Here is a 120,150-nt window from a genome sequence, read left to right as displayed (position 1 = left end):
GTGCCAGTGACTGCAGCTCCACGGGAGCAGGTGAGCTTAGTGGCCATGGTGGGGGAGGGGGGCTGGGGGGCGTAGATGTCAAAGAGCTTTGTTCTGGTGAAATGGCATTACTATTCTAACAGCTTTATAATGCTCTGCTAATTGATCTAAAGAATCTTTAATTAGTCCCTGTGTTGTAAGGGAAGATGTAACAATTTTGTTTACTTTTGTTGCTGCCCTGAACGATGCCATCCCTCCCTGCTCCCATGTCTTTTCATTCTACTTTTTTTTTCCCTCCAAGATGTAAGTAAATGACTCTGAGTATCAAGTTATCTTCTTTTGTTCTTTGATTACCCATACGTGCTCCTCAACAGGAGGCACCGACCCTCAGTTTCCCCTGTCGCTTACCTCTGTCCGGGGTGACCATTTGTTGTAGTATCGATGTTTTACTTCGAGCAGTGCTTTTTGGGCCAGATGTAAGCAGCTGAAGACATTTATTACATTATACAGCAAAGTTATATAGTCTAATCAGAAGGCACACTTGGCACATCTCAATTGGGCATTTTCTACTGGCGTACGTGTAATTAAGGCATACAGTAGGTCGTAACAACAAAACTATTTTAACACGTCCAACCAAACTCTGCCCAGTTTCTCTCCTTCGGTTCCAAAGTGTTTACATTACTCTCAGAGTCAAAGGCAAAACATAGCTTTCTCTGACTCGAGCAAAGGCAAATCTTCCCCGTAGTCTTCCAAAGCTATCCCAAAACACCTTCCCACATTATACTATTCTTCTACATCCACTTAAACAGGAGAGCTTCTGGAATGTAAAAGCAAATTCTAGGGAGAGCAAAATAGGGTTTCAAAGCATAAATATAACATGTATCACGTAAAAACAGTAGACCTTCCTTTTTGTCTGTCACGGGAGGGGGGGTTGCCCTTCTTTGTTCCTTTGGGGTTTTTTTCTTTTTGTTTCTTAGTTTTCAATACAAATGGAAAAACCTTCAAAGAGGGCCGCACTCAGCTGCTCCCCACACACAGGGGCAAGAGAAGCCCCTAACTGGTCAGTGTTGCCACCCCTCTTAAGGGGATCGGTTGGCACCTAAGGTGCACCTGGGGGTATCAAAGGGGAATTTGGGGGCACATAGAGGGATCAGGAGGGCCCCTGGAGAGTCTCCCAAAGGATTAGTTGGATATTTAGGGTTATTTGGACCCCCGCCACAAAGGCCACTACTGCAAAGCTTTCCCCCCACCACCACAACTAACCCTAACCATCCGACTAAAATACCCACAGGAGACCTTCCATTGGTCCCCACATGCCTCTATATTCCCCTTGACTTCCCATTCAAATTAAGAAACTAAAAATAAAACCAGTGATGTTTCTTTTGTGTGTCTTGTGGGGTTTTTTAGTTTGCAAATAAGAGTCATTTCAAAGCCTTTTTGTCATCCACATTACTACTGTTCTGCAATCTCGCGATTAAGAGCACAGCTTTTTCTCTGCTGGAATACCTCAGACTAACATTTTTTTCATGGGTTTTCATCCCCTCTGAGAGCATTCAGGCAGCTTTTTTGGGCAGCATCCCCCGCCCCTCACTCACCTGCTCCTCTCCTGCATCATCACCCACCCCCATATGGTATCATGGAAGGAAAGAGACAGCTGAGGGGCTTTTTATCACCCTGACCCACGGACACCCTTCTGGGTAGGATTTGCACCTTCAGCACACAGCTGAGTTTTTGCTGCGCTTCCCTCCTCTGTGACAGCTGCTGCGCAGGTCTGCATCTCCAAGCGTGTCACACCTTCTGGGATTTGCTACCCCAAAATCACCTTGCAGTTGGTGCATTTCTTGCTGGCAATCAACCCATCTCTTCCATCTGTTGCTCTCATTGTTTTGTTTCAGCTTTCTGAGCCTGTGTCGGTACAAGTCCTTCTCAGGGCACCGCAAACAGAGACAGACAAAGCTTCCTTTTCTCCAATAGTTCCAGGAAGATTTCTGGCATTCCTAGGCAAACACCGACAGAGTGATGGCTGTGAGGTGACATCAGCCTGGCACTGGAGCTGGGCATTCTGAGCAGATGAGGAACCCTGGGCAACACCTGCAGAGAAATCTTGGTTCCTCTGCAGAGAAGCACTGGCCTTAGAGACAAAGCTGTCTTTGATCTGGGCACCAGCTGCAGCCCAGAGTTCCAGGTATCTCTGGGTACAGTTGAGGCAGCAGCCGCCACCCCCACAGAGCCCCGCCAGCCGAACCCGGACACCCCCCGCCGGCCGCCACCTCCCCAAAGCCCCGCGCTGCCCCGCTGGCAGCCACCCCCAAAGCCCCGCGCAGCTCCAGCGGCTGCTATAGAGAAACCCCACAAAGCAGCAGAGACTAGCACTGACCTGGGACACAGAGGAGGAGCTCCGACCTCTACCAGCCACAACCCTGCACTGAGCCGTTTTAAAGCATCCGGCGCCATGTTGTTGAGGGCGGCGCTGCCACGCTGGGGGGGGCGGTGCCTGCGTTGTCACCTCACGCTCAGCTTTCCATGGGTTTTATTCCCCGCCAAGGCAACATGTTGAGTTCTGAGCACCTGAGGAGCCCTGGGGAACACCTCTACAGAAATGTTCCTCCAAGAGCTGTCAGAAAAACGTTCGTTCCCCCAGCAGGCAGCTCTGGCTTCAGAGCAAAAGCCTTCTGTGATCATTCTGTTTAGCTCAGCACCAGCTGCAGCCGTCAGTATTACCAAACTACACAGTAATGGCCTCCTCCCGGTGCCCTCCCGGTCCCAACAGTTTCCTCCCACCAAAGGACTGGGAGAGAACTGGAAGCAACTGGGAAGAAACTGGGAGGGACTGGGAGGGCACGAGGTGGAATCTGGGAGGGAAGGAGGAGGAAACTGTCAGAGACTGAAAGAAAACTGGGAGGAAACTGGTAGAGACTGAGAGGTAGTGGAGGCTCAAGTGGGAGGCACTGGGGAGAACTGTGAGAGAGCTCCGAGGGAACTGGTAGGGACTGGGAACAACTGGGGAAAAAGTCCCAAAGAGGATCCTAAATGGGCCCAAATGGCCCCAAAGTAAACAGAGCCCAAACTGGGGCGATCTGGACCAATGGAGCCAGTGGAAGCACTTCCCACCTAAACTGTACTGACCAAAGGGAGCGCGGCTCTGCTTTCCCACTCCGGGAAATCTGCCACGCTGCAAGATGAGAAGGAGACTGGGAGGGATTGAGAGGAACTGGGAAAGGACTAGGAGAGACTGGGAGGGGACTGGGAGTGACTGGGATGGGACTGGGAGGAGACTGGGAGAGGATTGGGAGGGATGGGGATGGGGACAGGACTGAGAAGGGACTGGGAGAGACTTGGAAGGGACTGGAAGGAGATTGAGAAGGACCGGGAGGGACTGTGAGGAATTCCAAAGGGAATGGGAGGGAATGGGAAGGAAACGGGAGGAACTGGGATGGAAATTGGAAGGACTAGGGGTGACTGAGAAGGACAGGGAAAGAACTGGGAGGGACTGAGATACCACTGGGACCCTCACAAGTCTATGGCACCAGATGGGATCCATCCCAGGGCAGAGAGCTCTGGCAGATGAGCTCCTAGCCACTGTCCAACATTTGCCACCAGTCCTGCCCTAAAGGCTCGGGCCTCTGATCTAATCCTCAACAGCCACCAGTGACACCAGAATGGTGAGAAATGCCATTTCCCCAATAGATGGAGTCACCTGCTCAGACAGCAAAAAGCAGTCTCGGGGACAGGAGGCTCTTGGCAACAGCCAGCCTGCTCTTCTGACCCGAGTGCCACAGAAGGGTATAAGAGTAGATCACCTTGAAGGCCACCGCACGGACCGCAGAGGACATTCAGGTGCTCGTGCCTAACAGAAAAGATGTGTGAAAAGCAGGTGTTGCATCACTAACCTAATGTCCCTCTGTGACCAGGGGACCTTCATCCCAATCCCATCATGGGGTGGAAAAGATTTCCTGCTGGTCGCTGTAAGGCAGGACTTTAACGCTTTCCCTAGCAAGTTTCTCTGAAAAGAAAATGGGGAATGAGACTTGAAGGAGTAAGGAGGAGATGAAGAAGATGGACTGTAGCACAGGCCATCTCACCAGCTACAGACATTTTCCCCTGCCCATGTGCTCTGTGGACTAAGAAGAGTTCCCTTCTTTTGGCGTGAAAGCACTGGCTTCAATGAAAGAGCTGGCTCCTCCTGAAGGGCAAGTATGAATGGAACTCTCAAAGTACCACACTTCAGAGCCTCCTACTTGCTAGCACTAAGACAACTGTTCATGTAGAACGACTGGCCACTCACTTCAACAAACCCCACAGAACTGGCTCCTATCAACTCTCCAGAAGACACTGCTGCACTAGCTTGGCTGCCTGACCGGCTCAGTTCAGGTGGCTTAGGATCTCACAGAGGGTACCACAATGTAGTGGTTTGAGCCTTAACTGAGAGTTAAAAGCTCAAATGGGGAAAAGGCTGAGAATCTCTTCCCCACTTCCCCCCCACCTCCTCCCTCCAAACAGGGAGAGGAGGGAAAAAAAAGGTAAGGAGCAAACCCACTAAGCAACAATCTGGAGTCAGCTTGGAAGTAGAGAGGCAAGTAATTTTTTTTTTTCCTTCAAAATATATATATATATATAGCAATAACAGGGAAAAAAGGTTCACAAGGGCAAGGAACAAAAATGGATGGGAGGGGGATAGAAAAAGAATAATACAAAACCAGTCTGTCTCTGAGAAGGCGCAGAGGCAGCAGGGAGAAGGATCAGGTCCGGCCACGTGGCTGAGGATCAGGGGAGCAGCTGCAGTAGCTCTCATCCAGCAGAGGCAGGAGCCAAAAAGGAGATCCAACAGCTATGAGGTCCTGCTTTTTTATACCCTTGCTGGGCAGGGAGGGGGAAGTGGAACATACTCAGCTTTCCTAGGGGGAGACGCCCTTCAGGGAGTGTAAAGTACCCGCAAGCTCTCCACCCTGCTTTCTTCTTTTGTTTTCAGAAAAAGGTGTTAACCCACCACAATCCACCCCTCTGTTCCACTTCCTCTCTCCTGCCACAGCCCCTTTATGTGATTTTGACACATGGTATTTGAATCCTTGGTGCAAGTCTCTTGCTATCCCGGCTTGCTCTCTCCCAGGGCAGTCTCTCTCTCTGCTGATGGTCACTGTAGGTGGTGCTTGAACTGGGCAGGCATGTGGAGAAGAATCAGGAATCAGTCTGTCTTTGAAAGGGAAAGGAAAAAGTCAGGAACAGTCTGTTGCTGTATGGACATAGGGAACAGTCCGTTGCTGTAGGGACATCAGGAACGGGTACAGGTGAGATGATGCTCTTTGGGTTGGTGTGCAGTGGGTACGTTGGGTCCTGGATGCTGGGCTGGTGTTAAACTAGGATGGAGAAACTTAGAACAACTTATAACTATTCACATAATTACATTGATGAGTGTTGCCTCCTCTGAGTTCATCCTCTCTCAGCCAGAGTCACGTTCTGCTGTGGGATACACTGAATGTCCCCAGTTTCTAACATAACCCAGTACGTGTGACCAGGCCCCTCAGCCGAGACCACCCCTCGGGTTGGTTTGCCCCCACCAGCAGCAGGGAAAACCCACACTGACTTCCCCAGCAGGTTCTTCTCAGCAATCACAGGAACTCCATCTCCATCCACTGTTTGCAGCAGGTCGGACTGGGCAGGACCAGCTCGGTTCACAGATCCTCTGCTGTTCATTAACCAAGTGGCTTGAGCTAGGTGCTTTTCCCAGTTCCTGAAGGTTCCACCCCCCATGGCTTTTAGGGTGGTCTTTAGCAAGCCATTGTAGCGCTCGACCTTCCCTGCAGCTGGTGCATGGTATGGGATGTGGTAAATCCACTCAATCCCATGTTCCTTTGCCCAGTCCCTTATGAGATGGTTCCTGAAGTGGGTTCCATTGTCTGATTCAATCCTCCCGGGGGTGCCGTGTCTCCACAGGATATGTCTCTCTAGGCCCAGGATGGTGTTGCGAGCAGTGGCATGAGGAACTGGATAGGTCTCCAGCCACCCTGTACTTGCCTCCACCATGGTCAGTACGTACTGCTTGCCACTGTGAGACCGAGGAAGGGTGATGTAGTCGATCTGCCAGGCCTCTCCATATTTATATTTCGACCATCTCCCCCCATACCACAGAGGCTTCATGCGCTTGGCCTGCTTGATGGCAGCACAGATGTCACACTCATGGATGACCTGTGAGATGGCCTCCATAGAGATGTCCACAGCTCTGTCCCGAGCCCACCGGTATGTGGCATCTCTCCCTTGGTGGCCAGAAGTGTCATGGGCCCAGCGAGCTAAGAACAGCTCACCTTTGTGTTCCCAGTCCAAGTCTATTTGGGAGATCTTAGCAGCCAGGTCTGCTTGGTGGTTGTGCTTGTGCTCCTCTGTGGCTCTGCTCTTGGGGATGTGTGCATCGATGTGCCGTACCGTGGTTGGCAGCCTGTCCAGGCGGGCGGCGATGTCTTGCCACAGGTCAGCGGCCCAAACAGGCTTCCCTTTTCTCTGCCACCCGTTCCTCCTCCATTCCTTCAGCCACCCCCACAAGGCGTTGGCTACCATCCAGGAGTCAGTGTAGAGGTACAGCACTGGCCAGTTCTCTCATTCTGCTATATCCAGGGCCAGCTGGACAGCTTTTACCTCTGCATACTGACTGGATTCACCTTCTCCATCCCTTGCTTCTGCCACTTGCCTTGTTGGGCTCCAGACAGCTGCCTTCCATCTCCGCTTGCTTCCTACAAGCCGGCAGGACCCATCTGTAAATAAAGCATAGCCCTTCTCGTTGTCAGGGAGATCGTTATATGGGGGAGCCTCCTCAGCACGGGTCACTGTCTGCTCTGGTGGCATTCCAAAGTCAGCACCCTCTGGCCAGTTGGTGATCACTTCCACTATGCCAGGGTGTTCGAAGTTCCCCATCCGAGCTTGCTGAGTTATCAGGGCCATCCACTTACTCCAGGTAGCATCTGTGGCATGATGTGGGCTTGAGCCTCTCCCTTTGAACATCCAGGTCAGGACTGGAAGTCTCAGAGCTAGAAATAGAGGTGACTCAGTCCCAATTACCTCAGAGGCAGCCCGGACGCCCTCATAGGCAGCTAGGATTTCCTTCTCTGTCGCGGTGTAGTTGGCCTCAGAGCCTTTGTACCCCTTACTCCAGAAACCTAGGGGCCTGCCCCTGGTTTCACCAGGAGCCTTCTGCCACAAGCTCCATGTAGGACCATTCTCACCAGCCGCAGTGTACAGCACATTCTTGATCTCTGGCCCAGTTCGAACAGGTCCCAGAGCCATAGCATGGACCACCTCTCGTTTGATCTGGTCAAACGCCACCTGCTGCTCAGGTCCCCACACAAAATCATTTTTCTTCCTTGTTACATGGAAGAGAGGCTTCACAATTTGACTGTACCCGGGAATGTGCGTTTTCCAGAAGCCCACAAGCCCCAAAAACGACTGTGTCTCTTTCTTGTTCGTGGGCTGCACCATAGTGGCTACCCTGTTCACCACCTCCTGAGGGATGTGGCGACGGCCATCCTGCCATTGAACACCCAGGAACTGGATCTCCCTGGCAGGCCCTTTCACCTTGCTTCTCTTGATGGCAAAGCCAGCCTCCAGCAGGATGTCAATTATCCTCTTACCCTTCTGGTAAACTTCCTCTGCTGTCTCACCCCATACAATGATGTCATCAATGAACTGCAGATGCTCAGGAGCTCCACCTTTCTCCAAGGCAGTCTGGATCACCTCATGGCAGATGGTTGAGCTATGGACCCAGCCCTGAGGTAACCGATTCCATTGATACTGTGCTCCCCTCCAGGTGAAAGCAAACTGTGGCCGGCATTCTTCTGCAATGGGAATGGAGAAAAAGGCATTAGCAATGTCAATTGTGGCATACCACTTGGCCGCCTTCGATTCCAGCTCGTACTGGAGCTCCAGCATGTCTGGCACGGCAGCGCTGATCGGAGGAGTCACTTCATTCAGGCCACGGTAGTCCACAGTCAGTCTCCATTCCCCATTTGCCTTCCGCACTGGCCATATCGGGCTGTTGAAGGGGGAGTGAGCCTTGCTGATCACGCTATGGCTCTCCAGTCGTCGAATCAGTTGGTGTATGGGGTGCAGAGAGTCTCTGTTGGTCCTGTATTGCCTGCGATGTACTATGCGAGAGGCAATAGGTAACTTCAAATCCTGCACCTTATGGCTGCCCACTACGGAGGGGTCATCTGAAAGCTCGGGCATGGTGGACAGCTGTTCTTTGCCTGCAGTCTCCACAGCTGCCACCCCAAACGCCCACTTGTGCCCCCTAGGGTCCTTGAAGCATCCCTCCCGCAGAAAGTCAATGCCAAGAATGCAAGGTGCATCTGGACCAGTCACTATGTCGTGCTTTCCCCATTCATTCCCGGTCAGGCTTATCTCAGCTTGCAGTACAGTCAAGTCTTGTGAGCCTCCTGTGACTCCTTGAATGCTTATGGACTCAGCCCCTTTGTACCCCGATGGTATCAGGGTGCATTGGGCCCCTGTGTCCACCAGAGCTCGGTACTTCAGGGCTTCTGAAGTGCCAGGCCATTTCACGTACACATCCCAGTATACTCTGTTATCCCTGGCCTCCACCCGGCTGGAGGTAGGGCACCTCTAATGCTGGCGGCAATGTCCACACTTGTCACATGGTCCTGTGTTACTAGGGGAAGGGTCTCTTGAGCGAGAGCGACCACTCCAGGAAACTGGGGCAGCTCTTCTCCTAGATGAGTTATCCCCGTGGTGCCCACCTTGCAGTTCCCGCACCCTGTTCCAGAGGGCAGAGGTGGGTTGGCCATGCCAGGTGTCCATGTCCTCTCCATGGTCACAGAGGAACCTCCACAGAGACCCCCTTGACATTCCCCGATTGGCTTGGGGTGATCTCCTAGGGGAAGGTCGCCTGTTCCTGATTGCTGAAACCTGGACCCATTCTGAAGGAGAAGGGGAAAAGGAGGCATCGCTCCCCTTTTTCAGTTCAGACATGGAGGTCTTGATCTCTTTGACAATGTCTTTAGCCATAGTTTCTATGGCTGAGATCAGGAGTTTCTGATTTACGCTGTCCTCATATTCCCTTAAATCATTGGCAAACTCACAGACAGTTTTAGGACTTCCATCCTGTCCAGTCAAGAGTATCCCTCCTAATGTGTGAGCATATTTCTGAGGAGCAGTCTGGGTGAGTTTCTTTACGAAGGGCCGTCTCATGGGCACCTCATCTGGGTCCGAAGGGAGCTGGCCATCTCCATAAATTATTTCCATCACGGCCATCTGCCTCAGATACCGAATGCCCTGTTCCATAGTTGTCCATCTAACTGGGGCCCAGGGCAGGTCATCTCTTGAGCGGTACCGGCTCTTGATGGCGTTCAGAATCCGGGCCCAGAGAGTGTGTATTCCATCAAGTTTGGCTAACTCTTTGTCCAGACCAGCATCACGAGTCAGGGAGCCTAAAAGCTTTGCCTCCCTCTTATCCAGGTCCACTGTGTCCACCCCCTCGTCCCAGCATCTCAGGGCCCAGCTTAGTATTGGCTCACCCTCTTTCCTGGCGTAGTCCAGACGAGTTTGCCTTAGTTCCTTTCTGGGCAGCGATGTAACAGTTATTTCCTGGTCTGAATCATCTTCATCCACCGCTGGATTCTGTGAGGTGCTGGGGCCTGCTGAGATTCCTTCCTCACCATCCGTGCTTGGCGATGATTTTTGATTTCTTTTCCTGTGTGTGGTGACCGGTGCTGGAGAGACTGCATTGGCAGGAGCATCAGGGGTCAACTGTGGGACTGCTGGTGGTGGGGCAAACCCTTGTGCCTGGGGCTCAGGCTGAGAGCTGGCACAGTCATTACAACCCGACCCCTCCCTCTTTATGTCTACAGAGTGCTTACAATGCCCACAACAGACACGCCCCCAGTCATTAAAGAGCACAAAGGAGTGTGTTATCACCCTCCAAACAGCTCTTAATGGGTTAGCTAGTCCTCCACCCAACACGGTCCCAGCAAATGCCACTATAAGGATTACATTTAGGCATATGGAGCATATTGCAACGTAGAGCAATTTTCCATCACAGGCACTTTTATCTACACCATTGGTTTCATAACTTGCTTCAGGAAAGTTTCCTATGTTAGAAAAGTTACCACTGACAGTGAAATTCAATGGATTCAAGAGATACATGCCTAACTTAATTGGTAAGGTTTTTATCCACTTGATCAGCATCTCTATCATTACCCACACCACGTGGTAAGTTATTAATTTGTAGATGTGGGTCCAAAAGATCCAGCCAAAAGCCCATGAAAAGGCTTGGACCATCAGGTTCTTTAAAATTGCCATTTCTACTTCAAGCTCCTTTTTCAGAAAAAAGTATTGCTTTCCCAATACAAGATCAATTTCCAAGCCCCACGTTGGAGGCGCCAAAAATTGTAGTGGTTTGAGCCTTAACTGAGAGTTAAAAGCTCAAATGGGGAAAAGGCTGAGAATCTCTTCCCCACTTCCCCCCCACCTCCTCCCTCCAAACAGGGAGAGGAGGGAAAAAAAAAAGGTAAGGAGCAAACCCACTAAGCAACAATCTGGAGTCAGCTTGGAAGTAGAGAGGCAAGTAATTTTTTTTTCCTTATATATATATATATATATATATATAGCAATAACAGGGAAAAAAGGGTTCACAAGGGCAAGGAACAAAAATGGATGGGAGGGGGATAGAAAAAGAATAATACAAAACCAGTCTGTCTCTGAGGAGGCGCAGAGGCAGCAGGGAGAAGGATCAGGTCCGGCCACGTGGCTGAGGATCAGGGGAGCAGCTGCAGTAGCTCTCATCCAGCAGAGGCAGGAGCCAAAAAGGAGATCCAACAGCTATGAGGTCCTGCTTTTTTATACCCTTGCTGGGCAGGGAGGGGGAAGTGGAACAGACTCAGCTTTCCTAGGGGGGAGACGCCCTTCAGGGAGTGTAAAGTACCCGCAAGCCCTCCACCCTGCTTTCTTCTTTTGTTTTCAGAAAAAGGTGTTAACCCACCACAACCACAAACAGAGACAGACAAAGCTTCCTTTTCTCCAATAGTTCCAGGAAGATTTCTGGCACTCCTAGGCAAACACCGACAGAGTGACGGCTGTGAGGTGACATCAGCCTGGCACTGGAGCTGGGCATTCTGAGCAGATGAGGAACCCTGGGCAACACCTGCAGAGAAATCTTGGTTCCTCTGCAGAGAAGCACTGGCCTTAGAGACAAAGCTGTCTTTGATCTGGGCACCAGCTGCAGCCCAGAGTTCCAGGTATCTCTGGGTACAGTTGAGGCAGCAGCCGCCACCCCCACAGAGCCCCGCCAGCCGAACCCGGACACCCCCCGCCGGCCGCCACCTCCCCAAAGCCCCGCGCTGCCCCGCTGGCAGCCACCCCCAAAGCCCCGCGCAGCTCCAGCGGCTGCTATAGAGAAACCCCACAAAGCAGCAGAGACTAGCACTGACCTGGGACACAGAGGAGGAGCTCCGACCTCTACCAGCCACAACCCTGCACTGAGCCGTTTTAAAGCATCCGGCGCCATGTTGTTGAGGGCGGCGCTGCCACGCTGGGGGGGGCGGTGCCTGCGTTGTCACCTCACGCTCAGCTTTCCATGGGTTTTATTCCCCGCCAAGGCAACATGTTGAGTTCTGAGCACCTAAGGAGCCCTGGGGAACACCTCTACAGAAATGTTCCTCCAAGAGCTGTCAGAAAAACGTTCGTTCCCCCAGCAGGCAGCTCTGGCTTCAGAGCAAAAGCCTTCTGTGATCATTCTGTTTAGCTCAGCACCAGCTGCAGCCGTCAGTATTACCAAACTACACAGTAATGGCCTCCTCCCGGTGCCCTCCCGGTCCCAACAGTTTCCTCCCACCAAAGGACTGGGAGAGAACTGGAAGCAACTGGGAAGAAACTGGGAGGGACTGGGAGGGCACGAGGTGGAATCTGGGAGGGAAGGAGGAGGAAACTGTCAGAGACTGAAAGAAAACTGGGAGGAAACTGGTAGAGACTAAGAGGTAGTGGAGGCTCAAGTGGGAGGCACTGGGGAGAACTGTGAGAGAGCTCCGAGGGAACTGGAAGGGACTGGGAACAACTGGGGAAAAAGTCCCAAAGAGGATCCTAAATGGGCCCAAATGGCCCCAAAGTAAACAGAGCCCAAACTGGGGCGATCTGGACCAATGGAGCCAGTGGAAGCACTTCCCACCTAAACTGTACTGACCAAAGGGAGCGCGGCTCTGCTTTCCCACTCCGGGAAATCTGCCACGCTGCAAGATGAGAAGGAGACTGGGAGGGATTGAGAGGAACTGGGAAAGGACTAGGAGAGACTGGGAGGGGACTGGGAGTGACGGGGATGGGACTGGGAGGAGACTGGGAGAGGATTGGGAGGGATGGGGATGGGGACAGGACTGAGAAGGGACTGGGAGAGACTTGGAAGGGACTGGAAGGAGATTGGGAAGGACCGGGAGGGACTGTGAGGAATTCCAAAGGGAATGGGAGGGAATGGGAAGGAAACGGGAGGAACTGGGATGGAAATTGGAAGGACTAGGGGTGACTGAGAAGGACAGGGAAAGAACTGGGAGGGACTGAGATACCACTGGGACCCTCACAAGTCTATGGCACCAGATGGGATCCATCCCAGGGCAGAGAGCTCTGGCAGATGAGCTCCAAGCCACTGTCCAACATTTGCCACCAGTCCTGCCCTAAAGGCTCGGGCCTCTGATCTAATCCTCAACAGCCACCAGTGACACCAGAATGGTGAGAAATGCCATTTCCCCAATAGATGGAGTCACCTGCTCAGACAGCAAAAAGCAGTCTCGGGGACAGGAGGCTCTTGGCAACAGCCAGCCTGCTCTTCTGACCCGAGTGCCACAGAAGGGTATAAGAGTAGATCACCTTGAAGGCCACCGCACGGACCGCAGAGGACATTCAGGTGCTCGTGCCTAACAGAAAAGATGTGTGAAAAGCAGGTGTTGCATCACTAACCTAATGTCCCTCTGTGACCAGGGGACCTTCATCCCAATCCCATCATGGGGTGGAAAAGATTTCCTGCTGGTCGCTGTAAGGCAGGACTTTAACGCTTTCCCTAGCAAGTTTCTCTGAAAAGAAAATGGGGAATGAGACTTGAAGGAGTAAGGAGGAGATGAAGAAGATGGACTGTAGCACAGGCCATCTCACCAGCTACAGACATTTTCCCCTGCCCATGTGCTCTGTGGACTAAGAAGAGTTCCCTTCTTTTGGCGTGAAAGCACTGGCTTCAATGAAAGAGCTGGCTCCTCCTGAAGGGCAAGTATGAATGGAGCTCTCAAAGTACCACACTTCAGAGCCTCCTACTTGCTAGCACTAAGACAACTGTTCATGTAGAACGACTGGCCACTCACTTCAACAAACCCCACAGAACTGGCTCCTATCAACTCTCCAGAAGACACTGCTGCACTAGCTTGGCTGCCTGACCGGCTCAGTTCAGGTGGCTTAGGATCTCACAGAGGGTACCACAAGAACTGAGTGCCGCAAGAAGGGGCCGCTTATTCGACCAATTTGATCAGCGGAATCCAACTTTATTGAGCATCAGACACATCTTATATACAGTCTGCTATAATTATGCCCACTTGGCAACATACTATTGGTTGCTCTCTAAAAGGTTACATCATTGTTTTCACAACTCTGTGGAATTCTTCTATCCGGTCTAATTGCTCTCTTCCCCAGATCTCGCCTCCTCCTTATCTTGCTTGCCTCCCATCTCAGAGGCAGCTGGACTTCAGCATACCAAGCAATCAGCACTTTCTCACATCTCTTACTCCGCCACTATATTATCACAGAGAATTCTTCAAGGCCTGAATTGCACAGGCGTTCCTGGCACCCAAGGCCCCTCTTGCTCAAAACAATCCTCAACAACTGAGGGGACTGCAATCTTTGCAGCTTCAACTTTCCTTCTCTGCTACTTCTTTTTTCAGATGGATTTTTTTTCAAAGGGACTGCTGGACAGCAGAACAGGATGGATGGCTGGGCCCCAAGAGCAGTGGGGAACAGAGTTAAACCCAGCTGGTGGCTGGCCCGGCAGAAGTGGTGTTCCCCAGCACACAGAGGTGAGAGAGTGTCCCCAGAGAAGGGCCACAAAGCTGGTGAAGGGTCTGGATAACAAGTCTTATGAGGAGTGGCTGAAGGAACTGGGACTGTTTAATCTGCAGAAGAGGAAGCTGAGGGAATTAAGGTGTGGTCTGGCTTCAGCTCTCAACTAGTTCCACGTTGAACAAGAACAGCTTGTACTCACAGAAGGCACTGGCTGCTTGGGTTCAAGGTTCCTGTAGAGCTCAGGCTATCTCTCTTCTTTAGTGAGGTCATTCTCTCACCTAGGCAGAGAGAAGAAAATGCAGCTATAAAATTAGACCACTGGAATCGTGAGACTCGTTCTGTGTGCGACTCCAGGAGAATCCAAACCTAACCTTGGAGCTGCCCTTAAGAGCTCCTCTTTGGAAAACTCTCGCTGCCGGGCCCCACAAACCCCACACCCTCTGTCAGCAAACCGGATGTACGAGCTGAAGAGTGTCAACAGAAACCGTACGTGGACAGCTCAGGAAAATCCTGCCAGTCCCAGCACACCAGACCTGGAATGATCAAAGAAAGTCTGTTAACAACTGTCTGTGTGTCTGCTCATAGCTTGAGGAGTAACAGAGCAGGAACAATTCTCAAAAGGTTTTCACTGCATTCCTAGGGCACTTGAAGGATTGCCCTGGCTGTAGTTAATACCTAGAAATTCCTATCAAAATCTTTGCAGCACAGCAAGGAAACTAAAACAACCAACAAAGCACAGACTGCTTTATATTATCAAGCAGGAACTTGAAATCCTACAGGAATTGTGGGGTTTTTATGACAAATTGTGATGAATATACTGGTGATCTATGTTTAAAATTATAAGACTTAGAGTGCCCTGGGATTAAGGGTCAGGATCTTGTGAGGCCTGTTTTGAGAGCAAAGGGAAAGAAACATATCTTGCAGACTTGCAAGGATACTGTCTGGTTAGTTGGAGACATCACGGCTGAGGCGGAGCTTATCTTAAAGATAAACATTCAGACCTAGGAATTTGTTTTCTTCAGATAAGAAGCCTGCAAAATTGCGCACGTGAGAAAATGGATACATTGACCCTTACCACCCAAATGTGGGGAGAAGGGATTTGACCGCCTACTCTAAGACTCATTATCACATGCCTGCCTTCTGTTTAGCATAAGTTTGCTTATGTAGATGATGTAACTATAGAAGATGAAGAAAACTATTGTAAGGCTGCTATGGAGGTGGAGTTTTGTCCCCTCTCGAGCCCAGCGCGCTGCTTTGCTTGCCTTTTATTGCACTTTATTCCCTTTTTATGATCTTTTAGTGCCAATAAAACTGTTACCAAAAACTTTTACCTGGAGTCATCTATAACGCAAATTATTCCTGTTCTTTTTTCCTTCTTTTGGTGTCGTACCACCTAGTACATATTCACCACCTAACCGAACGTCACAGTTGTGATTCAAAGCCAAGCAAGACAAAGTGTATCGAGGGAAAGAAAAGAGAGAGAAAGCTAAAGAGTTCTCCTCCTCTTCACTTTTCCCCTTGAGAGATCCAACACTACAGGAAGGCAGGCCTGAATTTCATGAGCTCTGGGATTCAGATGAGCTCAGGAAATCATTTGGTTTGCACTTCACGGCTGTACACACACAGCTGTGTTCAGCTGTAGAACGACCTCCTTGCAACATGAAATACAGGCTTCCGAAACTGGAGCGTCTGTCCCACTGAGACTTCCACGACCCTGTGTCCAAACCCTACTGACATGTCAATTCAATTGTTCACAGCTTTTACCACAGGTCACTCTTAGCACCTGAGTTTCTGAGCCTAGATGAGACATCCTGCTGTCTGGCTCTGAGTTCAGGAGAACATGCCAAGCTGCTGGCTACCTGCAGACATCACATTGCTAGGACTGAATTGGCTCACCTTTATCTTTCCAACAGGCAGCGCCTCTCTGAATGCTGGATTCACATGAGTGTGCCTAAGGCAGATGACACAAGCAGGCTCTGTGTCCGGCACAGCCCTGAGGGCACTCGCCAGCTAGCAAACAAGCATCACACAGCAGGATGTGGGGGGAAGACAACTGGAAGGGGGAAAGTGAGAAAACTCAGGGGTAGGAATAATAGTAATACCAATAATAAGAGCAATAATAACAATAGCAGAAGTCCTAAGGAGGATAAGGAATGGAAATTAAGGCTATTGCTCACCATCAGCTGAGTGAGGTCAATCCAGTCCTGGAGAGTAGTCCACCGGCCAACCTGCCCTCCAGTCTTCTGGCTGAGCATGTGACATAGCCTTGCTAAATTAGAAAATCCTTGCTGAATATGCAATGCGCTCAGTGGGAATTAAAACGTCCCTGCATTATCAACGCTGTTTGCAGCACAAACCCAAACCCACCCCGAGACACCCCCAGCTCCCACGGGAGCCTGCAGAGACCTCCCAAAGGGTCCGTCGGAGGTGCCCAGCTGCCTCTCCACGACCCTTGATCCTTTCAGATGGCCCCACCAGAACTTTACATATCCCCAGACCCTTTTAGGTGCCCCCAGACCTCCTCCGTCACCCCCAAAAGCCCTGCCGATGGCCCCAGACCACCTTCAGACGCCGGAAGGAACACACCTGGGAGTCCCGGGCCAGCAGCGACACCGGAAACCGCACTGCAAGCTCCCCGAATGCGCCAGGACCCCTTGCCCCGCCAAAGGACGGCGGTTCGCAGGCACCCTGGGGCACAGAACGGCATCATGCGCCGAATCAGGGCTCTCCGCGACCGGTCCGGCTCCAAAGCTGCTCTGCGCGGCGCCCGCCCCCCCCAGCCAGAAAAGCGGGGCGCAGCCCGCGAGGAGGGCGCGTGCGTGGGACCAGACCCGCTGCGGCGCAGGCACCGTATCCATAGCGACCACCGGGATGCTGCCCCCCTGGCGCGAGCAGAGCCGGGCTAGGGCGCAGGCGCTGGATCCGTAGCGACGCTCGAGTCAAGCTCTCCGCTCACCGTTCTTCCCCTAAGAATTTTCGAGCATTCAGCGCAGTTAGGTGGCAGAAATTAGCTCCCCCGGGGCGGCACACGCCGCGGCACGGCAGCACTGGCCTTAGAGACAAAGCTGTCTTTGATCTGGGTACCAGCTGCAGCTCTCAGCAGTGCCTAGCTGCAGAGCAATGGCCTGCACCTTCATCCTGATCCAGGTGGAGAGAGAACTGCCAGGAACACAGCTTCTCTGCTCCGGTTGCAGCATCCCCAGGGGCCGAGCGCAGCCTTGCTGTTAGTGAGGAACACAGCCCCTGTGAGAAGCTTCTGGGGTCAGGGGACAAACAAGGGGTTTTCCACACTGGAAACAAGGGAAGTCTCTTTGCCACCCCCTTTGCCACCACCCCTAACCCTAACCCCCTAACCCCAACCCCCTAACCCTACGTCTGCCGGCCCCTGCACCCTCACCCTGGTGCTGTCCACGACGCAAACCCTAAACCCCCTGACCACCACACTATCGTTAAACCCGACCCCAAACGCAATCCTCACCCGGACCCTAAGTTGCCCATCCGCCCCTTTGCCCATCCGCCCCTTGCCCTAATCTCCACCTGAATAATCTCTCCTCCCTACCTCCATACTCACAAATGCGATTACTGGGCATTTAGAAAGCTTTAGCTAGCACCCCTGTCCTTCTCCTCACTTACCTGCAAAGGCTTCTAGCATGTAAAAACAAATTGCACATACTACAACACACAGTTTAGAAATATGCCATGTTCTTCCCTTAGGCAGGGGACCTTCCTTCATTTGTTTTCAGAAGGATGTTGCTACTTCCTTGCCCTGCTTTTGTTTCTTAGTTTATTAGTACTAGAAACCACATACGCATCCTACACCAAACCACAATGAAGTGCAACAAGCACTAATGCTGCAGATTCCGTGACTGGCCGTGCTCCCATTGACACCTTTCGCTTCGTCCGTCTCTGGCCACGCTCCTCAAGAAGACGTGGAACCGCAGATCGGGACTCCCGCTCGCTTCGTAGGTATTATCTACGTCTCAGTCTTGCACACGCTCCCACTGACATCTTTCGCTTCGTCCGTCTCTGGCCACGCTCCTTGCGAAGACGTGGAACCGCAGATCGGGACTCCCGCTCGCTTCGTAGCTATTTTCTACGTCTCAGTCGTGCCCGCTCTCACTCGCACGCTCAAAGCATCAACAGAGTGTCAAACATAGGAGGAACCTCCCCTGCCTCCACACAAGCCATCCCACAATTCATTACGTCCCTAAGGGACACAGGGTTTAGGACCAACACAGTCAGTTTACAAGGTTCAGCGGCAACACTGTCAGTTCACAGGGTTCAACAGCAACACCATGAGTTTACAGGTTTCAGCAGCAACACAGACCGTTTACAGAGTTCAGCGGCAACACTTTCACTTTACAGAGTACAACGGCAACACAGTCTGTTTACAGAGTTCAGCGGCGACACTGTCAGTTTACAGAGTTCACCGGCGACACAGTCCACTTACAGAGTTTGGCGGCAACACAGTCCGCTTACAGAGTTCAACAGCAACACTGTCCGCTTACAGAGTTCGGCAGCAACACTTTCAGCTTACAGAGTTCAGCGGCAACACAGTAGACTTACAGAGTTCGGCGGCAGCACAGTCCGCTTACAGAGTTCAGCGGCAACGCTTTCAGTTTACAGAGTTCAGCGGCAACACAGTAGACATACAGAGTTCGGCTGCAACGCTTTCAGTTTACAGAGTTCGGCGGCAACGCTTTCAGTTTACAGAGTTCGGCGGCAACACGGTTTGTTACCGCTGAGCGTGGGAAGGAGCTTAGCCAGCTTCTGTTCAGATGGCTTTCCATTCTAATAAAAGACAGAAAACCAGAGACGCCCAAGTCAGTGAATACTTAAAAACCCTACAACGCACGCAAAGGAAAAAGCGTTCCTTGCATATTAGACAGACACGCTGCAAGCTTACGTATTCCGCAACCCCGTGGAGCTCGTTTCGAAGCCCCTTTTCGGGCAGATGAATACCACACTTCCACACCTCTTAAACAAGAGGGCCATGGAGTTGGAGGAGAGGGGTCAGGGTTAGCTGGCCTACTAGAGGTCATAATCCCCTCCAAGAACATACAGGCATTTCAAACCTTCTAGGTTGATACAGAAGAACCCCAGAGAGCAGAAGAGGCTTAGACTTACCTGGAGGGGAACCCAAGGACATCCAAAAAGCCGAGCAGAGAGCCGACCTCAACGGAGCCGCCGAGGGTAACTGAGCCCGGCCGAGCCCAGTCTAAAGTAGCCGGGCTTGACGGAGCCGACATCCTTCTAGGGAAAGAAAATGCTCTCTCTTTACTGACCAGTCCTACACATACAATTACTAGCCACACACCCATTCACAACTTTTGCTTCGTCCGTCTCTGGCCACGCTCCTCACGAAGACGTGGAACTGCAGATCGGGACTCCCGCTCACTTCGTAGCTATTTTCTATGTCTCAGTCTTGCACACGCTCCCATTGACAACTTTCGCTTCGTCCATCTCTGGCCACGCTCCTCGCAAAGACGTGGAACCGCATATCGGGACTCCTGCTCGCTTCGTAGCTACTTTCTACGTCTCTGCCGTGCCTGCTCTCACCCACACGCTCAAACATCAACAGGGTGTCAAACATAGGAGGAACCTCCCCTGCCTCCACACAAGCCATCCTACAATTCATTACATCCCTAAGGGACACAGCGTTCGGCAGCCCCGCAGTTTGTTAGCTTACAGCGTTCAGCAGCCCCACAGTTTGTTAGCTTACAGCGTTTGGCAGCCCCACAGTGAGTTTACAGCGTTCGGCAGCAACACAGTTTGTTACCGCTGTGCATGGGAAGGAGCTCAGACAGCTTCTGTTCGGAAGGCTTTCCAGTCTAATAAAAGAAAGAAAAACAGACACGCCCAAATCAGTAAATATTTAATAACCCTACAACACACGCAAAGGAAAAAGCACTCCTTGTGTATGACACGGACGCGCTGTAAGCTTACGTGTTCCAGAACCCCGTGTAGCTCATTTCAAAGCCTCTTTTCAGACACATGAATACCACACTTCTACACCTCGTTAAACAAGAGAGCTAGGGAGTTGGAGGAGAGGGGTCAGGGTGAGCTGGCCTCCTAGGGGTCTTAATCCCCTCCAAGACCATGCAGGCATTTCAAACATTCCAGGTTGATACAGAAGAACCCCAGAGAGCAGCAGAGGCATGGACTTACCTGGAGGGGAACCCAAGGACATCAAAAAAGCTGAGCAAAGAGCCAACCTTGGCAGAGCTTGGCACCACCAAGCCCCACCGAGCCCGGTCTAAAGTAGCCAGGCTTGACGGAGCCACCATCCTTCTAGGGAAAGAAAATTGTCTCTCTTTCCTGACCGGTCCTACACATACAATTACTAGCCACACGCCCGTTGACAACTTTCGCTTCGTCCGTCTCTGGCCACGCTCCTCGCGAAGATGTGGAACCACAAATCGGGACTCCCGCTCGCTTCGTAGCTATTTTCTACATCTCAGTCGTGCCCGCTCTCACCCGCACGCTCAAAGCATCAACAGGGTGTCAAACATAGGAGGAACCTCCCCTGCTTCCACACAAGCCATCCCACAATTCATTACGTCCCTAAGGGACACAGGGTTTAGGACCAACACTGTCAGTTTACAAGGTTCATCGGCAACACTGTCAGATCACAGGGTTCAACAGCAACACCATGAGTTTACAGGTTTCAGCAGCAACACAGACCGTTTACAGAGTTCAACTGCCACACAGTCCACTTACAGAGTTCGGCGGCAACACAGTCCGCTTACAGAGTTCGGCGGCAACACTTTCAGCTTACAGAGTTCGGCGGCAACACAGTAGACTTACAGAGTTCGGCGGCAACACAGTAGACTTACAGAGTTCGGCGGCAGCACAGTCCGCTTACAGAGTTCGGCGGCAGCACAGTCCGCTTACAGAGTTCGGCGGCAGCACAGTCCGCTTACAGAGTTCGGCGGCAGCACAGTCCGCTTACAGAGTTCGGCGGCAGCACAGTCCGCTTACAGAGTTCGGCGGCAACGCTTTCAGTTTACAGAGGTCGGCGGCAACACGGTTTGTTACCGCTGAGCGTGGGAAGGAGCTTAGCCAGCTTCTGTTCAGAAGGCTTTCCATTCTAATAAAAGGCAGAAAACCAGACACGCCCAAGTCAGTGAATACTTAAAAACCCTACAACGCACGCAAAGGAAAAAGCGTTCCTTGCATATTAGACAGACACGCTGCAAGCTTACGTATTCCCCAACCCCGTGGAGCTCGTTTCGAAGCCCCTTTTCGGGCAGATGAATACCACACTTCCACACCTCTTAAACAAGAGGGCCGTGGAGTTGGAGGAGAGGGGTCAGGGTTAGCTGGCCTACTAGGGGTCATAATCCCCTCCAAGAACATACAGGCATTTCAAACCTTCTAGGTTGATACAGAAGAACCCCAGAGAGCAGAAGAGGCTTGGACTTACCTGGAGGGGAACCCAAGGACATCCAAAAAGCCGAGCAGAGAGCCGACCTCAACGGAGCCGCCGAGGGGAACTGAGCCCGGCCGAGCCCAGTCTAAAGTAGCCGGGCTTGACGGAGCCGACATCCGTCTAGGGAAAGAAAATGATCTCTCTTTACTGACCAGTCCTACACATACAATTACTAGCCACACACCCATTCACAACTTTTGCTTCGTCCGTCTCTGGCCACGCTCCTCGCGAAGACGTGGAACTGCAGATCGGGACTCCCACTCGCTTCGTAGCTACTTTCTACGTCTCTGCCGTGCCTGCTCTCACCCACACGCTCAAACATCAACAGGGTGTCAAACATAGGAGGAACCTCCCCTGCCTCCACACAAGCCATCCTACAATTCATTACATCCCTAAGGGACACAGCGTTCGGCAGCCCCGCAGTTTGTTAGCTTACAGCGTTCAGCAGCCCCACAGTTTGTTAGCTTACAGCGTTTGGCAGCCCCACAGTGAGTTTACAGCGTTCGGCAGCAACACAGTTTGTTACCGCTGTGCATGGGAAGGAGCTCAGACAGCTTCTGTTCGGAAGGCTTTCCAGTCTAATAAAAGAAAGAAAAACAGACACGCCCAAATCAGTAAATATTTAATAACCCTACAACACACGCAAAGGAAAAAGCACTCCTTGTGTATGACACGGACGCGCTGTAAGCTTACGTATTCCAGAACCCCGTGTAGCTCATTTCAAAGCCTCTTTTCAGACACATGAATACCACACTTCTACACCTCGTTAAACAAGAGAGCTAGGGAGTTGGAGGAGAGGGGTCAGGGTGAGCTGGCCTCCTAGGGGTCTTAATCCCCTCCAAGACCATGCAGGCATTTCAAACATTCCAGGTTGATACAGAAGAACCCCAGAGAGCAGCAGAGGCATGGACTTACCTGGAGGGGAACCCAAGGACATCAAAAAAGCTGAGCAAAGAGCCAACCTTGGCAGAGCCTGGCACCACCAAGCCCCACCGAGCCCGGTCTAAAGTAGCCAGGCTTGACGGAGCCACCATCCTTCTAGGGAAAGAAAATTGTCTCTCTTTCCTGACCGGTCCTACACATACAATTACTAGCCACACGCCCGTTGACAACTTTCGCTTCGTCCGTCTCTGGCCACGCTCCTCGCGAAGATGTGGAACCACAGATCGGGACTCCCGCTCGCTTCGTAGCTATTTTCTACGTCTCAGTCGTGCCCGCTCTCACCCGCACGCTCAAAGCATCAACAGGGTGTCAAACATAGGAGGAACCTCCCCTGCTTCCACACAAGCCATCCCACAATTCATTACGTCCCTAAGGGACACAGGGTTTAGGACCAACACTGTCAGTTTACAAGGTTCATCGGCAACACTGTCAGATCACAGGGTTCAACAGCAACACCATGAGTTTACAGGTTTCAGCAGCAACACAGACCGTTTACAGAGTTCAACTGCCACACAGTCCACTTACAGAGTTCGGCGGCAACACAGTCCGCTTACAGAGTTCGGCGGCAACACTTTCAGCTTACAGAGTTCGGCGGCAACACAGTAGACTTACAGAGTTCGGCGGCAACACAGTAGACTTACAGAGTTCGGCGGCAGCACAGTCCGCTTACAGAGTTCGGCGGCAGCACAGTCCGCTTACAGAGTTCGGCGGCAGCACAGTCCGCTTACAGAGTTCGGCGGCAGCACAGTCCGCTTACAGAGTTCGGCGGCAGCACAGTCCGCTTACAGAGTTCGGCGGCAGCACAGTCCGCTTACAGAGTTCGGCGGCAACGCTTTCAGTTTACAGAGGTCGGCGGCAACACGGTTTGTTACCGCTGAGCGTGGGAAGGAGCTTAGCCAGCTTCTGTTCAGAAGGCTTTCCATTCTAATAAAAGGCAGAAAACCAGACACGCCCAAGTCAGTGAATACTTAAAAACCCTACAACGCACGCAAAGGAAAAAGCGTTCCTTGCATATTAGACAGACACGCTGCAAGCTTACGTATTCCCCAACCCCGTGGAGCTCGTTTCGAAGCCCCTTTTCGGGCAGATGAATACCACACTTCCCCACCTCTTAAACAAGAGGGCCGTGGAGTTGGAGGAGAGGGGTCAGGGTTAGCTGGCCTACTAGGGGTCATAATCCCCTCCAAGAACATACAGGCATTTCAAACCTTCTAGGTTGATACAGAAGAACCCCAGAGAGCAGAAGAGGCTTGGACTTACCTGGAGGGGAACCCAAGGACATCCAAAAAGCCGAGCAGAGAGCCGACCTCAACGGAGCCGCCGAGGGGAACTGAGCCCGGCCGAGCCCAGTCTAAAGTAGCCGGGCTTGACGGAGCCGACATCCGTCTAGGGAAAGAAAATGATCTCTCTTTACTGACCAGTCCTACACATACAATTACTAGCCACACACCCATTCACAACTTTTGCTTCGTCCGTCTCTGGCCACGCTCCTCGCGAAGACGTGGAACTGCAGATCGGGACTCCCACTCGCTTCGTAGCTACTTTCTACGTCTCTGCCGTGCCTGCTCTCACCCACACGCTCAAACATCAACAGGGTGTCAAACATAGGAGGAACCTCCCCTGCCTCCACACAAGCCATCCTACAATTCATTACATCCCTAAGGGACACAGCGTTCGGCAGCCCCGCAGTTTGTTAGCTTACAGCGTTCAGCAGCCCCACAGTTTGTTAGCTTACAGCGTTTGGCAGCCCCACAGTGAGTTTACAGCGTTCGGCAGCAACACAGTTTGTTACCGCTGTGCATGGGAAGGAGCTCAGACAGCTTCTGTTCGGAAGGCTTTCCAGTCTAATAAAAGAAAGAAAAACAGACACGCCCAAATCAGTAAATATTTAATAACCCTACAACACACGCAAAGGAAAAAGCACTCCTTGTGTATGACACGGACGCGCTGTAAGCTTACGTATTCCAGAACCCCGTGTAGCTCATTTCAAAGCCTCTTTTCAGACACATGAATACCACACTTCTACACCTCGTTAAACAAGAGAGCTAGGGAGTTGGAGGAGAGGGGTCAGGGTGAGCTGGCCTCCTAGGGGTCTTAATCCCCTCCAAGACCATGCAGGCATTTCAAACATTCCAGGTTGATACAGAAGAACCCCAGAGAGCAGCAGAGGCATGGACTTACCTGGAGGGGAACCCAAGGACATCAAAAAAGCTGAGCAAAGAGCCAACCTTGGCAGAGCTTGGCACCACCAAGCCCCACCGAGCCCGGTCTAAAGTAGCCAGGCTTGACGGTGCCACCATCCTTCTAGGGAAAGAAAATTGTCTCTCTTTCCTGACCGGTCCTACACATACAATTACTAGCCACACGCCCGTTGACAACTTTCGCTTCGTCCGTCTCTGGCCACGCTCCTCGCGAAGATGTGGAACCACAGATCGGGACTCCCGCTCGCTTCGTAGCTATTTTCTACGTCTCAGTCGTGCCCGCTCTCACCCGCACGCTCAAAGCATCAACAGGGTGTCAAACATAGGAGGAACCTCCCCTGCTTCCACACAAGCCATCCCACAATTCATTACGTCCCTAAGGGACACAGGGTTTAGGACCAACACTGTCAGTTTACAAGGTTCATCGGCAACACTGTCAGATCACAGGGTTCAACAGCAACACCATGAGTTTACAGGTTTCAGCAGCAACACAGACCGTTTACAGAGTTCAGCGGCGACACTGTCAGTTTACAGAGTTCAACTGCCACACAGTCCACTTACAGATTTCGGCGGCAACACAGTCCGCTTACAGAGTTCAACGGCAACACTTTCAGCTTACAGAGTTCAGCGGCAACACAGTAGACTTACAGAGTTCGGCGGCAACACAGTAGACTTACAGAGTTCGGCGGCAACACAGTCCGCTTACAGAGTTCGGCGGCAACACAGTAGACTTACAGAGTTCGGCGGCAGCACAGTCCGCTTACAGAGTTCGGCGGCAGCACAGTCCGCTTACAGAGTTCGGCGGCAGCACAGTCCGCTTACAGAGTTCGGCGGCAACGCTTTCAGTTTACAGAGGTCGGCGGCAACACGGTTTGTTACCGCTGAGCGTGGGAAGGAGCTTAGCCAGCTTCTGTTCAGAAGGCTTTCCATTCTAATAAAAGGCAGAAAACCAGACACGCCCAAGTCAGTGAATACTTAAAAACCCTACAACGCACGCAAAGGAAAAAGCGTTCCTTGCATATTAGACAGACACGCTGCAAGCTTACGTATTCCGCAACCCCGTGGAGCTCGTTTCGAAGCCCCTTTTCGGGCAGATGAATACCACACTTCCACACCTCTTAAACAAGAGGGCCGTGGAGTTGGAGGAGAGGGGTCAGGGTTAGCTGGCCTACTAGGGGTCATAATCCCCTCCAAGAACATACAGGCATTTCAAACCTTCTAGGTTGATACAGAAGAACCCCAGAGAGCAGAAGAGGCTTGGACTTACCTGGAGGGGAACCCAAGGACATCCAAAAAGCCGAGCAGAGAGCCGACCTCAACGGAGCCGCCGAGGGGAACTGAGCCCGGCCAAGCCCAGTCTAAAGTAGCCGGGCTTGACGGAGCCGACATCCGTCTAGGGAAAGAAAATGATCTCTCTTTACTGACCAGTCCTACACATACAATTACTAGCCACACACCCATTCACAACTTTTGCTTCGTCCGTCTCTGGCCACGCTCCTCGCGAAGACGTGGAACTGCAGATCGGGACTCCCACTCGCTTCGTAGCTACTTTCTACGTCTCTGCCGTGCCTGCTCTCACCCACACGCTCAAACATCAACAGGGTGTCAAACATAGGAGGAACCTCCCCTGCCTCCACACAAGCCATCCTACAATTCATTACATCCCTAAGGGACACAGCGTTCGGCAGCCCCGCAGTTTGTTAGCTTACAGCGTTCAGCAGCCCCACAGTTTGTTAGCTTACAGCGTTTGGCAGCCCCACAGTGAGTTTACAGCGTTCGGCAGCAACACAGTTTGTTACCGCTGTGCATGGGAAGGAGCTCAGACAGCTTCTGTTCGGAAGGCTTTCCAGTCTAATAAAAGAAAGAAAAACAGACACGCCCAAATCAGTAAATATTTAATAACCCTACAACACACGCAAAGGAAAAAGCACTCCTTGTGTATGACACGGACGCGCTGTAAGCTTACGTATTCCAGAACCCCGTGTAGCTCATTTCAAAGCCTCTTTTCAGACACATGAATACCACACTTCTACACCTCGTTAAACAAGAGAGCTAGGGAGTTGGAGGAGAGGGGTCAGGGTGAGCTGGCCTCCTAGGGGTCTTAATCCCCTCCAAGACCATGCAGGCATTTCAAACATTCCAGGTTGATACAGAAGAACCCCAGAGAGCAGCAGAGGCATGGACTTACCTGGAGGGGAACCCAAGGACATCAAAAAAGCTGAGCAAAGAGCCAACCTTGGCAGAGCTTGGCACCACCAAGCCCCACCGAGCCCGGTCTAAAGTAGCCAGGCTTGACGGAGCCACCATCCTTCTAGGGAAAGAAAATTGTCTCTCTTTCCTGACCGGTCCTACACATACAATTACTAGCCACACGCCCGTTGACAACTTTCGCTTCGTCCGTCTCTGGCCACGCTCCTCGCGAAGATGTGGAACCACAGATCGGGACTCCCGCTCGCTTCGTAGCTATTTTCTACGTCTCAGTCGTGCCCGCTCTCACCCGCACGCTCAAAGCATCAACAGGGTGTCAAACATAGGAGGAACCTCCCCTGCTTCCACACAAGCCATCCCACAATTCATTACGTCCCTAAGGGACACAGGGTTTAGGACCAACACTGTCAGTTTACAAGGTTCATCGGCAACACTGTCAGATCACAGGGTTCAACAGCAACACCATGAGTTTACAGGTTTCAGCAGCAACACAGACCGTTTACAGAGTTCAACTGCCACACAGTCCACTTACAGAGTTCGGCGGCAACACAGTCCGCTTACAGAGTTCGGCGGCAACACTTTCAGCTTACAGAGTTCGGCGGCAACACAGTAGACTTACAGAGTTCGGCGGCAGCACAGTCCGCTTACAGAGTTCGGCGGCAGCACAGTCTGCTTACAGAGTTCGGCGGCAGCACAGTCCGCTTACAGAGTTCGGCAGCAGCACAGTCCGCTTACAGAGTTCGGCGGCAGCACAGTCCGCTTACAGAGTTCGGCGGCAACGCTTTCAGTTTACAGAGGTCGGCGGCAACACGGTTTGTTACCGCTGAGCGTGGGAAGGAGCTTAGCCAGCTTCTGTTCAGAAGGCTTTCCATTCTAATAAAAGGCAGAAAACCAGACACGCCCAAGTCAGTGAATACTTAAAAACCCTACAACGCACGCAAAGGAAAAAGCGTTCCTTGCATATTAGACAGACACGCTGCAAGCTTACGTATTCCCCAACCCCGTGGAGCTCGTTTCGAAGCCCCTTTTCGGGCAGATGAATACCACACTTCCACACCTCTTAAACAAGAGGGCCGTGGAGTTGGAGGAGAGGGGTCAGGGTTAGCTGGCCTACTAGGGGTCATAATCCCCTCCAAGAACATACAGGCATTTCAAACCTTCTAGGTTGATACAGAAGAACCCCAGAGAGCAGAAGAGGCTTGGACTTACCTGGAGGGGAACCCAAGGACATCCAAAAAGCCGAGCAGAGAGCCGACCTCAACGGAGCCGCCGAGGGGAACTGAGCCCGGCCGAGCCCAGTCTAAAGTAGCCGGGCTTGACGGAGCCGACATCCGTCTAGGGAAAGAAAATGATCTCTCTTTACTGACCAGTCCTACACATACAATTACTAGCCACACACCCATTCACAACTTTTGCTTCGTCCGTCTCTGGCCACGCTCCTCGCGAAGACGTGGAACTGCAGATCGGGACTCCCACTCGCTTCGTAGCTACTTTCTACGTCTCTGCCGTGCCTGCTCTCACCCACACGCTCAAACATCAACAGGGTGTCAAACATAGGAGGAACCTCCCCTGCCTCCACACAAGCCATCCTACAATTCATTACATCCCTAAGGGACACAGCGTTCGGCAGCCCCGCAGTTTGTTAGCTTACAGCGTTCAGCAGCCCCACAGTTTGTTAGCTTACAGCGTTTGGCAGCCCCACAGTGAGTTTACAGCGTTCGGCAGCAACACAGTTTGTTACCGCTGTGCATGGGAAGGAGCTCAGACAGCTTCTGTTCGGAAGGCTTTCCAGTCTAATAAAAGAAAGAAAAACAGACACGCCCAAATCAGTAAATATTTAATAACCCTACAACACACGCAAAGGAAAAAGCACTCCTTGTGTATGACACGGACGCGCTGTAAGCTTACGTATTCCAGAACCCCGTGTAGCTCATTTCAAAGCCTCTTTTCAGACACATGAATACCACACTTCTACACCTCGTTAAACAAGAGAGCTAGGGAGTTGGAGGAGAGGGGTCAGGGTGAGCTGGCCTCCTAGGGGTCTTAATCCCCTCCAAGACCATGCAGGCATTTCAAACATTCCAGGTTGATACAGAAGAACCCCAGAGAGCAGCAGAGGCATGGACTTACCTGGAGGGGAACCCAAGGACATCAAAAAAGCTGAGCAAAGAGCCAACCTTGGCAGAGCCTGGCACCACCAAGCCCCACCGAGCCCGGTCTAAAGTAGCCAGGCTTGACGGAGCCACCATCCTTCTAGGGAAAGAAAATTGTCTCTCTTTCCTGACCGGTCCTACACATACAATTACTAGCCACACGCCCGTTGACAACTTTCGCTTCGTCCGTCTCTGGCCACGCTCCTCGCGAAGATGTGGAACCACAGATCGGGACTCCCGCTCGCTTCGTAGCTATTTTCTACGTCTCAGTCGTGCCCGCTCTCACCCGCACGCTCAAAGCATCAACAGGGTGTCAAACATAGGAGGAACCTCCCCTGCTTCCACACAAGCCATCCCACAATTCATTACGTCCCTAAGGGACACAGGGTTTAGGACCAACACTGTCAGTTTACAAGGTTCATCGGCAACACTGTCAGATCACAGGGTTCAACAGCAACACCATGAGTTTACAGGTTTCAGCAGCAACACAGACCGTTTACAGAGTTCAGCGGCGACACTGTCAGTTTACAGAGTTCAACTGCCACACAGTCCACTTACAGAGTTTGGCGGCAACACAGTCCGCTTACAGAGTTCAACAGCAACACTTTCAGCTTACAGAGTTCAACGGCAACACTTTCAGCTTACAGAGTTCGGCGGCAACACAGTAGACTTACAGAGTTCGGCGGCAACACAGTAGACTTACAGAGTTCGGCGGCAACACAGTCCGCTTACAGAGTTCGGCGGCAACACAGTCCGCTTACAGAGTTCGGCGGCAACACAGTCCGCTTACAGAGTTCGGCGGCAACGCTTTCAGTTTACAGAGGTCGGCGGCAACACGGTTTGTTACCGCTGAGCGTGGGAAGGAGCTTAGCCAGCTTCTGTTCAGAAGGCTTTCCATTCTAATAAAAGGCAGAAAACCAGACACGCCCAAGTCAGTGAATACTTAAAAACCCTACAACGCACGCAAAGGAAAAAGCGTTCCTTGCATATTAGACAGACACGCTGCAAGCTTACGTATTCCGCAACCCCGTGGAGCTCGTTTCGAAGCCCCTTTTCGGGCAGATGAATACCACACTTCCACACCTCTTAAACAAGAGGGCCGTGGAGTTGGAGGAGAGGGGTCAGGGTTAGCTGGCCTACTAGGGGTCATAATCCCCTCCAAGAACATACAGGCATTTCAAACCTTCTAGGTTGATACAGAAGAACCCCAGAGAGCAGAAGAGGCTTGGACTTACCTGGAGGGGAACCCAAGGACATCCAAAAAGCCGAGCAGAGAGCCGACCTCAACGGAGCCGCCGAGGGGAACTGAGCCCGGCCGAGCCCAGTCTAAAGTAGCCGGGCTTGACGGAGCCGACATCCTTCTAGGGAAAGAAAATGATCTCTCTTTACTGACCGGTCCTACACATACAATTACTAGCCACACGCCCGTTGACAACTTTCGCTTCGTCCGTCTCTGGCCACGCTCCTCGCAAAGACGTGGAACCGCAGATCGGGACTCCTGCTCGCTTCGTAGGTATTTCCTACGTCTCTGCCGTGCCCGCTCTCACCCACACACTCAAACATCAACAGGGTGTCAAACATAGGAGGAACCTCCCCTGCCTCCACACAAGCCATCCTACAATTCATTACGTCCTTAAGGGACACAGAGTTCAGCAGCCGCACAGCTTGATAGCTTACAGAGTTCAGCAGCCGCACAGTTTGATAGCTTACAGAGTTCAGCAGCCACACAGTTAGTTTACAGAGTTCAGCAGCCACACAGTTTGTTAGTTTACAGAGTTCAGCAGCCGCACAGTTTGTTAGTTTACAGAGTTCGGCAGCCGCACAGTTTGTTAGTTTACAGAGTTCGGCAGCCGCACAGTTTGATAGTTTACAGAGTTCGGCAGCCGCACAGTTTGATAGTTTACAGAGTTCGGCAGCCGCACAGTTTGATAGTTTACAGAGTTCGGCAGCAGCACAGTTTGTTTGTTTTCAGAGTTCGGCAGCAGCACAGTGAGTTTACAGCGTTCGGCAGCAACACAGTTTGTTACCGCTGTGCATGGGAAGGAGCTCAGACAGCTTCTGTTCGGAAGGCTTTCCAGTCTAATAAAAGAAAGAAAAACAGACACGCCCAAATCAGTAAATATTTAATAACCCTACAACACACGCAAAGGAAAAAGCACTCCTTGTGTATGACACGGACGCGCTGTAAGCTTACGTATTCCAGAACCCCGTGTAGCTCATTTCAAAGCCTCTTTTCAGACACATGAATACCACACTTCTACACCTCGTTAAACAAGAGAGCTAGGGAGTTGGAGGAGAGGGGTCAGGGTGAGCTGGCCTCCTAGGGGTCTTAATCCCCTCCAAGACCATGCAGGCATTTCAAACATTCCAGGTTGATACAGAAGAACCCCAGAGAGCAGCAGAGGCTTGGACTTACCTGGAGGGGAACCCAAGGACATCAAAAAAGCTGAGCAAAGAGCCAACCTTGGCAGAGCCTGGCACCACCAAGAGGAGCTGAGCCCCACCGAGCCCGGTCTAAAGCAGCCAGGCTTGATGGAGCCACCATCCTTCTAGGGAAAGAAAAATGTCTCTCTTTACTGACCGGTCCTACACATACAATTATTAGCCACACACCCGTTGACAACTTTCGCTTCGTCCGTCTCTGGCCACGCTCCTCACGAAGACGTGGAACCGCAGATCGGTACTCCTGCTCGCTTCGTAGCTATTTTCTACGTCTCGGTGTTGCACACGCTCCCCGCACGCTCATAACATCAGTGTCAAACATTTAAAGTACTCTGAGGAACTTCCCCTGATTCCACACAAACCATCCTACAATTCATTAAGATCTCAAGGGATCCATTTCACAGAACGCACCACTGTTTCACAGAGCGCACCACTGTTTCACAGAGCGCACCACTGTTTCACAGAGCGCACCACTGTTTCACAGAGCGCACCACTGTTTCACAGAGCGCACCACTGTTTCACAGAGCGCACCACTGTTTCACAGAGCGCACCACTGTTTCACAGAGCGCACCACTGTTTCACAGAGCGCACCACTGTTTCACAGAGCGCACCACTGTTTCACAGAGCGCACCGTATGAGCCGCCACAGGGAACCGAGACACGCTGCCCTCTAAGACAAAAAATCAAAGTGAAAAAAAAAAGCCCTCTCTTTATAGATAGTCAAGAATGGTATTAATTGCTATGACAAAAGGCTTTGAAATCACCCCCACTGGATCTCTTCCATTAGATGCAAAAACTTCTAGAGTTGTAGAAGCACATTCTAAGTAGAACAAAACGGATATTGCAGACATACCTATAAAAGGTGTATGAATTAAAAACCAGGGACCTTCCCTTGTGTGTAATCAGGAAGGCATTTGTCATTTTTTTTTTTTAATTTGTCGTGGACTTACTTGCTCTTTTGTTTTTATTTTGAACGCAAAGCCCTCTGAACAGAGCCCAGCAAAGCTGCTTCCCCATGCACGAAGGCAGGAGAAGCCCCTAACTGGGCTGCCACAATACCTTTCAAGGGGTTCTGATGGCATCTGAGATAGCGCCGAGGAGCCGAGCCGCCGAGCCAAGCCGAGGAGCCGAGCAGCCGAGCCGAGGAGCCGAGCCGAGGAGCCGAGCCCAGCCGAGCCGAGGAGCCGAGCCGAGGAGCCGAGCCCAGCCGAGGAGCCGAGCCGAGCCGAGCCCAGCCGAGGAGCCGAGCCGAGCCCAGCCGAGGAGCCGAGCCGAGCCCAGCCGAGGAGCCGAGCCGAGCCCAGCCGAGGAGCCGAGCCGAGCCCCGCACCATTTCACTTCAGAGGGCCCCGCACCATTTCACTTCAGAGGGCCCCGCACCATTTCACTTCAGAGGGCCCCGCACCATTTCACTTCACATCAGCATTGCAGTGCTTCATCATTTCAGAGAGCCCCACACCCTTTCATTTCAGGTCAGCATTGCAGTATTTCAGCATTTCATTTCACAGAGCCCCACACCATTTCATTTCACTTCAGCATTGCAGCATTTCATTTCACAGAGCCCCACACCATTTCATTTCACGTCAGCATTGCAGCATTTCATTTCAGAGAGCCCACCGTTTCATTTCAGGACATCGTTTCATCATTTCATTTCACAGAGCCCCACACCATTTCATTTCACATCAGCATTGCAGCGCTTCATCATTGCAGAGAGCCCCACACCATTTCATTTCACTTCAGCATTGCACCATTTCATTTCAGAGAGCCCACCGTTTCATTTCAGGTCATCGTTTCATCATTTCATTTCACAGGGCCCCACACCATTTCACTTCAGGTCACCATTGCAGCATTTCACCTCTTTTCAGTTCAGAGAGCCCCACACCATTTCATTTCAGGACAGCATTGCAGCATTTCATTTCACAGAGCCCCACACCATTTCATTTCACGTCAGCATTGCAGCATTTCATTTCAGAGAGCCCACCGTTTCATTTCAGGACATCGTTTCATCATTTCATTTCACATCAGCACTGCAGCGCTTCATCATTTCAGAGAGCCCCACACCATTTCATTTCAGGTCACCATTGCAGCATTTCACCTCTTTTCATTTCAGAGAGCCCCACACCGTTTCCTTTCAGGTCAGCATTGCACCATTTCATTTCAGAGAGCCCACCGTTTCATTTCAGGTCATCGTTTCATCATTTCATTTCACAGGGCCCCACACCCTTTCATTTCAGGTCAGCACTGCAGTATTTCAGCATTTCATTTCACAGAGCCCCACACCATTTCATTTCAGGACAGCATTGCAGCATTTCATTTCAGAAAGCCCACCGTTTCATTTCAGGACATCGTTTCATCATTTCATTTCACAGAGCCCCACACCATTTCATTTCACATCAGCATTGCAGCACTTCATCATTTCAGAGAGCCCCACACCATTTCATTTCAGGTCACCATTGCAGCATTTCACCTCTTTTCAGTTCAGAGAGCCCCACACCCTTTCATTTCAGGTCATCGTTTCATCTCGTGACGTCCCACACCTGAGCCGCCGCATGTCGTCTGTTTCTTAGTTTTTAAATAGAAACCCTTTTCCCCTCCAAACGCACACCAAAACCAAATAAAACAACAATGACCGGTCCTAAACACACAAATAGTGGCCACGCTCCCATTCACAAGTTTCACTTTTAGGTTCTTTTAGCAACTTCCCCTGCTTCCCCACAGACAATCCTACAATACATTACGTTGTTACGGGATCCCCCGATCCCACACGCTTTACCCTTATTCCTCTTTTCTGCCGAGGGGAGCCGAGCCGCCTCTCGCGTCTCTCAGAGCGCTGAGGCAACTCACCCCAAGACTAAAAATCGAACTGAAAATCTCTCCCCTTTATATTGATAGACAATAATGGTATTAATTGCTATTTGAAAAGGTTTTGAAGTCATCCCCACTGGACCTCCTCTATTAGATGCAAATGCTTCTGGAATGCAGAAGCAAATTCTAAAGTAGAGCAAAACAAATGTTGAGAACATACCTACAAAAGGTGTATCAATTAAAAACAGGGGACCTTCCTTTGTGTGTATCAAGGGACATCTGTCTTTATTATTTCTTGTTTTATTTGTTGTGGAATTATTTGTTCTTTGTTTTTAATTTGAATGGAAAGCCCTCTGAACAGAGCTTAGCAAAACTCCTTCCCCCATACACAAGAGCAACAGAGGCCCCTAAGTGGGCTGTTAACACGCCTTTTAAGGGGTTCTGATGGCAACTGAGGTGGGTCTTAGGGTATCACTGGAGAATTTGGGGCCATATGGAGGGATGTGGGGAGCCTCCAGAAGGCTCCAAGAGAATCTTTTAGTCGGACCTTTAGGGTTACTTGCCGACAGCCAACCACAACAACCAGAACAGCTACTACTACTACGGTGCCTGCCACCAGCCAACCACAACCACGACAACCACCACAACAACAACAAATACTATGGCACCTGCCACCAGCCAACCACAACCACCGCAATGGTGCCTGCCGCCAGCCAACCACGACAACCGCCAGAAAAACAGCAACTACTACAGCGCCTGCCACCAGCCAACCACAACCACGACAAACACCAGAACAACAACGACTACTACGGCGCTTGCCACCAGCCAACCACAACTAGCCCTAACCATCCCACTAGAATACCCACTGGAGACCCTCCATTGGCATCCACACGCCCCTAAATTCCCTTTGGGTAGCCCCACACCCACCACAGATGCACACAGACCCCCTTAGGAGAGGTGGCAACACTGACCAGTTAGGGGGCTATCTCATGCTGCTGTGCATGGGAAGCGCCTCAGCCGGCCTCTGTTCAGAAGGTTTTTCATTCAAATTAGGAAAAAAAAAAAAAAAACAACAAAAAAAACACACACAAACAAAAAAAAAACCACAAACAACCAAGCCAATGAATATTTAAAAATCCTAGAACACACACAAAGGAAAATCCATTCTTTGTGTATTATAGATATACACTGCAAGTTTACGTAACACAGAACCCCATGTAGCTCATTTCAAAGCCTCTTTTGAGACTAATTCTGTATTTCTACACCTCATTAAACAGGACAGCTATGGAGTTGGAGGAGGGTCAGGGTTAGCTGGCCGCTTAGGGGTTTTAATCCCCTCCAAGAACATGCAGGCATTTCACATGTTCCAGGCTGATACAGAAGAGCCCCAGAGAGCAGAGGAGGTTGACATTTACCTGGAGGAGAGCCCAAGGAAGCCAGAAAAAAGCTGAGCAAAGAGCCATCCTCAGCAGAGCCAGGCACCACCGAGGGGAGCTGAGTCCCACTGGGCTCAGTCTGAAGTAGCCAGGCTTGCAGAGCCACCATCCTTTCAGGGAAAGAAAATGCTCTCGCTTTGCTGAAAGGTCCTAAACGTACAATTACTGGCCACGCTCACATTTAAAATTTTCACTTCGTGTGTCTCTGGCCATGCTTATCACAGAACTGCAGGTCAGGACTCCAACTCGCTTTGGAGATTTTTTTCTACATCTCAACCGTGCCCACGCTCAGCTGCACGCTCCACACAAACTACATTTCTAACATTTTAAGGTCTTTTAGGAACTTCCCCTGGTTCCACGCAGATAACGCTACGATACCTTAAGTTCTCAGGGGATCCCCCTGTTCCCATACGCTTGGCCCCAGCTTCCATTTTGTATAATGCAACACGGTACCACCTTTTCAGCACAGAAAATAAGCAAAAAGCCCTATTATACACACAAAAGAAAATCCACTCTGTATTACGGAAGCACACTGTATACTTATATATTTCAGAACCCCATGTAGCTCATTTCAAAGCCTCCTTTCATACAAATTAATACTATTCTTCTACATCTACTTGAACAGGAGAGCTATGGAGTTGGATGGATTGAGACTCCCTCTCGCTTCATAGTTTTTTGGGTTTTTTTTCCTTCTGTGTCTCGATCGTGCACACTCAGCCACACGCTCTAAACAAGGTTTCTAACATTAAGTTCCTTAGGGAACTATCCCTGCTTCCCCACGGACAATGTCTACAATACTTTAAGTTCTTAGAGGATCTGCCGACCCCATACGCTTAACATCTGTAATACTTCAAGTTAAGCAGTACCTGTAATAAAAGAATAACAGAAACAATGCTTATACTACTTTTGGAACTCCCTGGTTCCGACCCAAGAGCTCTTTTACCTTGGACAGCAATTTGCCTCTCCCGTGTAAGGGGTCCCGTTACAGCTTATGCATTGCCCCTTTCCCTTCAAAGCATACGTTTTTCTGCCTGGTGGCCCTTGTCCGTTCCTGCGCTGACCTGAGAGAGTTTAAGGAGCTCTGCCCGAGAAGCCTCGGAGGGGGCACCCAGAGAGATCCCGTTCCTCGGCAGGTCCCGCTGCGGTGGCAAGAAAATGATCTGTGGAAAAAGACAAACTCCACAACTCAAATAAGTTGGAGTTTTACATGCTTTATTACAGTGCTGGACAGACGTGGGATCTCTCCTGAAGCCATGTGCCAAACAACTTCACATGCTCAGGTTATTTCTATAATACAGGAAGTGGTAGCGTTTCAGTGCCAGAAATCTATTGCCTTTTTTTGTGTTTTCTGTGGGTTACTGCGTATGTTTTTCATCTTTTTTTTAAAATCAGTCACTTAACTATCCCCTGTTGTTATTTTGCTCCTTTGATGCTCACAGTTTACCATTCTTATTTCATATAAAAGGTTAATCTTTTCCCATGTTAATTCTTATTTTATACAAAAAGGTTAATTTTTCTTATCAGGCTCAGCCAGCCTCCGTTCAGAGGGTTTTCCGTTCACATAAGAAACAATAAACAACAAAATCGATACGTTTTAAAAAGCCACTCTTTGCATATTATAGATACACGCTGCACATTTATATATTTGAGAACCCCACGTACCCCATTTCAAAACCTCCTTTCTTACAAATTAACACTGTAGTATAGATGTTTTACTTACTTTGAGCAGTGCTTTCTGGGCCAGATGTAAGCAGCTGAAGACATTTATTACATTATACGGCAAATTTATATAGTCTAATCAGAAGGCACATGTGGCACATCTCAGTTGGGCATTTTCTGCTGGCATACGTGTAATTAAGGCATACAGTAGGTCGTAACAACAAAACTATTTTAACACGTCCAACCAAACTCTGCCCAGTTTCTCTCCTTCGGTTCCAACGTGTTTACATTACTCTCAGAGTCAAAGGCAAAACATAGCTTTCTCTGACTCGAGCAAAGGCAAATCTTCCCCATAGTCTTCCAAAGCTATCCCAAAACACCTTCCCACATCATACTATTCTTCTACATCCACTTAAACAGGAGAGCTTCTGGAATGTAAAAGCAAATTCTAGGGAGAGCAAAACAGGGTTTCAAAGCATAAATATAACATGTGTATCACATAAAAACAGTAGACCTTCCTTTTTGTCTGTCACGGGAGGGGGGGTTGCACTTCTTTGTTTCTTTGGGTTTTTTTTCTTTTTGTTTCTTAGTTTTCAATACAAATGGAAAAACCTTCAAAGAGGGCCGCACTCAGCTGCTCCCCACACACAGGGGCAAGAGAAGCCCCTAACTGGTCAGTGTTGCCACCCCTCTTAAGGGGATCGGTTGGCACCTAAGGTGCACCTGGGGGTATCAAAGGGGAATTTGGGGGCACATAGAGGGATCAGGAGGGCCTCTGGAGAGTCTCCCAAAGGATTAGTTGGATATTTAGGGTTATTTGGACCCCCGCCACAAAGGCCACTACTGCAAAGCTTTCCCCCCACCACCACAATTAACCCTAACCATCCGACTAAAATACCCACAGGAGACCTTCCATTGGTCCCCACATGCCTCTATATTCCCCTTGACTTCCCATTCAAATTAAGAAACTAAAAATAAAACCAGTGATGTTTCTTTTGTGTGTCTTGTGGGGTTTTTTAGTTTGCAAATAAGAGTAATTTCAAAGCCTTTTTGCATCCACATTACTACTGTTCTGCAATCTCTCGATTAAGAGCACAGCTTTTTCTCTGCTGGAATACCTCAGACTAACATTTTTTTCATGGGTTTTCATCCCCTCTGAGAGCATTCAGGCAGCTTTTTTGGGCAGCATCCCCCGCCCCTCACTCACCTGCTCCTCTCCTGCATCAGCACCCACCCCCATGTGGTATCATGGAAGGAAAGAGAGACAGCTGAGGGGCTGCCCCGCTTTTTATCACCCTAACCCACGGATGCCCTTCTCAGTGGGATTTGCACCTTCAGCACACAGCTGAGTTTTTGCTGCGCTTCTCTTCTCTGTGACAGCTGCTGCGCAGGTCTGCATCTCCAAGCATGTCACACCTTCTGGGATTTACTACCCCATAGTCACCTTGCAGTTGGTGCATTTCTTGCTGGCAATCAAGCAATCTCTTCCATCTGTTGCTCTCATTGTTTTGTTTCAGCTTTCTGAGCCTGTGTCTGTACAAGTCCTTCTCAGGGCACTGCAAACAGAGACAGACAAAGCTTCCTTTTCTCCAATAGTTCCAGGAACATTTCCGGCACTTCTAGGCAAGCACCGACAGAGTGACGGCTGTGAGGGGACATCAGCCTGGCACTGGAGCTGGGCATTCTGAGCAGATGAGGAACCCTGGGCAACACCTACAGAGAAATCTTGGTTTCTCTGCAGAGAAGCACTGGCCATAGAGACAAAGCTGTCTTTGATCTGGGCACCAGCTGCAGCTCCCAGCGGTGCCTAGCTGCAGAGCAATGGCCTGCACCTTCATCCTGATCCAGATGGAGAGAGAACTGCCAGGAGCACAACTTCTCTGCTACGGTTGCAGCATCCCCAAGGGCCGAGCGCAGCCTTGCTGTTAGTGAGGAACACAGCCCCTGTGAGAAGCTCCTGGGGTCAGGGGACAAACAAGAGGTTGTCCACACTGGAAACAAGGGAAGTCTCTTTGCCACTCCCATTATACCCATCAGAGGACTTCTGCTTGCTTACCTACCTGCTCGGTTGGAGTCTACACTGGAAGAAGTTTCAGCTCCTCGGTAAAAGCGTGGACTGAGCAGTTTCTTTTTCAGCCTTTCCTTCCTGACTGACAGATCAAACCCTACCTGGAGCCCACACAAGCCAAGCAGGAGATCCCCTGCTAGGCTGGCAGGGCGAGGCTGTACCGTCGCAGCAGCCGTAGCCCTTGTGCCGACCATGTCGCTGCTGCACGTCTTGCTTGCTCGGTTAATGAAGTGGAAAGCAAAGAGTCAATCTGTAAAGAATAAAGCAAAAAGCAAAGAACAGATCTCAGTTACTCACATTGTAAAGCTGTGAGGAGGTTAGCATGCATTCAATAAAAATACCACAAAATCATTTGTTCTCCCTTCAGCGTTCATTTAACTCACAGAGCTGTGAACTGATGCTGTCCCAAAACACACAGTCAGCATCTGGTGGTACTTGGAGCACCAAGAAGAGAGTTTGGCATGCTGGGAGAACACTTCCCCACTGAGGGAAGATCTGGGGCCCCACTGGGAGACTTGGGAAGGCACTGGGAGCACTAGAAAAGGATTTTGGAGTTACTGGGAAGAAGAGGGAGAACACAGGGGCCATGCTGGGAGCAATCGGGAAAGCAGAATAGAATACAGACTTAACCAGGTTGGAAAAGACCTTCCAGAACACTGAGTCCAACCTATCACCCACCACCATCTAGTCAACCAAACCATGGTACTCAGTGCCTCATCCAGTCTTACTTTAAACACTTGCAGTGATGGTGACTCCATCACCTCCCAGGGCAGCTCATTCCTCATGAGTGCAACACAAAGCAGACTTACTTGTGGTCTTGTTCTCCAAAGCACAACGTATAGACTGCTCCTGATGTAGACATACACACACACCCCACATGTGGAGAACAGCAAGAGTCCTGCAGACAAGACTCCTAACAGGAGTGGGGAAACACTGGGTGTACTAGAAAAGAAAAAGAGATAAAGGGCCAATTCTGTTATCACTTACAGCTCCACACTTCCGTCATTATTGCATGCACTAGAAGCACAGAGTTACAGGTATCTCTGGGTACAGTTGAGGCAGCAGCCGCCGCTCCCCCAAAGCCCCGCGCTGCCCCGCCAGCCGCCGCCGCCGCAGCCAGCCCCCAAAGCCTCGTGCAGCCCCGCCGGCAGCCACCCCCCCAAGCCCCGCGCAGCTCCAGACCCTGACAGGCTGGACAGATGGGCAGAGTTTGGAAAGCATGCACGGACTCCCTGGTTGGTGAAGCAGGAATTGTTTAGTGGTACAGAACAAGCAGTGTATGTGGGAAAAATCAAGCAGGCTAAGCAATTCCTTGGCATTCTTGCACCACTGCTGCTAATTGAGTTTTCTCCTTTGATATGCAGCTCTCCATTATTATCTTCATCCCATAGCAGGTTGAGCTTCTCCAGCACGGAGGCGAGCGTCCTTCTGTCTCACACTTCAGGCTGTTTACTGCAGTCAGCTCTTCTTTATCATCAGACTGTTCTTCCGTCGTCAGCAGCCTGTTGTTCTTTCCTGTCCTGAAACCTTCCATACATACTTTCTGTTTTCCTTCAGGCAGAGTCCAAGGGCATGATATTGAACACATGCAAGTGCCAGGTTCTACACATTACCACAACAACCCCAGGCATTGCTACATGCTGGGGTCAGACTAGCTGGATAGGAACCAGGCTGGAAAGGGAGCGGTAAGGGAGTGGCAAAGGGCTGGGAGGGGCTCAGGACAGTACTGGGAGGTACTGGGAGGCTGTGGAAGGACTCTGGGGGGGAGGGTTACTGGGGGGGAGTGAGGAGGCACTGGGAAAATTCTAAGGGTTAACTGGGAGGTACAGGGAAGGGCTCTGAATGGCACTGGGAAGAACTCAGAGACTGTGGAAAGACTCTGGGGCAGTGTGGAGGGGCTGAGGGGGGCACTTGGGGTTATGAGGAGATACTCACAGTGCTCCCACTGCTCTCCCAGTTGTCTCCCAGTTGCTCCCAGTTGGGTTCCTGCTGCTTCCAGTTGTCTCCCAGGGCTCCAGAACTGACTCCAGCTGCTGCAGGTATGGCTCCCAGTCCCTCCCAGTGCCTCTCAGCCCCTACCAGCTTCCTCCCAGACTGGGAAAGGACTGGGAAGCACTGGGAGGGGTTCAGGACAGTACTGGAAGGTACTGGGAGGCTGTGGAAGACCTCTGGTGGGGGGAAGGTTATGGGGGGGAGACTAAGGGGACACTGGGAAAATTCTAAGGGTTAACTGGGAGGTACTGGGAAGGGCTCTACATGGCACTGGGAAGAACTCAGAGACTGTGGAAAGACTTTGGGGCGGTCTGGAGGGGCTCAGGGGGGCACTGGGGGTCATGGGGAGATACTCCCAGTGCTCTCCCAGTTGTCTCCCAGTTCCTCCCAGGGACCCCTAGTGCTCCCAGTTGGGTTCCCGCTGCTTCCAGTTGTGTCCCAGGGCTCCAGCAATGCCTCCAGCTGGTCCAGGCATGTCTCCCAGTGCCTCCTGGTCCCTACTGGTCTCCTCCCATACTGGGATAGGACTAGAAGGGAGTGGGAGGTACTGGGAGGGACAGGAATAAACAGGGAGGGACTGGGAGGGGACTGGGAAGGGAGTGGGACAGTGTGGGAGGGGACTTGGAGGGACAGGGAGGGGACATAGTGGGAATGGACTGGGAGGCTGTAAAGGGCTGTGGGAGGGAAATGGGGGGCTGAGGGGGGTACTGGGAATTCCTGGGTCATGCTCCCAGTGCTCCCAGTTGTCTCCCAGTGGGGATGCTACTGCTTCCAATTGTCCACCAGGGCTCTTGCCAGGTAGTGCAGGTATGACTGGGAGGGGACTGGAAAGGGATGGGGAAGGCACTGGTTGGGGACTGTGAAGGGACTGGGATGGAATGGGAGGAACTGGGATGGACTGGGAGGGGCTGGGATGGACTAAGGGGGCACTGGGAAGAGACTGGGATGGGAGTGGGAAAGGACAGGGAGCAACTGGGTGTAGTGGAATGGGAATGGGAGGGAACTGGGAGAGACTGGGAAGGACTGGGAGTGCACTGCGACGGGACTGGGAGGGGAGTGGGGAGCCAGTGGGAGGGGATTGGGAGGGAACTAAGAAGGGAATGGGAAAGGAAAAGAGTTGGAAGGGACTGGGAAGGGACAGGGAGGGGATTGGTAAGGGACTGGGATAGAGTGGGATGGATCAGGGAGGGAATTGGAAAACGACTGGGAGGGTACTGGAAAGGGCTCAGGACAATAGTGGGAAGGACTGGGAGGCTGTTAACAGATCTGGAGGGGAATTGGGGGGGCACTGGGAGGCTGTGGAAGGATCTGGGGTAGGGAGGGTTACGGGGGGGAGTGAGGGGGCACTGGGGAAGTCTAAGGGTTAACTGGGAGGTACTGGGAAGGGCTCTACATGGCACTGGGAAGAACTCAGAGACTGTGGAAAGACTTTGGGGCGGTCTGGAGGGGCTCAGGGGGGCAGTGGGGGTCATGGGGAGATTCTCCCAGTTGTCTCCCAGTTCCTCCCAGGGACCCCTAGTGCTCCCAGTTGGGTTTCTGCTGCTTCCAGTTGTGTCCCAGGGCTCCAGCAATGCCTCCAGCTGGTCCAGGTATGTCTCCCAGTGCCTCCTGGTCCCTACTGGTCTCCTCCCATACTGGGATAGGACTAGAAGGGATTGGGAGGTACTGGGAGGGACAGAAATAAACAGGGAGGGACTGGGAGGGGACTGGGAAGGGAGTGGGACAGTGTGGGAGGGGACATAGTGGGAATGGACTGGGAGGCTGTAAAGGGCTGTGGAGGGAAATGGGGGGCTGAGGGGGGTACTGGGAATTCCTGGGTCATGCTCCCAGTGCTCCCAGTTGTTTCCCAGTTGTCTCCCAGTGTTCCCAGTGGGGATGCTACTGCTTCCAATTATCCATCAGGGCTCTTGCCAGGTAGTGCATGTATGACTGGGAGGGAACTGGAAAGGGATGGGGAAGGGACTGGTTGGGGACTGTGAAGGGACTTGAAGAGGACTGGGAGGGGAGTGGGAGGGCCACTGGGCAGGACTGGGAGGGACTGGGGAGGAACTGGCAGGGACTGGCAAGGGACTGAGAAAGGATTGGGAGGAAATGGGTTGAATGGGAGGGGATTGGGAAGGACTGGGGAAAACTAGGAAGGGACTAGTAGGGGACATGGAAGGGACTGGGATGGAATGGGAGGAACTGGGATGGACTGGGAGGGGCTGGATTGGACTGGGGGGGCACTGAGAAGAGACTAGGATGGGAGTGGGAAAGGACAGGGAGGAACTGGGTGTACTGGGATGGGACTGGGAGGGAACTGGGAGAGACTGGGAAGGACTGGGAATGCAGTGCGACGGGACTGGGAGGGGAGTGGCAAGTGACTGGGAGGGGAGTGGGGAGCCAGTGGGAGGGAAATGGGAGGGAACTAAGAAGGGAATGGGAAGGGGAAAAAGTTGGAAGGGACTGGGAATGGAATGGGTAGGGAGTGTGAAGGGAGTGGGAAGGAACAGGGAGGGCACCGGGACAAACTGGGAGGGGACTGGCAATGGCACTGGGAGGACCTGAGTGAAATGGGAGGGGACTGAGAGGGAATGGGAGGAACTGGGAAGGATGGGGAGGGAACTATGAGGGGAATGGGAATGGACTGGGACAAACTGGGAGGGGACTGGTTGGGAACTGGATGAACTGTGAAGGGACTGGGAAGTGACAGTGAAGGGACAGGAAGGGACTGGGAAGGGACAGGGAGGGCACTGGGACAAACTGGGAAGGGACTGGGGGGGGGACTGGGAGGGGACTGCTTAGGCACTGGGATGGGAATGTAAAAGGGACAGGGAAAAGAGTTGGAAGGGACTGAGAAGGGACAGTGCGGGGAGTTTGAGGGACTGGGTGGACCAGGAGGGAATGGAAAGGACTGGGAGGGTACTGGGAAGGGTCTGGAAAAAGCCTGGGAGAAACTGGGAGGGGACTTGGAGGGAACTGGGAGTGGACTGGGAGGGAATGGGAGGGCACTGGGAAGGACTGGGCGGACTGGGAGGGGACCGGGAGGGAATGGGTGGAACTGGGATGGAGTGGGAGGGAACTGGGAGGGCCTGGGAAAGGACAAGGAAGGGGAGTGGGAAGAGATTGGCACAAACTGGGAGGGGACTGGGAGGGAACTGGGAAGGGAAAAGGAGGGCAGTGCAAAGGGACTGGGAAGGGACAGGAAGGGACTGGGACGGGACTGGGAAGGGCCTGGGACAAATTGGGAGGGGACTTGGAGGGAACTGGGAGGACCCAGGAAGGGACAGGGAGGGGAGTGGGAAGGGACAGGGACGGGAAAAGGAAGGGACAGGGAGGGGAGTGAGAGGGAGTGGGAGGGAACTGAGAAGGGAATGGGACGGGCCTGGAACTAAGTGGGAGGGGACTTGGAGGACCTGGGAGGGCACTTGGAAGGACTGGGAGGGCACCGGGAGGGAGTGGGAGGAAACTGGGAGTGCCTGGGAAGGGACTGGAAAGGGACTGGGACAAACTGGAGGGGACTGGGATGGAACTGGGAAGGGAAAAGGAAGGGACATGGAAGGGACAAGAAGGGTAGAAGGAGGGGACAAGGAGGGGACTGGGAGGGGAGTGGGAGGACAAGGAGGGTACTGAGAAGGGACAGGGACAAACTAGGAAGGGCCTGGAACGAAGTGGGAGGGGACTTGGAGGACCTGGGAGGGCACTTGGAAGGAATGGGAGGGGACCGGGAGGGAGTGGGAGGAAACTTGGAGGGCCTGGGAAGGGACTGGAAAGGGCCTGGGACAAACTGGGAGGGGACTGGGATGGAACTGGGAAGGGAAAAGGAAGGGACAAGGAGGGGACAAGGAGGGGACAAGGAGGGGACAAGGAGGGGACAAGGAGGGGACAAGGAGGGGACAAGGAGGGGACAAGGAGGGGACTGAGAAGGGACTGGGAGGGGACTGAGAAGGGACTGGGAGGGGACTGAGAAGGGACTGGGAGGGGACTGAGAAGGGACTGGGACAAACTGGGAAGGGCCTGGAACTAAGTGGGAGGGGACTTGGAGGACCTGGGAGGGCACTTGGAAGGACTGGGAGGGGACCAGGAGGGAGTGGGAGGAAACTTGGAGGGCCTGGGAAGGGACTGGAAAGGGACTGGGAGGAAATGGGTGAACTGGGAGGGGACTGGGACAAACTGGGAGGGGAGTGGGAAGGGAACTGGGAAGACCTGAGAGGGAATGGGAGGGAACGGGAGGGACTGGGAAGGGACAGGAAAGGGCCTGGGAGGAACTGGGTGGACTGGGAGGGGACTGGGAAAAACTGGGAGGGGACTGGAAGGGAACTGGGAAGTAACAAGGAATGGACAGGGATGAGAGTGGGAAGGGACTGGGAGGGGAGTGGGAAGGGACTGGGACACACTGGGAGCGGACTTGGAGGGAAGTGGGAGGACCTGAGTGAAATGGGAGGGCACTGGGAGGGCACTGGGAAAGACTGGGTGACCACTGGAAAGGGAATGGGAAGAGACTGGGAGGGGCCTGGGAGGAACTGGGTGGACTGGGAGGGGACCGGGAGGGAATGGGAGGGACTGGTAGGAAAATGGGAGGGCCAGGAAAGGGACTGGGACAAACTGGGAGGCGACTGGGAGGGCACTGGAAGGCTAATGGAAAGGGAGCGGGAGGGGAGTGAGAGGGTATTGGAAAGGGACTGGGAAGGGAGTGGGGGAGAATGGGAGGGAATGGGTGGACTGGGATGGACTGGGTCAAACTGGGAAGGGACTGGGAAGGGCCTGGAACTAAGGGGGAGGGGACTTGGAGGGAACTGGGAGGGAATGGGAGGGCCTGGGAAGGAACTGGAAAGGGCCTGGGAGGGACTGAGAAGGGACTGGGTAGGTCCTGGGACAAACTGGGAGGGAACTGGGAATGCACAAGGAAGGGCAGTGGGAAGGGACTGGGAGGGGATTGGGAGGGACCTGAGAAGGGACTGGGACAAACTGAGAAGGGACTGGGAAGGGCCTGGAACTAACTGGGAGGGGACTTGGAGGGAACTGGGAGGACCTGGGAGGGCACTGTGAATGACCAGGAAGGAATGGGAGGGGCTGGGATGGAGTGGGAGGAAACTTGGAGGGCCTGGGAAGGGACTGGAAAGGGACTGGGAGGGGACTGGGAAGGGACTGGGAAGGGACAAGGAAGCAACACGGAGGCGACAAGGAGGTGACAAGAAAGAAACAAGGAAGCAACATGGAGGACGACAAGGTAGGGACAGGGAGGGCAGTGGGAAGGGACAGGGAGGGCAGTGGGAAGGGACAGGGAGGGCAGTGGGAAGGGACAGGGAGGGCAGTGGGAAGGGACAGGGAGGGCAGTGGGAAGGGACAGGGAGGGCAGTGGGAAGGGACAGGGAGGGCAGTGGGAAGGGACAGGGAGGGCAGTGGGAAGGGACAGGGAGGGCAGTGGGAGGGAACTGAGAAGGGACTGGGAAGGGCCTGAAACTAAGTGGGAGGGGACTTGGAGGACCTGGAAGCGCACTTGGAAGGACTGGGAGGGGACCGGGAGGGAGTGGGAGGAAACTTGGAGGGCCTGGGAAGGGACTGGAAAGGGACTGGGACAAACTGGGAGGGGACTGGGATGGGAAAAGGAATGGACATGGAAAGGACAAGGAGAGGAGAAGGAGGGGACAAGGAGAGGACAAGGAGAGGACAAGGAGGGGAGTGGGAAGTGACTGGGAGGGGAGTGGGAATGGAGTGAGAAGGGACTGGGAGGGGAGTGAGAAGGGACAGGGACAAACTGGGAAGGGCCTGGAACTAAGTGGGAGGGGACTTGGAGGACCTGGGAGGGCACTTGGAAGGACTGGGAGGGGACCGGGAGGGAGTGGGAGGAAACTTGGAGGGCCTGGGAAGGGACTGGGAGGAAATGGGTGGACTGAGAGGGGACTGGGAGGGAACTGGGAAGGGACAGGGAAGGGGCAGGGAAGGGATTGGGAAGGGACAGGGACAAACTGGGAAGGGACTGGGAGGGAAGTGTGGGGGAACTAGAAGGGTAATGCAAAGGGACTGGGAGGGGAGTGGGAGAGTCTGGGTGGAGTGGGATGGACTGGGATGGAACTGAGTAGGCACTGGGATAAACTTTGAAGGGACTGGGAAGGGCCTGGAACTAACTGGGAGGGGACTTGGAGGGAACTGGGAAGCGACTGGGACAAACTGGGAAGGGACAGGAAGGGAACTGGGAAGGGACAAGGAATGGACAGGGAGGGGACTGGGACAAACTGGGAGGGGACTGGAAGGGAACTGGGAAGTAACAAGGAATGGACAAAGAGGGGAGTGGGAAGGGACTGGGACAAACTGGGAAGGGACTGGGACACACTGGGAGCGGACTTGGACGGAAGTGGGAGGACCCGAGTGAAATGGGAGGGCACTGGGAGGGACTGGGAGGGCACTGGGAATGGACCAGGAGGGGACTGAGAGGGAATGGGAGGAACTGGGAATGACTGGGAGGGCACTGGGCGGACTGGGAGGGGACGGGGAGGGAATGGGAGGGGCTGGGATGGACAGGAATGGGGGGGGAGAGACTGGGAAGGACTGGAACGGAATGGGAGGGAACTGGGAAGGGACTGGGAGGGCCTGGGATGGAGTGGGATGGACTGGGATAGGACGGAGAAGGGACTGGGTGGGAATGGGATGGACTGGAAAGGACCTGGAGGGGACTGGCAAGGGACTAAGAAGAATTGGGAGGTAGTGGGAGAAATTGGGAGGGACTGGAAGGGAACTGGGAAGGGACTTGGCTGGGAATGGGAGAGTACTGCGAAGGGACTGGGATGCAGTGGGAAAGGACTGGGAATGAAACTGGGAATGGACTGGGAAGGGACTGGGACAGTGAGAGAAGGGACTTGGTAGGGATAGCAAAGCGATTGTTACAGACTGGGACAAGCTGGGAGGGACAGGGACAAACTGGGAAGGGACTGGGAAATACTGGGGGGGACTGGGAGAACACATTGCAGTACTGGGAGCCCTTGAGGGAGATCTTGGAGTTCCTGGGAGCACTGTTGTTGCTGCAAGGTCACCGAGAATGGGATCAGAGAGGTTTTACTGGCAGCACCGCGAGGGACAGGAGGTCACTCACTGCATTCCTGGGAGGACTGGAGAGGGATTTTGCAGTTCCCGGGAGCACTGGCAGAGACTGGGAGGCGCTGGGTTCACCCTGGGATCGCTGGGCGAGTCTGGGGGCATTGGGGTCAGCCTGCAAGAGCTGGGAGAGACAGGAGAACAGCTCGTGAACTGGGAGCAGACTGCTCCCGACCGCGGCAAATCGACACCCACCCCCACCCCCCCTTCGCTGCTGCCCACCCCCTGACCCGTGGCAGAGTCCTGCAGCAGGGACAAAACAACTCCAGAGAGCAGCAGAGTCTACACTGAGATGATGCGGAGCGGAGAAAGCAGAGGGGACGAGGGTTACGCTGGCTAGGTCAGAGCCGAGGGGGCGAGGGCGGCGCCATCTTGGGAAGGGCAGGCGCCGTCATGGGGAGGGCGGCGCCATCTTGGGAAGGGCAGGCGCCGTCATGGGGAGGGCGGCGCCATCTTGGGAAGGGCAGGCGCCGAAGGGAGCCGAGCCGAGGAGCCGAAGGGAGCCGAGCCGAGCCGAGGAGCCGAAGGGAGCCGAGCCGAGCCGAGGAGCCGAAGGGAGCCGAGCCGAGCCGAGGAGCCGAAGGGAGCCGAGCCGAGCCGAGGAGCCGAAGGGAGCCGAGCCGAGCCGAGGAGCCGAAGGGAGCCGAGCCGAGCCGAGGAGCCGAAGGGAGCCGAGCCGAGCCGAGGAGCCGAAGGGAGCCGAGCCGAGCCGAGGAGCCGAAGGGAGCCGAGCCGAGCCGAGGAGCCGAAGGGAGCCGAGCCGAGCCGAGGAGCCGAAGGGAGCCGAGCCGAGCCGAGGAGCCGAAGGGAGCCGAGCCGAGCCGAGGAGCCGAAGGGAGCCGAGCCGAGCCGAGGAGCCGAAGGGAGCCGAGCCGAGCCGAGGAGCCGAGGGGAGCCGAGCCCAGCCGAGGAGCCGAAGGGAGCCGAGCCGAGCCGAGCCCAGCCGAGGAGCCGAAGGGAGCCGAGCCCAGCCGAGGAGCCGAAGGGAGCCGAGCCCAGCCGAGGAGCCGAAGGGAGCCGAGCCCAGCCGAGCCGCCGAAGGGAGCCGAGCCCAGCCGAGCCGCCGAAGGGAGCCGAGCCCAGCCGAGCCGCCGAAGGGAGCCGAGCCCAGCCGAGCCGCCGAAGGGAGCCGAGCCCAGCCGAGCCGCCGAAGGGAGCCGAGCCCAGCCGAGCCGCCGAAGGGAGCCGAGCCCAGCCGAGCCGCCGAAGGGAGCCGAGCCCAGCCGAGCCGCCGAAGGGAGCCGAGCCCAGCCGAGCCGCCGAAGGGAGCCGAGCCCAGCCGAGCCGCCGAAGGGAGCCGAGCCCAGCCGAGCCGCCGAAGGGAGCCGAGCCCAGCCGAGCCGCCGAAGGGAGCCGAGCCCAGCCGAGCCGCCGAAGGGAGCCGAGCCCAGCCGAGCCGCCGAAGGGAGCCGAGCCCAGCCGAGCCGCCGAAGGGAGCCGAGCCCAGCCGAGCCGCCGAAGGGAGCCGAGCCCAGCCGAGCCGCCGAAGGGAGCCGAGCCCAGCCGAGCCGCCGAAGGGAGCCGAGCCCAGCCGAGCCGCCGAAGGGAGCCGAGCCCAGCCGAGCCGCCGAAGGGAGCCGAGCCCAGCCGAGCCGCCGAAGGTTATATAAAAGGTTAATCTTTTCCCATGTTAATTCTTATTTTATACAGAACGGTTAATTTTTCCTATCAGGCTCAGCCAGCCTCTGTTCAGAGGGTTTTCCATTCACATAAAAAACAACCAATCGACAACAAAATCGATACGTTTTAAAAAGCCACTCTTTGCATATGATAGATACACACTGCACATACCCCATTTCAAAGCCTCCCTTCTTACCAATTAACACTGTAGTATAGAGGTTTTACTTCGAGCAGTGCTTTCTGGGCCAGATGTAAGCAGCTGAAGACATTTATTACATTATACAGCAAAGTCATATAGTCTAATCAGAAGGCACACGTGGCACATCTCAAATGGGCATTTTCTGCTGGCATACGTGTAATTAAGGCATACAATAGGTTGCAATAAAACTATTTTAACACATCCAACCTGTTATAAAATATGCATTTTTTTTTTTTTAATATATATAATGCTTCTCTTAAAACGATTTTGAATACAAAGAAACAAAAATCTCATTCTATAATATCCCTATATCAAACTCTTATCCTAACACCTTAGTACCTTAGTACAATCACTAATTACTTAATACTTATAAATACTAAATACTTACTATTCATTATGCTTACAGGTAAAACAACTATTAAAAACAAAAATAAATCTCTAAAACACATCACAATCAGAAATAATGAAATAATCATTGTTGCTTTAAATCAGAACACAACTTTCACAGACTAGAGAGGTTATCAGAACGGGGGGGAGAAAGGGGGGGGGGGGGGGAGGCGGCCGGCTAGCAAAGGCACCATAAGGACAAAGAGGGGGGGGCAAAAGGGGGGTGGGGAGGAAGCCACCGAATTCACACCAGCTGCCCTTCCAGGCAGCCTCCAGGTCAAATGTAGGATTCCCTGAAGGCATGGAGACTTCCATAGGAGGTAATAGCAGCAATTTTGAGCTACATTGATGTTTTTGAGCCTAAAACTCGAGGTGCTTGTAGCAGATGCCACTGTCTCTTCTCACTCCATATTGCTGGATGTCAGTGCATACAACTTACAGCAGCAGTTCCTAAAGTACACAAAAGTATCTGGCAATCAGTGTTTCTTACAGGCTTCTAGGACAGTCACCTTCTCCCAAGTCATGCTTTTTGCCTAAAGTGTCCCTTCTGTCCACAATTAAAACACATGGAAAAAACTTTTAAGAGTTAGTGGGGGGGTGTCCAGCAGCAGGGGGGGAGTGGGCTGCTGTTGCTATTGGCCAGGTGCCAGTGACTGCAGCTTCAGGGGTGCAGGTGAGCTTAGTGGCCATGGTGGGGGAGAGGGGCTGGGGGGCGTAGATGTCAAAGAAGAGCTTTGTTCTGGTGAAATGGCATTACTATTGTAACAGCTTTATAATGCTCTGCTAATTGATCTAAAGAATCTTTAATTAGTCCCTGTGTTGTAAGGGAAGATGTAACAATTTTCTTTACTTTTGTTGCCACCATCCCTCCCCGCTCCCATGTCTTTTCATTCTACATTGTTGCCCTTTTTTTTCCCTCCAAGATGTAAGTAAATGACTCTGAGTATCAAGTTATCTTCTTTTGTTCTTTGATTACCCATACATGCTCATCAACAGGAGGCACCGACCCTCAGTTTCCCCAGTCACTTACCTCTGTCCGGGGTGACCATTTGGTGTAGTATTGATGTTTTAATTACTTCGAGCAGTGCTTTCTGGGCCAGATGTAAGCAGCTGAAGACATTTATTACATTATACAGCAAAGTTATATAGTCTAATCAGAAGGCACACGTGGCACATCTCAGTTGGGCATTTTCTACTGGCATACGTGTAATTAAGGCATACAGTAGGTCGTAACAACAAAACTATTTTAACACGTCCAACCAAACTCTGCCCAGTTTCTCTCCTTCGGTTCCAAAGTGTTTACATTACTCTCAGAGTCAAAGGCAAAACATAGCTTTCTCTGACTCGAGCAAAGGCAAATCTTCCCCATAGTCTTCCAAAGCTATCCCAAAACATCTTCCCACATAATACTATTCTTCTACATCCACTTAAACAGGAGAGCTTCTGGAATGTAAAAGCAAATTCTAGGGAGAGCAAAACAGGGTTTCAAAGCATAAATACAACATGTATCACATAAAAACAGTAGACCTTCCTTTTTGTCTGTCATGGGAGGGGGGGTTGCACTTCTTTGTTTCTTTGGGGTTTTTTTCTTTTTGTTTCTTAGTTTTCAATACAAATGGAAAAACCTTCAAAGAGGGCCGCACTCAGCTGCTCCCCACACACAGGGGCAAGAGAAGCCCCTAACTGGTCAGTGTTGCCACCCCTCTTAAGGGGATCGGTTGGCACCTAAGGTGCACCTGGGGGTATCAAAGGGGAATTTGGGGGCACATAGAGGGATCAGGAGGGCCTCTGGAGAGTCTCCCAAAGGATTAGTTGGATATTTAGGGTTATTTGGACCCCCGCCACAAAGGCCACTACTGCAAAGCTTTCCCCCCACCACCACAACTAACCCTAACCATCCGACTAAAATACCCACAGGAGACCTTCCATTGGTCCCCACATGCCTCTATATTCCCCTTGACTTCCCATTCAAATTAAGAAACTAAAAATAAAACCAGTGATGTTTCTTTTGTGTGTCTTGTGGGGTTTTTTAGTTTGCAAATAAGAGTAATTTCAAAGCCTTTTTGCATCCACATTACTACTGTTCTGCAATCTCTCGATTAAGAGCACAGCTTTTTCTCTGCTGGAATACCTCACACTAACACATTTTTTTTCATGGTTTTCATCCCCTCTGAGAGCATTCAGGCAGCTTTTTTGGGCAGCATCCCCAGCCCCTCACTCACCTGCTCCTCTCCTGCATCATGACCCACCCCCATGTGGTATCATGGAAGGAAAAAGAGACAGCTGAGGGGCTGCCCCGCTTTTTATCGCGCTGGGGGAGGCGGCGCCGCGCTGGGGGAGGCGGCGCCGCGCTGGGGGAGGCGGCGCCGCGCTGGGGGAGGCGGCGCCGCGCTGGGGGAGGCGGCGCCGCGCTGGGGGAGGCGGCGCCGCGCTGGGGGAGGCGGCGCCGCGCTGGGGGAGGCGGCGCCGCGCTGGGGGAGGCGGCGCCGCGCTGGGGGAGGCGGCGCCGCGCTGGGGGAGGCGGCGCCGCGCTGGGGGAGGCGGCGCCGCGCTGGGGGAGGCGGCGCCGCGCTGGGGGAGGCGGCGCCGCGCTGGGGGAGGCGGCGCCGCGCTGGGGGAGGCGGCGCCGCGCTGGGGGAGGCGGCGCCGCGCTGGGGGAGGCGGCGCCGCGCTGGGGGAGGCGGCGCCGCGCTGGGGGAGGCGGCGCCGCGCTGGGGGAGGCGGCGCCGCGCTGGGGGAGGCGGCGCCGCGCTGGGGGAGGCGGCGCCGCGCTGGGGGAGGCGGCGCCGCGCTGGGGGAGGCGGCGCCGCGCTGGGGGAGGCGGCGCCGCGCTGGGGGAGGCGGCGCCGCGCTGGGGGAGGCGGCGCCGCGCTGGGGGAGGCGGCGCCGCGCTGGGGGAGGCGGCGCCGCGCTGGGGGAGGCGGCGCCGCGCTGGGGGAGGCGGCGCCGCGCTGGGGGAGGCGGCGCCGCGCTGGGGGAGGCGGCGCCGCGCTGGGGGAGGCGGCGCCGCGCTGGGGGAGGCGGCGCCGCGCTGGGGGAGGCGGCGCCGCGCTGGGGGAGGCGGCGCCGCGCTGGGGGAGGCGGCGCCGCGCTGGGGGAGGCGGCGCCGCGCTGGGGGAGGCGGCGCCTGCTTTGTCACCTCACGCTCAGCTTTCCATGGGTTTTATTCCCCTCCAAGACAACACGTTGAGTTCTGAGCAGCTGAGGAGCCCTGGGGAACACCTGTACAGAAATGTTCCTCCAAGAGCTGTCAGAAAAACGTTCGTTCCGCCAGCAGGCAGCTCTGGCTTCAGAGCAAAAGCCTTCTGTGATCATTCTGTTTAGCTCAGCACCAGCTGCAGCCGTCAGTATTACCAAACTACACAGTAATGGCCTCCTCCCGGTGCCCTCCCGGTCCCAACAGTTTCCTCCCACCAAAGGACTGGCAGAGAACTGGAAGCGACTGGGAAGAAACTGGGAGGGACTGGGAGGGCACGAGGTGGAATCTGGGAGGGAAGGAGGAGGAAACTGTCAGAGACTGAAAGAAAACTGGGAGGAAACTGGTAGAGACTAAGAGGTAGTGGAGGCTCAAGTGGGAGGCACTGGGGAGAACTGTGAGAGAGCTCCGAAGGAACTGGAAGGGACTGGGAACAACTGGGAAAAAAAGTCCCAAAGAGGACCCTAAATGGGCCCAAATGGCCCCAAAGTAAACAGAGCCCAAACTGGGGTGATCTGGACCAATGGAGCCAGTGGAAGCACTTCCCACCTAAACTGTACTGACCAAAGAGAGCGCGGCTCTGCTTTCCCACTCCGGGAAATCTGCCACGCTGCAAGATGAGAAGGAGACTGGGAGGGATTGAGAGGAACTGGGAAAGGACTAGGAGAGACTGGGAGGGGACTGGGAGTGACTGGGATGGGACTGGGAGGAGACTGGGAGAGGATTGGGAGGGATGGGGATGGGGACAGGACTGAGAAGGGACTGGGAGAGACTGGGAAGGGACTGGAAGGAGATTGGGAAGGACTGGGAGAGGAATGGGAGGGACTGTGAGGAATTCCAAAGGGAATGGGAGGGAATGGGAAGGAAACGGGAGGAACTGGGATGGAAGTTGGAAGGACTAGGGTTGACTGAGAAGGACTGGGAAAGAACTGGGAGGGACTGGGATACCACTGGGACCCTCACAAGTCTATGGCACCAGATGGGATCCATCCCAGGGCAGAGAGCTCTGGCAGATGAGCTCCAAGCCACTGTCCAACATTTGCCACCAGTCCTGCATGACCACAGAGGTCCCAGGTGGCTGGAAGCTGCCAGTGTGATGCCATTCACGGGAAGGGCTGGAGGGAAGAACCTGGGAACTCCAGGCCTGTAAGCCTGACCTCAGTGCCTGGCAAGACTATGGAGCAGATCATCCTGGGGGCAATCACAGCAAACCTGCAGGATGGGCAAGGGCTCAGGCCCAGCCAGCAAAGATTTGGTGGGAGGGGCAGGTCCTGCCTCACCAACCTGATCTCCTTCTATGCCCAGATGACTGCCTGGTAGGTGTTGGGAAGGCTGTGGATGTAGTCTGCCCGGACTTCAGCAGGGCCTTTGACACTGTCTGCCACAACAACCACCTGGCTGAGCTGACAGCCCACATCCTGGACAGGAGCACTCTGTGCTGGGTTAGGAACTGGCTGGAGTCCTGGGCCCAGAGAGTGGTGGTGAATGGTGCCACATGCAGCTGGCAGCCGGGCACTAGTGGTGTCCCCCAGGGATCAGTGCTGGGTCCCATCCTGTTCAATATCTTTATTGATGATCTGGATGAGGGGATCGAGTCCATCATCAATAACTTTGCAGATGACACCAAGCTGGGGGCAGGAGTTGATCTGCTGGAAGGTAGGAGAGCTCAGCAGAGGGACCCTGACAGGCTGGACAGATGGGCAGAGTTTGGAAAGCATGCATGGACTCCCTGGTTGGTGAAGCAGGAATTGTTTAGTGGTACAGAACAAGCAGTGTATGTAGGAAAAATCAAGCAGGCTAAGCAATTCCCTGGCATTCTTGCACCACTGCTGCTAATTGAGTTTTCTCCTTTGATATGCAGCTCTCCATTATTATCTTCATCCCATAGCAGGTTGAGCTTCTCCGGCACGGAGGCGAGCGTCCTTCTGTCTCGCGCTTCAGGCTGTTTACTGCAGTCAGCTCTTCTTTATCATCAGACCATTCTTCCATCGTCAGCAGCCTGTTGTTCTTTCCTGTCCTGAAACCTTCCATACATACTTTCTGCTTTCCTCCAGGCAGAGTCCAAGGGCATGATATTGAACACATCCAAGTGCCAGGTTCTACACATTACCACAACAACCCCAGGCATTGCTACAGGCTGGGGTCAGACTAGCTGGAGAGGAACCAGGCAGAAAGGGACCTGAGGGTGCTGGTTGACACCAGCTGAACATGAGCCAGCAGTGTGCCCAGGTGGCCAAGAAGGCCAAATACATCCTGGCCTGCATCAGGAACAGTGTGGCCAGCAGGAGCAGGGAGGTCATTCTGCCCTGTGCTCAACACTGGTCAGGCCACACCTTGAGTTCTGGGTCCAGTTCCTGGGCCCCTCAGTTTAGGAAAGATGTTGAGATGCTGGAAGGTGTCCAGAGAAGGGCAACAAAGCTGGGGAGGGGTCTGGAGCATAGCCCTGTGAGGCAAGGCTGAGGGACCTGGGGTTGCTTAGCCTGGAGAAGAGGAGGCTCAGGGGAGACCTTCTTGCTCTCTACAACTACCTGAAGGCAGATTGTAGCCAGGTAGGGTTTGGTCTGTTCACCCAGGCACCCAGTACCAGAACAAGAGGACACAGTCTCAGGCTGTGCCAGGGAAGGTTTAAGCTAGAGGTGAGGACAAAGTTCATCCCAGAAAGAGGAACTGGCCATTGGAATGTGCTGCCCAGGGAGGTGGTGGAGTCCCCATCCCTGGAGGTGTTCCAAAAAAGAACTGGATGTGGCACCTGGAGCCATGGTTTAATTGTGAGGAGGGGATAGGGATGCAGACATAGGAGGGAATTGATGAGATCTGAGGTCTCTTCAAACCTGGTTGATTATGTGAGACTGGGAGGTACTAGGAGGAACTGGGGGTTACTGGGAAGTACTAGAAGGTACTGGGAGGCTGTGGAAGGACTCTGGGGGTGGAGAGTTACTGGGGGGGAGTGAGGGGGCACTGGAGAACTATAAGGGTTAACTGGGAGGTACTGGGAAGGGCTCTGAATGGCACTGGGAAAAACTCAGAGACTGTGGAGAGACTTTGGGGCAGTCTGCAGGGGGTGAAGGGGTCACTGGGGGTTATGGGGAGATACTCACAGTGCTCCCAGTGCTCTCCCAGTTGTCTCCCAGTTCCTCCCAGTGCTCCCAGTTAGGTTCCTGATCCTTCCAGTTGTATCCCAGGGCTCCAGAACTGACTCCAGGTGCTGCAGGTATGGCTCCCAGTCCCTCCCAGTCCCTCCCAGTGCCTCTCAGCCCCTGCCAGCCTCCTCCCAGACTGGGAAAGGACTGGGAGGCACTGGGAGGGGCTCAGGACAGTAGTGGGAAGGACTGGGAGACTGTGGAAGGACTCTGGGGGGGAATTGGGGATGCTCAGTGGGGTACAGAGGGTCACTGGGAGGCTGTGGAAGGACTTCCTCGGTGGAACTGGGAGGGCTCAGGGGGGCACTGGGGGTTACTGGAAGGTACTGGGAGGTAGTGGGGAGTACTGGGAGGCTGTGAAAGGACTCTGGGAGGGGAGGGTTACTGTGGGGGGAGTGAGGGGGCACTGGGGAAGTCTAAGGGTTAACTGGGAGGTACTGGGAAGGGCTCTGAATGGCACTGGGAAGAACTCAGACTGTGGAAAGACTTTGGGGCAGTCTGGAGGGGCTCAGGGGGGCACTGGGGGTCATGGGGAGATACTCCCAGTGCTCTCCCAGTTGTCTCCCAGTTCCTCCCAGGGACCCCTAGTGCTCCCAGTTGGGTTCCCGCTGCTTCCAGTTGTGTCCCAGGGCTCCAGCAATGCCTCCAGCTGGTCCAGGCATGTCTCCCAGTGCCTCCTGGTCCCTACTGGTCTCCTCCCATACTGGGATAGGACTAGAAGGGATTGGGAGGTACTGGGAGGGACAGGAATAAACAGGGAGGGACTGGAAGGGAGTGGGACAGTGTGGGAGGGGACGTGGAGGGACAGGGAGGGGACATAGTGGGAATGGACTGGGAGGGACTGGCAGGGACTGGGAGGGGACTTTCACAGCTGTCTCCCACTTTTGTCCCAGTTGGGTTCCTGCTGCTTCCAGTTGTCTCCCAGGGCTCCAGGTCTGACTCCAGGTGCTGCAGGTATGGCTCCCAGACTCTCCCAGAAACTTCCAGCCCCTACCAGTCTCCTCCCAGACTGGGAAAGGTGTAGGAGAAAATGGGATGGACTGGGAGGCTGTAAAGGGCTGTGGGAGGGAAATGGGGGGCTGAGGGGGGGTACTGGGAATTCCTGGGTCACGCTCCCAGTGCTCCCAGTTGTTTCCCAGTTGTCTCCCAGTGGGGATGCTACTGCTTCCAATTGTCCACCAGGGCTCTTGCCAGGTAGTGCAGGTAGAACTGGGAGGGGACTGGAAAGGGATGGGGAAGGGACTGGTTGGGGACTGTGAAGGGACTGGGATGGAATGGGAGGAACTGGGAGGGGCTGGGATGGACTAGGGGGGCACTGGGAAGAGACTGGGATGGGAGTGGGGAAGGACAGGGAGGAACTGGGTGTAATGGGATGGGAATGGGAGGGAACTGGGAGAGACTGGGAAGGACTGGGAGTGCACTGTGACGGGACTGGGAGGGGAGTGGGGAGCCAGTGGGAGGGGATTGGGAGGGAACTAAGAAGGGAATGGGAAGGGAAAAGAGTTGGAAGGGACTGGGATAGAGTGGGATGGATCAGGGAGGGAATTGGAAAGGGCTCAGGACAGTACTGTGAAGGACAGGGAGGCTGTTAAGGGCTCTGGGGGGGCACTGGGAGGTACTGGGAGGCTGTGAAAAGATCTGGGGGGGGGAGGGTTACTGGGGGGAGTGAGGGGGCGCTGGAGAACTATAAGGGTTAACTGGGAGGTACTGGGAAGGGCTCTGAATGGCACTGGGAAGAACTCAGAGACTGTGGAATGACTCTGGAGGGGGTCTGGAGGAGCTCGGGGGCACTGGGGGTCATGAGGAGATACTCACAGTGCTCCCAGTGCTCTCCCAGTTCCTCCCAGTGCTCCCAGTTGAGTTCCTGCTGCTTCCAGTTGTCTCCCAGGGCTCCAGAACTGACTCCAGGTGCTGCAGGTATGGCTCCCAGTCCTTCCCAGTGCCTCTCAGCCCCTGCCAGCTTCCTCCCAGACTGGGAAAGGACTGGGAGGCACTGGGAGGGTCTCAGGACAGTACTGGGAAGGACTGGGAGGCTGTGGAAGGTCTCTGGAAGGGAGTTGGGGGGGCACTGGGAGGCTGTGGAAGGATCTGGGGCAGGGAGGGTTACTGGGGGAGAGTGAGGGGGCACTGGGAAAATTCTAAGGGTCAACTGGGAGGTACTGGGAAGGGCTCTGAATGGCACTGGGAAGAACTCAGAGACTCTGGAAAGACTTTGGGGAGGTCTGGAGGGGCTGAGGGGGGCACTGGGGGTTATGTGGAGATACTCACAGTGCTCACAGTGCTCTCCCAGTTGTTCCCAGTGCTCCCAGTTGAGTTCCTGCTGCTTCCAGTTGTCTCCCAGGGCTCCAGCAATGCCTCCAGCTGGTCCAGGTATGTCTCCCAGTGCCTCCTGGTCCCTACTGGTCTCCTCCCATACTGGGATAGGATTAGAAGGGATTGGGAGGTACTGGGAGGGACAGGAATAAACAGGGAGGGACTGGGAGGGGACTGGGAAGGGAGTGGGACAGTATGGTAGGGGACTTGGAGGGACAGGGAGGGGACATAGTGGGAATGGACTGGGAGGGACTGGCAGGGACTGGGATGGAGTGGGATGGGACAGTAAGGGGATTGGGAAGGGACAGGGAAGGGACAGGGAGGGGATTGGGATGGGACTGAGTGAACTGGGAAGGGAATGAAAGGGACTGGGATGGACTGTTAGGGGCTTGGGTGGACTGGGATTGACAGGGAGGGCAGTGGTAGGGAATGGGAGGGATGGGAGGGGACTGGGAAGGAACTGGGAAGGGCCTGGGTCAAACTGGAAGGGGACTTGGAGGGAACTGGGAGGACCTGAGTGAAATTGGAGGGGACTGGGAGGGAGTGGGAGGAAACTGGGAGGGAATTGGTAGGGAACAGTGAAGGGACTAGGAGGGCACTGGAAGGGTAATGGAAAGGGAGTGGGAAAGGACAGGGAGGAACTGGGTGTAGTGGAATGGGAATGGGAGGGAACTGGGAGAGAATGGGAAGGACTGGGAGTGCACTGCGATGGGACTGGCTGGCCACGCCCCCTCCCAAATAAGGGAGGGAGAGTGAAACGGAGGAGGGCGGCTGGCCACACCCACAAAGGGAGGGCAGTGAAGAAGCGAGGTGGGGGGCTGGCCACGCCCCCCCCCAAATAAGGGAGGGAGGGAGTGAAGTGGAGGCGGGTGGCTGGCCATGCCCCCTCCCCCCACCAAGCTAAAAGGGGGAGGGAGCTTCTGGCGCGGTGCGGCCAATAGGAGGGAGGGGAAAGCGCAAAGGCGGGAAAGGGGTTAGGGGTGGGCGGCAAAAGGGGAGGGGAGGGCGGGAAAGGAATAAGGAAGGGGAAGGGAGGGGAGAGGAAGAGAGGGGGGGACCAGTATGTACCAGTATGTACCAGTATGGAGCCAGGGCTAGACCAGTCTGGACCGGTTTGGACCAGTCTGGACTGGTTTGGACCAGTTTGGACCAGTCTGGACCAGTTTGGACCAGTCTGCACCAGTCTGGACCGTTTTGGACCAGTTTGGAACAGTATGGATCAGTTTGGACCAGTGTAGACTGGTTTGGACCGGTTTGGACCAGTCTGGAGTGTTTTGGACCGGTTTGGACCAGTCTGGACCAGTTTCAAGCGGTTTTGACCGGTCCGGACCGGTTTGGACCGGTTTGGACCGGTCCGGACCGGCTTGGACCGGTTTGGACCGGTCTGGACCGGCTTGGACCGGTCTGGACCGGTCTGGACTGGCTTGGACCGGCCTGGACCGGTTTGGACCGGCTTGGACCGGCTTGGACCGGTCTGGACCGGCTTGGACCGGTTTGGACCGGTCTGGACCGGCTTGGACCGGTTTGGACCAGTTTGGACCGGTCTGGACCAGTCTGGACCGGTTTGGACCGGTCTGGACCGGCTTGGACCGGTTTGGACCGGTCTGGACCGGTCTGGACCGGCTTGGACCGGCTTGGACCGGTTTGGACCGGTCTGGACCAGCTTGGACCGGTCTGGACCGGTTTGGACCGGTTTGGACCGGTCTGGACCGGTCTGGACCAGCTTGGACCGGTTTGGACCGGTCTGGACCGGTCTGAACCGGCTTGGACCAGCTTGGACCGGTCTGGACCGGCTTGGACCGCTTTGGACCGGTTTGGACCGGCTTGGACCGGCTTGGACCGGTTTGGACCGGTCTGGACTGGTCTGGACCGGTCTGGACCGGTTTGAACCGGTCTGGACTGGCTTGGACCGGTCTGGACCGGTTTGGACCAGTCTGGACGAGTCTGAACCAGTATCGAGCTTGGGTGGCCACTAATGAGCTACGGTGGCCACTAATGACCCCCCCAGCCTCTCCCTCCCTCCCCTCCTCCTCCTCTCCCCTCCCGTTATCCCTTTCCCGCGCTCCCCGTGGCCCACGTGGCGCAGCCGGCCCCACTCCACTCTCTGACGTCACCGCGCGGGGCAGCCCTGGTGCCCTCCTCCCCCCTCCCACCTGGGCGCTCCGCCCCCTTGCTCTGACGTAATCAGCAGCCATCGCCTCTCTGCCCCAGCTGCTCAGGCCACGCCCCCCGTGACATAGTCTGTGCTATTCCCCGCCCCCCCCATAGCCATCCTGCTGCCCTCCTCCAGCCCCGCCCCCTCCTATAGCCATCCAATTGTCACCCTCCAGCCCCGCCTCCAGTCCTCCAGTCCCACCTCCTGCAACCTCCCTCAGCCCTTTCCCCGCCCCCTCCATAGCCATCCTATTTCACTCAAACCCCGCCCCCTTGTGACGCAGATGCCCTCTCGTTCCCGCCCCCCTCCCTTAGCCATTCTATTGCCGCCCTCTAGCCCCGCCTCCAGTCCTCCAGCCCCGCCCCCCATAGCCATCCTATTGCCTTCCTCAAGCCCCGCCTCCAGTGACGTAACCTGCGCGGTCTTCCCCGCTCCCCCTCCCCTCTAGCTCCCTTCCCACCCTTTCCCTTTCCTATCCCCTCACAGCGCCGCCGCCGCTTTCTCTGCTCCCCGCCCCTCCTTTGCGTGGCCCCTAATCACGTGACGATCGCTGGGCGAATCTGGGTGCTGCGGGGTTCACCCTGGGATCGCTGGGCGAGTCTGGGGGCATTGGGGTCAGCCTGCAAGAGCTGGGAGAGACAGGAGAACAGCTCGTGAACTGGGAGCAGACTGCTCCCGACCGCGGCAAATCGACACCCACCCCCCCCTCGCTGCTGGTGTTTCTTGCCCCCCCCCTCGCTGCTGCCCACCCCCAGACCCGTGGCAGAGTCCTGCAGCAGGGACAAAACAACTCCAGAGAGCAGCAGAGTCTACACTGAGCTGGTGCGGAGCGGAGAAAGCAGAGGGGACGATAGTTACGCTGGCTAGGTCGGAGCCGAGAAGGCGAGGGCGGCGCCATCTTGGGAAGGGCAGGCGCTGTCACGGAGAGGGCGACGCCATCTTGGGAAGGGCAGGCGCTGTCACGGGGAGAGCGGTGCCGTCTTGGGAAGGGCAGGCGCTGTCACGGGGAGAGCGGTGCCGTCTTGATGCCCTCACTTCCGTCTACATGCCCCCAGACCTCCTTTCTCACCCTCTAAGGCCCTTGAGGTGCTCGCAGCTCGCCTTGAGATGCCGGGGGAGATGTGGCTGGGGGGTCCTGGGACTGCAGGACACCCAATACCGGAGTGAGACCACCCCAATCCTGCGGGACCCCCAAACCCTGGAACCCCCCAGAGACCTCTAACACAACACCACCACTCCCCGCCCCCCTCAGCTGCTTCAGGACCCTCCAGAGACCCCCCCGGAGACCCTCCAGAGGCCGCCAGACACCTCTCGATGCCCACAAAGCCCCTCTAGACGCCCCAGAATACCTCTCTGCGCCTCCCTTCAGAGGCCACTCACACCCTTGGCAGCAGGCGACAGCAAGCAGTACCTGGCCGTGCCCACAAGGTGGGAGCAGTGAGCAGAAGAGTCAGGGGCGCTAGGGACACCGAGACTCCAGCAATGCCACACAGCAACCCACACGCTGTGGGGACCTGACACAGAGACCCCGAAACCACACTGAGGCACAGACCCCCCCACTCCTCCGTGACCCTCCAGACATGACCCAGGAGCCCCTCCAGAGGTCCCCAGACACCTCTAGATGCTCCCAGAACCCTTCACATGCCCCCAAATTCCCCTTTCATACCCCCAAGCCCACTTCAGATGACAGCAGACCCTCCTTAACAGGCCCCCAACGCTCAGCAGGTCCGGTGCTGCTGTGCCTCGGGAGCAGATCAGCTGGTCTCCCTGCAGAGCTTTTTCCATTCAATGAAAAAACAGCACACCACACACACACATGAAAGACAATCCACTGTTTTAATTGAGAGACAGTTGCTATTTCTGTTTCAAACCACACCCCACACCCCCCCGTGGCTCTGCTCAGGATGTGCTTTTCTCCTCTAGAAGCCTTTCTACAGAACAGAGGGGGGTCACGTCAAGGCCTTTCTGCACACAAATCACTGCCCTTCTGCAATCTCTCAATAAGCAGCACCGCTGTTCCTCGGCTGGAACACCTCACACTCACTCTTACACTTTCCCGGGGCTTTCCCTCCCCTCCAAGAACGTCCTGGCATTTCAAACATTTGGCATTTCAGGTCTGCAAGCAGCCTTTGTGGGAGGCTGCCCTCACCCCTCCCTCACTGCTCCTCTGCTGTATCCTCGCCCACCCCCCTGTGGCATCACAGAAGGAAAGACAGCCGAGCGGCTACGCTTCTGTTCTTTTTATCACCCCGAGCCGGGGACAGCCTTCTGGGCAAGGTTTGCAGCTTCAGCACACAGCTGAGCTTTGCTCTCACCCATTAAACCCTTTGGTGGTTTCAGCTTCCCGAGGATGTGTCGGCACAAGTCCTTGTCGGGGCACCGCAAACAGGGAGAGACAAAGCTCCGAGATCCAGGAAGAGGACGGCTGAGCAGACACTTCTAAAGAGAGAAACTTCATCAGCTGAACCTCACACTTCTCCCAGCTTTGCAACAGCAAAGAACTTTGTGAACAACACAGTGGTGCTCCTAAGGAGGTCACCAGCTTGCAAGTTACAGGAGAAATAAAAACCTTTTTATTACAGAAGCACTGGCAAAAATTTACGGACAGGAACAGCAGACGAGGAAATTCTGCAATTGAGCTAATGATAGACATCAGGCCTAGGATCTGGCTACCCTGACAAAGGATGCCAACAGGACAGAGTGAGGCCTCAGCAGCACTCCCAAAAAGCCCCACAGAGAGCCACAGGCTCTGGCCCGTGCCCCACCTACGGGCCGGCCCTCCTGGCAGCAGCGCAACACCACCTCTTCAGGAGCCCAGGGACTGACCTCAGCCCCCTAAGGGCCAGGCAAGGTTGGTTCCTGTTAGCTGCCTAAAGCAGCCTCCCCAGCCCTGCTTACAGGGACCTTGGGCTGCTGCTGGGGACAGAAGGGGGATGGAGGGCTCCACAACTCGTCACACAGACCCCGAGTACAGGGCTGTTAAGCTGACAGGGTGCCAAGGGAACAGGCTGCCATGAAGGCAGAGACCCAGGCCCTGAACTACAGGGTGGGTCACCTTGCCGCAGCAACACGACCCAGCGGCTTCGCTGTGTCCGACGAATAAAAGGAGGAAGTTCCACAGGAACAGAAGGGAAAACCTTTTCACTGTGTGTGCCAGAGCCCATGAGCAGGCTGCCCAGAGAGTTAGTGGAGTCTCTGGAGACATTCAAAACCTGCCCCAGGTGATCCTGCACTGGCACAGGGGTTGGACCGGATGCTATTTTGGGGTCCCTTCCAACCCCTAACACTCAGTGATTCTGTGATTAGCTATGCTGGTGACAGAGTCTCACTGAGTGGTCTTTAAAATGTTTTTCTTTTCTTTCAGCCTAGGAGTTTCATATTTAAATAGACCTTCTGCTCTGTCTTCCCCCTTCCTTCTTCCATCTTGCGTCTAAACACTAGGAGAGCTTGATGAGGTGTATCCTGGGCGTCCCAATGTAACACGTCTCAATTGCATACATGGATTTTGTAACCTTTTGCCCCATTGCTTGCACAGGGTGGATTAAGTTCATTACTTAGAGCTTGTCAGGACAGCTGTTGAAGTGCCCTATGCAATGCAGGAGGAGTTGAATCCCATAGGAAACCACATTACTGTGCTTTGTCAGCCTGGTTATGGTCAGAAACCTCCTTCATTTTTTTTTCTCTTAAACAGACATATCACATGAGTCCCCAGAATTAATTTGCCTCTTCTCATAATTATTTCTTTAAAACTGTCTTAGAAGTGTCTCTGTCCTTCCCTCTCCCTCTCTCTAGATACTGGCCTCCTGAGCCCATGGCAGACTTGCACAGAGCTACTGCGAACACCACTCTGCACGGCCTCTGGGGGGCTTTCAAGCACAGGCACCCCTGGAGAATCCAAACCTAACCTTGCAGCTGGCCTTAGAGCTCCTCTTTGGAAAACTGTCGCTGCCAGGGCCCACAAACCCAACATCCTCTGTCAGCAACCTGGATGTAAGAGCTGAAAAGTGTCAACAGAAATTGTACTTGGACACCTCAGGAAGATCCTTCAATGAAAGAGCTGGCTCCTCCTGAAGGGCAAGTATGAATGGAGCATTCAAAGTACCACACTTCAGAGCCTCCTACTTGCTAGCACTAAGACAATTGTTCATGTAGAACGACTGGCCACTCACTTCAACAAACCCCACAGAACTGGCTCCTATCAACTCTCCAGAAGACACTGCTGCACTAGCATGGCTGACTGACCGGCTCAGTTCAGGTGGCTTAGGATCTCACAGCGGGTACCACAAGAACTGAGGGGACTGCAATCTTTGCAGCTTCAACTTTCCTTCTCTGCTACTTCCTTTTTCAGATGGATTTTTTTCAAAGGGACTGCTGGACAGCAGAACAGGATGGATGGCCGGGCCCCAAGAGCGGTGGGGAACAGAGTTAAACCCAGCCGGTGGACGGCCGGGCACAAGTGGTGTTCCCCAGGACACCCCTTGTGAGAGAGTGAGTCCAGAGAACGGCCACAAAGCTGGTGAGGGGTCTGGATAACAAGTCTTAGGAGGAGTGGCTGAAGGAACTGGGACTGTTTAATCTGCAGAAGAGGAAGCTGAGGGAATTATGGTGTGGTCTGGCTTCAGCTCTCAACTACTTCCACGTTGAGCAAGGACAGCTTGTACTCACAGAAGGCACTGGCTGCTTGGGTTCAAGGTTCCTGCAGAGCTCAGGCTATCTCTCTTCATTAGTGAGGTCGTCCTGTCACCTAGGCAGAGAGAAGAAAATGCAGCTATGAAATTAGACCACTGGAATCGTGAGACTCGTTCTGTGTGCGACTCCAGGAGAATCCAAACCTAACCTTGGAGCTGCCCTGAAGAGCTCCTCTTTGGAAAAGTCTCGCTGCCGGGCCCCACAAACCCCACACCCTCTGTCAGCAAACCGGATGTACGAGCTGAAGAGTGTCGACAGAAACTGTACGTGGACAGCTCAGGAAGGTCCTGCCAGTCCCAGCACACCAGACCTGGAATGATCAAAGAAAGTCCGTTAACAACTGTCTGTGTGTCGGCTCATAGTTTGAGGAGAACCCCCCAACTCCTTCAGGACCCCCACAGATTCCCCAACTTAGATGCCCACAAAACCCCTTTGGAGGCACCCAAACCCCCCATCTCATACGCCCAGCTCCGTTTTAGGTACCCCCAGACGCTTCTAATGTCCCCAGACCCGCTGGTGGACCAGCCCAGAACCCCCTGACACTATCCCAGACCCTTTCAGGGGGCTCCACACCCCTTCTAGATGCTCACAAAACCCCTTCACCTGCCAAAAGAAACCTCTACCTGCCTCCAAACCCCATTTGGGGGCCACTCAGACCCCTTAGCAGCGGGTGGCAGCAACCAAGTCTGTTGCTCTCACCAATTAAACCTGGATGTTAGGAAGAAGGTCTTCATAGAATAGAATAGAGCAGGTTGAAAGAGAGATTGGCCTTTGGAATGTGCTGCCCAGGGAGGTGGTGGAGTCACCATCACTGGGAGTGTTTAGAAAGAGACTGGATGAGGCACTCAGTGCCGTGGTTTAGTTGATTGGAATGGAATGGACCGGACCAGGTTGGAAGAGACCTTCAAGATCATCGTGTCCAACCTATCATCCAACACCACCTAATCAACTAAACCATGCAACCAAGCACCCTATCCAGTCTCCTCCTGAACACCTCCAAAGATGGTGACTCCACCACCTCCCTGGGCAGCCCATTCCAATGGGCAATCACTCTCTCTGTGCAGAACCTCTTCCTAACCTCTAGCCTAAACCTCCCCTGGCACAGCTTGAGACTGTGTCCTCTTGTTCTGGTGCTGCTTGCCTGGAAGAAGAGACCAACCCCCACCTGGCTACAACCTCCCTTCAGGGAGTCGTAGAAAGCAAGAAGGTCTCCCCTGAGCCTCCTCTTCTCCAGGCTAAGCAACCCCAGCTCCCTCAGCCTCTCCTCACAGGCCTGTGCTCCAAACCCCTCCCCAGCTTTGTTGCCCTTCTCCGGACACCTTCCAGCAACTCAACGTCTTGCTTAAACGGAGGGGCCCAGAACTGGACACGGGACTCAAGGTGTGCCCTAACCAGTGCCAAGTGCAGGGGCAGAATGACCTCCCTGCTCCTGCTGGCCACTCTGATCCTGATATTGGCCAGGTTGCCAGTGGCCTTCTTGGCCACCCGTGCACGCTGCTGGTCACGACCAGAAGACAGGGATCGGAAGATTCTTTGGCCAAGCTGTAAGCCTCTTCCTAACATCCAGCCTAAACCTCCCCTGGCACAGCTTGAGACTGTGCCCTCTTGCTCTGGTGCTGCTTGCCTGGGAGAAGAGACCAACCCCCACCCGGCTACAACCAGAACTGAGGGGACTGCAATCTTTGCAGCTTCAGCTTTCCTTCTCTGCTACTTCTTTTTTCAGATGGATTTTTTTTCCATAGCGACCACCGGGACGCTGCCCCCCTGGCGCGAGCACAGCCGGGCTAGGGCGCAGGCGCCGGATCCATAGCGACCACCGGAACGCTGCCCCTCTGGCGCCAGCAGAGCCGGGCTAGGGCGCAGGCGCCGGATCCATAGCGACACTCGAGTCAAGCTCTCCGCTCTTCCCTTAAGAATTTTCGAGCATTCGGCGCAGTTAGGCTGCAGAAATTAGCTCCCACGGGGCGGCACACGCCGCGGCACGGCTGCACTGCGGCCATTACACACAGGGTTGAGCACTGAGCTCCCACGGAGCGCTATACGCCGCGGTACGGCTGCACTGCCGGCCATTACACACCAGGTGGCAGCATTGAGCTCCCCCGGGGCGGCACACGCCGCGGCACGGCTGCACTGCCGGCCATTACACACAGGGTGGCAGCATTGAGCTCCCACGGGGCCTCTGGGTACGGTTGAGGCAGCAGCCACCACCCCCGCAGAGCCCCACCAATCAAGCCCGGACACGCCCCCCCCCCCCCCCCCCAAAAGCCCCGCGCTGCCCCGCCGGTGGCCACCCCTCCAAGCCCCGCGCACCTCCAGCGGCTGCTATAGAGAAGCCCCACAAAGCAGCAGAGACTGGCACTGACCTGGGACACAGCAGAAGAGCTGCAACCTCTACCAGCCACAACCCTGAAAGCATCTGGCGCCATGTTGTTGAGGGCGGTGCCATGCTGGGGGGTGGGGTTCAGGCTGGGGGGCGGTGACACGCTGGAGGGGGGTGGTGACACGCTGGGCGGGGGCGGTGCCACGCTGGGGGGGCGGTGCCACGCTGGGGGGGCGGTGCCACGCCGGGGGGGGGCGGTGCCACGCCGGGGGGGGCGGTGCCACGCCGGGGGGGGCGGTGCCACGCCGGGGGGGGCGGTGCCACGCTGGAGGGGGGCGGTGACACGCCGGGGGGGGGCGGTGACACGCCGGGGGGGGCGGTGACACGCCGGGGGGGGGGCGGTGACACGCCGGAGGGGGGCGGTGACACGCCGGAGGGGGGCGGTGACACGCCGGAGGGGGGCGGTGACACGCTGGAGGGGGGCGGTGACACGCTGAGGGGGCGGTGCCACGCTGGGGGGGCGGTGCCACGCCGGGGGGGGGCGGTGCCTGCGTTGTCACCTCACTCTCAGCTTTCCATTGGGTTTTATTCCCCTCCAAGACAACACGTTGAGTTCTGAGCAGCTGAGGAGCCCTGGGGAACACCTGTACAGAAATGTTCCTCCAAGAGCTGTCAGAAAAACGTTCGTTCCGCCAGCAGGCAGCTCTGGCTTCAGAGCAAAAGCCTTCTGTGATCATTCTGTTTAGCTCAGCACCAGCTGCAGCCGTCGGTATTACCAAACTACACAGTAATGGCCTCCTCCCGGTGCCCTCCCGGTCCCAACAGTTTCCCCCCACCAAAGGACTGGCAGAGAACTGGAAGCGACTGGGAAGCAGATCCGGGCTAGGGCGCAGGCGCCGGATCCATAGCGACGCTCGAGTCAAGCTCTCCGCTCTCCCCCTAAGAATTTTCGAGCATTCAGCGCAGTTAGGCTGCAGAAATTAGCTCCCCCGGGGCGGCACACGCCGCGGCACGGCTGCACTGCCGGCCAGTACACACCGGGTGGCAGCATTGAGCTCCCCCGGGGCGGCACACGCCACGGCACGGCTGCACTGCCGGCCGTTACACACCGGGTGGCAGCACTGAGCACCTCCCTGGGCGTGGGCAGCAGCCGGGCCCCCACGTGGGTTTTATTTTCCAATGCTAAAAGCCTTTTAGAAGCAGAGAGGGCAGACAGGGGTCGTTTCCAAAGCTTTCTTACGCACCAGTCACTCCAAGCCCTCCCTCTCCAGCTGCAAACCAGAGGTTTGCCTCCGCCTCGCCTCACCCCAGTACTTACACTTTTAAAGATAGTGTGGTCCCCTCGGAGAATTTTCAGCACTTTAGGGGGGGGCCCCCAGCCCTCGCTCACCTGCTCCTCTGCTGCAGCAGCCCCCTGCCCCACGTGGCAGAACCAGCCCACCCACAATCCCCCCACTCCCTTTGATTCACCCCCAAAAAGGCACAAAATAAAGCAAACTGCCCAGCCAGCACCTCCTGCCTTTCACAGCAAGGACTGAACATTGCAGCTTTGGCCAAGACTATCAGCCCAAAGGAAGGCCTGGCCCCTGAGGAACTAAATGCAAGTGAACTATCTGACACCACCACAGTCCTGTGAATGTTGCAAAGCAGTAGTGCATGCAGTATAATAATTCGAAAGTTAAGGGCTGCTCAAGCTTTACACAAAGTATCCTATTCAGTTTTGGGTTCCACTTAACACAAAGTAAAAGTATAAAAGGTCAGAGGGAAAGCCAACTCTACCTCTGAACTACAGCAAGAAATACTGGAATCAAGGGGCCCTTTCTTCTGCTACTAATAGATGAAGAGAACATGAAAACTGATGGGCTAAACCAACAGGGCAAGATTAGAATAACTAGTAGAGAGAACGGAAGATACAAAGCTTCAACTACATCTGTTTAGCAACGACTCCTACCAGATAACTTCCATGCCATAACTTTACTGAATTCAAACAAGCCAGCTGGCGAAGCGTCTCGCTTACAGGCGGCCGACGAGGACACGCGCAGAAGGAAGAGGCGAGGGAACAAGTCCTGAGCTTTGCTGCAGGCTGTCCTGCGGCTTCCCCTACCGACTCTTTCCCGTACACCACCGCAGAATGAGTTGGGTGAATTTTGTCTCAAACCCATTAAACCCTTTGGTGGTTTCAGCTTCCCGAGGATGTGTCGGCACAAGTCCTTGTCGGGGCACCGCAAACAGGGAGAGACAAAGCTCCGAGATCCAGGAAGAGGACAGCTGAGCAGACACTTCTAAAAGAGAGAAACTTCATCAGCTGAACCTCACACTTCTCCCAGCTTTGCAACAGCAAAGAACTTTGTGAACAACACAGTGGTGCTCCTAAGGAGGTCACCAGCTTGCAAGTTACAGGAGAAATAAAAACCTTTTTATTACAGAAGCACTGGCAAAAATTTACGGACAGGAACAGCAGACGAGGAAATTCTGCAATTGAGCTAACGATAGACATCAGGCCTAGGATCTGGCTACCCTGACAAAGGATGCCAACAGGACAGAGTGAGGCCTCAGCAGCACTCCCAAAAAGCCCCACAGAGAGCCACAGGCTCTGGCCCGTGCCCCACCTACGGGCCGGCCCTCCTGGCAGCAGCGCAACACCACCTCTTCAGGAGCCCAGGGACTGACCTCAGCCCCCTAAGGGCCAGGCAAGGTTGGTTCCTGTTAGCTGCCTAAAGCAGCCTCCCCAGCCCTGCTTACAGGGACCTTGGGCTGCTGCTGGGGACAGAAGGGGGAATGGAGGGCTCCACAACTCGTCACACAGACCCCAAGTACAGGGCTGTTAAGCTGACAGGGTGCCAAGGGAACAGGCTGCCATGAAGGCACAGACCCAGGCCCTGAACTACAGGGTGGGTCACCTTGCCGCAGCAACACGACCCAGCGGCTTCGCTGTGTCCGACGAATAAAAGGAGGAAGTTCCACAGGAACAGAAGGGAAAACCTTTTCACTGTGTGTGCCAGAGCCCATGAGCAGGCTGCCCAGAGAGTTAGTGGAGTCTCTGGAGACATTCAAAACCTGCCCCAGGTGATCCTGCACTGGCACAGGGGTTGGACCGGATGCTATTTTGGGGTCCCTTCCAACCCCTAACACTCAGTGATTCTGTGATTAGCTATGCTGGTGACAGAGTCTCACTGAGTGGTCTTTAAAATGTTTTTCTTTTCTTTCAGCCTAGGAGTTTCATATTTAAATATACCTTCTGCTCTGTCTTCCCCCTTCCTTCTTCCATCTTGCGTCTAAAAACTAGGAGAGCTTGATGAGCTGTATCCTGGGCGTCCCAATGTAACACATCTCAATTGCATACATGGATTTTGTAATCTTTTGCCCCATTGCTTGCACAGGGTGGATTAAGTTCATTACTTAGAGCTTGTCAGGACAGCTGTTGAAGTGTCCTGTGCAATGCAGGAGGAGTTGAATCCCATAGGAAACCACATTACTGTGCTTTGTCAGCCTGGTTATGGTCAGAAACCTCCTTCATTTTTTTTTCTCTTAAACAGATATATCACATGAGTCCCCAGAATTAATTTGCCTCTTCTCATAATTATTTCTTTAAAACTGTCTTAGAAGTGTCTCTGTCCTTCCCTCTCCCTCTCTCTAGATACTGGCCTCCTGAGCCCATGGCAGACTTGCACAGAGCTACTGCGAGCACCACTCTGCACGGCCTCTGGGGGGCTTTCAAGCACAGGCACCCCTGGAGAATCCAAACCTAACCTTGCAGCTGGCCTTAGAGCTCCTCTTTGGAAAACTGTCGCTGCCAGGGCCCACAAACCCAACATCCTCTGTCAGCAACCTGGATGTAAGAGCTGAAAAGTGTCAACAGAAATTGTACTTGGACAGCTCAGGAAGATCCTTCAATGAAAGAGCTGGCTCCTCCTGAAGGGCAAGTATGAATGGAGCTCTCAAAGTACCACACTTCAGAGCCTCCTGCTTGCTAGCACTAAGACAATTGTTCATGTAGAACGACTGGCCACTCACTTCAACAAACCCCACAGAACTGGCTCCTATCAACTCTCCAGAAGACACTGCTGCACTAGCTTGGCTGCCTGACCGGCTCAGTTCAGGTGGCTTAGGATCTCACAGAGGGTACCACAAGAACTGAGGGGACTGCAGTCTTTGCAGCTTCAGCTTTCCTTCTCTGCTACTTCTTTTTTCAGATGGATTTTTTTTCAAAGGGACTGCTGGACAGCAGAACAGGATGGATGGCCAGGCCCCAAGAGCGGTGGGGAACAGAGTTAAACCCAGCTGGTGGCCGGCCGGGCACAAGTGGTGTTCCCCAGGACACCCCTTGTGAGAGAGTGAGTCCAGAGAAGGGCCACAAAGCTGGTGAGGGGTCTGGATAACAAGCCTTAGGAGGAGTGGCTGAAGGAACTGGGACTGTTTAATCTGCAGAAGAGGAAGCTAAGGGAATTATGGTGTGGTCTGGCTTCAGCTCTCAACTACTTCCACGTTGAGCAAGGACAGCTTGTACTCACAGAAGGCACTGGCTGCTTGGGTTCAAGGTTCCTGTAGAGCTCAGGTCTCTGAGACTTCTGAACAGCTGTGCTTAGCCCAAAATCAGACAGTTTCACATCACCCTGGGAAAAAAAAAAATCCAAGAAAAGAATTCAGAAAGATTGTGCTTGAGCAAAAGAAAAGGTTTAACCGCTGCACAGCCTCCTGAGCCCATGGCAGGCTTGCAGAGCTACTGTGAGCACCACTCTGCGCGGCCTCTGGGGGGTTTCAAGCACAGGCACTCCAGGAGACTGCAGGCACTCCACAGAGACTCCAAAACCTCACTGAGAACCCCCCAACTCCTTCAGGACCCCCACAGATTCCCCAACTTAGATGCCCACAAAACCCCTTTGGAGGCACCCAAACCCCCCATCTGATACGCCCAGCTCCGTTTTAGGTACCCCCAGACGCTTCTAATGTCCCCAGACCCGCTGGTGGACCAGCCCAGAACCCCCTGACACTATCCCAGACCCTTTCAGGGGGCTCCACACCCCTTCTAGATGCCCACAAATCCCCTTCACACGCCAAAAGAAACCTTTACCTGCCTCCAAACCCCATTTGGGGCCCACTCAGACCCCTTAGCAGCGGGTGGCAGCAACCAAGTCTGTTGCTCTCACCAATTAAACCCTTTGGTGCTCTCAGCTCTCTGACCCTGTGTCAGTGCAAGTCCTTGTCAGCCGGTACCTTTGTCCTGATCCAGGCAGAGAGAGAACTGCCAGGAACACAGCTTCGCTGCTCCGCTTGCGGCACGCCTGCTGCCGAGGGCAGCCTCGTCCGCAGCCTGCCCGAGAGGAACACGGCCCCTGGGGCCGGGGGACACACAAAAGCCTTCCACAAAGGAAACAAGGGAAGTCTCTTGGCCACTCTTCACGTGCCGAGTGCGATTGTCATGTGGAACACACCGCGGCATCTGGAATGAGTTTAAGTCCAGGTCTATGGCAGCACAGAGGTTCCTGGAATATCCCGGTACATCGATCCACAGGAGGTTGTCTTTCGGTCCCCAGTCTGATGCTTTGCAGCACAGCCATCACATCATTTCTCTCGAGTGCTTTGAACTGACAATTCATACAGGAGAATAAACCCAAACAGGAGTAAGCAGGTTGGAAAAGAACTTTGATCATCACCGGGCCCAGCAAGAGGACACAGTCTCAGGCTGCACCAGGGGAGGTTTAGGCTAGAGGTTAGGAAGAGGTTCTGCACAGAGAGAGTGATGGCCCATTGGAATGGGCTGCCCAGGGAGGTGGTGGAGTCACCATCTTTGGAGGTGTTCAGGAGGAGACTGGATAGGGTGCTTGGTTGCATGGTTTAGTTGATTAGGTGGTGTTGGATGATAGGTTGGACACGATGATCTTGAAGGTCTCTTCCAACTCGGTCTGGTCTATTCTTTTCTATTCCGTTCCATTCCATACCATTCCATTCCAACACCATCTAATCAACTAAACCATGGCACTGAGTGCCTCATCCAGTCTCTTTCTAAACACTTCCAGTGATGGTGACTCCCTGGGCACCACCTCACTGAGCAGCACATTCCAAAGGCCAATCTCTCTTTCAACCTGCTCTATTCTATTCTATGAAGACCTTCTTCCTAACATCCAGCCTAAACCTCCCCTGGCACAGCTTGAGACTGTGTCCTCTTGCTCTGGTGCTGCTTGCCTGGGAGAAGAGACCAACCCCCACCTGGCTACAACCAGAACTGAGGGGACTGCAGTCTTTGCAGCTTCAGCTTTCCTTCTCTGCTACTTCTTTTTTCAGATGGATTTTTTTTCAAAGGGACTGCTGGACAGCAGAACAGGATGGATGGCCGGGCCCCAAGAGCGGTGGGGAACAGAGTTAAACCCAGCCGGTGGCCGGCCGGGCACAAGTGGTGTTCCCCAGGACACCCCTTGTGAGAGAGTGAGTCCAGAGAAGGGCCACAAAGCTGGTGAGGGGTCTGGATAACAAGTCTTATGAGGAGTGGCTGAGGGAACTGGGACTGTTTAATCTGCAGAAGAGGAAGCTGAGGGAATTATGGTGTGGTCTGGCTTCAGCTCTCAACTACTTCCACGTTGAGCAAGGACAGCTTGTACTCACAGAAGGCACTGGCTGCTTGGGTTCAAGGTTCCTGCAGAGCTCAGGCTATCTCTCTTCATTAGTGAGGTCGTCCTGTCACCTAGGCAGAGAGATGAAAATGCAGCTATGAAATTAGACCACTGGAATCGTGAGAGTCGTTCTGTGTGCGACTCCAGGAGAATCCAAACCTAACCTTGGAGCTGCCCTGAAGAGCTCCTCTTTGGAAAGCTCTCGCTGCCGGGCCCCACAAACCCCACACCCTCTGTCAGCAAACCGGATGTACGAGCTGAAGGGTGTCGACAGAAACTGTACATGGACAGCTCAGGAAGATCCTGCCAGTCCCAGCACACCAGACCTGGAATGATCAAAGAAAGTCCGTTAACATCTCTCTGTGTGTCTGCTCATAGCTTGACGAGAACCCCCCAACTCCTTCAGGACCCCCCCAGATTCCCCAACTTAGATGCCCACAAAACCCCTTTGGAGGCACCCAAACCCCCCATCTCATACGCCCAGCTCCATTTTAGGTACCCCCAGACGCTTCTAATGTCCCCAGACCCGCTGGTAGACCAGCCCAGAACCCCCTGACACTATCCCAGACCCTTTCAGGGGGCTCCACACCCCTTCTAGATGCCCACAAAACCCATTCACCTGCCAAAAGAAACCTCTACCTGCCTCCAAACCCCATTTGGGGGCCACTCAGACCCCTTAGCAGCGGGTGGCAGCAACCAAGTCTGTTGCTCTCACCAATTAAACCTGGATGTTAGGAAGAAGGTCTTCATAGAATAGAATAGAGCAGGTTGAAAGAGAGATTGGCCTTTGGAATGTGCTGCCCAGGGAGGTGGTGGAGTCACCATCACTGGAAGTGTTTAGAAAGAGACTGGATGAGGCACTCAGTGCCGTGGTTTAGTTGATTGAAATGGAATGGACCGGACCAGGTTGGAAGAGACCTTCAAGATCATCGTGTCCAACCTATCATCCAACACCACCTAATCAACTAAACCATGCAACCAAGCACCCTATCCAGTCTCCTCCTGAACACCTCCAAAGATGGTGACTCCACCACCTCCCTGGGCAGCCCATTCCAATGGGCAATCACTCTCTCTGTGCAGAACCTCTTCCTAACCTCTAGCCTAAACCTCCCCTGGCACAGCTTGAGACTGTGTCCTCTTGTTCTGGTGCTGCTTGCCTGGAAGAAGAGACCAACCCCCACCTGGCTACAACCTCCCTTCAGGGAGTCGTAGAAAGCAAGAAGGTCTCCCCTGAGCCTCCTCTTCTCCAGGCTAAGCAACCCCAGCTCCCTCAGCCTCTCCTCACAGGCCTGTGCTCCAAACCCCTCCCCAGCTTTGTTGCCCTTCTCCGGACACCTTCCAGCAACTCAACGTCTTGCTTAAACGGAGGGGCCCAGAACTGGACACGGGACTCAAGGTGTGCCCTAACCAGTGCCAAGTGCAGGGGCAGAATGACCTCCCTGCTCCTGCTGGCCACTCTGATCCTGATATTGGCCAGGTTGCCAGTGGCCTTCTTGGCCACCCGTGCACGCTGCTGGTCACGACCAGAAGACAGGGATCGGAAGAGTCTTTGGCCAAGCTGTAAGCCTCTTCCTAACATCCAGCCTAAACCTCCCCTGGCACAGCTTGAGACTGTGTCCTCTTGTTCTGGTGCTGCTTGCCTGGGAGAAGAGACCAACCCCCACCCGGCTACAACCAGAACTGAGGGGACTGCAATCTTTGCAGCTTCAGCTTTCCTTCTCTGCTACTTCTTTTTTCAGATGGATTTTTTTTCCATAGCGACCACCGGGACGCTGCCCCCCTGGCGCGAGCAGAGCCGGGCTAGGTTGCAGGCGCCGGATCCATAGCGACCACCGGGACGCTGCCCCTCTGGCGCCAGCAGAGCCGGGCTAGGGCGCAGGCGCCGGATCCATAGCGACCACCGGGACGCTGCCCCTCTGGCGCCAGCAGAGCCGGGCTAGGGCGCAGGCGCCGGATCCATAGCGACACTCGAGTCAAGCTCTCCGCTCTCCGCTCTTCCCTTAAGAATTTTCGAGCATTCGGCGCAGTTAGGCTACAGAAATTAGCTCCCACGGGGCGGGACACTCCGCGGCACGGCTGCACTGCGGCCATTACACACAGGGTTGAGCACTGAGCTCCCACGGGGCGCTATACGCCGCGGTACGGCTGCACTGCCGGCCATTACACACCGGGTGGCAGCATTGAGCTCCCCCGGGGCGGCACACGCCGCGGCACGGCTGCACTGCCGGCCATTACACACAGGGTGGCAGCATTGAGCTCCCACGGGGCCTCTGGGTACGGTTGAGGCAGCAGCCGCCACCCCCGCAGAGCCCCACCGGTCAAGCCCGGACACGCCCCCCCCCCCCCCCCCCCCAAAAGCCCCGCGCTGCCCCGCCGGTGGCCACCCCCCCAAGCCCCGCGCACCTCCAGCGGCTGCTATAGAGAAACCCCACAAAGCAGCAGAGACTGGCACTGACCTGGGACACAGCAGAAGAGCTGCAACCTCTACCAGCCACAACCCTGAAAGCATCTGCCGCCATGTTGTTGAGGGCGGTGCCATGCTGGGGGGTGGGGTTCAGGCTGGGGGGCGGTGACACGCTGGAGGGGGGGTGGTGACACGCTGGGCGGGGGCGGTGCCACGCTGTGGGGGCGGTGCCACGCGGGGGGGGGCGGTGACACGCTGGAGGGGGGGCGGTGACACGCTGGAGGGGGGCGGTGACACGCTGGAGGGGGGCGGTGACACGCTGGAGGGGGGGCGGTGACACGCTGGAGGGGGGCGGTGACACGCTGGAGGGGGGCGGTGACACGCTGCGGGGGGCGGTGACACGCTGCGGGGGGGCGGTGACACGCTGGAGGGGGGCGGTGACACGCTGGAGGGGGGCGGTGACACGCTGGGGGGGGCGGTGACACGCTGGGAGGGGCGGTGACACGCTGGGGGGGCGGTGCCACGCTGGGGAAGGCGGTGACACGCTGGAGGGGGGGCGGTGACACGCTGGGGAGGCGGTGACACGCTGGAGGGGGGCGGTGACACGCTGAGGGGGCGGTGCCACGCTGGGGGGGCGGTGCCACGCCGGGGGGGGCGGTGCCTGCGTTGTCACCTCACTCTCAGCTTTCCATTGGGTTTTATTCCCCTCCAAGACAACACGTTGAGTTCTGAGCAGCTGAGGAGCCCTGGGGAACACCTGTACAGAAATGTTCCTCCAAGAGCTGTCAGAAAAACGTTCGTTCCGCCAGCAGGCAGCTCTGGCTTCAGAGCAAAAGCCTTCTGTGATCATTCTGTTTAGCTCAGCACCAGCTGCAGCCGTCGGTATTACCAAACTACACAGTAATGGCCTCCTCCCGGTCCCAACAGTTTCCCCCCACCAAAGGACTGGCAGAGAACTGGAAGCGACTGGGAAGCAGATCCGCGCTAGGGCGCAGGCGCCGGATCCATAGCGACGCTCGAGTCAAGCTCTCCGCTCTCCCCCTAAGAATTTTCGAGCATTCAGCGCAGTTAGGCTGCAGAAATTAGCTCCCCCGGGGCGGCACACGCCGCGGCACGGCTGCACTGCCGGCCAGTACACACCGGGTGGCAGCACTGAGCACCTCCCTGGGCGTGGGCAGCAGCCGGGCCCCCACGTGGGTTTTATTTTCCAATGCTAAAAGCCTTTTAGAAGCAGAGAGGGCAGACAGGGGTCCTTTCCAAAGCTTTCTTACGCACCAGTCACTCCAAGCCCTCCCTCTCCAGCTGCAAACCAGAGGTTTGCCTCCGCCTCGCCTCACCCCAGTACTTACACTTTTAAAGATAGTGTGGTGCCCTCGGAGAATTTTCAGCACTTTAGGGGGGGGCCCCCAGCCCTCGCTCACCTGCTCCTCTGCTGCAGCAGCCCCCTGCCCCACGTGGCAGAACCAGCCCACCCACAATCCCCCCACTCCCTTTGATTCGCCCCCAGAAAGGCACAAAATAAAGCAAACTGCCCAGCCAGCACCTCCTGCCTTTCACAGCGAGGACTGAACATTGCAGCTTTGGCCAAGACTATCAGCCCAAAGGAAGGCCTGGCCCCTGAGGAGCTAAATGCAAGTGAACTGTCTGACACCACCACAGTCCTGTGAATGTTGCAAAGCAGTAGTGCATGCAGTATAATAATTCGAAAGTTAAGGGCTGCTCAAGCTTTACACAAAGTATCCTATTCAGTTTTGGGTTCCACTTAACACAAAGTAAAAGTATAAAAGGTCAGAGGGAAAGCCAACTCTACCTCTGAACTACAGCAAGAAATACTGGAATCAAGGGGCCCTTTCTTCTGCTACTAATAGATGAAGAGAACATGAAAACTGATGGGCTAAACCAACAGGGCAAGATTAGAATAACTAGTAGAGAGAACGGAAGATACAAAGCTTCAACTACATCTGTTTAGCAACGACTCCTACCAGATAACTTCCATGCCATAACTTTACTGAATTCAAACAAGCCAGCTGGCGAAGCGTCTCGCTTACAGGCGGCCGACGAGGACACGCGCAGAAGGAAGAGGCGAGGGAACAAGTCCTGAGCTTTGCTGCAGGCTGTCCTGCGGCTTCCCCTACCGACTCTTTCCCGTACACCACCGCAGAATGAGTTGGGTGAATTTTGTCTCAAACCCATTAAACCCTTTGGTGGTTTCAGCTTCCCGAGGATGTGTCGGCACAAGTCCTTGTCGGGGCACCGCAAACAGGGAGAGACAAAGCTCCGAGATCCAGGAAGAGGACGGCTGAGCAGACACTTCTAAAAGAGAGAAACTTCATCAGCTGAACCTCACACTTCTCCCAGCTTTGCAACAGCAAAGAACTTTGTGAACAACACAGTGGTGCTCCTAAGGAGGTCACCAGCTTGCAAGTTACAGGAGAAATAAAAACCTTTTTATTACAGAAGCACTGGCAAAAATTTACGGACAGGAACAGCAGACGAGGAAATTCTGCAATTGAGCTAACGATAGACATCAGGCCTAGGATCTGGCTACCCTGACAAAGGATGCCAACAGGACAGAGTGAGGCCTCAGCAGCACTCCCAAAAAGCCCCACAGAGAGCCACAGGCTCTGGCCCGTGCCCCACCTACGGGCCGGCCCTCCTGGCAGCAGCGCAACACCACCTCTTCAGGAGCCCAGGGACTGACCTCAGCCCCCTAAGGGCCAGGCAAGGTTGGTTCCTGTTAGCTGCCTAAAGCAGCCTCCCCAGCCCTGCTTACAGGGACCTTGGGCTGCTGCTGGGGACAGAAGGGGGAATGGAGGGCTCCACAACTCGTCACACAGACCCCGAGTACAGGGCTGTTAAGCTGACAGGGTGCCAAGGGAACAGGCTGCCATGAAGGCAGAGACCCAGGCCCTGAACTACAGGGTGGGTCACCTTGCCGCAGCAACACGACCCAGCGGCTTCGCTGTGTCCGACGAATAAAAGGAGGAAGTTCCACAGGAACAGAAGGGAAAACCTTTTCACTGTGTGTGCCAGAGCCCTGGAGCAGGCTGCCCAGAGAGTTAGTGGAGTCTCTGGAGACATTCAAAACCTGCCCCAGGTGATCCTGCACTGGCACAGGGGTTGGACCGGATGCTATTTTGGGGTCCCTTCCAACCCCTAACACTCAGTGATTCTGTGATTAGCTATGCTGGTGACAGAGTCTCACTGAGTGCTCTTTAAAATGTTTTTCTTTTCTTTCAGCCTAGGAGTTTCATATTTAAATATACCTTCTGCTCTGTCTTCCCCCTTCCTTCTTCCATCTTGCGTCTAAAAACTAGGAGAGCTTGATGAGCTGTATCCTGGGCGTCCCAACGTAACACATCTCAATTGCATACATGGATTTTGTAATCTTTTGCCCCATTGCTTGCACAGGGTGGATTAAGTTCATTACTTAGAGCTTGTCAGGACAGCTGTTGAAGTGTCCTGTGCAATGCAGGAGGAGTTGAATCCCATAGGAAACCACATTACTGTGCTTTGTCAGCCTGGTTATGGTCAGAAACCTCCTTCATTTTTTTTTCTCTTAAACAGATATATCACATGAGTCCCCAGAATTAATTTGCCTCTTCTCATAATTATTTCTTTAAAACTGTCTTAGAAGTGTCACTGTCCTTCCCTCTCCCTCTCTCTAGATACTGGCCTCCTGAGCCCATGGCAGACTTGCACAGAGCTACTGCGAGCACCACTCTGCACGGCCTCTGGGGGGCTTTCAAGCACAGGCACCCCTGGAGAATCCAAACCTAACCTTGCAGCTGGCCTTAGAGCTCCTCTTTGGAAAACTGTCGCTGCCAGGGCCCACAAACCCAACATCCTCTGTCAGCAACCTGGATGTAAGAGCTGAAAAGTGTCAACAGAAATTGTACTTGGACAGCTCAGGAAGATCCTTCAATGAAAGAGCTGGCTCCTCCTGAAGGGCAAGTATGAATGGAGCTCTCAAAGTACCACACTTCAGAGCCTCCTGCTTGCTAGCACTAAGACAATTGTTCATGTAGAACGACTGGCCACTCACTTCAACAAACCCCACAGAACTGGCTCCTATCAACTCTCCAGAAGACACTGCTGCACTAGCTTGGCTGCCTGACCGGCTCAGTTCAGGTGGCTTAGGGTCTCACAGAGGGTACCACAAGAACTGAGGGGACTGCAGTCTTTGCAGCTTCAACTTTCCTTCTCTGCTACTTCTTTTTTCAGATGGATTTTTTTTCAAAGGGACTGCTGGACAGCAGAACAGGATGGATGGCCGGGCCCCAAGAGCGGTGGGGAACAGAGTTAAACCCAGCCGGTGGCCGGCCGGGCACAAGTGGTGTTCCCCAGGACACCCCTTGTGAGAGAGTGAGTCCAGAGAAGGGCCACAAAGCTGGTGAGGGGTCTGGATAACAAGTCTTATGAGGAGTGGCTGAGGGAACTGGGACTGTTTAATCTGCAGAAGAGGAAGCTGAGGGAATTATGGTGTGGTCTGGCTTCAGCTCTCAACTACTTCCACGTTGAGCAAGGACAGCTTGTACTCACAGAAGGCACTGGCTGCTTGGGTTCAAGGTTCCTGCAGAGCTCAGGCTATCTCTCTTCATTAGTGAGGTCGTCCTGTCACCTAGGCAGAGAGATGAAAATGCAGCTATGAAATTAGACCACTGGAATCGTGAGAGTCGTTCTGTGTGTGACTCCAGGAGAATCCAAACCTAACCTTGGAGCTGCCCTGAAGAGCTCCTCTTTGGAAAGCTCTCGCTGCCGGGCCCCACAAACCCCACACCCTCTGTCAGCAAACCGGATGTACGAGCTGAAGGGTGTCGACAGAAACTGTACATGGACAGCTCAGGAAGATCCTGCCAGTCCCAGCACACCAGACCTGGAATGATCAAAGAAAGTCCGTTAACATCTCTCTGTGTGTCTGCTCATAGCTTGACGAGAACCCCCCAACTCCTTCAGGACCCCCCCAGATTCCCCAACTTAGATGCCCACAAAACCCCTTTGGAGGCACCCAAACCCCCCATCTCATACGCCCAGCTCCATTTTAGGTACCCCCAGACGCTTCTAATGTCCCCAGACCCGCTGGTAGACCAGCCCAGAACCCCCTGACACTATCCCAGACCCTTTCAGGGGGCTCCACACCCCTTCTAGATGCCCACAAAACCCCTTCACACGCCAAAAGAAACCTTTACCTGCCTCCAAACCCCATTTGGGGGCCACTCAGACCCCTTAGCAGCGGGTGGCAGCAACCAAGTCTGTTGCTCTCACCAATGAAACCAGGATGTTAGGAAGAAGGTCTTCATAGAATAGAATAGAGCAGGTTGAAAGAGAGATTGGCCTTTGGAATGTGCTGCCCAGGGAGGTGGTGGAGTCACCATCACTGGGAGTGTTTAGAAAGAGACTGGATGAGGCACTCAGTGCCATGGTTTAGTTGATTGGAATGGGATGGAATGGACCGGACCAGGTTGGAAGAGACCTTCAAGATCATCGTGTCCAAGCTATCATCCAACACCACCTAATCAACTAAACCATGCAACCAAGCACCCTATCCAGTCTCCTCCTGAACACCTCCAAAGATGGTGACTCCACCACCTCCCTGGGCAGCCCATTCCAATGGGCAATCACTCTCTCTGTGCAGAACCTCTTCCTAACCTCTAGCCTAAACCTCCCCTGGCACAGCTTGAGACTGTGTCCTCTTGTTCTGGTGCTGCTTGCCTGGAAGAAGAGACCAACCCCCACCTGGCTACAACCTCCCTTCAGGGAGTCGTAGAAAGCAAGAAGGTCTCCCCTGAGCCTCCTCTTCTCCAGGCTAAGCAACCCCAGCTCCCTCAGCCTCTCCTCACAGGCCTGTGCTCCAAACCCCTCCCCAGCTTTGTTGCCCTTCTCCGGACACCTTCCAGCAACTCAACGTCTTGCTTAAACGGAGGGGCCCAGAACTGGACACGGGACTCAAGGTGTGCCCTAACCAGTGCCAAGTGCAGGGGCAGAATGACCTCCCTGCTCCTGCTGGCCACTCTGATCCTGATATTGGCCAGGTTGCCAGTGGCCTTCTTGGCCACCCGTGCACGCTGCTGGTCACGACCAGAAGACAGGGATCGGAAGAGTCTTTGGCCAAGCTGTAAGCCTCTTCCTAACATCCAGCCTAAACCTCCCCTGGCACAGCTTGAGACTGTGTCCTCTTGTTCTGGTGCTGCTTGCCTGGGAGAAGAGACCAACCCCCACCCGGCTACAACCAGAACTGAGGGGACTGCAATCTTTGCAGCTTCAGCTTTCCTTCTCTGCTACTTCTTTTTTCAGATGGATTTTTTTTCCATAGCGACCACCGGGACGCTGCCCCTCTGGCGCCAGCAGAGCCGGGCTAGGGCGCAGGCGCCGGATCCATAGCGACCACCGGGACGCTGCCCCTCTGGCGCCAGCAGAGCCGGGCTAGGGCGCAGGCGCCGGATCCATAGCGACACTCGAGTCAAGCTCTCCGCTCTCCGCTCTTCCCTTAAGAATTTTCGAGCATTCGGCGCAGTTAGGCTGCAGAAATTAGCTCCCACGGGGCGGCACACGCCGCGGCACGGCTGCACTGCGGCCATTACACACAGGGTTGAGCACTGAGCTCCCACGGGGCGCTATACGCCGCGGTACGGCTGCACTGCCGGCCATTACACACCGGGTGGCAGCATTGAGCTCCCCCGGGGCGGCACACGCCGCGGCACGGCTGCACTGCCGGCCATTACACACAGGGTGGCAGCATTGAGCTCCCACGGGGCCTCTGGGTACGGTTGAGGCAGCAGCCGCCACCCCCGCAGAGCCCCACCGGTCAAGCCCGGACACGCCCCCCCCCCCCCCCCCCCCCAAAAGCCCCGCGCTGCCCCGCCGGTGGCCACCCCCCCAAGCCCCGCGCACCTCCAGCGGCTGCTATAGAGAAACCCCACAAAGCAGCAGAGACTGGCACTGACCTGGGACACAGCAGAAGAGCTGCAACCTCTACCAGCCACAACCCTGAAAGCATCTGGCGCCATGTTGTTGAGGGCGGTGCCATGCTGGGGGGTGGGGTTCAGGCTGGGGGGCGGTGACACGCTGGAGGGGGGTGGTGACACGCTGGGCGGGGGCGGTGCCACGCTGGGGGGGCGGTGCCACGCTGGGGGGGCGGTGCCACGCTGGGGGGGCGGTGCCACGCTGGAGGGGGGCGGTGACACGCTGGAGGGGGGCGGTGACACGCTGGAGGGGGGCGGTGACACGCTGGAGGGGGGCGGTGACACGCTGGAGGGGGGCGGTGACACGCTGGAGGGGGGCGGTGACACGCTGGAGGGGGGCGGTGACACGCTGGAGGGGGGCGGTGACACGCTGGAGGGGGGCGGTGACACGCTGCGGGGGGCGGTGACACGCTGCGGGGGGCGGTGACACGCTGGAGGGGGGCGGTGACACGCTGGAGGGGGGCGGTGACACGCTGGGGGGGCGGTGACACGCTGGGAGGGGCGGTGACACGCTGGGGGGGCGGTGCCACGCTGGGGGAGGCGGTGACACGCTGGAGGGGGGCGGTGACACGCTGGGGGGGGCGGTGACACGCTGGAGGGGGGCGGTGACACGCTGGGGGAGGCGGTGCCACGCTGGAGGGGGGCGGTGACACGCTGAGGGGGCGGTGCCACGCTGGGGGGGCGGTGCCACGCCGGGGGGGGCGGTGCCTGCGTTGTCACCTCACTCTCAGCTTTCCATTGGGTTTTATTCCCCTCCAAGACAACACGTTGAGTTCTGAGCAGCTGAGGAGCCCTGGGGAACACCTGTACAGAAATGTTCCTCCAAGAGCTGTCAGAAAAACGTTCGTTCCGCCAGCAGGCAGCTCTGGCTTCAGAGCAAAAGCCTTCTGTGATCATTCTGTTTAGCTCAGCACCAGCTGCAGCCGTCGGTATTACCAAACTACACAGTAATGGCCTCCTCCCGGTGCCCTCCCGGTCCCAACAGTTTCCCCCCACCAAAGGACTGGCAGAGAACTGGAAGCGACTGGGAAGCAGATCCGGGCTAGGGCGCAGGCGCCGGATCCATAGCGACGCTCGAGTCAAGCTCTCCGCTCTCCCCCTAAGAATTTTCGAGCATTCAGCGCAGTTAGGCTGCAGAAATTAGCTCCCCCGGGGCGGCACACGCCGCGGCACGGCTGCACTGCCGGCCAGTACACACCGGGTGGCAGCATTGAGCTCCCCCGGGGCGACACACGCCACGGCACGGCTGCACTGCCGGCCGTTACACACCGGGTGGCAGCACTGAGCACCTCCCTGGGCGTGGGCAGCAGCCGGGCCCCCACGTGGGTTTTATTTTCCAATGCTAAAAGCCTTTTAGAAGCAGAGAGGGCAGACAGGGGTCCTTTCCAAAGCTTTCTTACGCACCAGTCACTCCAAGCCCTCCCTCTCCAGCTGCAAACCAGAGGTTTGCCTCCGCCTCGCCTCACCCCAGTACTTACACTTTTAAAGATAGTGTGGTGCCCTCGGAGAATTTTCAGCACTTTAGGGGGGGGCCCCCAGCCCTCGCTCACCTGCTCCTCTGCTGCAGCAGCCCCCTGCCCCACGTGGCAGAACCAGCCCACCCACAATCCCCCCACTCCCTTTGATTCGCCCCCAGAAAGGCACAAAATAAAGCAAACTGCCCAGCCAGCACCTCCTGCCTTTCACAGCGAGGACTGAACATTGCAGCTTTGGCCAAGACTATCAGCCCAAAGGAAGGCCTGGCCCCTGAGGAGCTAAATGCAAGTGAACTGTCTGACACCACCACAGTCCTGTGAATGTTGCAAAGCAGTAGTGCATGCAGTATAATAATTCGAAAGTTAAGGGCTGCTCAAGCTTTACACAAAGTATCCTATTCAGTTTTGGGTTCCACTTAACACAAAGTAAAAGTGTAAAAGGTCAGAGGGAAAGCCAACTCTACCTCTGAACTACAGCAAGAAATACTGGAATCAAGGGGCCCTTTCTTCTGCTACTAATAGATGAAGAGAACATGAAAACTGATGGGCTAAACCAACAGGGCAAGATTAGAATAACTAGTAGAGAGAACGGAAGATACAAAGCTTCAACTACATCTGTTTAGCAACGACTCCTACCAGATAACTTCCATGCCATAACTTTACTGAATTCAAACAAGCCAGCTGGCGAAGCGTCTCGCTTACAGGCGGCCGACGAGGACACGCGCAGAAGGGAGAGGCGAGGGAACAAGTCCTGAGCTTTGCTGCAGGCTGTCCTGCGGCTTCCCCTACCGACTCTTTCCCGTACACCACCGCAGAATGAGTTGGGTGAATTTTGTCTCAAACCCATTAAACCCTTTGGTGGTTTCAGCTTCCCGAGGATGTGTCGGCACAAGTCCTTGTCGGGGCACCGCAAACAGGGAGAGACAAAGCTCCGAGATCCAGGAAGAGGACGGCTGAGCAGACACTTCTAAAAGAGAGAAACTTCATCAGCTGAACCTCACACTTCTCCCAGCTTTGCAACAGCAAAGAACTTTGTGAACAACACAGTGGTGCTCCTAAGGAGGTCACCAGCTTGCAAGTTACAGGAGAAATAAAAACCTTTTTATTACAGAAGCACTGGCAAAAATTTACGGACAGGAACAGCAGACGAGGAAATTCTGCAATTGAGCTAACGATAGACATCGGGCCTAGGATCTGGCTACCCTGACAAAGGATGCCAACAGGACAGAGTGAGGCCTCAGCAGCACTCCCAAAAAGCCCCACAGAGAGCCACAGGCTCTGGCCCGTGCCCCACCTACGGGCCGGCCCTCCTGGCAGCAGCGCAACACCACCTCTTCAGGAGCCCAGGGACTGACCTCAGCCCCCTAAGGGCCAGGCAAGGTTGGTTCCTGTTAGCTGCCTAAAGCAGCCTCCCCAGCCCTGCTTACAGGGACCTTGGGCTGCTGCTGGGGACAGAAGGGGGAATGGAGGGCTCCACAACTCGTCACACAGACCCCGAGTACAGGGCTGTTAAGCTGACAGGGTGCCAAGGGAACAGGCTGCCATGAAGGCAGAGACCCAGGCCCTGAACTACAGGGTGGGTCACCTTGCCGCAGCAACACGACCCAGCGGCTTCGCTGTGTCCGACGAATAAAAGGAGGAAGTTCCACAGGAACAGAAGGGAAAACCTTTTCACTGTGTGTGCCAGAGCCCTGGAGCAGGCTGCCCAGAGAGTTAGTGGAGTCTCTGGAGACATTCAAAACCTGCCCCAGGTGATCCTGCACTGGCACAGGGGTTGGACCGGATGCTATTTTGGGGTCCCTTCCAACCCCTAACACTCAGTGATTCTGTGATTAGCTATGCTGGTGACAGAGTCTCACTGAGTGCTCTTTAAAATGTTTTTCTTTTCTTTCAGCCTAGGAGTTTCATATTTAAATATACCTTCTGCTCTGTCTTCCCCCTTCCTTCTTCCATCTTGCGTCTAAAAACTAGGAGAGCTTGATGAGCTGTATCCTGGGCGTCCCAACGTAACACATCTCAATTGCATACATGGATTTTGTAATCTTTTGCCCCATTGCTTGCACAGGGTGGATTAAGTTCATTACTTAGAGCTTGTCAGGACAGCTGTTGAAGTGTCCTGTGCAATGCAGGAGGAGTTGAATCCCATAGGAAACCACATTACTGTGCTTTGTCAGCCTGGTTATGGTCAGAAACCTCCTTCATTTTTTTTTCTCTTAAACAGATATATCACATGAGTCCCCAGAATTAATTTGCCTCTTCTCATAATTATTTCTTTAAAACTGTCTTAGAAGTGTCTCTGTCCTTCCCTCTCCCTCTCTCTAGATACTGGCCTCCTGAGCCCATGGCAGACTTGCACAGAGCTACTGCGAGCACCACTCTGCACGGCCTCTGGGGGGCTTTCAAGCACAGGCACCCCTGGAGAATCCAAACCTAACCTTGCAGCTGGCCTTAGAGCTCCTCTTTGGAAAACTGTCGCTGCCAGGGCCCACAAACCCAACATCCTCTGTCAGCAACCTGGATGTAAGAGCTGAAAAGTGTCAACAGAAATTGTACTTGGACAGCTCAGGAAGATCCTTCAATGAAAGAGCTGGCTCCTCCTGAAGGGCAAGTATGAATGGAGCTCTCAAAGTACCACACTTCAGAGCCTCCTGCTTGCTAGCACTAAGACAATTGTTCATGTAGAACGACTGGCCACTCACTTCAACAAACCCCACAGAACTGGCTCCTATCAACTCTCCAGAAGACACTGCTGCACTAGCTTGGCTGCCTGACCGGCTCAGTTCAGGTGGCTTAGGGTCTCACAGAGGGTACCACAAGAACTGAGGGGACTGCAGTCTTTGCAGCTTCAGCTTTCCTTCTCTGCTACTTCTTTTTTCAGATGGATTTTTTTTCAAAGGGACTGCTGGACAGCAGAACAGGATGGATGGCCGGGCCCCAAGAGCGGTGGGGAACAGAGTTAAACCCAGCCGGTGGCCGGCCGGGCACAAGTGGTGTTCCCCAGGACACCCCTTGTGAGAGAGTGAGTCCAGAGAAGGGCCACAAAGCTGGTGAGGGGTCTGGATAACAAGTCTTATGAGGAGTGGCTGAAGGAACTGGGACTGTTTAATCTGCAGAAGAGGAAGCTGAGGGAATTATGGTGTGGTCTGGCTTCAGCTCTCAACTAGTTCCACGTTGAGCAAGGACAGCTTGTACTCACAGAAGGCACTGGCTGCTTGGGTTCAAGGTTCCTGTAGAGCTCAGGTCTCTGAGACTTCTGAACAGCTGTGCTTAGCCCAAAATCAGACAGTTTCACATCACCCTGGGAAAAAAAAAAAATCCAAGAAAAGAATTCAGAAAGATTGTGCTTGAGCAAAAGAAAAGGTTTAACCGCTGCACAGCCTCCTGAGCCCATGGCAGGCTTGCAGAGCTACTGTGAGCACCACTCTGCGCGGCCTCTGGGGGGTTTCAAGCACAGGCACTCCAGGAGACTGCAGGCACTCCACAGAGACTCCAAAACCTCACTGAGAACCCCCCAACTCCTTCAGGACCCCCACAGATTCCCCAACTTAGATGCCCACAAAACCCCTTTGGAGGCACCCAAACCCCCCATCTGATACGCCCAGCTCCGTTTTAGGTACCCCCAGACGCTTCTAATGTCCCCAGACCCGCTGGTGGACCAGCCCAGAACCCCCTGACACTATCCCAGACCCTTTCAGGGGGCTCCACACCCCTTCTAGATGCCCACAAATCCCCTTCACACGCCAAAAGAAACCTTTACCTGCCTCCAAACCCCATTTGGGGCCCACTCAGACCCCTTAGCAGCGGGTGGCAGCAACCAAGTCTGTTGCTCTCACCAATTAAACCCTTTGGTGCTCTCAGCTCTCTGACCCTGTGTCAGTGCAAGTCCTTGTCAGCCGGTACCTTTGTCCTGATCCAGGCGGAGAGAGAACTGCCAGGAACACAGCTTCGCCGCTCCGCTTGCGGCACGCCTGCTGCCGAGGGCAGCCTCGTCCGCAGCCTGCCCGAGAGGAACACGGCCCCCGGGGCCGGGGGACAAACAAAAGCCTTCCACAAAGGAAACAAGGGAAGTCTCTTGGCCACTCTTCACGTGCCGAGTGCGATTGTCATGTGGAACACACCGCGGCATCTGGAATGAGTTTAAGTCCAGGTCTATGGCAGCACAGAGGTTCCTGGAATATCCCGGTACATCGATCCACAGGAGGTTGTCTTTCGGTCCCCAGTCTGATGCTTTGCAGCACAGCCATCACATCATTTCTCTCGAGTGCTTTGAACTGACAATTCATACAGGAGAATAAACCCAAACAGGAGTAAGCAGGTTGGAAAAGAACTTTGATCATCACCGGGCCCAGCAAGAGGACACAGTCTCAGGCTGCACCAGGGGAGGTTTAGGCTAGAGGTTAGGAAGAGGTTCTGCACAGAGAGAGTGATGGCCCATTGGAATGGGCTGCCCAGGGAGGTGGTGGAGTCACCATCTTTGGAGGTGTTCAGGAGGAGACTGGATAGGGTGCTTGGTTGCATGGTTTAGTTGATTAGGTGGTGTTGGATGATAGGTTGGACACGATGATCTTGAAGGTCTCTTCCAACTCGGTCTGGTCTATTCTTTTCTATTCCGTTCCATTCCATACCATTCCATTCCAACACCATCTAATCAACTAAACCATGGCACTGAGTGCCTCATCCAGTCTCTTTCTAAACACTTCCAGTGATGGTGACTCCCTGGGCACCACCTCACTGAGCAGCACATTCCAAAGGCCAATCTCTCTTTCAACCTGCTCTATTCTATTCTATGAAGACCTTCTTCCTAACATCCAGCCTAAACCTCCCCTGGCACAGCTTGAGACTGTGCCCTCTTGCTCTGGTGCTGCTTGCCTGGGAGAAGAGACCAACCCCCACCTGGCTACAACCAGAACTGAGGGGACTGCAGTCTTTGCAGCTTCAGCTTTCCTTCTCTGCTACTTCTTTTTTCAGATGGATTTTTTTTCAAAGGGACTGCTGGACAGCAGAACAGGATGGATGGCCGGGCCCCAAGAGCGGTGGGGAACAGAGTTAAACCCAGCCGGTGGCCGGCCGGGCACAAGTGGTGTTCCCCAGGACACCCCTTGTGAGAGAGTGAGTCCAGAGAAGGGCCACAAAGCTGGTGAGGGGTCTGGATAACAAGTCTTATGAGGAGTGGCTGAGGGAACTGGGACTGTTTAATCTGCAGAAGAGGAAGCTGAGGGAATTATGGTGTGGTCTGGCTTCAGCTCTCAACTACTTCCACGTTGAGCAAGGACAGCTTGTACTCACAGAAGGCACTGGCTGCTTGGGTTCAAGGTTCCTGCAGAGCTCAGGCTATCTCTCTTCATTAGTGAGGTCGTCCTGTCACCTAGGCAGAGAGATGAAAATGCAGCTATGAAATTAGACCACTGGAATCGTGAGAGTCGTTCTGTGTGCGACTCCAGGAGAATCCAAACCTAACCTTGGAGCTGCCCTGAAGAGCTCCTCTTTGGAAAGCTCTCGCTGCCGGGCCCCACAAACCCCACACCCTCTGTCAGCAAACCGGATGTACGAGCTGAAGGGTGTCGACAGAAACTGTACATGGACAGCTCAGGAAGATCCTGCCAGTCCCAGCACACCAGACCTGGAATGATCAAAGAAAGTCCGTTAACATCTCTCTGTGTGTCTGCTCATAGCTTGACGAGAACCCCCCAACTCCTTCAGGACCCCCCCAGATTCCCCAACTTAGATGCCCTCAAAACCCCTTTGGAGGCACCCAAACCCCCCATCTCATACGCCCAGCTCCATTTTAGGTACCCCCAGACGCTTCTAATGTCCCCAGACCCGCTGGTAGACCAGCCCAGAACCCCCTGACACTATCCCAGACCCTTTCAGGGGGCTCCACACCCCTTCTAGATGCCCACAAAACCCCTTCACACGCCAAAAGAAACCTTTACCTGCCTCCAAACTCCATTTGGGGGCCACTCAGACCCCTTAGCAGCGGGTGGCAGCAACCAAGTCTGTTGCTCTCACCAATGAAACCAGGATGTTAGGAAGAAGGTCTTCATAGAATAGAATAGAGCAGGTTGAAAGAGAGATTGGCCTTTGGAATGTGCTGCCCAGGGAGGTGGTGGAGTCACCATCACTGGGAGTGTTTAGAAAGAGACTGGATGAGGCACTCAGTGCCATGGTTTAGTTGATTGGAATGGGATGGAATGGACCGGACCAGGTTGGAAGAGACCTTCAAGATCATCGTGTCCAAGCTATCATCCAACACCACCTAATCAACTAAACCATGCAACCAAGCACCCTATCCAGTCTCCTCCTGAACACCTCCAAAGATGGTGACTCCACCACCTCCCTGGGCAGCCCATTCCAATGGGCAATCACTCTCTCTGTGCAGAACCTCTTCCTAACCTCTAGCCTAAACCTCCCCTGGCACAGCTTGAGACTGTGTCCTCTTGTTCTGGTGCTGCTTGCCTGGAAGAAGAGACCAACCCCCACCTGGCTACAACCTCCCTTCAGGGAGTCGTAGAAAGCAAGAAGGTCTCCCCTGAGCCTCCTCTTCTCCAGGCTAAGCAACCCCAGCTCCCTCAGCCTCTCCTCACAGGCCTGTGCTCCAAACCCCTCCCCAGCTTTGTTGCCCTTCTCCGGACACCTTCCAGCAACTCAACGTCTTGCTTAAACAGAGGGGCCCAGAACTGGACACGGGACTCAAGGTGTGCCCTAACCAGTGCCAAGTGCAGGGGCAGAATGACCTCCCTGCTCCTGCTGGCCACTCTGATCCTGATATTGGCCAGGTTGCCAGTGGCCTTCTTGGCCACCCGTGCACGCTGCTGGTCACGACCAGAAGACAGGGATCAGAAGAGTCTTTGGCCAAGCTGTAAACCTCTTCCTAACATTCAGCCTAAACCTCCCCTGGCACAGCTTGAGACTGTGTCCTCTTGTTCTGGTGCTGCTTGCCTGGGAGAAGAGACCAACCCCCACCTGGCTACAACCAGAACTGAGGGGATTGCAATCTTTGCAGCTTCAGCTTTCCTTCTCTGCTACTTCTTTTTTCAGATGGATTTTTTTTCAAAGGGACTGCTGGACAGCAGAACAGGATGGATGGCTGGGCCCCGAGAGCGGTGGGGAACAGAGTTAAACCCAGCCGGTGGCCGGCCGGGCACAAGTGGTGTTCCCCAGGACACCCCTTGTGAGAGAGTGAGTCCAGAGAAGGGCCACAAAGCCGGTGAGGGGTCTGGATAACAAGCCTTACGAGGAGTGGCTGAAGGAACTGGGACTGTTTAATGTGCAGAAGAGGAAGCTGAGGGAATTATGGTGTGGTCTGGCTTCAGCTCTCAACTAGTTCCACGTTGAGCAAGGACAGCTTGTACTCACAGAAGGCACTGGCTGCTTGGGTTCAAGGTTCCTGCAGAGCTCAGGCTATCTCTCTTCATTAGTGAGGTCGTCCTGTCACCTAGGCAGAGAGAAGAAAATGCAGCTATGAAATTAGACCACTGGAATCGTGAGACTCGTTCTGTGTGCGACTCCAGGAGACTCCAAACCTAACCTTGGAGCTGCCCTGAAGAGCTCCTCATAGCTTGAGGAGTAACAGAGCAGGAACAATTCCCAAAAGGTTTTCACCGCATTCCTAGGGCACTTGAAGGATTGCCCTGGCTGTAGTTAATACCTAGAAATTCCTCTCAAAATCTTTGCAGCACAGCAAGGAAATTGAGGGATGGGAAGGCAATATGTACTTACACGTTAGGCAAGAATTGGCTTTGCAAACTAATCTCTCTAACTGTTGGATATGCACTGAACTTCCTCGAGGCCAAATGAGGACCCCTTTATTTGGGGAAGCCTCATTGAATTGGACTTGGGGGCCATCAGACTCGGTGACTACATCTGAGAGTAACTTCCACAAGTGTCAGCATGGGAAAGATAGCTCAGAAAGCCTGGGTCCAAAGTTTGACTTAAGAAAATATAGTATAGGAATATACTGTTGGCTGTGAGAAAGGGGGGAATTGACGAACAGAAAAGTCTCATTAACAGAACCACAGAGTTGATAAGAATTTTCCGCTTGTTAGCTGAAATGCTGGAACGCAGGGAGGGGGAGAGGGGTTGGCAGACAGCCTTTGGATAGAGAAGGAATAACAGGATTTGTCAGTGATTCACTTCTGTTAGTCTTGGACAAGATGCTCTTTTGTATACGATAAAGGACACCTGCATGATATGTGTACTTCTGCTCTTTTAGATAGATAAGCTTTGTATAGATAGGAAGCATCTGGACCTCTGTCATTATAGACAGATAACTTTTTGTATAAAAGTTTGCCCAAACCTCTCTGAAGACACACAGCTCTTTTGACATGATCCTACCTGTGTCAGGCGCCAGAATAGAAGCACGATACAAGAGACTTACTGAGTCTCTTGTGTGTCTTTCTCTAAGTCATTATCAACGCTGTTTGCAGCACAAACCCAAACCCAAACCCACCCCGAGACACCCCCAGCTCCCACGGGAGCCTGCAGAGACCTCCCAAAGGGTCCGACGGAGGTGCCCAGCTGCCTCCCCACGACCCTTGACCCTTTCAGATGGCCCCACTAAACTTTACATATCCCCAGACCATTTTAGGTGTCCCCAGACCTCCTCCGTCACCCCCAAAAGCCCTGCCGATGGCCCCAGACCACCTTCAGACGCCGGAAGGAACACACCTGAGAGTCCCGGGCCGGCAGCGACACCGGAAACCGCACTGCGAGCTCCCCGAATGCGCCAGGACCCCTTGCCCCGCCAAAGGACGGCGGTTCGCAGGCACCCTGGGGCACAGAACGGCGTCAGGCGCCGAATCAGGGCTCTCCGCGACCGCTCCGGCTCCAAAGCTGCTCAGCACGGCGCCCGCCCCCCCCGGCCAGAAAAGCGGGGCGCAGCCCGCGAGGAGGGCGCGTGCGCGGGACCGGACCCGCTGCGGCGCAGGCGCCGTATCCATAGCGACCACCGGGACGCTGCCCCCCTGGCGGAAGCAGAGCCGGGCTAGGGCGCAGGCGCCGTATCCATAGCGACCACCGGGACGCTGCCCCCCTGGCGCGAGCAGAGCCGGGCTAGGGCGCAGGCGCCGGATCCATAGCGACCACCGGGACGCTGCCCCCATGGCGCAAGCAGAGCCGGGCTAGGGCGCAGGCGCCGGATCCATAGCGACACTCGAGTCAAGCTCTCCGCTCTCCGCTCTTCCCTTAAGAATTTTCGAGCATTCGGCGCAGTTAGGCTGCAGAAATTAGCTCCCACGGGGCGGCACACGCCGCGGCACGGCTGCACTGCGGCCATTACACACAGGGTTGAGCACTGAGCTCCCACGGGGCGCTATACGCCGCGGTACGGCTGCACTGCCGGCCATTACACACCGGGTGGCAGCACTGAGCTCCCCCGGGGCGGCACACGCCGCGGCACGGCTGCACTGCCGGCCATTACACACAGGGTGGCAGCATTGAGCTCCCACGGGGCCTCTGGGTACGGTTGAGGCAGCAGCCGCCACCCCGGCAGAGCCCCACCGGCCAAGCCCGGACACGCCCCCCCCCCCCCTCCAAAAGCCCCGCGCTGCCCCGCCGGTGGCCACCCCCCCAAGCCCCGCGCACCTCCAGCGGCTGCTATAGAGAAACCCCACAAAGCAGCAGAGACTGGCACTGACCTGGGACACAGCAGAAGAGCTGCAACCTCTACGAGCCACAACCCTGAAAGCATCTGGCGCCATGTTGTTGAGGGCGGTGCCATGCTGGGGGGTGGGGTTCAGGCTGGGGGGCGGTGACACGCTGGAGGGGGGGTGGTGACACGCTGGGCGGGGGCGGTGACACGCTGGGGGGGCGATGACACGCTGGAGGGGGGCGGTGACACGCTGGAGGGGGGCGGTGACACGCTGGAGGGGGGCGGTGACACGCTGGAGGGGGGCGGTGACACGCTGGAGGGGGGCGGTGACACGCTGGAGGGGGGCGGTGACACGCTGGGGGGGCGGTGACACGCTGGGGGGGCGGTGACACGCTGGGGGGGGCGGCGACACGCTGGGGGGGCGGCGACACGCTGGGGGGGCGGTGACACGCTGGAGGGGGGCGGTGACACGCTGGAGGGGGGGCGGTGACACGCTGGAGGGGGGGCGGTGACACGCTGGAGGGGGGCGGTGACACGCTGGAGGGGGGCGGTGACACGCTGGAGGGGGGCGGTGACACGCTGGAGGGGGGCGGTGACACGCTGGAGGGGGGCGGTGACACGCTGGAGGGGGGCGGTGACACGCTGGAGGGGGCGGTGACACGCTGGAGGGGGCGGTGACACGCTGGAGGGGGGCGGTGACACGCTGGAGGGGGGCGGTGACACGCTGGGGGAGGCGGTGCCACGCTGGGGGGGGCGGTGATACGCTGGGGGGGAGGTGCCACGCTGGGGGAGGCGGTGACACGCTGGAGGGGGGCGGTGCCACGCTGAGGGGGCGGTGCCACGCTGAGGGGGCGGTGCCACGCTGGGGGGACGGTGACACGCCGGGGGGGGCGGTGCCTGCGTTGTCACCTCACTCTCAGCTTTCCATGGGTTTTATTCCCCTCCAAGACAACACGTTGAGTTCTGAGCAGCTGAGGAGCCCTGGGGAACACCTGTACAGAAATGTTCCTCCAAGAGCTGTCAGAAAAACGTTCGTTCCGCCAGCAGGCAGCTCTGGCTTCAGAGCAAAAGCCTTCTGTGATCATTCTGTTTAGCTCAGCACCAGCTGCAGCCGTCGGTATTACCAAACTACACAGTAATGGCCTCCTCCCGGTGCCCTCCCGGTCCCAACAGTTTCCTCCCACCAAAGGACTGGCAGAGAACTGGAAGCGACTGGGAAGCAGATCCGGGCTAGGGCGCAGGCGCCGGATCCATAGCGACGCTCGAGTCAAGCCCTCCGCTCTCCGCTCTCCCCCTAAGAATTTTCGAGCATTCAGCGCAGTTAGGCTGCAGAAATTAGCTCCCCCGGGGCGGCACACGCCGCGGCACGGCAGCACTGCCGGCCATTACACACACGGTTGAGCACTGAGCTCCCACGGGGCGCTATACGCCGCGGTACGGCTGCACTGCCGGCCATTACACACAGGGTGGCAGCATTGAGCTCCCACGGGGCGGCACACGCCGCGGCACGGCTGCACTGCCGGCCATTACGCACAGGGTGGCAGCATTGAGCTCCCCCGGGGCGGCACACGCCGCGGCACGGCTCCACTGCCGGCCATTACGCACAGGGTGGCAGCATTGAGCTCCCCCGGGGCGGCACACGCCGCGGTACGGCTGCACTGCCGGCCGTTACACACCGGGTGGCAGCACTGAGCACCTCCCTGGGCGTGGGCAGCAGCCGGGCCCCCACGTGGGTTTTAGTTTCCAATGCTAAAAGCCTTTTAGAAGCAGAGAGGGCAGACAGGGGTCGTTTCCAAAGCTTTCTTACGCACCAGTCACTCCAAGCTCTCCCTCTCCAGCTGCAAACCAGAGGTTTGCCTCCGCCTCGCCTCACCCCAGTACTTACACTTTTAAAGATATTGTGGTGCCCTCGGAGAATTTTCAGCACTTTAGGGGGGGACCCCAGCCCTCGCTCACCTGCTCCTCTGCTGCAGCAGCCCCCTGCCCCACGTGGCAGGACCAGCCCACCCACAATCCCCCCACTCCCTTTGATTCACCCCCAAAAAGGCACAAAATAAAGCAAACTGCCCAGCCAGCACCTCCTGCCTTTCACAGCAAGGACTGAACATTGCAGCTTTGGCCAAGACTATCAGCCCAAAGGAAGGCCTGGCCCCTGAGGAACTAAACGCAAGTGAACTATCTGACACCACCACAGTCCTGTGAATGTTGCAAAGCACTAGTGCATGCAGTATAATAATTCGAAAGTTAAGGGCTGCTCAAGCTTTACACAAAGTATCCTATTCAGTTTTGGGTTCCACTTAACACAAAGTAAAAGTATAAAAGGTCAGAGGGAAAGCCAACTCTACCTCTGAACTACAGCAAGAAATACTGGAATCAAGGGGCCCTTTCTTCTGCTACTAATAGATGAAGAGAACATGAAAACTGATGGGCTAAACCAACAGGGCAAGATTAGAATAACTAGTAGAGAGAACGGAAGATACAAAGCTTCAACTACATCTGTTTAGCAACGACTCCTACCAGATAACTTCCATGCCATAACTTTGCTGAATTCAAACAAGCCAGCTGGTGAAGCGTCTCGCTCACAGGCGGCCGACGAGGAGACGTGCAGAAGGCAGAGGCGAGGGAACAAGTCCTGAGCTTTGCTGCAGGCTGTCCTGCGGCTTCCCCTACCGACTCTTTCCCGTACACCACCGCAGAAGGAGTTGGGTGAATTTTGTCTCAAACCCATTAAACCCTTTGGTGGTTTCAGCTTCCCGAGGATGTGTCGGCACAAGTCCTTGTCGGGGCACCGCAAACAGGGAGAGACAAAGCTCCGAGATCCAGGAAGAGGACGGCTGAGCAGACACTTCTAAAGAGAGAAACTTCATCAGCTGAACCTCACACTTCTCCCAGCTTTGCAACAGCAAAGAACTTTGTGAACAACACAGTGGTGCTCCTAAGGAGGTCACCAGCTTGCAAGTTACAGGAGAAATAAAAACCTTTTTATTACAGAAGCACTGGCAAAAATTTACGGACAGGAACAGCAGACGAGGAAATTCTGCGATTGAGCTAACGATAGACATCAGGCCTAGGATCTGGCTACCCTGACAAAGGATGCCAACAGGACAGAGTGAGGCCTCAGCAGCACTCCCAAAAAGCCCCACAGAGAGCCACAGGCTCTGGCCCGTGCCCCACCTACGGGCCGGCCCTCCTGGCAGCAGCGCAACACCACCTCTTCAGGAGCCCAGGGACTGACCTCAGCCCCCTAAGGGCCAGGCAAGGTTGGTTCCTGTTAGCTGCCTAAAGCAGCCTCCCCAGCCCTGCTTACAGGGACCTTGGGCTGCTGCTGGGGACAGAAGGGGGATGGAGGGCTCCACAACTCGTCACACAGACCCCGAGTACAGGGCTGTTAAGCTGACAGGGTGCCAAGGGAACAGGCTGCCATGAAGGCACAGACCCAGGCCCTCAACTACAGGGTGGGTCACCTTGCCGCAGCAACACGACCCAGCGGCTTCGCTGTGTCCGACGAATAAAAGGAGGAAGTTCCACAGGAACAGAAGGGAAAACCTTTTCACTGTGTGTGCCAGAGCCCTGGAGCAGGCTGCCCAGAGAGTTAGTGGAGTCTCTGGAGACATTCAAAACCTGCCCCAGGTGATCCTGCACTGGCACAGGGGTTGGACCGGATGCTATTTTGGGGTCCCTTCCAACCCCTAACACTCAGTGATTCTGTGATTAGCTATGCTGGTGACAGAGTCTCACTGAGTGCTCTTTAAAATGTTTTTCTTTTCTTTCAGCCTAGGAGTTTCATATTTAAATATACCTTCTGCTCTGTCTTCCCCCTTCCTTCTTCCATCTTGCGTCTAAAAACTAGGAGAGCTTGATGAGCTGTATCCTGGGCATCCCAATGTAACACGTCTCAATTGCATACATGGATTTTGTAATCTTTTGCCCCATTGCTTGCACAGGGTGGATTAAGTTCATTACTTATAGCTTGTCAGGACAGCTGTTGAAGTGTCCTGTGCAATGCAGGAGGAGTTGAATCCCATAGGAAACCACATTACTGTGCTTTGTCAGCCTGGTTATGGTCAGAAACCTCCTTCATTTTTTTTTCTCTTAAACAGATATATCACATGAGTCCCCAGAATTAATTTGCCTCTTCTCATAATTATTTCTTTAAAACTGTCTTAGAAGTGTCTCTGTCCTTCCCTCTCTCTAGATACTGGCCTCCTGAGCCCATGGCAGACTTGCACAGAGCTACTGCGAGCACCACTCTGCACGGCCTCTGGGGGGCTTTCAAGCACAGGCACCCCAGGAGAATCCAAACCTAACCTTGCAGCTGGCCTTAGAGCTCCTCTTTGGAAAACTGTCGCTGCCAGCGCCCACAAACCCAACATCCTCTGTCAGCAACCTGGATGTAAGAGCTGAAAAGTGTCAACAGAAATTGTACTTGGACACCTCAGGAAGATCCTTCAATGAAAGAGCTGGCTCCTCCTGAAGGGCAAGTATGAATGGAGCATTCAAAGTACCACACTTCAGAGCCTCCTACTTGCTAGCACTAAGACAATTGTTCATGTAGAACGACTGGCCACTCACTTCAACAAACCCCACAGAACTGGCTCCTATCAACTCTCCAGAAGACACTGCTGCACTAGCTTGGCTGCCTGACCGGCTCAGTTCAGGTGGCTTAGGATCGCACAGCGGGTACCACAAGAACTGAGGGGACTGCAATCTTTGCAGCTTCAACTTTCCTTCTCTGCTACTTCTTTTTTCAGATGGATTTTTTTTCAAAGGGACTGCTGGACAGCAGAACAGGATGGATGGCTGGGCCCCGAGAGCGGTGGGGAACAGAGTTAAACCCAGCCGGTGGCCGGCCGGGCACAAGTGGTGTTCCCCAGGACACCCCTTGTGAGAGAGTGAGTCCAGAGAAGGGCCACAAAGCCGGTGAGGGGTCTGGATAACAAGCCTTACGAGGAGTGGCTGAAGGAACTGGGACTGTTTAATGTGCAGAAGAGGAAGCTGAGGGAATTATGGTGTGGTCTGGCTTCAGCTCTCAACTAGTTCCACGTTGAGCAAGGACAGCTTGTACTCACAGAAGGCACTGGCTGCTTGGGTTCAAGGTTCCTGCAGAGCTCAGGCTATCTCTCTTCATTAGTGAGGTCGTCCTGTCACCTAGGCAGAGAGAAGAAAATGCAGCTATGAAATTAGACCACTGGAATCGTGAGACTCGTTCTGTGTGCGACTCCAGGAGACTCCAAACCTAACCTTGGAGCTGCCCTTAAGAGCTCCTCTTTGGAAAAGTCTCGCTGCCGGGCCCCACAAACCCCACACCCTCTGTCAGCAAACCGGATGTACGAGCTGAAGAGTGTCGACAGAAACTGTACGTGGACAGCTCAGGAAGATCCTGCCACTCCCAGCACACCAGACCTGGAATGATCAAAGAAAGTCCGTTAACAACTGTCTGTGTGTCTGCTCATAGCTTGAGGAGAACCCCCCAACTCCTTCAGGACCCCCCCAGATTCCCCAACTTAGATGCCCTCAAAACCCCTTTGGAGGCACCCAAACCCCCCATCTGATACGCCCAGCTCCGTTTTAGGTACCCCCAGACGCTTCTAATGTCCCCAGACCCGCTGGTGGACCAGCCCAGAACCCCCTGACACTATCCCAGACCCTTTCAGGGGGCTCCACACCCCTTCTAGATGCCCACAAAACCCCTTCACCTGCCAAAAGAAACCTCTACCTGCCTCCAAACCCCATTTGGGGGCCACTCAGACCCCTTAGCAGCGGGTGGCAGCAACCAAGTCTGTTGCTCTCACCAATTAAACCTGGATGTTAGGAAGAAGGTCTTCATAGAATAGAATAGAGCAGGTTGAAAGAGAGATTGGCCTTTGGAATGTGCTGCCCAGGGAGGTGGTGGAGTCACCATCACTGGAAGTGTTTAGAAAGAGACTGGATGAGGCACTCAGTGCCGTGGTTTAGTTGATTAGATGGTGATGGAATGGAATGGAATGGACCGGACCAGGTTGGAAGAGACCTTCAAGATCATCGTGTCCAAGCTATCATCCAACACCACCTAATCAACTAAACCATGCAACCAAGCACCCTATCCAGTGTCCTCCTGAACACCTCCAAAGATGGTGACTCCACCACCTCCCTGGGCAGCCCATTCCAATGGGCAATCACTCTCTCTGTGCAGAACCTCTTCCTAACCTCTAGCCTAAACCTCCCCTGGCACAGCTTGAGACTGTGTCCTCTTGTTCTGGTGCTGCTTGCCTGGAAGAAGAGACCAACCCCCACCTGGCTACAACCTCCCTTCAGGGAGTCGTAGAAAGCAAGAAGGTCTCCCCTGAGCCTCCTCTTCTCCAGGCTAAGCAACCCCAGCTCCCTCAGCCTCTCCTCACAGGCCTGTGCTCCAAACCCCTCCCCAGCTTTGTTGCCCTTCTCCGGACACCTTCCAGCAACTCAACGTCTTGCTTAAACGGAGGGGCCCAGAACTGGACACGGGACTCAAGGTGTGCCCTAACCAGTGCCAAGTGCAGGGGCAGAATGACCTCCCTGCTCCTGCTGGCCACACTGTTCCCGATATTGGCCAGGTTGCCAGTGGCCTTCTTGGCCACCCGTGCACGCTGCTGGTCACGACCAGAAGACAGGGATCAGAAGAGTCTTTGGCCAAGCTGTAAACCACTTCCTAACATTCAGCCTAAACCTCCCCTGGCACAGCTTGAGACTGTGTCCTCTTGTTCTGGTGCTGCTTGCCTGGGAGAAGAGACCAACCCCCACCCGGCTACAACCAGAACTGAGGGGACTGCAATCTTTGCAGCTTCAGCTTTCCTTCTCTGCTACTTCTTTTTTCAGATGGATTTTTTTTCAAAGGGACTGCTGGACAGCAGAACAGGATGGATGGCTGGGCCCCAAGAGCGGTGGGGAACAGAGTTAAACCCAGCCGGTGGCCGGCCGGGCACAAGTGGTGTTCCCCAGGACACCCCTTGTGAGAGAGTGAGTTCAGAGAAGGGCCACAAAGCTGGTGAGGGGTCTGGATAACAAGCCTTATGAGGAGTGGCTGAAGGAACTGGGACTGTTTAATCTGCAGAAGAGGAAGCTGAGGGAATTATGGTGTGGTCTGGCTTCAGCTCTCAACTAGTTCCACGTTGAACAAGGACAGCTTGTACTCACAGAAGGCACTGGCTGCTTGGGTTCAAGGTTCCTGCAGAGCTCAGGCTATCTCTCTTCTTTAGTGAGGTCGTCCTGTCACCTAGGCAGAGAGAAGAAAATGCAGCTATGAAATTAGACCACTGGAATCGTGAGACTCGTTCTGTGTGCGACTCCAGGAGAATCCAAACCTAACCTTGGAGCTGCCCTGAAGAGCTCCTCATAGCTTGAGGAGTAACAGAGCAGGAACAATTCCCAAAAGGTTTTCACCGCATTCCTAGGGCACTTGAAGGATTGCCCTGGCTGTAGTTAATACCTAGAAATTCCTCTCAAAATCTTTGCAGCACAGCAAGGAAATTGAGGGATGGGAAGGCAATATGTACTTACACGTTAGGCAAGAATTGGCTTTGCAAGCTAATCTCTCTAACTGTTGGATATGCACTGAACTTCCTCGAGGCCAAATGAGGACCCCTTTATTTGGGGAAGCCTCAATGAATTGGACTTGGGGGGCATCAGACTGGGTGACTACATCTGAGAGTAACTTCCACAAGTGTCAGCATGGGAAAGATAGCTCAGAAAGCCTGGGTCCAAAGTTTGACTTAAGAAAATATAGTATAGGAATATACTGTTGGCTGTGAGAAAGGGGGGAATTGATGAACAGAAAAGTCTCATTAACAGAACAGAGTTGATAAGAATTTTCCACTTGTTAGCTGAAATGCTGGAACGCAGGGAGGGGGAGAGGGGTTGGCAGACAGCCTTTGGATAGATAAGGAATAACAGGATTTGTCAGTGATTCACTGCTGTTAGTCTTGGACAAGATGCTCTTTTGTATAAGATAAAGGACACCTGCATGATATGTGTACTTCTGCTCTTTTAGATAGATAAGCTTTGTATAGATAGGCAGCATCTGGACCTCTGTCATTATAGACAGATAACTTTTTGTATAAAAGTTTGCCCAAACCTCTCTGAAGACACACAGCTCTTTTGAAATGATCCTACCTGTGTCAGGCGCCAGAATAGAAGCACGATACAAGAGACTTACTGAGTCTCTTGTGTGTCTTTCTCTAAGTCATTATCAACGCTGTTTGCAGCACAAACCCAAACCCAAACCCACCCCGAGACACCCCCAGCTCCCACGGGAGCCTGCAGAGACCTCCCAAAGGGTCCGTCGGAGGTGCCCAGCTGCCTCTCCACGACCCTTGACCCTTTCAGATGGCCCCACGAGAACTTTACATATCCCCAGACCCTTTTAGGCGTCCCCAGACCTCCTCCGTCACCCCCAAAAGCCCTGCCGATGGCCCCAGACCACCTTCAGACGCCGGAAGGAACACACCTGAGAGTCCCGGGCCGGCAGCGACACCGGAAACCGCACTGCGAGCCCCCCGAATGCGCCAGGACCCCTTGCCCCGCCAAAGGACGGCGGTTCGCAGGCACCCTGGGGCACAGAACGGCGTCAGGCGCCGAATCAGGGCTCTCCGCCACCGCTCCGGCTCCAAAGCTGCTCAGCGCGGCGCCCGCCCCCCCGGCCAGAAAAGCGGGGGGCAGCCCGCGAGGAGGGCGCGTGCGCGGGACCGGACCCGCTGCGGCGCAGGCGCCGTATCCATAGCGACCACCGGGACGCTGCCCCTCCAGCAGAGCCGGGCTAGGGCGCAGGCGCCGTATCCATAGCGACGACCGGGACGCTGCCCCTCTGGCGCGAGCAGAGCCGGGCTAGGGCGCAGGCGCCGTATCCATAGCGACCACCGGGACGCTGCCCCTCTGGCGCGAGCAGAGCCGGGCTAGGGCGCAGGCGCCGTATCCATAGCGACCACCGGGACGCTGCCCCTGTGGCGCCAGCAGAGCCGGGCTAGGGCGCAGGCGCTGTATCCACAGCGACGACCGGGACACTGCCCCTGTGGCGCCAGCAGAGCCGGGCTAGGGCGCAGGCGCTGTGCCCACTGCAGCAGTGTCATTACACAGGCGGGGCGGGACTGAGCATTTCCCTGGGCTTGGGCAGCAGCTCGGCTCAGCCCTGCTCAGAATCTTTTCTATTTACATTACAAACCACAACGCGCTCACGCCATTGTTTTGAATTTGCATGACACAGGCTCTGCTTATAGCTCAAGCCCCTCTGTGGCTTCTGTTTTTCAATTCTCTAAGCCTTTAAAAAGGGCAGACAGGGGTCGTTTCCTAAGCTTTCTTACGCACCATCACTCCAACCCCTGCCTCTCCAGCTGCAAACCAGAGGTTTGGCTCCGCCTCGCCTCACCCCAGTGCTTACAGTTTTGAAGATTTTGTGGTCCCCTCCGAGAGTTTTCAGCACTTTAGGGGGGTGCCCCCAGCCCTCGCTCACCTGCTCCTCTGCTGCAGCAGCCTCCTGCCCCACGTGGCAAAACCAGCCCACCCACAATCCCCCCACTCCCTTTGATTCACCCCCAAAAATGTCACAAAATAAAGCAAACTGCCCAGCCAGCACCTTGGTGAGGTAAGAACCGCCTTGGTACCCCCAGTCCCGTTCACATGTCCCCAGACCCCTTTTATCACAATCTGAAGCCCGGGAGGTGCAGCCAGCTTACCTTTAGATGCAGGGGGAGCCGAAGCTGGGGCCTCCCAGGGCTGCAGGTACACTAAAACCCAGAGTGAGACCTCCCCAGCTCCTGCAAGACCCCAAAACCTGGAACCCCACAGAGATGCCTGACCCTAAACCCCACCTCCTCCCCCCAGTCTCCATCAGGACCCTGCAGAGGCCCTCAGAACCATTCAGATACCCCCAAATTCCATTTTCATACCCCCCAGGCCCACTTTAGATAACAGCAGACCCCTGTAACAGACTCCCAACACAGCAGGTCTGGGGCAGGTCCTCCACCTCTGCCTGGGGAGCAGCTTTGCTGAGCTCCCTTCCAGGCTATTTCCATTCCAAGAAAAAACAACACACCACAAGCACACACAAAGTTTTAATTGAGAGAGACACAGTTGATATTTCTATTTCCAGTTCAAACCCTCTGTGGCCTGCTCAGGCTGTGCTTTTCTATTCTGGAAGCATTTCAAGATAACAGAGATCCAGGGGGAGTCAGGTCAAAGCCTTGCTGCATACAAATCACTGTCCTGCAATCTCCTGCTAAACAGCACCGCTTTTCCTCTGCTGGAACACCTCACACTCACACTTTCCCAGGGCTTTCCCTCCCCTCCAAGAACGTTCTGGCATTTCAAACATTCAGGTCTGCAAGCAGCCTTTGCGGGAGACTGCCCCCACCCCTCCCTCACTGCTCCTCTGCTGCACCATTGCCCACCCCCATGTGGCATCACAGAAGGAAAGACAGCTGAGCGGCTACGCTCCTGTTCTTTTTATCACCCTGAGCTGGGGACAGCCTTCTGGGTAAGGTTTGCACCTTCAGCCATTGGCTGAGTTTTGCTCTCATCCACTAAACCCTTCGGTGGTTTCTGCTTTCTGAGCCTGTGTTGGCACAAGTCCTCATCAGGGCACTGCAAACAGAGAGAGACAAACCTTTCTTCTGTCCAAGAGATCCAGGAAGAGGATGGCTGAGCAGACACTTCTAAAGAAAGTAACTCACCTAAATCTCACATTTGTCCCAAGTTTGCAACAAAAAAACACTCTGTGAACAACAGAGCGGTGCTCCCACGGTGGTCACCAGCTTGCAAGCTACAGCAGAAATAAAAACCTTTTTATTACAGAAGCACTGGCAAAATTTTACAGACAGTAATAGCAGACAAATAAGTGCTGTGATTGAGCTAAACTGTTCCCTGAAGCGTCCCCCCCGGTGTTTAGGAGGGTTAAAAAGTGCAAAGAACGTCCACAACAGATGCTTAAGCCTAGAAACAAGCCAGGATGCCTGCAAGGGAAGGAGCAGTTGCTCCATGTGAAGACATGATGAGAAGCTTTGGAGAGTTTGATTTGAGTCTACCCTCTCACATGCAATGCCTGGCACATGGACTAACTGAAAACTGGTCCTTAGGGTCCCTGCTGAATACTGCTTCCATACCACTTAAAATTTGCTTCCAACTCATTAAAAGCACGGAGGCATCACATAAGAGCAACAGAACAAAAATTATTCTCTCACAAAGAAGAGGATCACTGGGAACACAAATTCACCCTTACACGTGTGGCATGTTCACCCTGAGCACAGAAAAGCTGTCCAGAATCAAAGCAAAATGGACTTCAAATGGACACAGTAAGAGCTGCGTGGTACCTCAACCATTTTGCACTAGTGCAAGTGACAATCCACATGGAAGGACGGGATTCTTGCACAACAGGACTGCAGCTCATTATGCCAGGAGACATAAACAGGCAAAAAATCAGCTGAGGCAGGCCTCTGATACAGTTTGTGGCGACTAAAGGATAGTCTGAGAGTGCTTTCCACATGAAGAATATCTGAAGGAGCAGGACAAGAAATGATGATACACAGCAGTGCTACGTTCTGTCTGCCTTGACAAAGATTGCCAAAAGGACAAAACAAGGCCTCAGAAGTGCCAGTTGCTCCCCGCCCGAGGGAAAGAGGGAAGCCTCCAGCCCCGCAGGCAGCTCCCCACGGGCACCCCCCGGCCAGCTACCCGCCCGCAGACACCCCCAGCTCTGCAAAGTCTTCCCGCTTTTGCTCGACTCACCCGAGCGGCGCACGGCACACTTCCGGTCGGGACCGCAGACGGGCGCCGCAGCAGACGCCCTGGGCAATGGAGCTGGGCATGCAACGCAGCGGCCAGAGCGGCTGCACGACCCTGCTTACAGGGGGCTGGAGCCGCCGCTGGCATTTCAAAGCACCCGGGATGCCAGGGCACTGACCGGGCCCTGACTTACAGGGCGGCCCTGGTCCCAAAAGGCCCACGGAGGCTCCTTCTCTCCGCTTCGGGGGCATCTTGACCCACACCCCGCTAGCCGGGGGGGGTGCCCCACACAGGCTGCCAGCTGAGCGCAAAGGCACTCGGACCCCGACCCCTCTTACGGGCGGGTCGAAACCCAGGGAGCTGAGAGCTTGGCCTGGCCCCGCAGCTACAGGAAGACAGCAGCCAGGCAGTGGGGCATCACGGCCAAAGGCCGGGGGGCTGTGGCCCCAGCCCCGAAGACGGGGTGGGGTGGGGGGGAACAACACGCTAAGATAAGCCCCACACACTCCCTGGCCCCATGCCTCTGAAAGGCCGGGACCAGATCTACCCCCCCTGATTACAGGGGGGGTCCCTCCTTGAACCTCCCGCCGGACACCGGCAACGCACTTCCCTGCCTACAGGGCGGTCGCTCTCGGCCCGGCACTCCCAAAAAGCCCCACGGAGAGCCACGGGCTCTGGCCTGCGCCCACTTACGGGCCGGCCCTCCTGGCTGCAGCACAACACCACCTCTTCAGGAGCCCAGGGACTGACCTCAACCCTCTAAGGGTTTGTTCCTGTTAGCTGCCAAAAGCAGCCTCCCCAGCCCTGCTTACAGGGACCTTGGGCTGCTGCTGGGGACAGAAGGGGACAGAACGGCACAGAAGGCTCCATAACTCGTCACACAGGCCCCGAGTGCGGGGCTGTTAATCTGACAGGGCGCCAAGGGAACAGGCTGCCATGAAGGCAGAGACCCAGGCCCTGAACTACAGGGGGGTCACCTCGCCGCAAGACGACTTAAGCGGCTTCGCTGTGTCCATCCAATCAAAGGAGGGGCAAGCCGAGCTCCCACCCCACTCGAGGCCTCCAAGGAGACTGCCGTGGAACCGCCCAGAGCCCCTCTTTCCCTCCTGGGAAGCCTAAGCTAAGCTACAGCCTTTTCTAAGGGACCTAAAGGACAAGCAGACTCAGGCACACAGAGGCAAGAGGGGCCACACACACAGCCCTTCCCAAGAGAGGGAGCAAGCTCTGGGCAGCCACTGGTGGGGCAGGCATCCTTAACCCTGAGCAGGAGAGCAGAGGGTCAGACCTGGCCCCCCCGGGGATGCATGCAGGCAGAGGGGCCTCAGGATGCCAATCGTTGTGACATGCCCCAAGTACAGGGCGTCACGCTGGCCAGGCCGCCAGCAGCCGAGAAACTGTTTAAAGGGCCCTCCCCTGCTTACAGGGGGGGCTGGGGTCCAGGCAGCTACACTTCCCCCCATACGGGCCGAGACGCCGGCTCGGACCCTCCTTACGGGGTTGCCAGTCTCCGTGCAGCCAAGGAGCTAGGTGGCAAAACGCCTACAACAGCAAAAGCAAAGACCGAGCCCTGCTTACAGGGAGGTCGCCCAGCACAAAGCCAACCAGGGCACCCTAACGGTGCTGGCAAAGATCTTGTGTTACCACAGCCAAATTGAGAGGGAGGTCTCATTGCCCAGGGCGCCTTTCTCCTGTCCTGCTCTTCAGCCGGACGCCGCTCCTCTTGCCTCGCCGCCTCTTGCCTCCGCCGTATGTTGCCTCGCCGCCTCTTGCCTCCGCCGTATGTCGCCTCGCCCCTCCGCAGCGGGCCTCTTCTTCCTTCTGTGCCAGCCACTGCCAAGGAAGGAGGACAGAGTTAGGCCTCAGAAGTGCCAGTTGCTCCCCACCCGAGGGAAAGAGGGAAGCCTCCAGCCCCGCAGGCAGCTCCCCACGGGCACCCCCCGGCCAGCTACCCGCCCGCAGACACCCCCAGCTCTGCAAAGTCTTCCCGCTTTTGCTCGACTCACCCGAGCGGCGCACGGCACACTTCCAGTCGGGACCGCAGACGGGCGCCGCAGCAGACGCCCTGGGCAATGGAGCTGGGCATGCAACGCAGCGGCCAGAGCGGCTGCACGACCCTGCTTACAGGGGGCTGGAGCCGCCGCTGGCATTTCAAAGCGCCCGGGATGCCAGGGCACTGACCGGGCCCTGACTTACAGGGCGGCCCTGGTCCCAAAAGGCCCACGGAGGCTCCTTCTCTCCGCTTCGGGGGCATCTTGACCCACACCCCGCTAGCCGGGGGGGGTGCCCCACACAGGCTGCCAGCTGAGCGCAAAGGCACTCGGACCCCGACCCCTCTTACGGGCGGGTCGAAACCCAGGGAGCTGAGAGCTTGGCCTGGCCCCGCAGCTACAGGAAGACAGCAGCCAGGCAGTGGGGCATCACGGCCAAAGGCCGGGGGGCTGTGGCCCCAGCCCCGAAGACGGGGTGGGGTGGGGGGGAACAACACGCTAAGATAAGCCCCACACACTCCCTGGCCCCATGCCTCTGAAAGGCCGGGACCAGATCTACCCGCCCTGATTACAGGGGGGGTCCCTCCTTGAACCTCCCGCCGGACACCGGCAACGCACTTCCCTGCCTACAGGGCGGTCGCTCTCGGCCCGGCACTCCCAAAAAGCCCCACGGAGAGCCACGGGCTCTGGCCTGCGCCCACTTACGGGCCGGCCCTCCTGGCTGCAGCACAACACCACCTCTTCAGGAGCCCAGGGACTGACCTCAACCCTCTAAGGGTTTGTTCCTGTTAGCTGCCAAAAGCAGCCTCCCCAGCCCTGCTTACAGGGACCTTGGGCTGCTGCTGGGGACAGAAGGGGACAGAACGGCACAGAAGGCTCCATAACTCGTCACACAGGCCCCGAGTGCGGGGCTGTTAATCTGACAGGGCGCCAAGGGAACAGGCTGCCATGAAGGCAGAGACCCAGGCCCTGAACTACAGGGGGGTCACCTCGCCGCAAGACGACTTAAGCGGCTTCGCTGTGTCCATCCAATCAAAGGAGGGGCAAGCCGAGCTCCCACCCCACTCGAGGCCTCCAAGGAGACTGCCGTGGAACCGCCCAGAGCCCCTCTTTCCCTCCTGGGAAGCCTAAGCTAAGCTACAGCCTTTTCTAAGGGACCTAAAGGACAAGCAGACTCAGGCACACAGAGGCAAGAGGGGCCACACACACAGCCCTTCCCAAGAGAGGGAGCAAGCTCTGGGCAGCCACTGGTGGGGCAGGCATCCTTAACCCTGAGCAGGAGAGCAGAGGGTCAGACCTGGCCCCCCCGGGGATGCATGCAGGCAGAGGGGCCTCAGGATGCCAATCGTTGTGACATGCCCCAAGTACAGGGCGTCACGCTGGCCAGGCCGCCAGCAGCCGAGAAACTGTTTAAAGGGCCCTCCCCTGCTTACAGGGGGGGCTGGGGTCCAGGCAGCTACACTTCCCCCCATACGGGCCGAGACGCCGGCTCGGACCCTCCTTACGGGGTTGCCAGTCTCCGTGCAGCCAAGGAGCTAGGTGGCAAAACGCCTACAACAGCAAAAGCAAAGACCGAGCCCTGCTTACAGGGAGGTCGCCCAGCACAAAGCCAACCAGGGCACCCTAACGGTGCTGGCAAAGATCTTGTATTACCACAGCCAAATTGAGAGGGAGGTCTCATTGCCCAGGGCGCCTTTCTCCTGTCCTGCTCTTCAGCCGGACGCCGCTCCTCTTGCCTCGCCGCCTCTTGCCTCCGCCGTATGTTGCCTCGCCGCCTCTTGCCTCCGCCGTATGTCGCCTCGCCCCTCCGCAGCGGGCCTCTTCTTCCTTCTGTGCCAGCCACTGCCAAGGAAGGAGGACAGAGTTAGGCCTCAGAAGTGCCAGTTGCTCCCCGCCCGAGGGAAAGAGGGAAGCCTCCAGCCCCGCAGGCAGCTCCCCACGGGCACCCCCCGGCCAGCTACCCGCCCGCAGACACCCCCAGCTCTGCAAAGTCTTCCCGCTTTTGCTCGACTCACCCGAGCGGCGCACGGCACACTTCCGGTCGGGACCGCAGACGGGCGCCGCAGCAGACGCCCTGGGCAATGGAGCTGGGCATGCAACGCAGCGGCCAGAGCGGCTGCACGACCCTGCTTACAGGGGGCTGGAGCCGCCGCTGGCATTTCAAAGCGCCCGGGATGCCAGGGCACTGACCGGGCCCTGACTTACAGGGCGGCCCTGGTCCCAAAAGGCCCACGGAGGCTCCTTCTCTCCGCTTCGGGGGCATCTTGACCCACACCCCGCTAGCCGGGGGGGGTGCCCCACACAGGCTGCCAGCTGAGCGCAAAGGCACTCGGACCCCGACCCCTCTTACGGGCGGGTCGAAACCCAGGGAGCTGAGAGCTTGGCCTGGCCCCGCAGCTACAGGAAGACAGCAGCCAGGCAGTGGGGCATCACGGCCAAAGGCCGGGGGGCTGTGGCCCCAGCCCCGAAGACGGGGTGGGGTGGGGGGGAACAACACGCTAAGATAAGCCCCACACACTCCCTGGCCCCATGCCTCTGAAAGGCCGGGACCAGATCTACCCCCCCTGATTACAGGGGGGGTCCCTCCTTGAACCTCCCGCCGGACACCGGCAACACACTTCCCTGCCTACAGGGCGGTCGCTCTCGGCCCGGCACTCCCAAAAAGCCCCACGGAGAGCCACGGGCTCTGGCCTGCGCCCACTTACGGGCCGGCCCTCCTGGCTGCAGCACAACACCACCTCTTCAGGAGCCCAGGGACTGACCTCAACCCTCTAAGGGTTTGTTCCTGTTAGCTGCCAAAAGCAGCCTCCCCAGCCCTGCTTACAGGGACCTTGGGCTGCTGCTGGGGACAGAAGGGGACAGAACGGCACAGAAGGCTCCATAACTCGTCACACAGGCCCCGAGTGCGGGGCTGTTAATCTGACAGGGCGCCAAGGGAACAGGCTGCCATGAAGGCAGAGACCCAGGCCCTGAACTACAGGGGGGTCACCTCGCCGCAAGACGACTTAAGCGGCTTCGCTGTGTCCATCCAATCAAAGGAGGGGCAAGCCGAGCTCCCACCCCACTCGAGGCCTCCAAGGAGACTGCCGTGGAACCGCCCAGAGCCCCTCTTTCCCTCCTGGGAAGCCTAAGCTAAGCTACAGCCTTTTCTAAGGGACCTAAAGGACAAGCAGACTCAGGCACACAGAGGCAAGAGGGGCCACACACACAGCCCTTCCCAAGAGAGGGAGCAAGCTCTGGGCAGCCACTGGTGGGGCAGGCATCCTTAACCCTGAGCAGGAGAGCAGAGGGTCAGACCTGGCCCCCCCGGGGATGCATGCAGGCAGAGGGGCCTCAGGATGCCAATCGTTGTGACATGCCCCAAGTACAGGGCGTCACGCTGGCCAGGCCGCCAGCAGCCGAGAAACTGTTTAAAGGGCCCTCCCCTGCTTACAGGGGGGGCTGGGGTCCAGGCAGCTACACTTCCCCCCATACGGGCCGAGACGCCGGCTCGGACCCTCCTTACGGGGTTGCCAGTCTCCGTGCAGCCAAGGAGCTAGGTGGCAAAACGCCTACAACAGCAAAAGCAAAGACCGAGCCCTGCTTACAGGGAGGTCGCCCAGCACAAAGCCAACCAGGGCACCCTAACGGTGCTGGCAAAGATCTTGTGTTACCACAGCCAAATTGAGAGGGAGGTCTCATTGCCCAGGGCGCCTTGCTCATGTCCAGCTGTTCAGCCCGGTGCTCCTCCTCTTCTCAGCTCCTCTCGCCCCCCCGCACCTTGCCTCGCCCCTCCATAGTGGGGCTCTGTGCCAGCTGCCTCTGAGGAAGGAGGACAGAGTTAGGCCTCAGCAGTGCCAATTCCTCCCCGCCCAAGGGGAAAAGGTATCACTGCTCCTCAATCACTACAGGCTTTTTCTGTTCAAAATGTCCTTTCTCTCCTTGCATTACCATAGCTTCTAATTTCAAAATTTTCATCCTCTGCCCTACAGATTTCCTTCTCAATTCCAGGCATAATTTCTCTTCCTCCCGTCCAAAATGGCCTCTGTTTCCCTCCCAAACATCCCCTTTTCTTCCTCCATCTTTCCTCAGCTCTTCCCTCCCATGCCTTTCCTCCCCCTCACTCTCCCTCGTAAATAAGCTGTGATTTTCCCTCTCAAATCCTCGTTTTTGTCTCCCATAGGTTAACTTTCCTGTTCATTTCTGTATCTTGTCTCACAGATATTTGCCTTAAGTCTTCCCTCCAAGCTGCTTCCTGTGTCCCCTCTTCTTTGCTCAGGTTTTCTCAGGACAATTTTCACCTTCTCCCTGTGGATTGCCTCAGGTTCCCTCCATGCCCGCTCTGCCCCCAGCACATTGCCTCAGCTTTTCCCTCCGAAAGCTTTGGCTTTTATCCTGTATAAACTGCCTCCATGTTTTCCCTCCAGGATGTCACCTCTGCTCTTGCTTACCTCAGGGTTTTCTCTGTTTGCATTTTCTGCCCCACAGATCCTCTCAGTCTCTGTGCCCAAATGTCACTGCTCTGTCCCTGAGTCTGCTCCCTGCAGAGCTTCGTTCTGCCTGAAGGAGCAAACAGCAGAAGCACACTCAGGAGGTGCTGAGCTACAGAGGGAAGTGCCTCAGGTTTTAACGAAACAGAAATTGTCCCCGAGTTGATTCCCCTGCCCCCGGCCGGTCTCACCCTGCGCCCTCACGAACCTGCCCAAGCCCCTGCGCTGCCTGCCCTGCCCTCCGGCATCCGCAGCTCTGCCCCAGGAGCGGATCCTCCCAGACCCCAAGCCCAGAGCAGCTGCGGGCTGCGGCCCCGCCCCGGAGGCGCCGCTGCACATCTCAGTCCCTTCCCGTTCCCGCCCCGACGGCGCCTGAGGCGCGCGGCGCGAAGGGCGAGAGGCGGCGCGTGCCGGGCCCCGCGGCGGGAAGGGCGAGAGGCGGCGCGTGCCGGCCCCCGCGGCGGGAAGGGCGAGAGGCGGCGCGTGCCGGCCCCCGCGGCGGGAAGGGCGAGAGGCGGCGCGTGCCGGCCCCCGCGGCGGGAAGGGCGAGAGGCGGCGCGTGCCGGCCCCCGCGGCGGGAAGGGCGAGAGGCGGCGCGTGCCGGCCCCCGCGGCGGGAAGGGCGAGAGGCGGCGCGTGCCGGCCCCCGCGGCGGGAAGGGCGAGAGGCGGCGCGTGCCGGCCCCCGCGGCGGGAAGGGCGAGAGGCGGCGCGTGCCGGCCCCCGCGGCGGGAAGGGCGAGAGGCGGCGCGTGCCGGCCCCCGCGGCGGGAAGGGCGAGAGGCGGCGCGTGCCGGCCCCCGCGGCGGGAAGCGCGAGAGCGCCCTCCCCCCGGCCCCCGCTCAGCCCACTCCGCTCCCCGCGATGTTATTAAAAACAACAGAAACGGACCCAGATGCTGAGCTGTTCGTGAAAACACCTTAGACATTTAAACTCCTCCCTTCAGCTGCTGCAGCTCTGCCCCAGCCCAGCCCCGTTCCCTCTCACGCACCTCGGCGCTGCCTTCAGCGCTCCGCCACCCCCCGCGCTGCCCCAGCGCTTCGGGAGCCGTCCTCGCACCCAGCCCGTCTAGCGGCGCCTCGGCTCAGCCTTCCCCGCAGAGCCGGAACTCCCCCAGCCGCTGGAATGCCCTCCGGGCCGCCCTGGCAGCCCCCCCTCGTGTTCATTGCACTGAGGACATCTGCACCGACGGGTGGTTGAAGCTGCACGGCGAGCGCCTCAGGCTCTAAGCTCCCGCAGGTCTCCCCGGGCCAGCCCTCCCTGTCCCCGCTCGCACCTGGGCTCCTGTCCCTCGCGGATCCGCCAAAGCCCCCCTGAGGCGCCTGCCAGGTCTCCATCCGCCGGAGCGCTGCCACAGCTGCCCTCCGAGAGCGACTCCCAAGTTCAGCGGCGCCTCTGGCCGGGGCCGGTCCCGCCCGGGCCGGGCGCCTCTGGCCGCTCGAATTCTCGCGCTGAAGCCCTGGGAGGAGCCCAGGCCCCGCCCCCGGCCCCGCCCCGCGCCTCAGGGCGCTCAGTCTCCTCCGCCGGCGCTGGCGCGCCCCCCAGAGAGCCTTCGGGCACCCCTGCTGCTCCCTCTATGAAATGTATCTCCATCTGTAGTGTTCTGAGCGGCCCAGGAGAGACCTCACAGTTACAGAAGGGAATTTAAAACGTCCCTCTCGGCCGCCCCAGGCCCCCCCTGCTCGAGCCCCCCCCGCTCCCTCTCCCGCACCTGCCCGGGCCCTGCCTCAGGGCGCTCCGCGGTGCTTGCCAGAGCTCAGCGCCGGAGCTCTGCCCCAGCGCCGCCTCCGCACTCCGCGGCCGCAGGCTGGGGTTGAGCTCTCGCGGCAGAGCCGAGCGCCTCTGCCCCTTGCAGGTCTCGCACCGAGCCCGGGCCGGAGGGGCAGCGGCCGGCGCCGAGCGCTGCGGTGCGGCAGAGCGCTGGGGCGGGGAGCCCCGGGGCGCACAGACCCCGGCCCCGCCGCGGTGCTCACAGCAGCCCCGGCTCCGAGCCGCCCCCCCAGCGCTCTTCCCCGTCCCTCAGAGCTCTCGCAGCCGCTCGGCACACCGCAGGGCCGCCCCTGCCTCCCCCGCCCGGCTGTGCCCCCGGCCCCCTGCCGCGCCTGGGGCTGTCCTGCCTTGGAGCTGTCCTGTCCCAGCAGCACCCTGGCCCCCTGCGGCCAAAGGAGGAGGCGGGGAGGCAATAACAATATTAATGATGTATTGATCCAAACGCCGCCGCGCAGGAGACACAGAGCTCCGCATCTCCGAGCAGGGCTCCCAGGGCTGACAGCCCCGAGACCACTTTGCAGGCAGCGCATTTAGCACTGGCAATCACCCATCTCTTCTGTCTGTTGCTCTCCTTACTTAAACCCTTTGATGGTCCCCCCTTCATCTGGTGTCTTCAGTGGAATTGCAGGATCTTAGATTTTGGGGTCTCCCAGCATCGGGGGGGCTCACTCTGGTGTTCATTGCCCCCCCCCCCATGTGAGGAAATGGCCTCAAGTTGTATCAGAGGATGTTTAGGTTGCCTGTTAAAGAAGCTTCTTCACTGAAAGCTTCTCAAAAGACTGGAATAGTTTCCCCAGGGAAGTGGTTGAATCCCCATCCCTGCAGATGCTTAAGAGACAAAGAGATTGGGATGAGACTTGGCAGTTTGTGAGCTGTTGGGACTGCGGAATCTGAAAGGCCTTTTCCAACCCAAACGATTCTATTATTCTATAAAACACTCACCTGCAGACAAGCTGATGAGCAACTTCCCTCTGATGGAAAGCTTCTGGAGACTGTGAGAAACGAACTCACTGCTGAAAACTTATAACCAGTTTATTATAAAATAAAGGCAACACAGCACTGGGCGCAGAGCGAGCTTGCTAGAGCCGCACCCCCACAACACGAGGTGAGCTGATAGAGACGGCAAACAGACATATTCATATATTAAAGCGTACATATTCATATATTCCCCAGCACGCTCCCACCCCTCTCCATCAGGACAGACCAAACCTGCACTTTTGACCTGGCCAGTCTTTAGACCTGTTGGCACCTCCCCTTTCCCTCCCAATACCCCACACAATACAGACCATCAGCCCAACGATCCAGCCCCACGCTCCCCAGTAATCCCCCTTGTGAAAGCCAAATATTATAACCAGTTTCTCACAATCCCTCCCCTTCTTTCTACTACATTTGGCTTGAGCCATAATAACCTAACTTGGCAACAATTCTACAACAAGCAAAAGGATTCCCAATTTCAACTTCCTGGTAAAGGGAATGGGATAACAACTGATGTTCCTTGCCTGAAAGTATTTCCTCTTTTACTTTAATAGGTGCCATACACAGTGAGTGGCTATGCTATATATACCAATACCTGGGTGACAACTTTCTCCCTCCAAGTGGTTAATCCTGGGAATTAGGAGTCCGGTTTGACTTGCAACTCCACTCACATGGCCTATGGGGTTGCTGCCCACAGCCATGGTTCTAGATCTTCTTTGTGGCAATTACAGAGGTCTACCCGGCCTTGCCTCCTTCAATCCCACCAATGCTCTGCTCGGACCGTGTCTCCTTCCCTTGTCCAGGGAGGTTGTACCAATTTCGAACCCCGACCTGTTTCTAGTTTGTGATATTTTCAGGCAAGGACCATTACCACTCCTATTCTGATACTGGAACTCATCTTTATGTCCTCCATTTGGGGTACCTCAGTCCATTCAGTGGATGGATCCAGCAGTCCTTTCTGTATTGCAGTCTCTGTGGTCCCACTAGCCGAACACAGTTTTTGGTACTTTAACACAAAGAACACAGATGAATCCTCTGTCCTAATCACTTCAAATTATAACTACAACAGCATACATTTATAACCACACACACTGTCAGCACATCATTGTAGTGCAGCAGAAAAATTTACCATCACTTTCCTAAATAGCCAGTTTACCATTACACTTTACCCATCCCCAATGACATCAAGTCCCAGGATCTTTTATACACCGAATGAAATCCTTGGTATTTTCTTGCAATGCAGATTCGATGTCACACAATGTCAGATGTTTCAAAAGGTGGGTTTGTCTCGCTAGTTCCAGAGCCTTCAGACCAGAGGTGTTACAGGTGCAAGTCAGCCAGGTTCAGAGGCACATTCCTGAAGTGCTCCTTTTACTCAGGAAGCATGTGTCCACCCTTGTTCTGCAGTACGGACAGCTGGATCTGTTGTTAACAAAACCAAGAAAAGATCCTTCCCAGGGGGAAATTAGTGACTCTCCTTTCCAAGTTGTTATTAACACTTTACCCCCAGCTTCAGTCCCATATACATCAGGAATCCCAAAGGTGGGATCTGAGACCAGAACAAACCAAAAAGCCGCTTTCTGGGCCTCCTCTACTAGTAAAGGTCACTGATAAGCAAATTGGCCCTCACCTACTTACAGAATCTAATAACTTGGAACAATGCCCTACAGGATTTTTAATTCCAGTCCAGTCCTGGGTCAACACCCCATATAGATGTACAAAAAGATCAAATTATTTGTCCATGTCAGGCAAATTTAAAACAGAGCATCAATCAACATTCTTTTATTTATCCAATCACTCATCATCTTCTGGACTCCATTAATATTACTATTGAGAGCTAATTTATCATATAAGACTTCTACCTTTTTTTCCCTCTCTATCCATAATCACCAGTACCCTTACAGCAGTTACCAACATTCTAGCTTTTGCCTTCTGTTTCTCTACATCCCTCCTTACAAACACCTTCCGAGCTTCACGTAGTAATTCCTCTAAACCTCTGTCGTGCCAATCCTCAATCTTTTCCAATTTCTAATATCTGCCCATGGTTTTGCCACAAACTGCATCCTGAGAAGTATCACCCCAGCTGCAGAACTGGGATCTATTCCAGAATAGAGCTGCAAACTTCTCTTTAATCCTAGCATCCACCCCATAGGAGGCTTCCTCTGATGCTCACTATAGGCTTTATCAAAATTTCTGGGCACAGCTTCAATTCCTTGTCCCATGTTCTGTCTCCCCTGAAGCTGTTGATGGTCCCACTGAGGATCTTGATTAGGCCACTTCTGATTTCTTGGTGGCCCCCCCACTCTGATTTTACCTCTCCCATATTCTCACGCCAGCCTGTCTGCCTTTTCCTTGTCTTTGTCCTTAAATATGGGACCAGGGGTAGGGCGTGAAGCCCTAATCCAAACAGCAGCATATTCAGCTTAAACCATTTTTTTCTGCTCTCAACTCATCATTCCAATACTATAATATGATCCCCAAGGCGCTCTCTGAGATGGGGATGGGAGGCAGTTCTGATGACTTGCTTTTGTCCCGTTCTCCCGATCACTAATCACTGCCCGGGGGTCAAAACCGAGCGGCGGCAGTTGAAGCGCCGGCTCCGAGCCGCTAGCCGGCTCCCTGCGAACGACCGACCCCCCTCGCTGTGCCGATCCCCTGCAAAGTCCAACCGCAAAGAAACCTCACCCGCCGCAGCCCAGGTCCCTGCCCTCCCTCCTGCGGAGGCCTGAAACCACGGAAAAAAACCTTCCCGAAGCAGGGCCCTCAAACCGAGGTCCCCCCCTAGAAACCGGGACGTCAGACCCGCGAGCATGACCGCGCCACGGGCCCCCACGGCCCCGGCCCCTCCAGAAACCGGACCGCAGGATACCAAAACCCTGAGACCGGGCCCCTCACCACCGGGACGCCGGACACCGGGACGCAGCGCCGGTCGCCCAATCCCTGCCCCACGTGGCAGAACCAGCCCACCCACAATCCCCCCACTCCCTTTGATTCACCCCCAAAAAGGCACAAAATAAAGCAAACTGCCCAGCCAGCACCTCCTGCCTTTCACAGCAAGGACTGAACATTGCAGCTTTGGCCAAGACTATCAACCCAAAGGAAGGCTGAGTATCCTACTCAGTTTTGGGTTCCACTTAACACAAAGTAAAAGTATAAAAGATCAGAGGGAAAGCCAACTCTACCTCTGAACTACTGTCCTCCTCAAGCCCCGCCTCCAGTGACGTAACCTGCGCGCTCTTCCCCGCACCCCCTCCCCTCTAACTCCCTTCCCTCCCTTTCCCTTTCCTATCCCCTCACAGCGCCGCCGCCGCTTTCTCTGCTCCCCGCCCCTCCTTTGCGCGGCCCCTAATCACGTGACGATCGCTGGGCGAGTCTGGGTGCTGCGGGGTTCACCCTGGGATCGCTGGGCGAGTCTGGGTGCTGCGGGGTTCACCCTGGGATCGCTGGGCGAGTCTGGGGGCATTGGGGTCAGCCTGCAAGAGCTGGGAGAGACAGGAGAACAGCTCGTGAACTGGGAGCAGACTGCTCCCGACCGCGGCAAATCGACACCCACCCCCGCCCCCTCGCTGCTGGTGTTTCTCGCCCCCCCCCTCGCTGCTGCCCACCCTCAGACCCATAGCAGAGTCCTGCAGCAGGGACAGAACAACTCCAGAGAGCAGCAGAGTCTACACTGAGCTGATGCGGAGCGGAGACAGCAGAGGGGACGATAGTTACGCTGGCTAGGTCGGAGCCGACGGGGCGAGGGCGGCGCCATCTTG

The 120,150-nt window shown here is 55.2% G+C and overlaps 1 protein-coding gene and 8 long non-coding RNA genes across 11 annotated transcripts; all 9 read right to left on the bottom strand.

Moving 5' to 3' along the window:
* Positions 1 to 14,387: 14,387 nt before the first annotated feature.
* On the bottom strand, positions 14,388 to 16,360 carry LOC137453647 (uncharacterized). Its single transcript, XR_010990433.1, has 3 exons — positions 16,182 to 16,360; positions 15,901 to 16,057; positions 14,388 to 14,537 (listed from the first exon to the last, which is right to left on the bottom strand). It is a non-coding gene; the product is annotated as an uncharacterized lncRNA (long non-coding RNA).
* Positions 16,361 to 50,692: 34,332 nt separating this feature from the next.
* LOC137453646 (uncharacterized) lies at positions 50,693 to 52,124 on the bottom strand. The gene is made up of 2 exons (XR_010990432.1): positions 51,649 to 52,124; positions 50,693 to 51,068 (listed from the first exon to the last, which is right to left on the bottom strand). It is a non-coding gene; the product is annotated as an uncharacterized lncRNA (long non-coding RNA).
* A 4,229-nt stretch (positions 52,125 to 56,353) lies between these two features.
* On the bottom strand, positions 56,354 to 61,462 carry LOC137453640 (uncharacterized). The gene is made up of 4 exons (XM_068163036.1): positions 61,421 to 61,462; positions 59,223 to 60,396; positions 58,770 to 58,865; positions 56,354 to 58,012 (listed from the first exon to the last, which is right to left on the bottom strand). Exons 1-4 carry the CDS (start codon positions 61,460 to 61,462, stop codon positions 57,945 to 57,947), a joined length of 1,380 nt encoding a protein of 459 aa, XP_068019137.1. The 3' UTR covers positions 56,354 to 57,944.
* An 8,602-nt stretch (positions 61,463 to 70,064) lies between these two features.
* LOC137453698 (uncharacterized) lies at positions 70,065 to 82,384 on the bottom strand. The gene is made up of 7 exons (XR_010990442.1): positions 82,158 to 82,384; positions 81,986 to 82,064; positions 75,204 to 75,365; positions 75,032 to 75,110; positions 73,646 to 74,016; positions 72,943 to 73,044; positions 70,065 to 70,713 (listed from the first exon to the last, which is right to left on the bottom strand). It is a non-coding gene; the product is annotated as an uncharacterized lncRNA (long non-coding RNA).
* Positions 79,108 to 81,287, bottom strand: LOC137453699 (uncharacterized). The gene is made up of 2 exons (XR_010990443.1): positions 81,225 to 81,287; positions 79,108 to 79,756 (listed from the first exon to the last, which is right to left on the bottom strand). It is a non-coding gene; the product is annotated as an uncharacterized lncRNA (long non-coding RNA).
* A 3,814-nt stretch (positions 82,385 to 86,198) lies between the features above and the next one.
* Positions 86,199 to 94,694, bottom strand: LOC137453645 (uncharacterized). 2 transcript variants are annotated; one of them, XR_010990430.1, is made up of 7 exons: positions 94,548 to 94,694; positions 93,237 to 93,315; positions 91,339 to 91,500; positions 91,167 to 91,245; positions 89,781 to 90,151; positions 89,077 to 89,178; positions 86,199 to 86,847 (listed from the first exon to the last, which is right to left on the bottom strand). It is a non-coding gene; the product is annotated as an uncharacterized lncRNA (long non-coding RNA). The 2 variants fall into 2 exon arrangements; XR_010990431.1 differs by lacking the exons at positions 86,199 to 86,847; positions 89,077 to 89,178; positions 94,548 to 94,694 and adding an exon at positions 93,409 to 93,432 and having other exon boundaries at positions 89,575 to 90,151.
* Positions 94,695 to 97,670: 2,976 nt separating this feature from the next.
* LOC137453644 (uncharacterized) lies at positions 97,671 to 104,108 on the bottom strand. Its single transcript, XR_010990429.1, has 5 exons — positions 103,928 to 104,108; positions 102,619 to 102,697; positions 100,711 to 100,872; positions 100,539 to 100,617; positions 97,671 to 98,317 (listed from the first exon to the last, which is right to left on the bottom strand). It is a non-coding gene; the product is annotated as an uncharacterized lncRNA (long non-coding RNA).
* Positions 104,109 to 105,514: 1,406 nt separating this feature from the next.
* Positions 105,515 to 107,722, bottom strand: LOC137453643 (uncharacterized). Its single transcript, XR_010990428.1, has 2 exons — positions 107,197 to 107,722; positions 105,515 to 106,234 (listed from the first exon to the last, which is right to left on the bottom strand). It is a non-coding gene; the product is annotated as an uncharacterized lncRNA (long non-coding RNA).
* Positions 107,723 to 107,806: 84 nt separating this feature from the next.
* Positions 107,807 to 115,207, bottom strand: LOC137453697 (uncharacterized). Of its 2 annotated transcripts, none has more exons than XR_010990439.1 (5): positions 114,924 to 115,207; positions 113,612 to 113,720; positions 111,197 to 112,982; positions 110,835 to 111,023; positions 107,807 to 109,023 (listed from the first exon to the last, which is right to left on the bottom strand). It is a non-coding gene; the product is annotated as an uncharacterized lncRNA (long non-coding RNA). The 2 variants fall into 2 exon arrangements; XR_010990440.1 differs by lacking the exon at positions 114,924 to 115,207 and adding an exon at positions 113,859 to 113,981.
* Between the last annotated feature and the right edge of the window lie 4,943 nt (positions 115,208 to 120,150).

This window comes from Melanerpes formicivorus, unplaced genomic scaffold (assembly GCF_026170545.1).
Source record: "Melanerpes formicivorus ecotype bairdi unplaced genomic scaffold, bMelFor1.0.p_v2 SCAF_70, whole genome shotgun sequence".
In the NCBI taxonomy this organism is placed as follows: domain Eukaryota; kingdom Metazoa; phylum Chordata; class Aves; order Piciformes; family Picidae; genus Melanerpes; species Melanerpes formicivorus.
The sequence above is the reverse complement of the archived record's forward strand: the minus strand, read 5'-3'. Positions and strand labels throughout refer to the sequence as shown.

Coding starts and splice junctions, on each gene's coding strand:
- LOC137453640 (XM_068163036.1), bottom strand. CDS start 61,462: ATGGCTGCTGATTACGTCAGAGCAAGGGGGCGGAGCGCCCAG. Junction 60,397..61,420: donor CAAGGGGGCGGAGCGCCCAG/GTGGGAGGGGGG, acceptor GGTCCAAACCAG/TCCAGACTGGTCCAAACCGG. Junction 58,013..58,769: donor GGGAGAGCACTGGGAGCACT/GTGAGTATCTCC, acceptor TCCCTCCCACAG/CCCTTTACAGCCTCCCAGTC.